The following is a 144179-nucleotide window of genomic DNA, read 5'->3' on the forward strand; positions in this document are numbered from 1 at the left end:
TTGAGTATGGTTGAATATCATTTAATTTTTACAAAAAAAACCCTCAATTTTCTAGAAGCTTTTCTTAAAGGGTAGGAGTAGTGTGAAGTTTGAGAGAAAGGTTTCATACCACCCAAGAGGTAAAAAAGAGCAATCTCTTGAAAATTTGATAAGCTCCAAGAACAATGAAAATGCTCTTACCATCCAGCTTGAGACCTTGAACATTATCTTTTATAATAATTCAACATGATATGATGACATGAGATGGTAGAGATTACAGAATTTTCACAAGCAATGTTTGTTTAAACTCGCTTGTGGTGGTTGTATCCCCAAAACTCCACTTAATAGTAGTGGTGCCTTACCCCCTTCTCATCAAGCACTCTCTTATAACTCCCTTTACACTGGAAAAGATCACCTATTTTAAATCACACAACAAATACACTTATATTCCAAGAACATTACATTACATTATCTCACACTATATAGCGGTCACAGATCAACAGTATGGTTATGTTCTCAATCGAATGGGTCGATGCGGGGATCATGCTCACTTGCCATGGCCATCCCTGTGCAAAGACATGTTGGGCACATGACCTGCCAGCCAAATCAGAGGAAATGAATTTTAAGGATCGCCTAATTCATAGTTTTGTGTGTGTGTGTGTGTGTCTGTGTACATCCTAGCAGTACTTACTCTTGCAGCTCCAGAACAGTTTGGACATCTTTGAGTTGTTGGAGGCCTTAATGGACTGTCAGAACTGCCGACGGTTGATACAGCCTCCAGTGCAACCAATGCTCCAGTGCCTGAACAGCGTGCACATGCCAAGTAACCTGAAGCCACAGAGGGGTGATATGGATGAATCATTGAAAAGGACAATCCTCTTACATTTCCAGGATGGAACAAAATGCAAGTTCCTCGTTAGATTTTCCATCTGCTTGGAGATACAGGTTTTTTTAAAAAAAACCAGGAGATGCATTTTTTTTTTAAAAAAAAACATGAGCTTCACTACTCTTAGCTCCATCCCTAAAGTTCAGGAACCAGGTGATTTCCCAAACTTAACAAAAACCAAAATAAATCTTGACTCGAGAGAGTCTACTCACAAAGCTTCAAATCATGCACATAGCATTGACTACATGCTATGACATCCTACTCATGTCATCAGGGCGCACAAATAGGTGCAGGTTCACCACATTAGACAAATCTTCATAGATAAACTATCGAACTGAGTTACTATCACTTCTGGAGGCGAAGGGCACCTACTCTGAATTATGATTGCGATCATGTGTATGTGCATGTGTCTATGTGTGCGCACACATCCGGTAGTGTGTGTGTGTGCGGGTGTGTGTGTGTGCGCGCGCGCGCGCCTCGCTACAGGTCTCTGTTTTCCCTTCTGTGTAAGATAGTATTCCAATAGAGCTGTCCCCCTTTTTTCTGATCTGTGTCTTCCTGCTGAATCGAATAGTCTCGATGGCAGAATCAAGCAAGTATTATGTCGAGAGCTCTTTCTCCTGAACCTAAAAGACAATCAAGGGAATCTCTGCCCCCCATAGCTCCTTCATCTGAAGATGCTTCCTATGTGTTTGACATGTTGAATGAGGATTTTCAACAAAGTAGAAGAGAATGGATACTACCTGCTCCGGAACTCACTTACAAGATGAAGTTGCCTTCTCTTGTGCATCCTCTGAAGAAGCTCTCTCAAATTGCAGTCATCATCTTTTTTCCAAGTAAAATACCCTCGGCTAATGATGTGGAACAATGGGTGAATTCTCTCCTAGGTGGATGCTATGTAGAAGGAGTCTATTTTGCCTCCAGAGGATTTTATGAAGTTCATCTCTTGGATGCATTGACAAGACAAAAGATGCTGAAAATGTCCCCTTTATTTTTTGGTCGTCAAATGGTGCACATCATGCCTTGGTCTCCTAATAAGGATTATCAGAGTCTCATTAAACATCACTGCCCTGTATGGGTTGAAGTCGTTGATTTTCCAGATTACATGAGAACAGAGCTTCCAGGTTTAGCAATGACATTGGGACAAGTGATCTGTCCCCCTCGTCCCACAGGTAATAAAAATCGTTTTTGCATCTTATGGGATACTGATAGACCAACCCCCTCTTCTATTGCAGTTGAGATTGAGGGTGTTAATTTGGGAAAGAAATATTTTACTTTGAAATGGGGCATTTTTGCTGGAGCTTGCTTCTCTTGTCACAAGTTCGGGCATCTAGCTTCTGAGTGTCCCTCGATCCTTCATCCGCCTCCTCCAGCTGCCATTCCTCAGCCATCTACTAAAGGAGGTCAAAAGACTTACGTGGAAAAGACTGAAGCTAAAGGACCAAAGCCTTCAGTTCATACATGAGAACAGAGCTTCCAGGTTTAGCAATGACATTGGGACAAGTGATCTGTCCCCCTCGTCCCACAGGTAATAAAAATCGTTTTTGCATCTTATGGGATACTGATAGACCAACCCCCTCTTCTATTGCAGTTGAGATTGAGGGTGTTAATTTGGGAAAGAAATATTTTACTTTGAAATGGGGCATTTTTGCTGGAGCTTGCTTCTGTTCTCACAAGTTCGGGCATCTAGCTTCTGAGTGTCCCTCGATCCTTCATCCGCCTCCTCCAGCTGCCATTCCTCAGCCATCTACTAAAGGAGGTCAAAAGACTTACGTGGAAAAGACTGAAGCTAAAGGACCAAAGCCTTCAGTTCATACACGGAACCAAGCCAATTCAGCTCAAAACAAGGATAAAGGAAAAAGCAAGCTAGTGGAAAATAATTCATCTCCTCACGAGGTTTGGCAGAATGCAAAGAAGACGGTGCCTCTCAAACAAAGACCTCTCCAATCTCGTAATTGGGATGCTTCTGCTCCATCTCCTGGTCAACCTTCTACGTCTTCGGACAGCCCCATCTCAAAGGCATGGGGGTCAATGCAGTTAAGAAGGGTATTCCACTTTGTGAAGAAGATGATCTAGTCAGGGAATTGGATTCTCAGGGTCAGCAAGACCCTGTGGCAATGGCAGAGGCCTGATTCCTCCCTTTCTCTTTGAGGACTGCTCATCTCTTGTACATATTTTCATGCGTACTTCTCTTAAATGTTTTTCTTATAACATACAGGGCCTCTGCAATCAGCATAAATGGAGGCTCCTATGGCATTATATAAATATTACTCATCTAGATGTTGTGTGTCTGCAAGAGCATAATCAGCATTCTTTTGCTGGCCAGCATGGGTTCTTTTCAGGATATGATATATTTTATGCAGGATCTGGACAATTCTCTGGGTTGTGTATTTTAGCCAGACATGATCTGCAGCCCTGTGTAGCATATAATGATCTTTGTGGCCGATGGATGATTATCCAATGTATGATCAATGGAGAGATTTTTGAAATAGGCTCCTTGTATGCTTCTCAAATTTCAGCTTCCAGAGCTCAAATGTGGGACTCCATAAACCAATATCCTTGGTCCTCAAATGCTCTACTTTGTGGTGACTTTAATAATTCTCCTCACTGGAAGGACAATACCACACATAAATCCCATATGCTTCCCTCTGAAATCTAGCAATGGGAACATATGACTTCATCACTTCATACTGCAGATTTATGGACAGCAACTCACCCTTCGGTTTTGGGATTCACATATCATCATAATGCTTTTACAGAATATTGGGCCAGGCTTGATAGATGGTATCTTATTCATGCTCAACAATATGATGATTATACATGTCAAATGTGAACTGATTATTCTCAACAACTATCTGATCACACTCCACTTTGGCTCAACCTTTCATTTGGTATGCCTCTGGATGATATTCAGCTCTCTTTAGTCAGACATTTGCAGGTTAATCAATTATATCTTTCTCATGAAAAATTCCAGCAAATGATCAGATTGGCTTGTAAGCCATTGTTATCTCATGCTCAGGAGGATCTGGATTTTGCTTGGAACTCTTTTGTACATCGTATTCAAAATGTCATTAAGGAATATGGAAGATGGTACATGGCAGAAACCAGAAAGCATATCCAGTGGGCGAAATCATACAAGCAGTCTTTGGTACAGATTAGCCATCAAAGGTCTCTTTCTGCTTCTAAACAGAATTCATTGTCTTGTGCTTCTTCCATAATTGATGCTAATGATAAACGCAAGCTTTCCAAATGGCAGACAAGGGCTAGAGTTAAACCTATGCTAGATAAGGGTTGCTCCTCGAAATCTTTCTTTCGAAATTTACACACGTACAGACAAAGTCAATCTATCATGAGAGTCGGGAAACCCGATGGTCTTTGGACCCAGACTTTATCGCAGCTAGAAAAACAATGTCTGGATCATTTTCAGCTTCTTTTTTCTCTACCATCTTCTTCTACACCTCAGGCTGCATTGGCTCGGAGCAGATTTATTGAGCTTGTTTCTCCTATTGTTTCTTTGCAAAAAGCTTCAATGCTGGAAATGTCCTTTTCAGATACTGAATTGGATGAAGCCCTCAAACATTTGGGTAAACATAAATCCCCAGGCTGGGATGGTTTGACGGTTGAATTTTTTGTAGCCTTCTGGGATGAATTAAGGGTCCAATCTTGAAGCTCATTAATGTAGCCTGGCAGCATCAACATCTTCCCTCAGCTTGGAAGCATGGTCTGGTTAAGCTTCTGCCCAAAAAACCTCTGTGTGAGACAATGGATGACTGGAGGCCTCTATCACTTTGATGCCTGTTATATATAAACTTATTGCTAAAATGTTGGTACATCGGATAAAGGATATCCTTCATGATGGACTTCATCCCAGGCAATATGGTTTTGTTCCAAGAAGGCATATACATGATAATATCTCCAATACTCTCATTGCAATGGAATATGCAAAATACTCTGCTCAAGATGTCTTGGTCATGCAGGTGGATGTGGCAAAGGCATTTGATACGGTACAGTGGGATTATGTTTCTCAAATCATGTCTAAACTTGGTTTTGGGCCAAAGCTAGTTAATGTCATATATTGGCTTTACTCAAATTCCACTGCTCAATGCTTTATAGGGAAACATTTGTCTGAGTCTTGGACTCTAGAACGATCAGTTCGACAGGGATGCCCTCTCAGTGCTTTGTTCTATGCTATTGCTTCACATCCTTTGCTTCTTTATATGGATCATCTGGTTGATACTAGACAGTTAGAGGGGCTTCAGATTTCTGGTTCACGGCCTTTCATTGCACAGGCTTATGCAGATGATTCATTCTTCATGCCAAAGAACAGTCCTCTGGAGCTTCGCCTATTGATGGATACTCTTTCAGATTTCGGGTTGGCAGCTGGTCTAAAAATTAATTTTCAGAAATCAAAACTCTTACCTCTCAAGCATTGTGACTGGCATGCTATCCTGTGGCCCGGCCAGATTATTTATCCGGAAAGCATAGTAAGACATTTGGGTTATCCCATTGGCTAGAAAATCAGAAATAAGCAACAAATATCTTGGGTGCTAAACAAAATTCAGGACAAATTAGAATATTGGAAGATCTCCACTTGGCCATTGCACGTACGGCTTCGAATTGTTCAGTCCATTGTTCTGGCTTATGTCCACTTCTACCTTCCTCTCTTACATTGGTCATCTCGAGATCTTTCTTCTTTTATGTCTCAAGCCATGGAGATTTTTTGAAAAACTAAGCTTCATAAAAAAGCTTTAAGGTTGCTCAAAATGGACCTGCTTTGCTCACCAAGAATGCATGGTGGTTTGAATATTATAAACATCAAATTTCATGTGCTGGCAAAGAAAGATCACTATGCTCAAAACCTTTTTTCAACAAGAGCAGCCTTGGTCTATCATGTTGGCAATTTTGTGTGGTCAGATGCGCACAAATGCTTATGGTCGTTGGCTAGTTGATCCATCGGAAGTAGTACTCGGCAAATTTCAAGGTAAAATCCCTGGTTGTCCATTTTCTACTTCCTTGATTCAAGATTGGAAGAAAGTGCTCTCTCGCATCAAATGGTCTCCCCATCCTGCTTCTATAGCTTCCTCGCTTCGAATGGAAAGCATACATTGGAGTGCTGTTTTTTTACGCTCCCCTTGCTGTACAACAACCAATCAGAGCTTACAATCTTATGAAGTTGGGCATCCGGTTCATTGACGACGTGGTAGATACTCGAGGGCAAATTCTTTCTTTTCCGGCAGCATGCCAACAATATAATCTTGGGATGCATCATAGATCTATATGGAAAGCTATTGCACATCTCTTACACCCTTTCATTCTGATTCCAACACTGGATGTAAGAGACAGGCTTCAAGATTGGCATCTTCAGTCTTCAAGTTCAAGATTATCCTCCCAGCCTTTGCATCTATTGACTTCTATACAGGCTTATCGATTTTGATATTACCTCCTCCATGGATTGCTCATCATGCTAATTCTCTTTGGCATCTGGATAAGTCTTTAGCTTGGTGGAAAGGAAAACTGACATTGATATGGAAGTTGAAAATGCCATTGAAGCAGAGGCTCTTTCTTTAGAGATGCATTGTCGGTATTTTTCCAGTGGGAGTGAAATTGGCTCAAAGAAGGATTGCCTCTCCTCTTTGTCCAAGATATCATCATACTACTAAGAGTATTCTGCATTTATTGTGGTCTTGTTCATATTCCAGAGACCTTCTGGATAAGATCTCCTATTTTTTATCCCTCAGATTTCCTGCACACAGGTTCTACAGGTTTTTCTGGATGTTTGGCACGTTATCAGCTTCTTTGTCACAGTATTCTCTTTTTTTCCATTGGATCAGATACTCGGCCTTATGGACCCTCTGGCTACAACGAAATCATGCATATCTGAATTCACCCCTTCAGCACCCTTATGAGTTCTTTCGAGCCTCTTTGCGGCAGTCCTTATATGATGCCGTACATGAGGAAAATTTGGATGTTTCTTGTGTTCAGCTTTTCTTTTACTGTTTCTGATGGATAGGGCATAGGCTCTTTTCTTGAGCACTGCCCTGTTCTTGCATAGAACTTTTTTACTGTTGTTTTTAAGTTCTAGGGTTTAGACATCCTCTTGATGTCAAACCCTTTTGTACATTTATGATATAATGCAATTTCAACTGGTTTTACAAAAAAAAAAAAAAAAGTGTGTGCGCGCGCTTGTGTGTGTGTGTGTGTGTTTGTGGGCATGTGCGTATGTGTGCGCACACACCCGGTAGTGTGCCTGAGTGCGTGTGTGTGTGTGTGAGAGAGAGAGAGAGAGAGAGAGTGTATGTGTATGTTTATGTAAGTGTCTGTGCAGGTCTCCAATTTTAGCATCTAGCTTGTTTGACCATCAACCATCTGCTATTTTACAGATTTTTAGCCTTGTGCTGATTTTATAATTATTGCAGATGTGTCGATGACAATTCCAAAAGCTTGAGATTTGGAAAGCATTGTGCATAAATCCCTGGCTTCTATTAAGTGCAGCTGACTGTGAGTAGACAAACGAGACACAATCACTATTGTATTCAACCAATCCGTGCAGGGCACATCAGCAATTTTGTTCAAGATTCCAAACAGATTCTAACATTACTGATTTCTTCTACACTAAAAATGAGGCTCCTTTACACAATGTCCGTACCCCCGTGTGATAGTGTGTGGTGTGCATGTACGCATGTGCGCATGTGTAAATAAGGGTGGAAAAGGGAGTTCATGGGACAACTATGTGTGAATGAAGGAATAGGTGTAAAGCAACCAGCCTTGTACCTGTACCATGGCAATATCTGCATCTTTTGTGCTCCTGTTGCTTGACATTATTTATTTCAACCACCATCAAAGAGGAGATGACACCAACTGCACCTCCCGAAAAGGAAGCCACTATCGGATCCACTTCGCTGCATGCCAGAATGCAACTCATGTTTTACTCAAGTTAAAAGTTTAAGAAGGCTTAATCACACTATTTGAATTACTTTTCATATGGCTAACCACACCATGGATCAAACAACCTCACCAAAAACTCCCTGTAACTTCTCATGTGAGTTTTTGAGACACCCAAGCATTCAATCGCACAGCACGAAACCACATCAATACGACTAAGCGACACCCAAAGCTTTTAGCCCATACCTGAGCTGTGGTGGCAGATGCACACTACTTATGAAATCTTTGTAGGATGTCCCTCCTAGTCCCAGTTTCAATTCCAGCTGTGGTTCCATGAAATGCCCAAGTTAGTTGGAAAAGGTGCTAGAAACAGTCATATACATAAATTTTGATTGGCACTTGCACAGGGCTTCCATGTAGCCTGAGGTATAACACAATGTGTGATGGTATACAATGAAATGCAGCTAATATGGGCATTCACACAACAGAAAAAATTCATGATTCTTCCCACATTATCCAATGATTCAGAGAGATAGGGAAGTATCTACCATCGGGGCCAAAAGACCACCAAAAAGAATTATACCCGCCACAATACCAAAGCAAAAGATGTAGTATTGCTTCAATGTTGTTGTTGTCTGTGTCAACAAGTAAAAACCTTGAGTCAATGGCAAGCCACAAAGGACAACTACTCTCTCTCTCTCTCTCTCTCTATGTAAGTGTGTGTGTGTGTGTGGAGATTGCCAATGCGGCCATGGCCCCCTGGAGACTATACTATACTACACTTGTCAGAATATGCAGCGGAGATGATGACCAGATCTGGAACACACGAGCAAAAAAAAACGCAGGCAGAAAAACAGCACAAGAGAGAGATAGATGTAGGCGTGTAACTCTGCTCTGATATACACAAGAAGATCCCGAATATGATACACTTGTGGTATGGGGGCTGGGGGCCTATTTATATGCCCCCACAACAGCAATCAGCCTGCTGTAGGCAGCCGACTGGCCCTGAGAACTCCACGACCAGCACACATCTCCAGTCGGCCAGATCATCAGCAGTCGGCCACCTCCCAGATGCAGTCGTGGACCAGCTCAGCAGTCGGCCAGCACATGGGCTGCATCCCAAGCCACAGAAAAATGGGAAAAAATAGGGGAAAAATGCGGGGAGTGAGGAAAAATGATAAAACACCTGATAAGGGTGGGCACACCCACAACAAAGGCCCTAGTGTATAAATCTAGACAGCAGATGACTTCTAACACCCCCTCTCAACTCCTGGCTGTGAAACCAACCACTGGGAGCTGGGGTGCCGCCTGAGCAAATCCTGAGAGAGCGACTTCGTGAAGAGGTCCACCGTACTGTCCTCCGTCAAACAGAACTCTAGCAAGATGTCATCAGCAACGATCTGTTCACGAACAAAGTGCCTCTGGATGACCATGGGTCTCCTCCCCAAACTAAGTTACTCCAACCGTGGAGTCGGACTCCATCAATCAATCCCCCTCCTGTGTACAAGAGTCCCTGATCCTTCGCATGCCGCAGAAACCACAGGAAACGCAATCCTGCCTCCCAAAGAGTCATCCGCAACCATGAGCTCAACTGCCTCATCAGGAAGCTCCAGTCCAATCTGGTGTCCATCAACCAGATCAATGAACCATACAGCTTTTGAGTCAAAAAGGCATCACACTGCTCACAAGGATCAACACCTGTTACAGTGCATAAACAAGTCTTGGAAACTTGATGAAACCTGTCAACCACCCCCTCTGAATCCGGAACCACAAAGCCTGGAGAAACCACCTCCTTCTGAAGTAAGCACCTACCACCTGCCTGGCTTTCCGAAAGGTCCCCGTGGAAAGAACATCCTCAACAACTGGAAGTTCTATGTCCCGAACACTACGAGACATCAGAGCATAAGTGACCTGTTCAGCTTCCTCTGACTGACGAACACAAGAACTACCAACATCAGTACTGGAAAGTTCCTGCCAACTGCTGCTGGCAAGCTATCCACCATCTCGTCCCGGAAAGCCCGCACCTGCAACGTATCCACACTTAAGTGGCCATTACCAGACTGCCACTCATCACAAACCTGAGAACCTAGGAGAGAGAGTGCTGAAAGCCTGTAAACTCCATTCTCCACTCCACCTTCCCAAACCACTTGGCCTGTTGCTTTGTCCCGGAGAGCAACAAAATGCTCATCAAACTCCACCCGTACGCCAGTCTTGCAAACCTGATGCACTGACAAACAACAGATGAAAACCAAGTGCCGGAACATACAACACCTGGGAGGAATGCTTCCCCCCTCTGCCATTGGGAACTATCTCCATCCTGCCCCCCTCACTGTGAACTGGGATAGTGGATGTATCACCAGTAAGAATATGACCAAAAAGCCTGCAGAGATCCTGTAAACCGGAACGGGAAGGAGTCATGTCCTTGGAAGCACCACTATCGAGAATCCACTCCCGAGTATATGTTGCGGAGAGTCCTCCAATCTCCTCCCTGCCTAAAGAAAAGGAAACATCGGTGTCCATCACCTCCAGGTGCACAAAAGCCGGAGTCTTCATGATTGCTACTGAGGAATCTTCACCCTTCTCGGTCTTCCGCTTGGGACACTGCCTCCAGTAGTGGCCTTTCTTGCCACAATCATTACAGGTCCTCTCTGCCTTCAGTTTCTCGCGGTCAGCGTTGGACTTCTTCTCAGAAGACTTCTCCGATGAAGCCTTCCCTTTGCCCGAGTTACGGCCTTTCGACCGTTGGCCAGTTAAGGCCTCTGAACCTCCACATTGAGAAGGGTTCATGAATCGTTCCTCCTGGTCCAGGACCATGGGCACAAGCTTCTCCCACGTGATGGTGCTGAGCCTGCCTCACTGGTAATCAACGACGAGTAAAATGCTGAGTACGAAGAGGGCAAGTGCGACAGCAACGTTATCGCCATGTCCTCTGACGATATCTCCTTCCCATCCTGAAGAACTTCCTGCTGAAGAGCCTGCAGCTTGTTAATATGCTCCCGCATCATCGACGACTTTGCAAGGCTCATAACCCGCATCTGTACTTCCAAGGAAATCCTCTTCATGGGCGATACCCTGTTGTAAAGAGAAGCCAAATGCTGCCATATACCTCTGGCCAGCGTCATGTGCTTTACATGATTGATTACCTGTGGTGTGCAATTGAGGAAAATAAACGAACGGACCCTGGCCTTGACACGATCCCACATCTGTGTCTAAGCCTCCCGGTCCTTCTCCGGATCGACGGTAACTCCCCTTCCTCTACTTCCAGCCGTGGAACACCAACAACGACGAAATCGGCGAGGTCGTAAGACTCCAGAACAGATTCCATCATCACCTTCCATATGCCGTAGTTGCTCCCGTCCAACTGACGGTCCACCGGGAACGTGGAGTGTCGGGATCTTCACATGTCTCTCGGCCATCTCAAACAGATCTGCCATAGCCGGGATGTACTCTGAAAAGGGTGGGTGGGTGGGAACAAAGAAGAACTAAAACCTGCAAGTGGCTGTCCAGCAAATCAGCCCGCCTTCCTCTTGCACCTTCTCTTCCCGATCAGCCCAAAACAGTCCACCAATCAGCCACAAAACAGTCCCCCTCTTGCTCACACAAATCCCAAGACCTATCTAGAGCCTAGGACTCTGATACCATGTCAGAATACGCAGCGGAGATGATGACCAGATCTGGGAACACGAGCGAAAAAAAACGCAGGCAGAAAAACAGCACAAGAGAGAGATAGATGTAGGCGTGTAACTCTGCTCTGATATACACAAGAAGATCCCGAATATGATACACTTGTGGTATGGGGGCTGGGGGCCTATTTATATGCCCCCACAACAACAGTCGGCCTGCTGTAGGCAGCCGACTGGCCCTGAGAACTCCACGACCAGCACACATCTCCAGTCGGCCAGATCATCAGCAGTCAGCCACCTCCCAGATGCAGTCGTGGACCAGTTCAGCAGTCCGCCAGCACATGGGCTGCCTCCCAAGCCACAGAAAAATGGGAAAAAATAGGGGAAAAATGCGGGAGTGAGGAAAAATGATAAAACACCTGATAAGGGCGGGCACACCCACAACAAAGGCCCTGGTGTATAAATCTAGACGGGAGATGACTTCAAACAACACTCTCTGGAGAATCTGCAAAGGACAACTATACTCTCTCTCTCTCTCTCTCTCTCTCTCTCTCTCTCTCTCTCTAGAGATTGCCATGGCCCATGGCCCCCTGGAGCTTCCCGAGCCTTACCCTACACTGTACAGTCCTCTCAACAGCTAGCGGCAGATGGGTTGACTCATGGTATAGCCAAGTATGCAGCTAATTCACAAGGCAAGGACTCAGGATGGATCGCCTCCCGCCATTCCAGTATGACCCGGACTCCCCATTCATAAGGCTGTCTCAGGATGACAGGAACTGGGTGATTAGATATGATTTATTGGGACTATACATACAGGATACCTGGATCACAACACATGAGGCTTACAGCGGATGGTTTCATACTGACGGCCAAATATCTTGACATATACATGTCAGATGCCATGCAGATTGCAGTGGGCCAATTGCGGGTGTCATCGCGCTCCCGAGGATAGAGATAGGGAGAGCCATGCAGATACCTCGTGAGGAGAGGATATGCACTATATGCTAGAGGGAGGTCAAGCCAAAAGAGCACTTCATATGCAGATACCTCGTGAGAAGAGGATATGCACTATATGCTAGAGGGAGGTCAAGCCAAAAGAGCACTTCATATGCAGGTGCACCATATATTATGAGATCCGAGGGAGATTCCACTCTCTCTTGAGAGAGGGGTTTGGACTCTTATCCAGGATCATGGATTACCCATATCAGCGGTACCTAGGCCTCTTCCTACAGAGACTCACTGATTAGGGAGTTGAGACCCCATGGGATACATCCACCACGGCCCCAGGCGACCATCACTCTGTTCTTCCGACCACGACATAATGCCACACCAGCCATGGATGACATATCCATAGCCACATCGAGTCACACATTGTCAAGTGCCCGACCTCCCCCTGGACCTCACCAGCAACACATACATTGGCCCCAGCTTGAGGAGATCTTGGAGTGGTACAAAGCCACCTTCCCACGCCCAGGGGATCTCCAGAGCCTTCTACAAGCTACCCCCATGTTTGATATCCTTGATGGCCCCCTCCTCCTACCGGGGAGTTAGCTCCATAGGCTGTATGATGATGATGATCCCATTTTGTTGTATTATATGGCTCGGATTTGACATTCCCAGCTCATAGCTCTAGTCTTTGTTTTCTTTTGTACGATCATGAGATTACATAACACTATTGTATGACTTTTGGTCTCATAGACCCATTGGGTCTTTTGAAACGACTCTCTTTCCACGCCCACCCAGGTGCAGACCCTCGACCCAGCAACTCCAGATCTGGGACATGCTTGAGCAGGATTGGTACTGCACAACATCCCCTCCCCCCCCAAGCAGCGGATGTCGCACCTCATAGATGTAGATGTGGATGGCATAGACACACCAGCTACATGATGTACACAAGCCCCAAGGCCCATAGCCTTGAACTTTAGCTAGGCATCCCTATTTTGTCTTTTTCATCTGTTTACCAGTTTTTTTGTAACACAATCTTTGAACTCCCTTATGTCTCATAGACCTATGGTCTTTTGAGGACGTTTAATATCTCTCTCTCTCTCTCTCATGCAATCCCCCCACCCTGCTGTGTGGCTGAAACCTAACCCTCACCTTGCTGCACAACCTAACCCTAACCCTAACAATGCCGCACGACTTTCCCCTAACCATGCTAAGCTACCCCCAGCCCAGCTCTGCCATCTAACCATAACCCTAACCCCCACTGCACGACCTAGCCCCCCTGCGAGCGACCCCCCCTCCCCCTCTTGCTCACGACCCACCCCCCTGCTGGGCACAACCCCTGCTGCTGCATGGTGCTTCCCCCACAACTTCTCCACAACTGTGCACTGCCTGCTGCCTCTTTTTCTTTAGTGTTTCTTGCGTGCCTGCCCTAACCCCCCCCCCCCCCCTCTGCCGCATGCCTTTTACTCTGCTGTCTGCCCTGTTCTTGCTCGTTCAATCTTTCAAATTTCGTCCTTTCCTTTTTCCCTTCCACACTGTCTGAACACCTGCAACAACAACAATGACACGTTCCAAGAAGTGGAATGGACTCCAGAACACCTTGAAGGATGCCCTGGACGGGATGAATACATAACATTGACACAGAGAAACCAACTAGCATGGCCATCAATGCCCCTGAACGAGTTTGTCATATTATGAGACATCCTGACTTTTCTGGATGGCAAATCTTCAAGGCTAAGAAAACAACAGAAGGAGATTGCAGGGCCGAGAGCCAACACAAAAGGGAAATTGATGAGTTCAAGGTGTCCCACCGAGGAAGATTGACACAAGAAAACCAAGGAAAATGAGGCATTTATCAAGACTGCTTGGATGATGAAATTAGAGTAACTCCAGGTAGAGAATGAAAACTTTGTCAAGAGCTGCAGGACACTAAACTGGAGATGGAAGACAAAGAGGAGGACAAGTGTAGGCATGCAGGACCCTTCATGTAAGAGTGACATGGCCTCCCTGCGAGAGGAGGCAGAGACATTATGGAGAAAGATGGGCATCACTGGAATGCTTCTCATTGATGTATGGTGGGCCAGGAAGGACTTGACGCCAGAAAGGCTTCTTCTACTCGAGTTCAAAGAAAGAGTCTTGTCTTGCCTTTTTGAAGGAAAGGGCAGCCCTTGAGGGCACCAAGACCTATGTTGGGGATGTCACACCATTGTAGTTAGAGCAATGGAAGGCCGAGCTGGTAGAGGTGAATCGGTGATGGGAGGCAAGGAAAACTGAAAAGTGGGCCATGTACCGAGATGAGAGGGTAATTATCATTGAGCACCATCCCAAATAAGGACGCCGGTCTATGAGACCACAGCTGTAGTGCACATGGTTATATCGTCATAAGGCCAGATGAATTTGAACTAACGAATAATTTTAAAAGAAAGAAGAGAATCACCAAAAAACAAACAAAATTTTAAAAATTTTAAAAATTGTAAAAATTTTAAAAAAAGGCTTAATAGAGACACCCGAGAGAAAAAAAGGTAATAATAACTTGCAAAAATAGACAAATACATAACTAAATCACACAAGCCCACATACACACAAATTATTTATTGAACCAAAACAAAAGAATTTCTAACAAACAAGCTAAACAAATTTTTAATGAACTTTAAATAACTAATTCACTAAAACAAAACAAATAAAGACGAAAATATAAAAAGTGCGTACTTTACCTCAAAGATTGTCCAATTTGAAAGGAGAGAGTTAGGGTTTCATGTGGGAGACACACACAGAGAAGAACGGAGAGAGAGAGAGAGAGAGACATGTGGGGATAAGTCAACTCACAGTATGAGTGTGTGACTCCCCTATCACACATGTATATTTGCTCTAGTACGCATAGTGCACTTAGTACATTAAAAGTACTAAGTGTACTATGTACTATAAAACTTATGGGCTAGTACACACTATAAGGGTGGGCATAATGCCTTTACCCCAACAACCTCCCACTTAAAGGCAAAGTGCCCTTAAATGAAGGAAAAGAAAAAACAGCATGTACATGATAATATACAAGGTCATATTGATGGGGAGAAAACTGAATTAGGGTTTAGAGTTCATTCATGGGAGACATACACAGAGAAGCAAGGGAGAGAGAGAGTTGTGGGGATAAGTCAACTCATGAAAAGCATGAGTGTGTGACTCCCCTATCACACATGTATATTGCACTAGTACACATAGTGCACTTAGTACATTAAAAGTACTAAGTGTACTATGTACTATAACTAATGGGCTTGTACACACTATAAGGGTGGGCATAACGCCTTTACCCCAACAACCTCCCACTTAAAGGCAAAGTGCCCTTAAATGAAGGAAAAAAAAAATCAGCATGTACATGATAATATACAAGGCCATATCAAGGCTGAAAATGGCCTCATCCAATGCCCATCAAGTGTCTGCAATGAGCAAACCGCTCCGGAGGCAAACTCTTCGTCAACAGATCAGCCGGGTTGTCATCCGTATGAATCTTAACAAGCTGAATTTGCTTGTTCTCTATCACCTCTCTGATGAAGTGATACTTCACATCCACATGCTTCGTCTTTGCATGAAAGACAGGGTTCTTTGCCAACTGGATGGCACTCTGACTGTCACAATGCAACAATGGAATATCCCCTGTATAGCCCAGATCAACCACTAACCGAGATAGCCATAATGCCTCCTTGCAAGCCTCTGTGGCTGCAATATACTCGGCCTCTGTAGTAGATAAGGCAATGCACTTCTGCATCCTGGATATCCATGACACAGCACCTCCTGTGAATGTAAATACATAACCGGTAGTAGACTTCCGGTTATCTGGATGACCGGCATAATCCGAATCCGTGTAACCATGCACTAATGCATCCTGTTTGCCAAAGCAAATGCACAAATCCTGTGTGCCCTTCAGGTATCTCATGACACCTTTCACTGCTTCCCAATGCTTCTTGCCAGGGTTGGCCATGTATCTAGAAACCACTCCCACTGCAAATGCAATGTCCGGCCTAGTAGCAACCATGGCATACATGAGACTGCCACAAGCTGAAACATACGGAATTTTGGCCATATCAGCCCTGTCTCTATCTGACTGTGGGCTGTCCATAGCACTGAGTTTCACATATGGAGGCAAAGGAGTACTAGCTTTCTTCCCCCCGTCCATATTGAACCTCTGCAAGACTTTGCCAATGTATTCCTTCTGAGACAAATACAACACATGCTGATTTCTGTCCCGAAGTATCCGCATACCCAAGATGTGATTAGCATCACCCAAATCCTTCATATCAAAGGTTTGATGCAGCCTCTGCTTCAAAGCATCCATCTCTTTACGAGATTTCCCGGCAATCAACATATCATCAACATACAAAATGAGAATCAAGAGACTGCCATCCAAAGCTTTCTTGGTGTACAAGCAGTGATCTATGTCACTTCTCCTGAATTTCTGAGATTTCATGAATGTATCAAATTTATGATACCATTCTCTTGGTGCCTGTTTGAGCCCATAAAGACTCTTTTTCAGCTTGCATACAAGCTTCTCCTTTCCACTCACTGCATAACCCTCTGGCTGCTGCATATATATCTCCTCATGGAGATCACCGTGAAGAAAAGCAGTCTTCACATCCATCTGAATCAAGTCCAGATCATCATGTGCAACCAAAGCTAATACAGCTCTAAGTGTGGTCATTTTGACCACTGGAGAGAAGATCTCATCAAAGTCCACACCATATTCTTGCTTGAAGCCCTTAGCCACTAACCTGGCTTTGTATCTTGGCTTTGCATCTGGTGCAACTTTGAGCCTGTATACCCACTTGCATGGCAAAACCTTCTTGCCTGCAGGCAAATGCACCAACTTCCATGTTTCATTTTTATGCAGAGAATCCATCTCTGACTTCATGGCACGCTCCCATAGAGCTTTGTCTGCCCTCTGTAAAGCCTCTTTACAACATGAGGGCTCCCCACAGTCAGTTAGCATCAAGTAGTCAACCCCTGGAACAAACCTGTCAGGGACTCTGGAGGGTCTAGTGGACCTCCGTACCCAATGACCATCATTTGCAGGTTGCTGTCCAGCCTGCATATCACCCATTGGTGGCTCCTGTTCCATGCCATAAGGCTGAAAAATCATGCCCGGTATCTCCTCCAACTGTGGTATATCCATAGGGATATCTTCTGCCATATCTGGCTGTCCATTTGGACCATTTTCAGCACCATTTAAGGGCTGGTTTTCCTGCTGTAATGGCTGATTTACAGCCCTTTGTTGTTGTCCATGATGTCCATCGTCATCAAAGATGACTCTGCCAGGCTCCTGTTGCCTTGCAGGCTCCTTATACATGCATGTTTCATCAAAAATGACATCATTGCTGCGTATGATCTTTCTATTTATGGGATCCCAAAGTCTATACCCCATTTCACCTCTGTCACCATATCCTAGGAATATGCATTTGTGAGACTTAGGATCAAGTTTGGTGCGCATTTCCCTGCGTATGTGCACGTACGCAACGCAACCAAACACTCTCAAGTGCTTGTATGACGGAGGCTTCCCTGTCCATACTTCCTCTGGCACTTTCCCACCAAGCCTCGTGTTAGGTGACCTGTTTATAAGGTGAACGGCTGTCATAACAGCTTCAACCCAAAAACCATGAGGTAATGCAGCATGTGACAACATAGAACGGACCTTCTCCTGTATGGTCGTTTTGTGGAGGATCATAAGGAGTAGAGAGCTCCCTCTTGATGCCTTTAGCATCACAAAAGTCCTGAAACTGTTTGGACATGTACTCTCCACCATTGTCGGAACGCAAAGCCTTCAGTGTTTTGCCAGTTTGATTCTCAACATGAGCAACAAACTTCTGAAACACTGAGAATGTATCACTCTTCAAGCGAAGAGGATAGACCCACACCTTGCGTGTGGCATCATCAATAAAAGACACAAAGTATTTTGCCCCTCCCAAAGAAAGCTGAGGCATCTCACATACATCTGTATGCACAAGCTCTAACTGAGCATCTTTTTGTCCAAGAGCTTTCTTGTGGGGGCACTGTAGTTGCCTACCATATATACAATGCTCACAAAACTGAAAACTTGAAAACTTTAGAGAAGGCAAGTAACCCAAACGAGACAATTGCTCCATTCCCTTGACACTCATGTGTCCCAACCGGCTATGCCACATAGAAATTTCCGGCAGCTCGGTTGCATTTACATTAGCATGGTGACAAACACCTGCATGCATAAAGTAAAGAGTGTCCACCTTAGAGCCTCTGGCAACAACCAGTGAGCCCTTACTAATCTTCCACTTTCCACGACCAAATGTGGTAACATAATCAGCATCATCAAGCTGTCCAGTAGAAAGCAGATTCTTCTTGATCTCAGGCACATGCCTGACATCATGGAGCATAAGCTGTGAGCCATCTGAAAATACAAGCCTTACATCACCTCTGCCAAGAATTTTGCATGCATGGTTATCACCCAAATAAACCACTCCTTCATTGCCAGCAGTGTACCTGACAAACAAGTCTCTGCAACCTGTGACATGAAAGGAGGCACCTGAATCAATGATCCATGAGTGCATACCATGACCACCTGTAAGAAGTGAATGGGCATCAAGTGAAGACGTAAAGAGGACCTCATCCTCACTGCCACCTGCATGTGACACATTGATTTCTTCGATCTTGACTCCACTTTTGCCCTTCGGCTTTGCATCTTTGGCTTCATCCTTCTCTTTGTCTTTGCCTTTTCCTTTTTCTTTTTGATCATTTTTCCATTTGTAGCATTGTTTTTTGATGTGTCCCTTCTTGCCACAATAATGGCATTCCAAATCCTTTTTGGAGCGAGACTTGCTCCTTCCCCTTTCTTGGCTTTTTCCCCTTTGCTGGGATCTCCCACGTGCATTCATTGCATTGGACTTTCCCACAGAGTTGTTTTTCCTGTTCATCTCTTCTTGAAGAAGAGCACCCTCAACATCTGCATATGACAGCATAGCATGCGAATTGCTAGTGGCTGTCCTGAATGTGTCCCAACTCTCTGGCAAAGTGCATAACAAAAAAGTGGCTTTGAACTCATCGTCCATTGCCAACTTTTGATTGATGACTTGGCTGACAATACCATTAAACTCATTTAAATGGGCTGTCATAGAAGCCCCTTCCTTCATCTGAAGGCCTATGAGTTTCTTCAACCAATACACTTTGCTTGAGGCACTTTGTTGGGCATACAAGTCCTGCAATCTCTGCCACATTCCCCAAGCTGTCTTCTCTTCACGAATGCTGAAAAGTAATGAGTCTGACACAGACAACATGATAGTAGATCTTGCCAGCTCATCCATATCTTCCCACTCTTCAGCAGTAAGAGAAGCGGGCATCACACCCCTTTCTTTGATAGGCTTGTGCTGCTTTTTCTGAAGCAACACATTGTAGCACTGGGTTTGCCAAATATCATAATTCTGCGAGCCTTCAAGCTTCTTGATGTGAAGCAATGAAGAGCTCTCGCCTGTGGTTGCCATAGCAAAATGCAACCTTTAATGCCTGACTCCCTGCAAATGTGCAAACACTGCACCCAAGATGTGCAAACACTGCACCCAAAGCACACAAAGTGCTTACAAATGTTCTCCCAAGCTTTATCTCCCACTGCGGAAGCAAGAATGCAACTTTTCTCCCACTTTTTGTGATGAAAACACCAAAATCTGGTTGCTGCAGATTTTGGACAGCACCTTAAATGTGCTCTTTTGCCCTTCCAAAGTACTGTACAGCAGTACCAAGTGCTCACCAATGATGTACCAAACCTGTACCGGCAATTTCAGCAGCTGAATTTGAACCTTTTGATCACTCAAAACAGTGTACAGCCATGCCAAAACATGTACAAATCTGTACCAAAACTGTACCAGCAGGTACAATAGCAATAAATGCTCTCCTGGCTGTCCAAATGAGTAAAAATCAGATTTTTACAGTCCCGAACACTGCATAAAACAGTCCCGAACAGAAATTGGGCAAAAGCCCCTTGACTGCAAGCTGATTTCTGAGGATTCAAGGCATAAGTGTCTTGCCTGCTGCTTTGCCAAGCTCAACAAGCATACAAACTTGAAAAGCCCCTTGATTTGAGATCAATTTTTGATCATGCATGGTACATTGACGCACATGAAGGCATCCAGAGTGTTCACGATGCTTCCCCCTGGCCACATATACATCAAATACATGAAAGCCCCTTGATTTACAGGCACATTGAGTGCTTGTAAGGCATCAGCACATTAACCACAGCATCAAATGCGATCGCCTGCATGCAAATCGACCAAATCGGCACAAAAGCCCCTTGATTTGCACTGCAATTTGCTGCAATTTTGCCCAAATGTGCGATTTTTCACATCATACAGCATGTATGAGTGCTTAATTGCACAATTACATCAAAAGCCCCAAATTTCGACATCCAATTTCCTGCAAATTGATCCTGATTGTGACCAATGTCACCCAATTTTGCCAATTTTGCTCAAAAATTGAGCAATTGGGCACCTGTACCTGCTCAATTGCTTGATTTGACAAGGAAAATCCAAAATTGAAGCAAAATACCTCTGAATTTTCTGGATTTTTCTCTGATTTGCAGGCGGGTTGATGAATTTGGTGCTGATGCTTGATGCTGATGCTGCTGTTCATGCAAACCTTTGTAGTCGGGCTCAAGAGAGGCGCCTTTACACAGGTGACTGTTGCGGGCAATGGCAGAATGCGAAGGAAGGAGGGACCATAGCGAGCCTGACGAGTCTGCAGCAGCAAATGGCCGAGAGCGCAGCGATGAAGATCAAGAAGTGCTGCCCAACGCGTCTTCGCTCCACGCTCAGATGCAAAAAAGTGGCTGCTGTTGCGTTGACTGTCCTTGCGCTTCAGTTGTTGTAGGCGCCTGAAGTCGGAAGTAGGTGCCCCCCGTTGCTCACGCGTGTTCGTTCCACGCTCACACCCTCCAGTTTCGCCTAGCGCTTAACGCCCGCCTGACGTATTCGCCTAGCGCCTTGCTGATTAGAGTCGCTCACATAGCTGCTTATGCTTTGCTTCGCCGTGCGCCTTCTACACGCTTGCGTTCGCTGCTGAGCCGACTCACTTCTTTGGCCACCAGCGCCTTGCTTCAGTGTTCGCCTGCGCCGTTTGCCTGCGCCGTGTGCTGACCTCCTCGCTCGTGGCTGCTGTGCAGCCCGCCTGGCTGCTGGGCAGTCATCGCTTGGCTGCTGGGCAGCTGGGGCAGCCCACGCTGCTGGCTGGGCAACAGCTGAGCCAGCCCACGCCTACTGGCTGGGCAAGGAATGACAGAAATCAGCACTCAAGAAGAATCTGGAGAGACCAACGCTCTGATACCAGTTGATGGGGAGAAAACTGAATTAGGGTTTAGAGTTCATTCATGGGAGACATACACAGAGAAGCAAGGGAGAGAGAGAGTTGTGGGGATAAGTCAACTCATGAAAAGCATGAGTGTGTGACTCCCCTATCACACATGTATATTGCACTAGTACACATAGTGCACTTAGTACATTAAAAGTACTAAGTGTACTATGTACTATAACTAATGGGCTTGTACACACTATAAGGGTGGGCATAACGCCTTTACCCCAACACATATCAAGGCTGAAACTAGCCTCATCCAATGCCCATCAAGTGTCTACAATGAACAAACCGCTCTGGAGGCAAACTCTTTGTCAACAGATCAGCTGGGTTGTCATCCGTATGAATCTTGACAAGCTGAATCAACTTGTTCTCTATCACCTCTCTGATGAAGTGATACTTCACATCCACATACTTCGTCTTTGCATGAAAGACAGGGTTCTTTGCCAACTGGATGGCACTCTGACTGTCACAATGCAACAATGGAATATCCCCTGTATAACCCAAATCAACCACTAACCGAGATAGCCATAATGCCTCCTTGCAAGCCTCTGTGGCTGCAATATACTCGGCCTCTGTAGTAGAAAAGGGAATGCACTTCTACATCCTGGATATCCATGACACAGCACCTCCTGTGAATGTAAACACATAACCGGTAGTAGACTTCCGGTTATCTGGATGACCGGCATAATCCGAATCCGTGTAACCATGCACTAATGCATCCTGTTTGCCAAAGCAGATGCACATATCCTGTGTGCCCTTCAAGTATCTCATGACACCTTTCACTGCTTTTTCCCAATGCTTCTTGCCAGGTTTGGCCATGTATCTAGTAACCACTCCCACTGCAAATGCAATGTCCGGCCTGGTAGCAACCATGGCATACATGAGACTGCCACAAGCTGAAGCATACGGAATCTTGGCCATATCAACCCTGTCACTATCCGACTGTGGGCTGTCCATAGCACTGAGTTTCACATATGGAGGCAAAGGAGTACTAGTCTTCTTCCCCCCATCCATATTGAACCTCTGCAAAACTTTGCCAATGTATTCCTTCTGAGACAAATACAACACATGTTGACTTCTGTCCCGAAGTATCCGCATACCCAAAATGTGATTTGCATCACCCAAATCCTTCATATCAAAGGTCTGATGCAGCCTCTTCTTCAAGGCATCCATCTCTTTACAAGATTTCCCGACAATCAACATATCATCAACATACAAGATGAGGATCAATAGACTGCCATCCAAAGCTTTCTTGGTGTATAAGCAGTGATCTATGTCACTCCTCCTGAAATCCTGGGATTTCATGAATGTATCAAATTTATGATACCATTCCCTTGGTGCCTATTTGAGCCCATAAAGACTCTTTTTCAGCTTGCATACAAGCTTCTCCTTTCCATTCACTGCATAACCCTCTGGCTGTTGCATATATATCTCCTCATGGAGATCACCGTGAAGAAAAGCAGTCTTCACATCCATCTGAATCAAATCCAGATCATCATGAGCAACCAAAGCTAATACAGCTGTAAGTGTGGTAATTTTGACCACTGGAGAGAAGATCTCATCAAAGTCCACACCATATTCCTGCTTGAAGCCCTTAGCCACTAACCTGGCTTTGTATCTTGGCTTTGCATCAGGTGCAACTTTGAGCCTGTAAACCCACTTGCATGGCAAAAACTTCTTGCTTGTAGGCAAATGCACCAACTTCCATGTTCCATCTTTGTGCAGAGAATCCATCTCTGACTTCATAGCACGCTCCCAAAGAGCTATGTCTGCCCTCTGTAAAGCCTCCTTATAACATGAGGGCTCCCCACAGTCAGTGAGCATCAAGTAGTCAACCCCTCGAACAAACCTGTCAGGGGGTCTGGAGGGTCTTGTGGACCTCCGTACCCAATGACCATCATTTGCAGGTTGCTGTTCAGCCTGCATAACACCTATGGGTGGCTCCTGTTCCATGCCATAAGGTTGAAAGATCATGCCCGGTATCTCCTCTAACTGTGGGATATCCATAGAGATATCTTCTGCCATCCCTGGCTGTCCATTTGGACCATTTTCAGCACCATTTAAGGACTGGTTTTGTTGCTGTAATGGCTGATTTACAGCCCTTGGTTGTTGTCCATGATGTCCATCATCATCAAAGATGACTCTGCCAGGCTCCTGTTGCCTTGCAGGCTCCTTATACATGCATGTTTCATCAAAAATGACATCATTGCTGCGTATAATCTTTCTATTCACTGGATCCCAAAGTCTATATCCCATTTCACCTCTATCACCATATCCTAGGAATATGCATTTGTGAGACTTAGGATCAAGTTTGGTGCGTATTTCCCTGCATATGTGCACGTACGCAACGCAACCAAACACTCGCAAGTGCTTGTAGGACGGAGGCTTCCCTGTCCATACTTCCTCTGGCACTTTCCCACCAAGCCTCGTGTTAGGTGACCTGTTTATAAGATGAACGGCTGTCATAACAGCTTCAGCCCAAAAACCATGAGGTAACGCAGCATGTGACAACATAGAACGGACCTTCTCCTGAATGGTCCTGTTCATCCTCTCTGCTGTCCCGTTTTGTGGAGGATCATAAGGAGCAGAGAGCTCCCTCTTGATGCCTTTAGCATCACAAATGTCCTGAAACTGTTTGGACATATACTCTCCACCATTGTCAGAACGCAAAGCCTTCAGTGTTTTGCCAGTTTGATTTTCAACATGAGCAACAAACTTCTCAAACACTGAGAATGTATCACTCTTCAAACGAAGAGGATAAGCCCACACCTTGCGTGTGGCATCATCAATAAAAGACACAAAATATTTAGCAATTCCAAAGAAAGCTGAGGCATCTCACATACATCTCTGTATGCACAAGCTCTAACTGAGCATCTTTCTGTACAAGAGCTTTCTTGTGGGGGCACTGGAGTTGCCTGCCATATATACAATGCTCACAAAACTGAAAACTTGAGAACTTTAGAGAAGGCAAGTAACCAAAACGAGACAATTGCTCCATTCCTTTGACACTCATGTGTCCCAACCGGCTATGCCACATAGAGATTTCCGACAGCTCGGTTGCATTTACATTAGCATGGTGACAAACACCAGCATGCATGAAGTAAAGAGTGTCCACCTTAGAGCCTCTGGCAACAACCAGTGAGCCCTTACTAATCTTCCATTTTCCACTACCAAATGTGGTAACATAACCAACATCATCAAGCTGTCCAGTAGAAAACAGGTTCTTCTTGATCTCAGGCACATGCCTGACATCATGGAGCATAAGCTGTGAGCCATCTGAAAACACAAGCCTCACATCACCTCTGCCAAGAATCTGGCATGCATGGTTGTCACCCAAATAAACTACTCCTTCATTGCCAGCAGTATACCTGACAAACAAGTCTCTGCAACCTGTGACAGGAAAAGAGGCACCTGAATCAATGATCCATGAGTGCATACCATAACCATCTCCTGCATGAAGTGAATGGGCATCAAGTGAAGACGTAAATAGGACCTCATCCTCACTGTCACCTGCACATGTGACACATTGACTTCTTCAATCTTGACTCCACTTTTGCCCTTTGTCTTTGCATCTTTGGCTTCATCTTTGTCTTTGTCTTTTCCTTTGCCCTTTTCCTTTTGATCATTCTTCCATTTGTAGCATTTCTTTTTGAAATGTCCCTTCTTGCCACAATAATGGCATTCCAAGTTCTTTTTGGAGCGGGACTTGCTCCTTCCCCGTTCTTGGCTTTTACCCCTTTGCTGGGATCTCCCACGGCATTGGAATTTGGACTTTCCAACAAAGTTGTTCTTCCTGTTCATCTCCTCTTGAAGGAGAGCACCCTCCACGTCTGCATATGACAGCATAGCATTTGAATTGATAGTGGCACTGTGGCTGTCCTGAATGTGTCCCAACTCTCTGGCAAAGTGCATAAGAGAAAGGTGGCTTTGAACTCATCGTCCATTGCCAACTTTTGATTAATGACCTAGCTGACAACACCATTAAACTCATTTAGATGGGCTGTCATAGACGCCCCTTTCTTCATTTGAAGACCTATGAGTTTCTTCAACCAATACACTTTGCTTGAGGCACTTTGCTCGGAATACAAGTCCTGCAATCTTTGCCACATTCCCCAAGCTGTCTTCTCTTCACGTATGCTGAAAAGTAAAGAGTCTGACACAGACAACATGATGGTGGATCTTGCTATCTTCCCATTCTTCAGCAGTAAGAGAAGCGGGCATTACACCCCTTTCTTTGATGGGCTTGTGCTGCTTCTTCTGGAGCAACACATTATAGCACTGGGTTTGCCAAATGTCATAATTATGTGAGCCTTCAAGCTTCTTGTGAAGCAATGAAGAGCTCTCACCTGTGGTTGCCATAGCAATATGCAACCTTTGACACAGTCAATGCCTGACTCCCTGCAAGATGTGCAAACACTGCACCAAAGCACACAAAGTGCTCACAGTTGTTCTCCCAAAGTTTATCTCCCACTGCGGAAGCACAAATGCAACTCTCCTTCCACTGAATGTGATAAAATCACCAAAATCTGGTTGCTGCAGATTTATGACAGCACCTTAGATGTGCTCTGTTCCCCTTCCAAAATACTGTACAACAGTACTAAGTGCTCACCAATGATGTACCAAATCTGTACAGCAAGTACAGCAACTGAAAATGAGCCTTTTCCTCACTCAAATCAATGTACAGCCATGCCAAAACTTGTACAAAGTTGTATCAAATCTGTACCAGCAACTACAATAGCAATAAATGCTCTCCTGGCTGTCCAAATGAGTGAAAATCAGACCTTGACAGTCCCCACCACCACTGCATACAACAGTCCCGGACAGAAATTGGGCAAAAGCCCCTTGACTGCAAGTGGATTACTGAGGGTTCAAGGCATAAAAGTCTTCCCTACTGCTTTGCCAAGCTCAACAAGCACAGAATCTTGAAAAGCCCCTTGATTCAAGATCAATTTCTGATCATGAATGGTACATTAATGCACATGAAGGCATCCAGAGTCTTCACAATGCTTCCCCCTGGCCACATATACATCCAATACATAAAAGCCCCTTGATTTACTGGCACATTGAGTGCTTGACAGGCATCAACACATTGCCCAAAGCATCAAATGCCAGTGCCTGCATGCAAATCAACCCAATTGGCACAAAAGCCCTTTGATTTGCACTCCAATTTCTTGCAATTTTGCCCCGAATGTGAGATTGCTCACATCATACAGCATGTATGAATGCCCAATGGCACAATTACATCAAAAGCCCCAAATGTTGACACACAATTTCCTGCCAATTGACCCGGAATGTGACCAATGTCACCCAATGTTGCCAATTTTGCTCAAAATCTCAGCCATTTGGACCTGTACCTGCTCAATTGATGAAAATGGACATGCAAATCCCAAAATTGAAGCAAATACCTCAAACAATTTCTGATTTCTGTTGCAGAAAGGGGGGGCGTCGTATTTGCTGACTCGTGTGATGATGATGCTGCTGTTGCTGCGCAGGTACGGATGCTGCTGTGTGAGCAACTCTTGGGCAGGTGTTGTCAGTTGTGGAGCTCTGAAAACTGCTGTGAGATTGCAGGCCTATCTCTGAGCTCAAGCTATGGCGTCCATGACCTCTGCCCCAGCTCTCTTGTCCGCCACCACAGCAGCCCCCGCCGCCTTATCCTGGCGTCAGTCAACCGCCGTAGGCGGCCAGGTAAAGCTGCCTCAGCAGGCTACCTTCGCCTCCTCTTCTCGTCTCACCATGACCGTGGAAACGGAGGAGGCGCCCGTGGGCTTCACGCCACCACAACTTAAGCCAGACACTTCGTCATCACCGATCTTCGGTGGCAGTACAGGCGGGCTTCTGCACAAGGCGCAGGTGGAGGAGTTCTATGTGATCTTCACAACGCGTTGGGTGCGTATTTCCCTGTAGAGAGCGAGGGCCTCCCTGCGCGTGCTGGTGAGGCGCCGCTGCCCTTCTTCCTCGCTCGCCGGCTTCTTGCTGCCGCCCGCTACCACGTGTTTATCCAGCAGCTCTTCCAGGTTGTCCGGCCCACTGTGCAGCGCGACAGGCAGGATTTCACAAGCAAACACAAGCAAGTCCGTCCAGAGCAGATTTCGAAGGTGAACACAGGTCCATCCACAGTAGCTCAAAAGCGGGCAGGTCCAGGCAGTCCAGCACACAATTCCCTCTAGGAGAGACCAGCTCTGATACCAATTGAAGGGAGAGAGTTAGGGTTTCATGTGGGAGACACACACACAGAAGAAGGGAGAGAGAGAGAGAGAGAGAGAGAGAGAGACGTGTGGGGATAAGTCAACTCACAGTATGAGTGTGTGACTCCCCTATCACACATGTATATTTGCTCTAGTACACATAGTGCACTAAGTACATTAAAAGTACTAAGTGTACTATGTACTATAAAACTTATGGGCTAGTACACACTATAAGGGTGGGCCTAATGCCTTTACCCCAACACAATCATGAAGTATAAGATCATCAACTTCATCATGCATAGCATGGACTAGGTGCTATGACATCCCTACTCACGTCATCAGTGCCCTAGAGTAGGTGCAGGTTTACATATAAAAAAATTTGTCCCAACCAAGGACACAATTTTTATACAGAGACCAAAGAGCTGAGTTTCTATCACTTCTCCACAGGTGAAGGGCAAACTCAGCCATGATGGTTATTTGGAACTATAATGGGACACTGGTCAGTAGCTATGGCAGATACCTCCTGGACAAGGTTGCTATGCCTAAACTGGTCACTTATAATGAGATGTCATGATGGCCTTTGTCTGGCAGCATCACATGTTTCCCACATAGAGGTAGTTCGAGCCGTGGACTATTTCAGCCTTCATGCGATGTATTCAAGACTTCACCATCCTGCCACCACCTCTTGGGGCTGATCACACATACATAGTATCTCCCTCTGCTTTCATCCATATCCACTTCCATCATGACTTGGACCCTAAATATGAAGACTACCTATGTCACTATTCCGGTGATCCGGATTTTCATCACCTCTGTGAGCCCGAACCTCACAGCTCACCATACTCCACTAGCAAATCCCCTATCAGCTCACAGCCTCAGAATGGTTGGTATGATGAGAGGTGCAAAGCCATGCTTCTTCACCTCCTATGGGAAAGGACATACAGAAAAATCTCTGCATGCAAAATGCAAAGATCCTTCCGCTGCCTCACTCCTCAGTAAAACATGAGATCTTGGCTAAGCGCCGAGAGGAATTATCTGGACTTTTGCTGAAAGTGAATAGCCTCAATGCTCGGTGTACCCTGAAGAAAAGAAGCCATTTACACCCATCCTTGATCCTTCCACATGGGAAGCATATGCCCGCAAGTTTTGACATCCCAAATCAGCCCATCCCATGCCCCACCTCTGCCACCCTCTTCACCACCTCCAATGTTACAAAAGCCCTATTAAAAATACACAATGGTAGAGCTAAGGATCATGAAACCCTCTGCACGGACATTTAGCACATGGCAAGAAAATTTTGGTCCCATCCTAGCTCATATCTTTGATAGGGCTCTTTGTGAAGGCTTTCCCCAACACCATCATCCCCCATCCATAAAGCAGAAAACCCTTTCAATTCAAATCATTACCGAACCACAAGGGGCCACGTGCCATTATGGTCAATGCTGTCAAGTTCTTGTTCCATAGCCTGTTTCCAGACTAGCTGTTTGATTGCCTCTTTCCACGATGTTGGCTCATCGTGCGCCACATAGTCTGCTAAAAACACAGAGGTAAATGAGGCGCAAGGATTGAGCCTGAGGATTATTACTCTGCAAGGGTTATCGCTTGGAAGCATGCCTGAATCCCACATGGTCTGTTGGTACCAGCGGGGTAAATGGTCCTTGGATGGCGGTCGGGAGGAGGAAGGCTCCTCAAGTGGCGGAGTAATGGTTCATATGACACAGTCTGAGATTCTTGTTTGGGTGGTATGGACAACGGAAGGCGAAGTCCCACTCATCAAAGACGACGTCTCGACGAATGAAGACTTTGTTCGATCTTGGATCAAAAATGTTGTAAGCCTTTGATTCAGAAGAGTAGCCCACAAAAATGAGCAAGTCACTCCTTGGCTCAAGCTTGCCCCTTGTGTCATTTGGAGTGTGTGTAAGCACGACACCCCAAAGACACGGAGATGGGAAACAGTCGGCTTTTTGCCATAAAATGCCTCAAAGGGAAACCTGTGCAGGACAACGACAATAGGGCACCAATTCATAAGGTACACCGCAGTGTTGATCAATTCTGACCAAAGGCGTTCATGCGGCTCAATTGCAAATAGCATGGAGTGTACCATATTCATAACGGTACGGTGCTTGCACTTGACCACTCCATTTAGTGAAGGAGAGTTGGTGGAGGTGAGCTGGTATTGAATGCCCTGCTCTTGCAAGAACTCGGCAAATTGATAGGAGATAAACTCACCACCATTGTCACCGCGAGCAATCCCAATTGAGACGCCCATTTGGTTAGTGACTAACCGAACCCACATGGTAAAGTATTGGAAGGCATCTGATTTATGCTTCAACCACATGTATCTCGAATAGTCATCTACAATCAACATGTAGTAGAGAGATCCATTCAAGGAGGGGGGTGGGGATTGCCCACTCAAGTCGAAGTGAATCAACTTGAGGACACCCTGAGCATGATAAGTAGCATGATGTGGGAACGGTGTACGATATTGCTTACCCATTTGATATGGTTAGCAGACATGCTAAGTCAGTTTGAGGCAAGGTATGCCTTCAACCAACTAGTCCCTTGACAACTCATAGAGTGTGTCATAGGGCAAGTGACCATAGCGATAGTGCCATAGTCATTCAATGTCCGAAGGAGCTCTGGTCACATAGACACAAACCCGATGAAACTCAGAACCCTCAGAAGATGGCTCAGATAAAAAAGTAGACATCGGGTATAAGCCATCCTTTTGTGCTTGACCTTGGGCAAAGACGAGACCGGTAGTCTCATCAATCACCTTGACAACTCGCTTGTTGAAATAAACTCCACGATCGAGTTGGGCCAGCTGGGATACAGATGGGCATCAGTGTTGTTGCCATATCAAACTTCACCCTTAGCAGGACGCTGAGAGATGAAAATGTCGACAATGCCTGCCATATGGTGTGTAGCTCCACTGTCAACTATCAAAGTGACCAGATGGCCACAAGGAAGAGTTGGGTGGGCTTCAATGATGGGCACAGGTGGATCATCAACTAACTGACAGATCCGAACAAGGGAAAAAGCTTCCACACACTAGCTGCCTCGTCTAGCCCAGATAAAAAAGTAGACATCGGGTATAAGCCATCCTTTTGTGCTTGACCTTGGGCAAAGACGAGACCGGTAGTCTCATCAATCACCTTGACAACTCGCTTGTTGAAATAAACTCCACGATCGAGTTGGGCCAGCTGGGATACAGAAAGTAAGTGGGCATCAGTGTTGTTGCCATATCAAACTTCACCCTTAGCAGGACGCTCAGAGATGAAAATGTCGACATTGCCTGCCATATGGTGTGTAGCTCCACTGTCAACTATCAAAGTGACCAGATGGCCACAAGGAAGAGCTGGGTGGGCTTCAATGATGGGCACAGGTGGATCATCAACTAACTGACAGATCCGAACGAGGGAAAAAGCTTCCACACACTAGCTGCCTCGTCTAGCCCATTGTTTCTTCTTCCTTTCGGAAGAGTAGCCAGAGTCTAACTCAGGTGTGGCCTGAGCGACATTGGTCGTAGGGCCAGGATGTGGTGTAAGTGATGACCAATCAGACATCCCTTTCGGTGTGGCAAAGGATACTGACTGGGGGGTGGACCTTGAGCAACCTGACCAGTAGTGCGCCACTGAGAACATCTAGGCCAATTCGTACCAGTGCCTTGTTGTTGGTTCCCTTGTGGGGGACACTACAGAGTAGGTGTTGGAGTATTACCCCCTCTTGACCGCCAATTTGGGGCATTGCTGCCACCTTGGTTGTTTTGGCGATTCGAGTTGTTGGTGTTGGGGTTGGTACCTCTGTTTCCCTGGCATTGATGCCACACTCATCATCAACATGTCCAGACATCTGACAATGAGTGTAGTATCTATTCTTTTTGGGAATCATCTACCCGTAGAAAGTGGGTGTGGAGGTGGTAGGGTTTTTGGGATCATTGTTGTTGCCTTGGGGTTTGCCTTAATTACCCGTGTTGTTTTTTCCCTTCCCTGCCCTTTGTGGGTAGAGGTGGTATTGGAAACAAGGGCCCCCTCTTGGGTAGAGGAGGAAGAAGATGGTTTCTTGGGGTGAAATTGATCATGCAACCGAGCGAAGCGCAAGAGTTGGCACTCACACTCATACAAGTAGGCATAGGTTTTAATCTAATGGTCTGTGTGACAAAAGTAAAGAATCTAGGTGGCAACTTGTTCACTAATGTGATGACCTGGTCTTCTAGAGACTTGGCAGAGCCATTGGTGGTGTGCTCCGCGTTAAGGCACCGATACTCAGCAACCTTGACTTTCAGGTCATCCCCCACTTTAATAGAAAATTTTTGGATTTGATGCTCGAGATCAATGCGACACGTGCGATCAGGTGTTGCATATCTCTCTGCAAGGTTTGCCCATCTGTCAAAGACATAGGGGAACTGCTGGAGTTGCAAATGAAACTCAGGCAGAAGGCCTTGCATGAGCTCCACTATGGCAAAGGCATTCCTAGCTTCCCAATAGCAAATGACTTCACGAGGTGCTAGTGAGCAGTGGGGTTTCAGTTCAAGTCTCTTTACCAAGTTCCAAGAACCTTGGGAATTGAAAATCTATTCCATAAGGTTAGCACAAGTGGTGTAATTAGACCCATTCAAATGAGTCTTTTTTGTGAAAGCATTTTTGGACATAGAAACAAGGAGGGAAGGAGATGGTGGGGTCCTAGATGGCTGGTACCCATATCCGGAGTGTTGAGTGTTAGGTGGTACTCCAGAATAACCCACTGATACCCGGCACATGTAGGACCTGGCAAGGGTACTCCATAAAAAGGAATATAAGGTTGGGCACTCGACACAAGTGGAATACCTTGCTGAGGCACAAACCCTTGAGTAGGCACATAAGCTCGTAATGGTGTAGTGCCTGTGATGGGTTGGTAAACTACACAATGCGGGGTGGCGACCCAGTGCCGGTGGGCATAGTGCCTAGAGATCCCTATGTTGGGTAAAACCCATACACAGGTCCCTATGGTGGTGCAGTTCCTCGATAATGGCTGCATGCCAACACCAGCATGAAGAAACATGGGTTGGGTGGGAGGGTTTTGTCCTTGTGGTTGCGCACTATGCTGAACCTGTGTTGCAAAAGAAGACACCCAAGTAGTGTTAGGCACATGAGCACTCAAAGGTACATCCGAACCTGACACAGTCTCCGATTGAGTTGATGACGATGGATCTCCGAACGACCAAGGTGGTACATGTTCTCCCTGAGAGAATGTCCCAAACCGAAGTCCAAGCTGTCGGCTAGACTGCATAGCAAGGCTCTCCAATGAGGCTGGATACCGGAGTCCACTACTGGCACACTGGCTGTAGGCATGTATACCCCTCTGGAAGCGAAGTTTGATAAGCCGGAGAGGAAGGATGAGATGCCAAAGGTGTAGAGGGTGAGTAGGTGTAAACAAGCTGGTCGTCTCCCAATGTAAGACCTCGAACGTGGCTCTCCAATGAGTAAGAAGTCCCATCCTCCATGTGGTCTAGATCTGAATAAGGAGAATCAACTTCTGGTGAGAAAGGCTAGTCCTCCAGAATCAGGGGTAAACGATCCATGTTGTATCCCGTTGCTCACGATAGCTCCAATACCATGTGAGGGGAAAAGGACAAAAGGACCAGATATGCGAGAGATCAGAGCAAATCAACACAACATGAAATGGATGAATGAGTGTGTATATTGGTGAATGAAATCCAGTACACGAGGCCCTCTGATGTGAGGTAACTCTGAGTAGTAGATTGGCGAAAAAGCAAAGACGAAGTTGAATCAAGAGGCTCAGTCGGTGACGAAGGCTCGCGTCAAGGACAACGGTGGCACTCCGAGAATATGTAGGGATCGAAGGAGATACAGGGTGCTGCTAAATCTGCAGGAGCAGGGCTGCACAGCTAGAGGACTGCTGTGGCTGCACAGGAGCAAAACGCACAAGCTGATGATAAGGCTGTAGTGGACAGCAGAACGCAGGGGTCAAGGGCTGTCGATGGTGACACCCGGGCTGCGTACAGGACCAGCGAACAGAAGGCTGAAAGCTGCAGGAGACTGCTAATGTAGTGCTGCAGGTATGTCGTCATCAAGGGCAGCAAACAGGGGCATAATTGCTCTGCTGTAAACTGCTGTCAATGGGTAACTGTAGTAAGAGGGGAAGAAAACGCTGCTGAACAGCAAACGACATAGTTCTTATCTCAGACTCTGCGAAGGGGCTACAGAGACACCTTGAAGCTCTAGACCTTTTGTCATGAGAGGGATCTAAAGCTAAATCTTGGTAAAACCAAGATGATGCTCTTTAATACCTGACATCAGGTTGCATCCAGACATTCCTTCTCGTGCAGGTGTGAGGCAGTTGAGATGGCTTCTTCATGTGTATTTGAGTGTTACATCCACTCACCCCATCTTTACCATGTGACTGGCTGTCCAGGCCCATTTGCCAATGGGGATATTCTACCCTCCTTGGCAGTAAACCCTGGCCAGAGTCCTGGTCTTTGGTGTATTTGCTGTGTTTATACAGTGTGTATGGTGTTGTGTGTTTAGCTGAAATATCATCTGTTCATCATGGTTCTGAGCTGTCTTATGGTGTGGGTGGGTGGCGAATGGTGAGAGAGTGTTCCAGCCGGTGGCTGGTGGTGCCCCCGTTCGGGTGAGTGTTTCCAAGTTTGCGAGGTGGAAGGGCTATAGAGGCAGGTTCTTTCTTCTTTTTTTCACCTCACACCGGTCATCCAGATAACCGGAAGTCTACTACCGGTTAAGTATTTACATTCACAGGAGGTGCTGTGTCATGGATATCCAGGATGCAGAAGTGCACTGCCTTATCTACTACAGAGGCCGAGTATATTGCAGCCACAGAGGCTTGCAAGGAGGCATTATGGCTATCTCGGTTAGTGGTTGATTTGGGCTATACAGGTGATATTCCATTGTTGCATTGTGACAGTCAGAGTGCCATCCAGTTGGCAAAGAACCCTGTCTTTCATGCAAAGACGAAGCATGTGGATGTGAAGTATCACTTCATCAGAGAGGTGGTAGAGAACAAGCAAATTCAGCTTGTTAAGATTCATACGGATGACAACCCGGCTGATCTGTTGACAAAGAGTTTGCCTCCGGAGCGGTTTGCTCATTGCAGACACTTGATGGGCATTGGATGAGGCCAGTTTCAGCCTTGATATGGCCTTGTATATTATTATGTACATGCTGATTTTTTCTTTTCCTTTCCTTAAGGGCACTTTGCCTTTAAGTGGGAGGTTGTTGGGGTAAAGGCGTTATGCCCACCCTTATAGTGTGTACAAGCCCATAAGTTATAGTACATAGTACACTTAGTACTTTTAATGTACTAAGTGCACTATGTGTACTAGTGCAATATACATGTGTGATAGGGGAGTCACACACTCATATCTTGATGAGTTGACTTATCCCCACAACTCTCTCTCTCTCTCCCTTGTTCTCTTTGTGTATGTCTCCCACATGAATTAACCTGACCCTAATTCTCCCACACAGCACATGCATTCATGTTTTGCATGTTTGGAATTGTTTTCGCATGACTTGTATTTTTGTGTTTGCCTGTTTTGACGTGCCACTTACTGAGCGGGGACGCCTGCCAGTGAGTCGTGAAGTTTGCTCTGTCTTCTGACGAGTTTTGTTGCGTGTGAACAGGTGGTAAGTGTATTGCACTTTTTTGTTTTATAGCTTTCTTTCTAACCTTTATTTTTTATAAGGTTGTAAGTTCACATGCATAAAAGAGTGGGCACCCTCCCCAATAATTAATGATGTCCTTGATAGGGTGGGCACCCATTGTGGGCACCCACGTATGGGCCAAGGTGGGCACCCATTGTGGGCACCCACGTATGGGCCAAGGTGGGGAGGGAAACCCCACTCTTAATTGTATGTGTGGGGGTGGGTGCATGGCCACCTACCCACACCCCACCTTGGAGCTGGCCACCTCCATGCAAGCTAGGGGGGCCGGCCAGCTGTTGGACGTATGCCTTCTCCAACACCTACTTATTCGCGACCATCTCACCAGCTTAGGAGCACGGTGCAGGCGACCATCCTTCATCCTCCATAGGCGGCTGCGCTCCTCCCCTTGCAGGCGGCTGTGCTCCTCCACTCTGCAGGTTGCTGACTGCGCCCTCTCCATAGGCGGCGGCTCTCTCTTTACTCAGGCGGTTGCCTATTCTGCAGGCAACTGCGCCACTCCACAGGCGGCTGCAGCCAGGCGTCTTCTGCCCTTGCAGGCGGCTGCGCCTCCCTCAGGCGGCTACGGGTGGCTGCGCTCTCCTTGCAGGCGGCTACTGGTGGCTACCCTCCTCCCCTTGCAGGCGGCTGCGCCTCCCTCAGGCGGCTGCGCCCTCTTCCACAGGCGGCTACGCCCCCACATCTCCACAGGTGGCTACGCCTCTTCTCCATTCAGCAGGCGGCTGCGTGCTCTTCCTTCTTGCCAGTAGGCTGCTGCGCCTTGGTGTCCATCTCTAGTAGCTGCACCTAGATGCATCAGGTATTTGTCTTCCACTAGCGGGCTACAGGTAAGTGGATTGAGATTTAAGTAAAGGACTTTGATGTAAATCTGATAAAGGTTACTCTCTGCTGCTAACACCCGTTCGGTGCCGGGTAGTCCAAGCTTCTGGAGAACCACGGTCCATGGGTGCCGAGATCGGGAGAGCCACGCGTTAGTACGAGAGCGCCTGTTTGTGCGTGGTCCTGGAACACCAGTGGGGCGCTCTCCGCGGATTCCAGTGAAGGCACAGGACCGTAGAGACTTGATTACTCGAGTGGGTTGCTCTCCTTTGAACGTCTACTTCGAGTCTCTTGTTTGGTAACTGCATTCATCTCAGTTGTACATGGACATCATCTGGTTCTTTGAACCCATGGAGCATTGTATCTTTTAAATACTCCCAATAATATAATCATATATTGAGGGGAGGGTCGGCCCGTTCTGGCCCCAGTGCTGGTGTCCATTGATCAACATTTCATTTCATTTCAGTTTTCAGTTGTTATTAAGTTGTCCATTCAAATTGTGATATTAAAGTTGTGCTATTACGCGTGTGGGTGTCCAACGGAGTCTATTCCCACTTGACGGGATCGGTTTCATTGGTATCAGAGCACGGTTATTTCCCTCTTCTTTGTGGGGAAACGAACCTGTGTATTGGACACCCCGCTTCTAGCACACTTAACACAATGGACAGCCAAGGCAACCCATTGGAAGTGCCTAATTCGAGGGGCCCATCAAGTGCCTTGCATGGTTCTGATGCTTTACAAGGAAGGCACAAGCCCCTTGAGAGGGTAAATGATAGTGATTCAAGGGGACAACTGTCTCGAGGAAAGCCAGTCATGCAAGAAGAAGAGCCTGATGCAATGAGAGCTGAATTGGAGCATATGAGAAAGCTTTTGCAGGCACAAGAGCTGAAATTTTTGCATGAAGATCCCCATGTGCAAAGCGCCATTGAAGCAAGGAAAGCAGATGCAATGGTGCACGAGAAGTGGACAAGAAGCCAAGAGAGTTGTACTATCCTACCTCCTCCGAAAAGGTGACATCAAAGAGGGGGAAGATGGAGAGCTGAAATTCAGAAATCCACCTGGCTTGAAGCATGGAGATCCCGCATCTCAAAGGTTGAGGTCATTTATGCAAAGGGAAGAGGTGACAGTCACCTCTCGTCATGCATCTTCTCCACAAGGCACAAAGGCTGACAGGTATATGTATGCTAGTGCTCATGGAGGGCATGATGGTCACATGCATTCAAGACATGTATCCCATGGAAGGGATGATAGGTCTGCCACTAGAAGAGCTTTGCCTACTGAGTTGTCTCATGGAGAGACATTGCCTTATGCAGGAAGGTCACATGCGTCTGATTCTCAAGTTCGTGGAGCACATGCCACCGTGCTTCACGAAACTTCCATGATGGCCCATGGAGCCCATGCAAATAAGGCTGCCCCGTTGGATAAGGGAAAAAGATCATGAAGCAGGTAAATGAGCTTTTAGAGAAAGGCTTGGTTCAACCTAGTTTCTCACCTTATTGCTCTCCCGTGCTTCTTGTTCAAAAGAAAGACGCGTCATTCCGCATGTGTATGGACTATAGAGCTTTAAATAAGCTTACCATCAAGAATAGATTCCCAATTCCGCGTATTGATCACATTTTGGATAAGCTTGATGGTTCGGCTTGTTTCAGCCGTCTTGATTTGAAGAGTGGTTATCACCGAATACGAGTGGTGCCACAAAATGTCCATAAAACTGCATTTAAGACAGCTTCTGGATTATATGAATTTTTGGTGATGCCTTTTGGTCTCACCAATGCTCCTGCCACATTTAATCGTATGATGGATAGGATATTCCAACCCCATCGCAAATTCACAGGTGTATTCTTTGATGACATCTCGGTTTTCTCCAAGAATGAGCAGGAACATAGAACTCATTTGGTCACAGTGTTCGAAGAGTTGCGGAAGCATCGGGGGGATGTCACCAATTGGCCAACCATTTGGTCCATCTCCAGATTTGTGTCTCGTTCACTTGAGGCCAGGCCGGTGTCTAATGTGAAGGGGCCAGTATTTTTACATAACATGGACGGGAGCCAGATTGGTGCCACCCGTGTGTTAGCAAGATGGTGTCATATGGATGGGAGCCAGACTGGTGCCACCCATGTATGACCTGGACTGTGTTCTATCCATGGGATTGTCACGCCATGGAAGAGCCAGTATTTGTGCCGTGTCTTGCCTATGGGACTGTCACTCCATAGGAAGACCGGGATTTATGTTTTCCGTCGTGCCATTATTGTGCCCGACAAATGTTTAGTACTTGTTCCATGAACGGGAGATATGTCCATGATACTGTTTGCACATGCATTCATGTTTTGCATGTTTGGAACTGTTTTCGCATGACTTGTATTTTTGTGTTTGCCTGTTTTGACGTGCCACTTACTGAGCGGGGACACCTGCCAGTGAGTCCTGAAGTTTGCTCTGTCTTCTGACGAGTTTTGTTGCGTGTGAACAGGTGGTAACTGTATTGCACTTGTTTGTTTTATAGCTTTCTTTCTAACCTTTATTTTTTTATAAGGTTGTAAGTTCACATTCATTAAAGAGTGGGCACCCTCCCCAATAATTAATGATGTTCTTCATAGGGTGGGCACCCACGTATGGGGAGGGAAACCCCACTCTTAATCCTATGTGTGGGGGTGGGTGCATAGCCACCTACCCACACCCCACCTTGGAACTGGCCGCCTCCATGCAAGCTAGGGGGGCCGGCCAGCTATTGGACGTATGCCTTCTCCAACACCTACTTATTAGCGACCATCTCACCAGCTTAGGAGCACAATGCAGGCGACCATCCTTCATCCTCCATAGGCGGCTGCGCTCCTCCCCTTGCAGGCGGCTGCGTTCTCCATAGGCGGCTGTGCTCCTCCACTCTGCAGCTTGCTGACGACTGCGCCCTCCATAGGCGGCGGCTCTCTCTTTACTCTGGCAGCTGCCTACTCTGCAGGCGGCTGCGCACGCCTTCCACAGGCGGCTACGGGTGGCTGCGCTCCCCTTGCAGGCGGCTACTACTGGTGGCTGCGCTCCTCCCCTTGCAGGCGGCTACTACTGGTGGCTGCGCTCCTCCCCTTGCAGGCGGCTGCGGCTCCCTCAAGCAGCTGCACCCTCTTCCACAGGCGGCTACGCCCCCAAATCTCCACAGGTGGCTACGCCTCCTCTCCATTCAGCAGGCGGCTGCGCTCAAAACTCCAAGCAACTGCGTGCTCTTTCTTCTTGCCAGAAGGCTGCTGCGCCCTGGTGTCCATCTCTAGTAGCTGCACCTAGATGCATCGGGTATTTGTCTTCCACTAGCGGGCTACAGGTAAGTGGATTGAGATTTAAGTAAAGGACTTTGATGTAAATCTGATAAAGGTTACTCTCTCCTGTTAACACTCATTCGGTGCTAGGTAGTCCAAGCTTCTGGAGAACCACACTCCATGGGTGCCGAGATCGGGAGAGCCAAGCGTTAGTACGGGAGCGCCTGTTTGTGTGTGGTCCTAGAACACTCGTGGGGCGCTCTCCGGGGATTCTAGTGAAGGCACAAGATCGTAGAGACTTGATTACTCGAGTGGGTTGCTCTCCTTCGAACGTCTACTTCGAGTCTCTTGTTTGGTAACTGTATTCATCTCAGTTGTACATGGACATCATCTGGTTCTTTGAACCCACGGAGCATTGTATCTCTTAAATACTCCCAATAATATATCATATATTGAGGGGGGGGTCGGCCCGTTCCGGCCCCAGTGCTAGTGTCCATTGATCAACATTTCATTTCATTTCAGTTTTCAGTTGTTATTAAGTTGTCCATTCAAATTGTGATATTTAAGTTGTGCTATTACACGTGTGGGTGTCCAACAGAGTCTATTCCCACTTGACGGGATCGGTTTCAGATGTCCTAACGTGTGAGGCCTCTACACCCTTGTATGACAGGACCCAATACTTCACTCTACAAGCATGCTTGGAATTCCTTAACTTGGGAGCAACATATGTTTATTATTATAATAGTGTCACAAAACTAACCCTATTTTGGTAGAGTAAATGTTAACTCATCTCATACTATTCTTGAAAGGTTGATTAAGAAGCCTATTTTGGTAGAGTAAATATCAGCGCGTCTCTTACACTTCCTGAACGGTTGATTAAGAAGATGCTCCCTCCAGCCAACAAGGGCAGCTACAAGGGAATTATTTCTCACTTAGTAAAGATTATACTGCTGTCCATGCATACCATAACGAATGTATTCTCTTCAAGGGTGTCCATGTACACGGAGAATGATGAACCTTAAGATGCTACAAGTGTATTCCCAAGTAACTTGGCATCTGAATAGGCCATCCTCTCTCACTCTGTGAGAGAAACCCATTACACAATGTATGGATGATCATTTATCTGGGAGCAATGCTGGACCAAGGATCATCTAACGTAGAACACACCTAGAAGTAAGGCTTTAGGCTCACCTCCCAACCGTAGAGTCATCCAAACTCACCCCCAAGATGAAGGCCATAGCTACACCCTAGGCAGTGCTCCCCCGCAGTAAGACTTAGCATCCCATACCACCAAGCCACACCCTGCAAGTGTCCTTGTGGTGAGGAATCCTGTGGGCCTTAGGCTACGAGTCAAACTAGGTGATCGTGTGTTAGAGCTATGCCTTGGGTTCACTTATACAGGAGCCTGAGCCCTAAACTTAGCCCTGCTTTTATTATAAGTGCTTTGCCATAGTTCTTTTAATAACTATGCCTCCTATTTGAAGCCTTCCTTCACTTAGTGTGAAGCCATCCTCTAGCCAGGTTAGGTGCCTAGTGTGGACGTAACAAGCGACTACCTCAATCCATGTCTTGTGGATGTATGTTTGAGAAGTGTCACCTTGGATAACTCTGTTCGCATGGAAGTGGACTTCATTTTATTGTACTCCTTGTGAGGCTAGTGCGAGCTGCAAACTGAGATTACCTCACTTGGAAGCACAGTGACAGGACAATACTAGCATGTGCAAGTTTTGGATCAGTGACGTTGCTATAATGCGGCCTGCCGCATACATACAAATCGAACATTGACATAGTTTTAACTTAAGATAGTTTCATTTTACCAGAGGAGGGAGGAAAGGGATGAAGGATGGGAAATTTGGCATCTCGTTCTCCTCATCATTTTGAAGTTCGTGTTCTGCTGATTTGATTCGTTGCTGGATTCGCAGGCGTCTCACCTAAGAGTCAAGACAAACAGGCCAAGGTTAGTTGAGAGCTTGTTCTCACCTTTAGTACTCCAACTATGGTCAAGAGTGGATTTTGGAGCTAAACCAACCTCTTCCATCAGAAGAAAAATCTTATTACGGCGGCTCCTGATATTATCCCGAATCTCTTGCAATTGCATACTTGCAAAGTCTTGCACTGTTTCAGGTCCTTCGATAATACAAAAAGCACTTGTATTCCCAGATGAGTCATCCTCTTTCCTGTAGTGAAAAGAAACACAAACAGCTTTACATTTCAGAATTTGACTGTGAGATTGTTGGAAATTGGAGAGAAATTTATTCAAATTAACTAATCCTCCACTTTTAAATTCTCATCAAGTTAAAACATTTGATTTTTCACATGAGAAGTGTAGTGGTTACGAGCTGGAGCTCCCCTCCCTGCACGAGCCTGTCACCCCACCCCCCCTTCTGCGCCGTCCTCACCCTCCTGTCAACCCATCCCTGTGTGCCTGCGCATCACCTGCTTCCCACGCCTTCATCTCCCTCTTCACCCCTTCCGCCACCTGCCTTCCACTTCCCCTGCAGCCACCTCCCCTTTGACCCATCTTGCCCATCCGCCTTCCCCTTGTTTGCCCACCATTGAGGCCCCTTCTCCTCTGATTCCACTTCCGACTGCCTTGCCCCGCTATAAAGTCCTCTAGCCATCAAACCCCTGGAGTCAAGCGTAAACATGGAACATAGAGAGACTTGCATCTAGCTCACCACCCAACCGTAGAGCCATTCACGCTCACCACCGAGCACAGGCGGATGGTAGCATGAGAGACATGGCTCCACATGCAAAGTCCTTGGCGTCCCATACCACCAAAACACACCCATTGGATGTAAGCACAGAGTACTCTCAAGGCCTCGGGTCCAGGTTTGAGGGGCTCTCCTCAAATTGAGTCATAAAGTCTAAAACCGGCCTCTGGTAGAAACCAAAGTGCGGTAGACTAGCAGTCACCCAAACACAGTTGTAGTCCAACAAATAAGACAGACAAAAGGGAGCTAGAGTGCTCTTACACAAAAAGAAGAAGGACACCTGTTGGCCCCAAAGCTTGGCGCCCCTTTCGGTATTTCTTTATTCGCATTCAATGGAAGAGTTCAATTGAATACATCATGGCCATACATGGCTTATACATATACATGTCCAATCTGCCAATCCTCTGGATCTCTTAGCATAGAGGTTTCACACAACCTTGTGCCCCAAAACACCACACTGTTATTCACCTCTAATCAGCCAAGATAGTACATCCATGAGGCCCTATAAACACAGTCAATTTGCCCATGCACATAGCCAAAAACACAGCCATGAAACAGTCCATGAACCCTTCCTGAAACATTCAATTGTTGCTCCTGTTTCTTCCCTCTTGGGCTGCAAATCCCTTCTCTCACAAGGAACCAAGAGAAGAACCCCCGAACAGCCCTCTGACTGGAAGAAAGAGAAGCTATGTACTCCTTAGGCTCGCATGCGTGTGATCAGAGCAGCCATCATCCTTGCCTCAATCTCCATCTTCACCAAGACCGATTGAGAGAGAGAGACACACCTCTGCCTGCAACCTGAGTGTATCTTCAATGCTGCCCTTGCAGCCCAGCAACTCACAAAGAGAGAGAGAGAGAGAGAGAGAGAGAGAGAGAGAGAGAGAGAGAAGATGGGAGAGAGAAACCTGCTATCCTACAGTCCTGGCCGCCGGCCCAAAGAGAAAGAGTTGTTCACCTGCAGACTGCCCGCCCTGTGCTTTTATGCAGCTAGCCAATCGTCGAGAGAGAGAGAGAAGTCTCCTACCCAGCTCCCGTGTAGGCATATGCTCACTTATGGTAGTGCTATGTGTGAACAGGGCTTAACCAAGGGCACTTTTTCCCACTACCTATAATATTTTGTGAAAGGACACACTACCTATAATATTTTGTACTTCTATATTATATGGATGTGGCACACATGCAAGAGTTGACTTGCATTTTGTGGATACCACACTTCTCTCTCTCTCTCTCTCTCTCTCTCTCTCTCTCTCTCTCTCTCTCTCTGTGAGCTTCTCTATTCTGCACCTAACCCTAATGTGCAGGTTTGTGTGTGTGAGTGTGTGAGTCCAACACCAACAATTGGTATCAGAGCTGGGAGCTGGCCCTAGAATTCTGCCCCTGGAAAACCTGCAGCAAACCACGAAATTCCGTCGCCTACGAAATTCTGTCGCCTGGCGCTTCCGTCCGCCAGTTCCGGCCGGCGGCTCCGCCGCTGCTGTTTCGGTCCACCGTTCTGGCCACCAACAGCAGACGGCACTAGTGGGGAGCCCACGGGCGGCACCTCCCTCTCCAGCCGCCCATAGCCGTCGTCCGTCACTGCTCCATTCCAGCTGCCCATAGCCGTCGTCCATCACTGCTCCATTCCGGCCGCCCATAGCCGTCGTCCGTCACTGCTCCATTCCGGCCGCCCATAGCCGTCATCCGTCTCACTGCTCCATTCCGGCCGCCCATAGCCGTCGTCCGTCACACTCACTGCTCCATTCCGGCCGCCCATAGCCGCCGCCGTCACTGCTCCGTTCCAGACGCCCAGAGATCCCCACGTGCCCAGCTGGCGACTCCAGCCCATTCCGGCCTTCTGACGGCTTGCCTGCAGCCTCCATCTCCAGCTCCGTGCTCGCCCTGCGCCTACCGCCTCCGTCCTCTGTTGGTCACACCAGCCAACCAGCCAGCAAGCCAACCCACGGTGCCACCTGTACCTAGCCGACTGACGCCAGGCCCATTCCGTACTATGGCATCCACGCACTAGCCTGCAGCAGGTACTCTTATTTCAGAATGAATCAAAAAAATCATTCTGGTGCAGGTTCAGCAATCTTTTGGGGTTTGCCAAAAGTTACCCTCTGCCAGAAAAATTGCAAGTGGTGCCATTCAATTTGTTTGGTTTGGAATTTGGGGGTTTTCCAAATTGAGGTCAAAATCAGCAAATTGAACCTCTTTCAATTGCAAAAATTTGGGGCTTTTGTGAAAATTGGCCAATTAAATGCACATTGGAGCAATTGGAGTGCATAAAGATTGGGGCTTTTCAAATTGGAGCATGTAATTGGACATTACAGCTGTGATTTGTCGCATATGTATACACATTGTGTGTAATTGGACAATTTGGTGCAGGTTTACACTTGCTTTGGTTTGCAGGCATACATTTGCACAGGACATTTGGTTGCCTGGCAGTGCACATTGGTGCTTGGTTTGCTTGTAGGTATATTTTGTTGACATGGCATAGAATGCTGCAGATGTATTTGGTGTGCTCACCCAGGAGGACAAGTTGGATGGATCTAACTACTCCCTCTCGAGTTTCATGATCCGTAATTTGCTGGTAGCCAAAGGGCTTTGGGGCATCGTGTGTGGTGATGACACACGCCCATTTACCATACAGCCAGCCACGCCTCAAAGGGGAGGTGCTCAAAGAGCTCCTGATGTAGAACCTGCTCCCACACAAGAGCAGAAGAGATGGGACTCTAGAGATGCACAAGCCATGTCATTGATAGCCCTTTCAGTGACAAGGACTATTATTCCGCACATTCGTTCTTGCAAGACATCGAAGCTTGCATAGGACACATTGGAAGCAATGTATCAGGTACGCAACAAGGCAAGAGTTGCCTACTTGAAGAGGCAATTGGATCTTCTTTCTATGGACGAGGGTGACTCCATGGCAGATCATCTCACCAAAGTGAAAGATTTGCAGGAACAATTGCTCAACATTGATGAGGTTATCCCAGACAGACAGATGGTCACCAACACTCTTCATTCTTTACCACCTTCCTACTTGGGCTTTCACACCTCTCTCAACCTCTCAATGAGAGGAGGTGGTGATCCCGTCACTTTTGAAGAGCTAGTGGGTTTACTCTTGCAGGAAGAGCAAACAAGAGCAAACTTATCGAGCAACCGTGGTGGAGACAAGGCATTCACAGCCAAGGATAGGGTAAAGCAAAGAGCTTTAAGCATGGGGGACAACAGTCTAGCAAGGCTGGTCATGGACAGCCCTCTTCTGGTGGTGAAAAGTCTGACAAAGGGGATGCAAACAAGCCCAAAAATAAGGGCAAATGTCACTACTGCCATAAGCCTGGACACTACATCAGTGAATGTAGAAAGCGGATTGCAAAAGAGAAAAGGAAAGAAGCAAGCAATGCAGTAGCAGACTCTTCTGATGACAAAGCACAGCAATCAGCTAATGTAATCCAGGAAGAGTACACTTTTTTGGTCACATGCACTAGTGGCACACCAAGTGCTTCAGACACTGATATGTCTTGCATTGCATCTGACAGACAGAATGCATCATGGTATTTTGATAGTGGTGCTTCAAGCCACATCACTTCATGCAAAGATGTATTTCAGCACTTGGTTTATGCTTCAAATGGCCGCACTGTATCATGTGCAGATCATACCACATATCCAGTAAAGGGAATTGACAATGTCATACTTATTGCAGCCAATGGTGCCAATATATGTATGAAAAATGTATTGTATGTTCCAGGGATAAAGAAAAATCTGCTCTCCGTCTCAGCCATAAACGACCAAGGTTTAAAGGTTGAATTTGAAGATGGGAAGTGTTTGGTAAAATACCCATCAAAGAGTTATGAAATAGTCACTTCTGGAACACGATACAAAGGCTTGTATAAGCTGGAGAGCTATGACAAGCGTACTTATGATGCAAATACAGTGGCTGCCCACACTCCTGCTATGCATGATGCAGAGCTATGGCATGCTCGTTTTGGGCATGTAAATGTTCGGAGTTTGATGCTTTTGCAGAAGCATCATATGGTTGATAATATGCCGCCTCTTGAGTCTCCGACTCTCCACCAAGACATGTATGTGAGGGGTGTATTTTGGGAAAGATGCAATGAAAACCATTCCCCAAAGATGGAGCTGTTAGAGCTGAAAGTAAATTACAGCTCATACATAGTGATGTATGTGGTCCAATGCGGACACCATCCATAGGGGGGCATCTTTACTTCGTCACGTTCATTGATGACTACTCCAGGTTTGCTTGGGCTTACCCCTTGAAAGCGAAAGCATATGTGTTTACATGCTTTCGACACTTTGTAGCAATGGCTGAAAATATGTGTGGATGTGAAGTCCAAACACTCTGCTCAGATAGAGGTGGAGAATACATGTCAAATGCATTCAAGGGTTATATGCTTCAAAAGGGCATCAAACACCAATGTACTGTGCTTTATACACCACAGCAAAATGGTGTAGCTGAAAGGAAAAATAGATCTCTCATGGAGATGGCAAGATGCATGGTGAAAGCACAAAAGTTGCCTCACAAATTTTGGATGGAAGCTATAATGTGTGCAACTCATGTGTTGAACAGGTGTCCAACAAAAGCTTTGAAAACCATAACACCATTTGAGGCTTGGTATAGCCGAAAGCCAACAGTGGATTATATGCGTACATTTGGGTGTTTGGCATATGCACATGTGCCAGAACAACTCCGAACAAAGCTAGATGACAAAGCAATGAAATACATTTTTGTGGGCTACAGCAATGAGAGCAAAGGATACCGTCTTTATAATCCAACTACACGAAGGATTTTTGTCAGTAGAGATGTGGTATTTGCTGAAAATTCAGAACAGCCCATGTACAGCTTGTAAAAGTAATGATACAGGCATACAGGACATGTTTGATGGACTTTTACCCATTGCAATTAGGGGGGATTCAGATCAGCCAACCCCTACACAAGAAAATCCTGATGTAGAACATGTGGAACAGCCAGCCATTCAGCCCCCGTCTATGGAAGAAGTGGAAGATCTTGTCAGGGAAGAGCAAACAACCATAGACACAGCCAAGTCAGTGCCAAGATGGTTGCTGAAAACTTTGCAAGAAAGCAAACTTGCAGCTCCACTCACAGGTAGAACAAGAGCTAGTTCCAGCCATGCTTTGAATATACATCGTGGGGAGTCTGCATTAGCAATGGGTGGTCTCTTTGATTCAGAAGAGCCTTCTTCTTATGAAGAAGCACATGAGAATGAGCATTGGTTGCAAGCTATGCAAGCTGAAATTTCTTCTATCATGAAAAACAATACATGGGATCTTGTGGAATTGCCTAAAGGCAAGCATGTCATTGAAACAAAGTGGGTGTACAACGTCAAAAGAAAGTCTGATGGTACTATTGATGACAGGTACAAAGCAAGACTTGTGGCTAAAGGCTACTCCCAGAAAAAGAGAATAGATTATGAAGAGACTTTTGCTCTTACTTCGAGAATGACCACAATAAGATCACTAATTGCATTGGCTGCACATAAAGGATGGATAGTGCATCAATTGGACATCAAAACTGCATTCTTAAATGGGGATTTACAGGAGGAAGTATATGTAAATCAGCCCATTGGTTTTGTAGCTCCTGGTGAGGAACATAAAGTATGCAGGTTACACAAAGCATTGTATGAGTTAAAGCAAGCTCCAAGAGCTTGGTATGATAGGATACATGCTCATCTAGCCAGCCAAGGTTATGTGAATAGTCCAGCTGAAAGCACATTGTATGTGAAGAAAACCGATGCCGATATTCTCTCAGTCATCTTGTATGTAGATGACATGCTCATTACACGTACTAGCAAAGCACAAATTTCAGATATCAAAGCTGATTTGAAAGCTGAATTTGATATGTTAGATTTGGGGCCTTTACACTACTATCTCAGCATACAGTTTATGCATACAGATGATGGCATTGTTATGCAGCAAACTAAGTACATAAAAAGTTTGCTAAAAAGGTTTCACATGGATGAATGTAAGCCCATTTCTACTCCGGTAGAACCAGGTGTATGGCTTACTATGCATGATATTGGAGAGCCTTTTGAGGTCGGCATTTACAGCCAAGCAGTGGGATGCCTCATTTACTTGTGTAACACGAGGCCAGGCATATCTTTTGGGGTGTCTTTGTTGAGCAAATTCATGCACAAAGCATTGGCAAGCAGTCAAACGCATTTTTCGTTATCTTCAGGGTACCCTGGATCTTGGTTTGTTCTATCCCAGGGGAGGTAGCTTGCAGCTTTATGCATGCAGTGATTCAGATTGGGCTGGTGATTATGATACCAGGCAATCCACCAATGGGAATTGTTTTTTTCTTAGCAGTTCATGCATATCTTGGTTGAGTAAAAAGCAACCCACTGTTGCCACATCTACTTGTGAGGCTGAGTACAGGGCAGTCTTCACAGCTACAGTAGATTGTGTATGATGGTTGAGGAGACTATTGGTTGATCTTCGTGAGTGTCAGCACACACCCACCACCATTCAGAGTGCTATGGCCGTGGCACGAAATCCAATATTTCATGCACGTACCAAGCACATTGAGATTCATTATCACTATGTCAGAGAGAGGCTACATGCAGGGGAGATCAGTTTATCTTACTGCCCTACACAGGATAATGTTGCAGATCTATTCACAAAGGCTTTACCTCGAGAAAAGTTTGAAGCTTTCTGCAAAGCTTTGGGCTTACTCTCATTCAGAGAGTGACCTGCTACCTTGTACAGGTTCACACTTCCACTACAGGGGGGATTTGTAGCATATGCTCACTTATGGTAGTGCTATGTGTGAACAGGGCTTAACCAAAGGCACTTTTTCCCATGTGGTTTTTCCCCTTGGATATCAAGTGTGAAATGACACACTACCTATAATATTTTGTGCTTCTATATTATACGGATGTGGCACACATGCAAGAGTTGACTTGCATTTTGTGGATACCACACTTTTGGCTCTCTCTCTCTCTCTCTCTCTCTCTCTCTCTCTCTCTCTCTCTCTCTCTCTCTCTCTCTCTCTCTCTCATTTCTGTGTGTGAGCTTCTCTATCCTGCACCTAACCCTAATGTGCAGGTTTGTGTGTGTGAGTGTGTGAGTCCAACACAAACATCCCGCCTGCCAACCTGGTGTCAACCCTGCTCCTCTGTCCAGCCCGTGAGCAGTCCAGCTTACTTTCTCTACAGCCAGCCTGTCACCAGAGAGAGAGAGAGAGAGAGAGAGAGAGAGAGAATAAAAACACCTGCGCGTGTGTCTCCAGCCAACCCCTCCTCCACGTGTAGCATCCAGCCCGACTCTCCAAAAATCCACCACCAATGATAGCGTGGGCTTCCCCTAAAAAGGGCTACGATTCCCTTCAAAGGGTTTTTTTAATTTTAAAGGCTTTAAACCTTTGTCCCCTTATCCCCTCCACACATGGGGTTGTTTTAATAAAGTCCTTGCCCCAAGTTTGCTTTAATAAAACCCTTGCCCAAAGTATGAACATTAAAAATATGTCTTGCTCACCCACCACCATGCTCACACCTATGCTGCACAAATTCACAGGGTCGTGACAGTCACTTATGTAGGCCTCCTATAAACTAGGAGCCAAATATTGCATGTCTCATAATAGCTACTTATGGCCACTTAAGACACTTTACCCATAGGCTATGGTTAACCTAACCTGAACGTCTTAACCCTGGTTAGTCTTGGGACGTAACATACTTCCCCCCTTAAGAACCATTGATGTCCTCAACAATGAATCCAGGGAAGCTACTCTTTATACTACGCACTGACTCTGATGTAGCCTCGACCTCAAACCGTCCTTTCCATTTGATCAAGTACTCTGAATAGTTGGTATGCCGAGACCTTCTAGTATGTTGATCTAGAACCAACTCGGGTTCCATTGGAATATATCTAGTCGTGTCCTCAAGATTAGGGATCTCCTCCACTGGCACAATCTCATCACCTTCACCCAGACGTTCCTTTAAACGATTAGTGTGAAACACAAGGTGAATCTTGATTCTAGGAGGTGGTGCTAAGCCACATCGCTAATCATCTTTGCGATCTTGTAAGGACCACAACATTGAGAAGATAACTTGTAATGCTTGCCAATCCTCATCGTCTTAGTGTCCTTTGGGACTTTGAGATACACCCACATGCCTTCATGTAAGACTCTCGGAGTCCATCGTTGGTTGGCATAATACTGCAACTTGACTCTCCGTAGTCCTACGACAACGGGTGACTTTGGCTGATAATTGTACACAAGCATAAATGGGCTAAAACCAATAGCCGCATGCTTACTACAATTATAAGAAAACTCAAGCTCTGGAAGATACCTTTCCCACTCAGACTGTCTCGTGGAGACATACACCCTCAACATATCCTCCATAGTCTGGTTCGTCCTCTCTGTCTGACCATCCAACTCGGGATGACCTGAAGATGACATGCTCGAGCATGTTTCCAATTTGGAAAACACTGATTATCAGAATTCTGCTGTGAATTTGGGATTCCAATCAGTGACAATCTCTTCAGGCAATCCATAGAGTGTATACAATTGCTCCACGAAGTGTTGAGCCAGCTTGTGACTCTTTCACGCGACGACTTGGTAGTGATAAATCTAGCCATCTTCGTCCACAAACCTTGCCATCCTTGAATAGTAATCCACCTCTAATGGAATACTTTTCCAATATCTTTCTCTCAGCAACACTCATCGGAGTGTTCGAAACACTCAGATCTCGTGGACTACAACCGACCTATTACTAGATTCGACCAAAATGGGAATCATATTGGCAACACCCTTTGAGAGAGATAAAAATCAATCATTATCTTGATAAAAGAGATAGCATTGACCTCACGAATCCTGCTAGAAGTATCAACAGCACGATCAATTGCTCCCTTATGGTTACGGATCTCAAAATCGAACTCTTGCATAAGGTCAACCCATCTGGATTTCCGACCCTTCTGGTGATGTTGATCACAAATATACTTCAACGAGTGGTGATCCGTCCAGACAACAAATCGAGACCCATACAAATACTGTCTCCAAATTTTCATTGCATTTCTCAGTAGGATGCCTCATCTATGCATCTGAAAGCTTCTTGCTTTCAAAGGCTATGGGTCTCCCATCTTAGAACAAGGCAACACCTATTGCATAATCACTGGCATCCGTTTCGACCACAAAAGGTGTATTAGGATCCATGATTTGCAATAGAGGCGCTAAGGTGACTAGCTCCTTCAGTGCTCTAAAACACTGATCCAACTTGTCACTCCAAACCACAAGAGGACTTATTCTACCCTTCTCGCTTTTTACCCCTTTTAAAAGTTGAGTCAAAGGGGTGGCAATTTTGGCATAAGCCTTGATGAACTTCTTGAAAAAGATAACAGGCTGACAACCCCCAAAACAGCCCACGACTAGGAAAAATCCAATCGGCCAACATATATCAAGTCGGCCAGCATAATGGCAAGTTGTCCAGCAGAAAATAATGGGCCCCACCTGAGCAACCAATCCTACAAGCCGACATGGAAAAATCAGCACCCCCACAACTGGAAAAAAAACAATGGGAAAAAATGGAGAAAACCTCAACCGGGCTAGCACACCCACATCACTAGCCCTCACTCCCTACACTGTAATATGGTATAGACATGAGATGACTCCTAATACCCCCTCTAAGCTCCTAGATGTGAAACCAAGCCCAGTGAGTTGGAGTGCTGTGACAAAGCATCTACAAAGATAGAGGCTTCATGAAGAGGTCCGCCGCATTGTCCTCTGTCGAACAAAAAACTAGCAAGATGTCACCATCCAAAATCTTCTCTCGAACAAAGTGATATTGTAGCTCTATATGCTTGGTCCCGACATGGAAGACCGGGTTCCAAGCAATAGCTATACAGCTTTGGTTGTCACACTAGATGACCATGGATTATTCTGTGGAAACCCAATCTCACCAAGTAACCTCCGCAGCCACACCACCTCGCAAGCAACACCACAAGTAGCCCGATACTCTGCCTCACTGGAAGACAAGGCAACAGTTGGCTGCTTCTTGTGCTGCTCCAAGAAATCGCTCCTGAGCCAAGGGTAAAGCCGTATCCTGAAGTAGCCCTCCTCGTGTCTCAATCTCCTCCCCAATCAGAGTCACTCCAACATCGGAGTTTGACTCGGTCCTTCGACCCCCCTCCAGTGTCATAATCCTTAATACCCTGCAGATACCACAAGATCCGCAATCTTGCGTCCCAATGCGTCTTCAAAGGTGTCTGCATAAATGAGCTCAACAGCCCCACTAGAAAACTCAAGTCCAATCTGGTGTTCAGCAACCAAATCAATGAACCGACAAGCTTCCGATACAAGGAGGGATCAACCTACTCACAAGGATCATGTACAATAAGTTTGGTATTCAGATCCATCAAAAATGAAATAGGCTTGCAGTTCTCCATCCCAAAGGCCTCCAGCAACTCACGAACATACCGCTGCTGAGAAACAAAGAACCCCCTCTAGGTTTGCCAAATCTCCAATCCCAAAAAAAATGGAGTCAGTCTAAATCCGTCATCTCAAACTCCTCTGACAGGGTAGCCTTCGTCACAACTATATGCTCCACATGACTGCCAGTGAGAACAATATAATCCACATAGAGGATAATCAAAGTGAACATACCACGTTCCCGAAAGAGATACAAGTTTAGATCTGCAACAACTGATCTCTGGAAACCTTGCTTCTAAAAGAAAGTATCAATCTTTTGGTCCAAGCACTGGGAGCCTGTTTCAAACCATACAAGGCCTTCCTCAACCTCTAAACCGTTCCTTTGGAACCCAGAAACTCAAAGCCAGGAGGTTGCTCAACATACACCTCCGACTGCAAGTCACCATTCAGGAACGCAAATTTAATGTCCATCTGATACACCGGCCACTGCTGATGACAGGCAAGGAGGACAAGACCTGTCCGAATCGTGGCCATCCTTGCTATCGGTGCAAAAGTGTCCTCATAGTCGATGCTTGGCCACTGAACATAGCCACCACAAGTCTGGCTTTGAGCTTGTCCATAGAGTCATAGACCCATCGAACTTATACTTGGTTTTGTAAACCCACTTGACACCAATGACTAACTGTTTTGACGGCCTCGAAACCAACTCCCAAGTTTCAAAATTCTCTATGGCCTCTAGTTCCACTTGCATGGCTTTTCTCCAAGTCTCCTGGTGTCAAAACCCCACGGATCCCCTCGTGATCGACCTTGGTTCGAAACTCGAATCCTGCAAACAAACGAACAAACAAACAAGCAAGGGGGTGCAGGCCTGACTCACCTCCCAACCATGACAGCCGTGGGCAAGCCCACAGTCTTGGCTGTCCCCACCGAGCCACGAGCTAAGCTAACTAGGTTGACGTACCGACCAATCTCCTCCTCGCGACGTCCCATATACCGCCACGAAGCTGCCCTCGCGGGCCTCGAGATTGCTGCCGGCCTCGGCTGCATAAAGCAGGTGCACGTCTGCACTAGATCCAGGCTCCAAGACCATAGAGCTCTCACAAACTCGCGAGACTCTCTATATTACAATAACTAACCTTGGCCACCCTTTTATAGGTTCTTGGCCGGTCATCGGCCGTCCACACTTGGCCGCCGCCCGTCCATACTTGGGTGCCCACCAGTTAGTATTTCCCTAACTCAACTCGTCAATCAGCCTGCCTAGTTCCAAGCTTCCCCAAGCCTCGAAACTAGTCTTGTATGCGTATAGCACACGGTAGATACCCACTATGCACATGACATACTCCCCTTCCTCTAAGAGCTCACTCCTGAGCTCACTAAAAAGCCCGGGTAATCTCTCTGAAGAGAAGTCAATGTCTCCCATGTAGCGTCCTCCTCAACACGATCCTTCCACTTGATCTTGTATTCCGTGATAAGCGTATGACGCAATCTTTGTTCACGAAAGCCAAGAATCTTTTCAGGTTCGTGCGGAACAAATGTCATGTCCTGGACATCTATAATTTCTTGAGGAGTAACTAACTGATCTGCTCCACCTAGTACTTCCTTAAGTCTACTGACATGAAATACAGGATGAACTTTCACATGAGAAGGCAAATCCAATTCATATGCAACTGAACCAATCCGTCGTGTAACACGAAATGGTCCACAGTATCTAGGAGATAATTTCGGAGATCTACCTGTCCGTAAAGTCTCGGAATCTTTCGGAACTCGCAAATACACCATCGTTCCTTCAGAGAACTCTCTAGGTGAACGATGTCTATTAGAATAAAACCTCTCGCGATCTTCAGCACTTCTAATAGATTCCTTTGCAACTTGTAACATTTCCTGCATATCTTGCAAAAAATTACGTGCTGCATCATGCTGAAGTCCTGAGAATCCTACTGTAACAGGTGATCTAGGTTGAAAACCATACATAAGCATGAAAGGACTAAACCCTGTACTCGTATGCTTAGTACTGTTATATGCAAATTCGTTTTTTTTTTTTTCAAAAAAAAGGCTGATGAATTATGATTAAGGAAGGGGAGAAATTACAAAGACGACATCCACATGTCGATCATGCGTAGTTACTATCCTAGAGGCTGGCGCGAGGCCACAGCACGTGTTCATGCTTGAGGAAAAACAAAGGAAAAAAAAGAAAAAAAGGGATCCGAGGCAACAAGAGCCACTTGTCGGGTTCTAAATCGCGCCGGCCAAGTGTCACACGCGTGATAGCATGTGCTCCACGTGGTCTGGGAGGATCGGATTAGCCTGTTGGTGGGATCATAGCAGGTCGCTTCTTCCAGCCTGGTTCTTGCTCGAGCTACAGCCAACGAGCTACAGCCAAGCTGATGATGATTTTCCTCTCGCCTCTCCTCCTTCGTCCTCCTGAGGATCGAGCTCTCTTTTGCTCTGGCTAGCCGCCGACTCCTTCTTTCCCTCTGGTCGCCGGGTGGGGCTTGCGAGGGATCTTCGTCTCGCTTGATTGCTCTTCCTCCTATGCCTCTTAAGCACAGTCGGTTCTGGCACTCTCGACAGACCTCTGGACGAAAGCCCTTCTGTTCTGCTTCTTTCTTTCTTGAACTTGAATCCGGGAGCTCCTGTCAGCAGAAGGGGGCTACCTCTGGGGGCATGAAGCTTCCTCGCCCTTAAAGGCTGATTGGTTTCTTTTGGGTCCCTTGAACTTTAATTTTTGACAGGTATGATAGATCGGGAATAATCTGTTCTGACTCTTTTCCTTTCTTTGCAGGTACACAGAAGAGGTAGATGCGGATGGAGCCGACCTCTTGTTGATTTGGGCCTCTGCTATCGAAGACTCTGGCATATCAGGGACCACCACGAGACCTTCATGCGAAGTCTCCTGGCTCTTCTGTGTTGCTTCTCTTTTTTGATCTTGAGTCCAGTTGGTAGGCTCTCCTGACGGCGGAAGGGGGACTACCGGGGCCCTTGGAAGTACTCTTGAAACACCAGGACGCCTTCCTCTCTTGATGGAGGATAAGATGGCTCGTTTTGCCTCTTTTCCTTCTTTGCAGGTGCATAAAGGATGCATCTGGCGCATCGGGATCATGAGGTTGTGGACTTACCTGAATTTGCCGAGATGCGGTAGCCTCTCCAGAATTCCTGGTGGACAGGCCAGCGGTGACTCCATCTAGTCGATAGGTCACTTTTCCTTAGTAGCCTTTTGACTTCTCTTGGTTGATTAGTGACTGCTTGTCTGTTGTTTCCCTCTTCTCCTGTGAGGGGAGGGCTAGGAATGTTTACTGCATCCTTCTGATAGCTTCTATTAATGCTCTGTCTTTTGAGAGGAGTAAGAGGATCTTGTCTCTGGTTTTTTCAAGTTGATTCATTGTGAAATCTAATTGCCTCTTTTGTAATTTAATCAACAGCATCTTCTCTAGCTTGAATAGGGCTTGTGTTTGGATGTTCCAGTATCTGATGCATGATGTGATTAAGCATTCTGCTAGGGGAGGGCCCTTAATATCAGGATTATCAAAAGTGGCAGCTAACCTCTGCAGCCATGCATGCCATATGTACTCGCACCTTACTACATTCCAAAGAGCTGTAGAACAACCTATATTTTCTCCAAGAATTGTATTCTTCCAGTTTACTTCTTTCCCCCAGCTTAGAATAACTGCCTGCAACTCTTTGTAGGAATCTGAGATGTGCTTGCAGTGAATAAAAATGTGTAGATCGTCCTCGGGCTGGCCACATCTAGAACATTGGTCTGAGGCAATGTTGAACTTGGCTGCCTTACACTGGGTCCAGATGGCTCTGTAAGCAATCAGCCATGCGAGACAAGATTTCTTAGGTTCTATGTGTTGACTCCACAACTCTTTGAGGCAACTGTACCATCTTTTCCTGTCCCAGGCTATGTTCCATCTGCGGTTCAGAGTAACCTGGATAGGGGGAGACTTTTCAAGATAAGGAATGGGTAGAATGGGTTTATTTTTTATCCAGCGAAAGGCCAGGAAGTTGAAGTTGGGGGGACTACTGATTCTCCAGATTTCCTGGGTATCCCATTGGGATGTTCTGCTTTGTACTAGATCTAGTTCAGGGGTTCTGCAGTCGTATTTGCCTACCAGCTCTGCTCTTGTGAGCCAAGTACCGGTGAGGGGGTTAAAAATATCTGCCCAAGTAGCCAGTCCTTTCCTGTGCAGATTGAGGGCAATTTTCTCTTCTTCTGGACCTAGAAGAGGCTGAGGGAAAAAAGACCACCGGAGTCGGCAGCTATTAACCCTTCTGATTTCTTGTTGTTGAGATTGATGGACAGTGCTCCTTTAGATCTGAACCAGGCTTTCCAGATTGAAGTAACAAGATGACTCCCTTTGGGGGTAATGGGATGTTTTGAAGCTACTATTGTGGTTATGGGTAGATTTACCCATTTATTGTGTCCGGTGATAGAAAATCTGGGGAGGTCTTTGACCAGAAGCTGAGCCCAGTCTTCAGATGGGTTTTCCAAAGCTCTGATTATCCATTTAGCGGCCATTCTGTCTGCGAGCAGACGGATGTCTAGAATCCCCAGTCCTCCCTTGTATTTTGGGACCGTGCAGATCTCCCATTTAACTTTAGGTCTGCTTCTGATCCATGGGTCACCTCCCCACAAGTAGTTTCTGCATAGCTTGGTGAATTCGTTGAGATCAGCATCAGGAGGCCTCCAGCAACTGAGGAAGTAAATCGTGGCTGGGATGATGAAGTGGTTGATGACCATAATTCTACCTGCTAGGGATAGTTGCTTTCTTTTCCATCTAAGCAGCTTACTTTCTATTTTTTGCATTACCCATTGCCATCTTTGTTTCATTGACACCCTGAATCCCATGGGGATTCCAAGAAGCCTGAAAATTTCCCCATCTTGGATGCTATGACATCCTGTTTCCAAGAGCCACGAGGGGGGGGGTACGATGAGAGTTTTGACGCCTGTTTTACTGTGATTGACTTTGGATCCTGAAGCCTCATAGTAGATTTGGAGACAACTCCAGAGAACCTTGATATTATCCTCTTCGTTTGCAAAGAGGCTGTTGGTATCGTCCGCGAACATCTGAGTGCACATTTGCTCTCCGTTAGGAAGTTTGATGCCCACTAATTCCCCTTTGTTTATCTTGTCCTTTATCAGCCAATTGAGCCCATCTGCAGCTATAGCATAGAGTAGGGGAGCTAGAGGGCACCCTTGTCTGATGCTTTTTTCAAGAGGGAAGGGGTCTGACAGCTCTCCATTGAGGATGATTTTGGCTTTGGCATTCCCAAAAAGTGTCTGAACCATATGGGTGAACTGAGGTCCCAGCCCCATATCTCTTAGGGATTGGAGGATGTAATCCCACTGGATTCTGTCGTAAGCTTTCTCAAAGTCTATCTTGATAAAAAGGAAATCCTGGCTGGATTTTTCTGCATAGTCGAGACCTTCCCATAGGGCGATTATGGAATCCAGGATGAACCGACCTTTGATGAATCCTTTTTGTTCCCTTGAAATCCAGTGTTTCATGTGATTACTCATTCTAGTGGCTAGAACTTTGGCTAATATTTTGTAAACACTGTTAAGCATAGTGAGAGGTCTCCAATTTCCCAAGATCTCCTTGGGGCCTTTTTTGTGGATCAACTTGATGAGACCTTTGTTGATTTGTGTTGGCAGTGCTCCATATTTCAGCGATTCATGCCAAACTTTGAGGATGGGGCCTGTTAGCACCTCACAAAAGGATTGAAAAAACTCAGCTGGGAGACCATCCTCACCTGGGCTCTTGTTGGGTTTGAGGGAATAGATGACCTCTTTGATTTCCTCCTTAGTGATTTCTTTCTCTAGAGTAGCAGCTATGTTGGCTGGGACTGTTGACGGTCTGACTTGTTTTATTGTGTCCATTGCAGCTGCCTTGGAGGGGGAGGGGGGTCCTTCTTCCTGGAAAATGTTGCTGTAGTATTCGGTGATCAGATTTCTGTTCTCAGCTTGGTTCAACGCCAAGGTACCTTCCTTATTTGTTAGCAAGGGGATATGCTCTTGCCTTTGTTTGACCTTGAGTGTTTTGAACATTTCTTGGTTAGGTCTGTCTGCTTTTCCTGTCCACCATTCCCTGGTAAATAGTTTAGTGTGATGCAGAGCTATTTCTTCCTCTCTTTTGATCCTGGCTCTGATCTGGTTGGTATTGGCTGGGTTGCCAGAAGCCTCTTGCTGGTGCAGTTGTTCTTGGAGCTTTGTGAGTCTGCTGCTTCTATGGGCTGCAACCTCTTTTCTGACTTGCCTGAGAAGGTTTTGGGTTGACTTGACAGCAAGGTTCCAAGCTTTGGCCCGAGAGAGGGATTTGGTGAAGAAGGATTCCCAGATGAGTTTGACTTCTTCTTGAACTAGAGGCAATTTGAATAGGGCAGGATCTGTATGAAACCAGCACGCTTTGTGTCTGTTCTCCTGGTTATCCATTGTAGTAATGACAGGGTAATGGTCTGAGATGCAAGTGGTTGTGTCTACAACACATTCACATCTGTTGAATTTGGAAAAGATTTCACCACTTGTGTATGCTCTGTCCAGCCTGGCTTTTCTGGCCAGGTCTCCTGAGGAGTAGTTCTGCCATGAAAAACTTCCTTCCTGGCCCAGATCCTGCAGGTTGAATTTACGTTTTACCTTTTCCCAAGCTTGTTTCTCTGATCCAGCCAGGGCTAGACCTTTGGATTTGAATCTGTCTTTGAGGGTTTCTACCATGTTGAAGTCTCCCATTATCAGCAGTGGTGCTCTAAGACTTAGCAAAGATTTCCAGGTCCTGATTCTCAGCTTCTGAGGGCCGTGGGCATAAACACCGACAAAGGAGAAGTTGTTCATGTGGCATACTATCCACTGATTGTTAGAGTCTATTTGGAAATCTTTAAGATCCTGCATGCTATCATAATGAATGCCTACTGCCAGTCCCCCGGCTCCGTGAGTATGAAGTGAGTGGACCCAATAGTGATCGGAGGAGATGGTGTAAAGCCTTCTTTTCAGTTCCTCCCCTGACGTCTTGATCTCAACAAGGGAGATGAAATCCAGATGTCCTTTTGATTTGATCCATTGTTTTACTAGCTGTGCCTTCTTAGAGTCAGTAAGCCCTTTGACGTTGAAGCTTGCAGCTTTCATTATCTTTTATTTGGGGGTTTGTGGGGACCTCCTTTCGCGGTTGACTGAGGGGTGGCTCCCAGTTGTGCCCTGCCTCTCTTGAGTTCCTTGCTTATATCCATGTCGTTGGGGTTACCAGATGGTGGGATGAGGCCCTTTTCAGCGACTGTTGTGACTGTTGTGTCCATGTCAGCCGCATCCAGATTGTCGATTTCCTTGTCTAATCTCAGCTTGTTGATGGGGGTACTTTCAACAGTGTCATTTTCTTCTTTAGCTTCCCCTGGATCCGGAACAGCTGCAAGAACAGAGTATCTATTTGGTTTGACAATAGGGTGAGAGGGCTTGGGCTTGGTGGCTGGTTTCCTTCTATTGACTTGGACAAATTCAGGATCTTTTAAGGCTCCGGAAGACTGAGGGGGGCCGAGAGAAGGGTTGGATTGACTAGGGTTGAGGGGGGGGTCTTTTTCAGCTGCTTGGGGAAGGATGAACTGAGGGTTTTTTGAGGGGCAATTTCTGATGAGATGACCCTGCTTACCACAATGAAAGCATGAATTAGGCAAGTGCTTGTAGAGGATAGCCTGCGAATGAGAGAACTCACCACATCCTATTTCTATCTTGTCAGGGAGGGGGAGGGCTAGGTCAAGTTCGACTAGGACTTGGGGGTGCCACGCTGGGTTGTAATCCGAGAAGGCTTTGGTTCCTAGAATTTGACCTAAGGGGGCTAAAATAGCTTTGATCCAGGGGTTTAAGTGGATGGGGAGATTAGGGAGCTCAACCCAAACTGGATATACTGACGACTTGGGACCGTCTGGGTTGAAGTCCTTAGACCACCTCATGAAGCAAAAGGGTATATGTCTAAACATCCATTGGCCCGAGCTGATGACTTTCATTGCCATGCTTGCATCTTTGAATAAAAAGAGGTAGTAACCTTTGGGAAGGGCTTGTGTAAGAGTCACCTCTATTCCAAGAGGGGACCAACTTTCTCTTATCCAGGCTCTCATGGATTCCTTGGATGGTCTAGGTCCAAAGAGGAGGCCCACCAGGCATCTTTCTGAATAATCTTCTACTCTGCTCCTTACCTGATCTATTGTTATATGCAAATTCTAACATAGGAAGATAATCCTCCCATGAACTCTGTCTTTTGGATACATATGCTCGAAGCATATCCTCCAAAATCTGATTCACTCTTTCAGTCTGGCCATCAGATTGAGGATGATCAGAGGAACTCAAATTCAAAGTTGTTTCCAACTTCTCGAAAACAAGTTTCCAAAAATCACTCGTAAACTTAGAGTCCCTATCACTGACTATGTCCTGCGGTAACCCGTACAGTCTAAACAATTGCTCGATAAACTGCAAAGCTAATTGCGTAGCTGTAATAGTCTTCCGGGTTGGTAAAAATCTAGCCATTTTTGTCAAGCGATCTACCACAACCCAAATAGAATCGTGGCCTTGATGTGTTCTTGGCAATCCGGTAATAAAATCCATGGAAATACTTTCGCATTTATTACCTGGGATTTGCAAAGGATGCAACAACCCAGCCTGTCTAAAGCGTTCAGCTTTATTTGCCTGACAAATCTGACACTTGAGAACATAATCTTCTACATACCCTTTCATCTTTGGCCAATAAAAAGTGTGTTTCACTAATGATAGTGTCCTATGTACCCCAGGGTGTCCAGCAGAAGGGACGTCGTGACACTCCTTCAGAATCTTGGACCTAATGTCCGAGATCTGTGGTACACAAATTTTGTCATTACGGAATAGTAAACCATTCCGAATCATCCAACTGACCTCCTCCAGCCTGAATAGTAGACTGCTCAATCATCGAGTCTTGGTCAATCAATGAGCTCCCGTCCTGGATCTTCTGCCAAAATGGACCAAAATAACTATCAGTCCTGCAAAGCCCTCTCAATGACTGAAATAAGTCAGTAGAAATCTCGGTAAACGACAAAGAATTCACCTCTCTAATCCGACTAAGCGCATCTGCAATACTATTCCTGGACCCTTTCCGATAACGGATCTCAAAATCAAAATCTTGCATTAACTCTGTTCAACGAGCTTTCCTGCCTCTCAAATCATCCGCATCACACACATACTTGATTGACTGATGATCAGTCAATACCACAAACTTGGAGCCATATAAATAATGTCTCCAAACCTTGAGAGCATGAATCACAGCGTAAAGCTCCTTCTCAAGGGTTGGCCAACGAGATTGAGTGTCGTCTAGCTTTTTACTTTCAAAAGCAACCGGTCTACCATCTTGAAATAAAGCAGCCCCGATAGCATAGTCACTGGCATCAGTTTCAAGAACATAAGGCCGACTAGGATCAAGTAATGCTAAGATAGGTGCTTCCTTGACTTTATCTTTCAAAAGTCTGAAGGCCATATCCAAATCGTTATTCCAAGTGATAGGCTGATTTGACTTACGTCCACGACCTTTCAATAAGTCGGTCATCGGTAGTGTGAGCTGAGAGTACTCCCGTACAAATTTCCGAAGCAAAACAACAAAACCAAGAAAAGAACGAAGTTGTTTCACTGTTCGTGGTATAGGCCAGTCCAAAACCTTCTGAACTCGGTCATAGTCAATGCTCAATCCATCTCTAGTGATCTTGTGTCCCAAGTAAATGATGTCGGTCATAAAGAACTCACTTTTACTCAACTTAGCATATAGTCGATTCTATCTTAAAATAGATAAGACTATCGTGAGGTGTCTGACATGATCCTCAAGAGTACGACTATAAATCAAAATATCATCCAGGAACACCACCACAAATTTTCTCGAATGTTCACGAAAAAGATCGTTCATCATTTGCTGGAAAGTGGCTGGAGCATTGGTTAACCCAAAAGGTAATACCAGAAACTCGTAATGGCCATACCTAGTCCGAAAGGCGGTTCTTTCGACATGCCTATCATGAATACGTATCTGGTGATAGCCAGTACGTAAATCTATCTTCGTGAAATATTTCGCTCCTGCTAATCGGTCAATTAGGTCATCTGATCTAGGGAGAGGATAACGGTTCTTAATGGTCAGCTTGTTCAATCTCTTGTAATCTATACACATTCTCCAAGTATTGTCCTTCTTTCTCCTAAGCAACACAGGTGCACCCCAAGGTGATTTACTTGGACGGATCTGGCCCATCCTCAAATAATCTGCGAGTTGTTTAGCCAACTCATCTTCCTCAGCTTGGCTCATCCTATAAGGTGGAATACTGACAGGATGAGCACCAGGGATCAAGTCAATACGATGATCTACTGCCCGTTCAGGTGGTAAACCCGATGGTAGTTCCTTAGGAAATACATCTTGAAATGAATCAAGTATCTTCTGTAATTCTTTGCTTTCAAACACACTCACATCCATGGAAGGGATGAGAAAAGAAGAAAGTGGAATCAAGACACAATGGAAAGCGGTATACAAAGAAGAATTCATTATATTTCCAAAATCAATTGTATTTACAAGAGGTCCCTGAGAGGGATGAATACAATCACCTAAAATACTATACTTGGTGGCCCTATGCTGAAAAGAAAAAATATGACTAGACCAATCTATCTAGACGTCAAGAGTCTTAAACCACTCAATCCCTAATAACAAGTCTACATTTTCCAGATGCATAACATAGCATTCCAAAGTATCTTTGTAGTCCTGAATCTGGATTGGAAGCATCTCCACCTTGCGATCCCAAACTTGTCTGCCCCCGCAGGTAGACGTACCTCATAGGTATGGTCGCTGAGTGTCGTATCAAGACTCAATTTTTGCACAAGTTTGTAATTAACAAAGTTATGCGAACTCCCAGGGTCTAAAAGAATGTGAATTTTATGGCCATTCACTTCTCCATAAACTCGGAGAAGATCATGCATGCCAAATTTTTTAGAATTGAACAGACAATCAGAACAAGTACTAGGACGAGAAAGTACAGTAATTGACTTACTTGTCAAAGACAACTGGTTAGCTGCCTTTGGCTTGGGTCCTGCGTTTGACTTGGTATCCTTTTGCTTCGGGCACTCATTACGCATGTGTCCTTTTTCTTCGCAAATAAAACAACGTCCTTCCTACTTGAGCTTCAAAGCCCGAAGGAGTCGTTTCTTCTTCGCTGGTGTCGAACTTGTATTCTTCGAAGGTTGGTCCGAAGACTTGCCTTCAGTCGTGTTAGCCATAGGTGCGGAGAACTTTCTTTTATGCTTGTTCCCCTGCTCGATAACGGGTTTCGACTTGGAAGAGACCATCGTATCATCATAGATACGAGCTGAATGAATGGCCTCGTCCAATGTTTTACATTTGTTATTTTTAACCTGTAATCGGTACGAGTCTGATAAACCAGCTACGAAAAACCCCAAAAGAGTAGTGGGATCCATCTTTGTAGCTTTCATTTGCAAGTCACGAAACTTCTGGAGGTAGACCTCATAAGTGAGGTGTTGCGAGGTCATGGTCAAGGCTGAAAACCGGGCAACAACATCATAATCATCCTCTTTCTTGAGGAATTCTTTCTTGAAAATGTCTTCAAATTGTGCCCAAGTCGTTGGCTTCGGGTTCAGTTCCTTCCACCAAAGCAAAGCTTTACCGGACAGGAAACCTGCTGCTAACTGTATCTTCTTTCCATCATCATATGGATGAAACTGAAAGTGAACTTGCCACTTATGTAGCCAAGTGTCCACGATCTCCTTGGTTCGCTGCTTTTGCTCGCCCCCGAACGGTTCCGGAGTAATATTGGGGCTTAAAGCTGAAGCCAAGGTATCCATTCCCGAGAAAGTAGAGAGGGTAGTGGTCAATAGAGCGATGGAGTTCTGCAAAGCCTGCATCTGGGCTGCGATTTGTGCCTGACTTTCCGTCGAAGAAGCTTCGAGAGCTACTTTGAACTCTTGGAAATCTGATTTTGACACAAACTCGTCAAAAAGATCTGCATCAGTGCCTTCCGTAGCCGGCAAGCCTTCGCGTTCCACGAGGGACTCCAACTCTGATTCTTGGGTCGACATCGTGAAGAGGGTACGCGGAGAGAAAATTCGATCTTTGCACAATGAAAGTGCGAACGAACTCGAGAGCTTGAGAGCTTGAAAACTTGAGAACTCGAGAGATGTGTGGCAAGAAGCCCACTAGAGGGGGTTTATAAAGGTTTCCCAAAAGCCAAAAATCTCGAAAAGCTAGGCTTAGCTTTTGTGTTTTTTTTCGTGAATAAATATATACATATATATATATATTTATATATTTATATATTTATATATTTATATATATATATATATACATATATATATATATTAATATATATATATATATATATGGATATATATATTCGCTTTTCTTAACAAAAATAAACACCTTTGGAAACCTTGGAGAGGGGAGGACTTTTAAACCTTTTTTTTAAAAAAAATTTAAACTCCCCTAAAAAAAACAAAAACGAAAGCACTAAAAAAGAATGGTTTCCTTACGTTTTGTTTTTTCTTTTTTTCTCCTCCTGGATTAACCCGACGCTGTCTGCTGACGTGGAGGCTGCCGGCTGCTTTCTTGTCGTCGCCTGCACCTTCGCTCAAGTGCTGCGCCAACTTGCCCGCCAGCGTGCGCTTCGCCAGCCTGCGGTGCGTGGCCTGGGCGCCAACCTGCTGGAGGTGGACTGGGTGCCGGCTGCCTAGCATGAGTGCTGGCCCGCTTGGCCTGCCTGGCCTGGGCTGCCTGCGCTAGGCTGCGTAGGCCTGGCTACGCAAGCCTAGGCGCCTGGCTACCTGGCTACGCAGGCCTACATGGCCTTAGGCGCCTGCCTACAGGTTTTCTTGCGGCCCAAAACGCACACCCGCCAGCAACGCTTCAAGCAATTCTGCGCTCGCTCTCTCTCTCATGCGCCAAAAAGCAACGAAAATCAACATGCTTTTTTCTTCTTTTTTTTCCTGTTTTCTCTCATGCGACTACACAACACGACTCCCCTTCTTTGCAAAGCAATCAACCCTTACTAATCCTACCATCTCCCATCAACATGGGTTTCTTTGATGAAGAAAAACACATACAAAATCTGAAAACTGCAGTATGCACAGAAAAAACAGCAAGTTTTTTAACACATACCGTTCTTCGACCTCTTCTTCTCTACCTACCGACTTGCTCGTTCACGAGGTATGCTCTCATACCACTGTCAAAACCCCACGGATCCCCTCGTGATCGACCTTGGTTCGAAACTCGAATCCTGCAAACAAACGAACAAACAAACAAGCAAGGGGGTGCAGGCCTGACTCACCTCCCAACCATGACAGCCGTGGGCAAGCCCACAATCTTGGCTATCCCCACCGAGCCACGAGCTGAGCTAACTAGGTTGACCTACCGACCAATCTCCTCCTCGCGACGTCCCATACCGCCACGAAGCTGCCCTTGCGGGCCTCGAGATTGCTGCCGGCCTCGGCTGCATAAAGCAGGTGCACGTCTGCACTAGATCCAGGCTCCAAGACCATAGAGCTCTCACAAACTCGCGAGACTCTCTATATTACAATAACTAACCTTGGCCACCCTTTTATAGGTTCTTGGTCGGTCATCGACCGTCCACACTTGGCCGCCCGCCCGTCCATACTTGGGTGCCCGCCCGTTAGTATTTCCCTAACTCAGCTCGTCAATCAGCCTGCCTAGTTCCAAGCTTCCCCAAGCCTCGAAACTAGTCTTGCATGCGTATAGCACACGGTAGATACCCGCTGTGCACATGACACCTGGGAAAGAGCTTCTTTAACTGAAGTAGTCTTTTTGTCCCGAATGTTACGACGAGACATCAAGGCATAATTTACCTGTAAATGCTCCTTTGGCTGACATTTGTCACGAACTCTATGTGATCTTCGAGGCCCATCCTCTGTGGTCCACTCAGAGTGATACTCCATTACACTAGACTCTCGAATGGTATCCAGCAACCACTTCGATACCCGAACAAAATGCAAAGCCTCCTACTGTGCTGTGGCACATCTCCAACTTCGAGCTCAACCTCTACAACTGACTGAGACTGGATAGCTGGAACAATAGCCCGGGACTCATCCTCATACACATCTAGCTCTCCAAGAAGCGGTGGCTCCTCAACAGTCGAAGCTGGAACATGCTCATCAAAGACAACAACTTCATTTCGCTCTGAGTCATATAACCTGTAGCCTTTGGAAAGAGATCAGTTGAGAATATGGACAGCCCTAGCCATAAACTCTCCCCAAAGTGGACGAGGAAGGTCTCAATGCTCCAACATCGTCCTCGCCATCTCCACCACAGTCCGGTTCTTACGTTCAACTACTCCATTCTCTGAAGGTGACCCTGTATTGGCCAGCTCCCGCTTGATGCCATGCTCTGCACAAAACCGCACAAAAGCATTAGAAGAGAACTCCCCTCCTTTGTCAACCCGAACAGTCCTCACCTGCAATCCAGGCTCCTTTTCCACCAAACCATGCTAGTCCTTGAACCGAGCAGAGGCTTAGTCCTTATGTGGTGATCCACTCGGAGTGATACACCATTACACCAGACTCACGAATGGTATCCAACAACCACTTCGATACCTGAACAAAATGCAGAGCCTCCTACTGCGTTGTGGCACATCTCCAACTTCGAGCTCAACCTCTACAACTGACTGAGACTGGCTAGCTGGAACAATAGCCCGGGACTCATCCTCATACACATCTGGCTCTCCAAGAAGCGGTGGCTCCTCAACAGTCGAAGCTGGAACATGCTCATCAAAGACAACATCTCTACCGATAGCAACTTCATTTCGCTTTGAGTCATATAACTTGTAGCCTTTGGAAAGAGATCGGTTGAGAATATGGACAGCCCTAGCCATAAACTCTCCCCAAAGTGGACGAGGAAGGTCTCAATGCTCCAACATCGTCCTCGCCATCTCCACCACAGTCCGGTTCTTACGTTCAACTACTCCATTCTCTGAAGGCGACCCTGTATTGGCCAGCTCCCGCTTGATGCTATGCTCTGCACAAAACCGCACAAAAGCATTAGAAGAGAACTCCCCTCCTTTGTCAACCCGAACAGTCTTCACCTACAATCCAGGCTCCTTTTCCACCAAACCATGCCAGTCCTTGAACCAAGCAAAGGCTTAGTCCTTATGTGGTGGAAAATACACCCGTGTGAACCTGCTACAATCATCCACAATAAGCATGAAATACAAGGCTCCTCCCAAGGATGGGGTTTGCATAGCCCCACACAAGTCAGTGTGTACCAACTCCAGTGGTTTCAAAGCCCACTTGGTAGCCTGCTTCGGAGAAGACTCCCTATATTGCTTCCCACAAATGCAAGAACTACAATGTCCCTACCTGCTACCAACATCTAGCAAACCATCCACCATCTGGTCTCGAAAAGCCCGCTGCAGCACGCGTCCACATTCAAGTGGCCAAAAACAAAAATGCCACAAATCACTGAGCTGAGTACCTATAAGAGAAGAGAGTGCTAAGAGTTTGTAAATCCCATTCTCCATTCCGCCTTCCCAAACAACCTGGCCTGTTGCTTTGTCCCGAATAGCAACCGAATGCTCATCAAACTCCACCCGCATGCCAGTCTTGCAAACCTCATGCACTGACAAAAGATGAAAACCAAGGGATGGAACATAAAGAACTGGAGAGGAATGCTTCCCCCCTCTGCCATCGGGGACGATCTCCAACCTGCCCTCACTGTGAATCGAGATAGTGGACTTGTCACCAATGAAGATGTGACATGTTTGCCTCCAAAGGTCCTGTAACAACTCTCGGGAAGGAGTCATGTGCCTAGAAGTACCAAAGTAAGGAATCCAATCCCGAGTATCCCCAACGGTGAGACCACCGCCTCCCTGCTCGAAGAAGATGAAGCTCCAGTGTCCATAATCTCCAAGTGCACAAGAGCTGGAGTCTACGACTGCAACTGAGAAATCTGCACCTTTTTGGGATCACCCATGAAGAGAATTTTCTTGGAAGAGCAGATGCGAGTGATGAATCTTGCAAAGTCTTCGATGATGCGAGAGCACATCAACAAACTACAGGCTCTTCAGTAGGAGGTTCTTCAGGCTCGGAAGGAGATATCAGAGGACATGGCCATCACCTTGCTGTCTCATCTATCCCCTTATTACTCAGCTTTCTATTCTTCTTTGATCACCAGTGGGAGACTCAGCACCATTACTTGGGAGGAGCAAGAGAGAAGAGACAGTGTTGAACTCTACTATATATCACCAATGGGAGGCTCAACACCATTACCGCTCTTCCTAGATGGTTTTGGACCACGACGAGCGGTTTCTAAACCCTTCACAAGGTGGTGGTGCTGAGGCTTTGATTGACCAACGGTCGAAAGACCGCAACAACAACGACAAGGACAAAGGAAAGTCTTCACAAGCGAAATCTTCTGAGAAGAAGCCCGACTCAAAGCGTGATGCTTTGAAGGCCAAGTGGACCTATAACCATTGTGGCCAGAAGGGTTATTATTGGAGGAAATGTCCTCTCAACAGAGCAACCCGATTGTACAAAGAAGCCAAGTGCTGCCAAGTCCCTCGAGCCAGCGTCGTGTGTTTGATATGATTGATCACTTGGGGTGTTGAAAGAACGCACACGGGCATTGACACGATCACACAATTGTGCCTGGGCCTCCCGCTCTTTCTTAGTTGATAGTGAAAGCTCCTCCTCCAACTCTGGCCTTGGAACTCCAACCACAATGAAATCAGCCAAATCATAAGACTCCAAGACAGACTCCATCATTACCTTCCAAAATGCCATAGTTATTCCCGTCCAACTCTCGGTCCACCGAAAGTCGGGAGGGTGGGGATCGTCACATGTTTCTCCGCCATCTTGAGCGAATCTGCCATCTCCGGGGTTCACGTAGTCTTATGAAGGGAGGGTGGGTGGGAAAAAATTTGAAGAAGAGACTGCCTTTTCTCACAAGGTGGCTGTCCAGCAATGACGCTCGCTTTCTACCCGCTTCTCCACGTCCCGTACAGCCCAAATATACTCCAATCAGCACCAAAAACAGCAACCCTGAAAGCTCTCACTGTCTCCAAAAGATTCAAACCACCTGAGGCTCTAATACCATGTCGAAATGTGCAACGGAAAAGAGACAAAAATCAGAAAGCAAAAAACTGCAAAATAGCAAGAGAGGAGAGATGGTGTCGAACTCTACTATATACACTAGTATATCTGGTACAAATGAGTGGGGGGGCAAGGCCCACAATATATATGGCCTAGGGCAGCCAATCGGCGAATGAATAACAAGCCGACAGCCCCAAAAACAGCCCACAACTGGGAAAAATCTTGTCGGCCAGCATAATGACAAGTTGGCCAGTAGAAAAATAATGGGCCCCACCTGAGCAGCCAATCCTACACGCCGACAGGGAAAAATCAGCACCCCCACGACTAGAAAAAACTAGGAAAATGGACAATGGGGAAAAATGGAGAAAACCTCAACCAGGCGGGCACACCCACATCATTGGCCCTCACTCCCTACAGTGTAATATCCTACAGACAGGAGATGACTACTAATAGCTACCATCTTTCTTCCGAGACAGAAGAACAAGAGCACCCCATGGAGACTGACTAGATCGAACAAAAACCTTTATTAAGATAATCTTGCAGCTGCTAGTTGCTGAGCGATCTCGTCCTCCTCCTCCTAGCTAAACCAATAAGGTTGCCGGGAAACGGGATTACTACCAAGCAATAGCTCAATAGCATGATCAACGCCCCTCCCGATTGGCAGATCATCTAGTAACTCACTTGGAAATACATCACGAAACTCTTTTAAAATATCCTGCAAAATTTGTTGTTCTTTAGAAACTTCACTCCTTGAGATAGAATTACATTCACAATCGCATGATCTTAACAAAATTTTAATATTGAAAAGATCATGAAAACAAGATAGTTCACAATTAGGATCAAGAAGAGTTTTATATATATTCTTAGGTCAAGCTTGAGTCAAGTTTACGTCACAAGATCCACGGGAAACATCACCCCAGATTATATACACAGTTCACTGTCATGAACAAATGTTACCCTATGAGACCAATAATCCAACATCATCGTCTCGCTCTTATCAAAAAACTAGGATATTCCCAAGATCACGTCCACCCTGTCAAGGTTCATGATGTGGAAGTCCAAAGCCTCCCGCTAGCCCTGAATCTGAACTTCCAGCCTAGGTACCATTCGATCCCACACTTCCACGTCTGAACCGCTGGTAAGATTGATTACATAATGGTGATCACTTGCCACCGAGGGTAACCGAAGTGTCTGCACCAAACGTGAAGAAATAAAATTGTGAGTAGAGCCATTGTCAAATAGAATCCACACCCAATGGCCGCCAATAAATCCCTTAGCTCGAAAGAGATCATGCAAACCAAAGACAGACTCACTAATTTGACACCCCTTGCAACTACTATTGTCTAAATAATGAATTTCAACAAAACAGGTCACCGAGTTACCTTGTAGTTCTATAATCTGTACCAAGGTCTTGCCCCCCGAAGACTTCTTCTTCAGACAATCCCTATAGTGATGGCCGCGCTAGTTGCACTCGAAGCACAAGTTGTCCTTCTGTGCTTTCGCCAACAGTTCCTCGACGTGCGGTACAGACTTTCTCTTGCCTCTAGGGCGCCTCTTGGGATTGCATTGCAACAACTGACCCTCCTAGTATGTTGAAACATGCCCTCGCGTTCAATCTTTAGAGCATTTTTGGCTCTTGCATGAGGTATAACTACATGCTCACCACCTCTTTTGCAGCAAGGGTATCGTCAAAATTTTTGGCATCAAGGGAAATGTCATCGAAAGAATGAATATGGTTCCTAAGGACCTCATTCTGATAATTTGGTATAAGGCCGAATAAGTATAGCATGTATACCAACACAAGTGGTTCCTCAAGAGCCTTACAACAATGCACCGGGTCTTTAAACTCCATGGAGGAGTCGTCAAGAATCTTCTTTCCCATCTGCAACCTAAACAACCATCGGAAGTTATCAATCTTGTTTATAGAGACAAACGCAGCCTTAAACACCTAGTGAAAATCAGCCAATGTTGTAGGCTTTACACAGAGGTCCTTCCACCAGGCCACCAGGCCAACGCCTTATGTTGAAGCATGATCTGGATCTGACTAAGCATCAATGTATCTATACATATCAAAAAAGGTCATCCACTTCCTGAGCCAACTATCTAAGTAAAGCTCCTCACACTCCTTCTCACTCGAGAAAGGTTCAAGGTGAAAGGGGAGTTACAACAGACGAGGGTTACTATCTGTAGCTTGGGGAGCCTGGAAGTGTAATGTCAGAGGGCAGCGGAAAGATGTAGACGAATAACAAAAACCCTGAAGCACCAAGTGAGAGATGAGAAAACAACAAAACGCTGATGCACTAATTCTCAAGAAAAAGATGGATACAACCAGCCTGTAGGTGAGGAGACGTCTCCGTAGGCAAAAACCCTGAAGCACCAAGTGAGAGATGAGAGAAAACAACAAAACGCTGATGCACTAATTCTCAAGAAAAAGATGGATACAACCAGCCTGTAGGGGTGAGGAGACGTCTCCGTAGGCAAAGGGCTGAAGGGTGCTCACCAAATGGCCCAAAAGCGATGATGAAAGTGAGGGAAATGGGCAGTAATTCTCCATATGGGCTGGCCAACTCCTTTATAACTCCTACACGACCTGAAAAATAGGCATAAATGCCATAAAAGGGTGGGCAGCCCACTTCAGCCCACTTCAGAGGCCCAATAAAAATAGGGAAAAATAGGGGGGTGCCTAAGCATGGGAAGGGCACCTATAGACACCAAAATAGCCACCAACACGAGATGATATTGTCAGAATACGCAGCGGAGATGAGGACCAAATCTGGGAACACAAGAGCAAAAGCAAAAAACGCAGGCAGAAAAACAGCACAAGAGAGAGACAGATGTAGGCGTGTAACTCTGCTCTATATACACAAGAAGATCCCGAGATATGATACAAATGAGGTATGGGGGCTGGGGTCCTATATATACCTCCCATAGAGGGCAGTCGGCCAGCAACAGAAAAGCCCACGACTGCTGAATATGTCCCACGACTGCATAAATGCAGTCGGCCAGCTATCTGGTGCCAAAACCTGATCAAAATCAGTCGGCCAGCAGCCCTGAAGCCCACGACTGAAGTAGATCCAGTCGGCCAGCAAAAGGGTGCTCCTGGCATCACCTGGCAGCCCTCCCAAGCCTCAAAAAAATGGGAAAAAATAGGGGAAAAATGCGGAGAGTGGGGAAAAATGGGAAAACACCTCATAAGGGCGGGCACACCCACAACAAAGGCCCTGGTGTATAAAACTGGACAGGAGATGACTTCTAACAGATATATCCTAGCACGTAATTCCTGTAGCTGTCTCTATAAATCAAGAGTGGTGTAATACATGATTTCCACAGAAGGAGGTTGAGTAGGTGAAGTTGTAGTAGGAGGTAGAGGAGGTTGCTAATAACCCGTATACTGATTGTATGGTTGTTGAAGAGCATTGAGAGTAGACAAGGCATCACGTAAACCAAGAAGCTGAGATAGTACCTGAGATGCAACTGTCATATCCTTTAAGTAAGTTTCCATATCACCTAGGGAGGGGTGTTTTCCTCCATGGCTCGGATACCAATGTTACATGCACGGAAAGCTCTGAGTCTTCTTTCAGCCCTAAGCAACTGAATAGAAACCTTGATGCAAATCACAGAGAGAAGAGAGAGAGAGAGAGAGAGAGAGAGAGAGAGAGCTGTATTTTCAATATATTATATAGTACATAAAGATTGTACAAGACAATGGCCTTTGCCCCCCAAAAGAGGAAACATAAAGATGCCTAACTCGACCCTTGACCTGCCCCGACTATGAGAGGGGTAGATGATAACAAATGAGCAAAGACTTGCCTTTTATAGGCTTAAGGAAGCAAATCCAACCACCTGACTCTACAGGTCGGACAATATTTTGTATAGGACAATATTGGCTTGGATATCAGTCCAAATTCCCTAAGAATTAGCACTTAAAGTATCTAGGCTTAGCTTGAATTTCCTTGTTAGAACACAAGAGATTGTCACTCATGCTAGTTATTCTATCATAGATATTTTGCATAGGACACAGTTTTAGCTTGATAGAAGCAATCTTCAATACTGCCCAGAATGAGGATGCTTGTACATACTTAGGTATTGAAATACCTAATAGTTCTGAGATTTTGTGAACAGGAAAGCATGTTATGTTATCCCCTAAATATTAAGATTTTACCAAATCCTATTGTGGTAGGCAATTTAACTATGACTGACTCTAAGAGTTCAAGTTCATCCAACTTTCCAAGCGAGAAAGAGTGGAGATTGAGGATTTTACCTCGAGAGGTTGTTGTAGTTGAGGATTCTAGCTTTTAAGTTTTGAAGTAATAGAAGCTCAGATTTATTCTTGTATATGATCGTTGTATTTGGAAAGATAAGGCCGAGATTAACTCAATGTAGAAGTCAAGTTACTAGTGGAAATTTTGCAAACTTACTTACGAGGATGTAAATGCTTGAAGAGGGGAAGAATGTTGGCTAATATGTGATTAGGAGGCCCAAAAGCTTAGAAAGCGCACTGACTATAGTGGCTAAGGCTCATAAGTTAATAATCCCATAAGTTATGGCTTTTTATAAATCATAAGTGACTATATAAGTGGGATGAGCCTATAGAGTGGATTATTATATTGTCACATGACAAGATGGTCTAGGCCTAGGCCATGGATGCAATCCACTCCTGATCGTCCATCCTTGAAGCAAATGGTCCACCGAAGGTCCCTTATGACAAGTCCAGGCAGAATGGGATGCAAGGGCTAACTTGCGTGAGTCCATATGGACGGAGTGGGGCCTTACCCCCTATGCTTGGAGAAATCTTTTTGTACTCAATCTATGGTTGAGGGGCAAGCTACCCTACAGAACCTTAATGTGGATTAATATTGTGCAAGAATTCTTTCGCGGGAATCCTTGACAAGCTTCCCAACTATAACTACCTTCATCAAATCCGGGTCAATGTTGGAAATCACTGTTGCAGCCTCTTCTTGTAACAACACCAGCTAGCTCTAGTTTCAAAGGCCTAGCCCGGGTTAAGGGCCTAGACAACATTCCAAAAGACCTGGTTTAGACACCACATGGTGGACACGACTTAAATAGGTTTCGTGCACTGCCAAATAGGCTACATACATTTGTAAGCTAATATTCCCATATCTGATCACACTAAGGTTAAGGGAGATTCGACACCCTGTCCTTAGATTGTGGGCCTGAAACGGCACCTAAACAAGTCCACATGGGCTTGAGAGCTGCACCAAAACCTTTGGACTTTTGCAAAATCTAAAATTACCCTAGTCGGGTGTAGGGTCAATTGACCTGAGCTGTGACCGCCACCGGAGCCTATATATAGACAAGTAGTGCAGCTCATTCATCATTTGTGCATCATTTTATTCTCAATGCATACAACCTCCCTCTTTGCAGTTTTGTAACTCGCCATCGAAGCTCCTATCGACTGAAACCCGTGGGTGGAAAGCTGAAGCCATCTATTGTAATCATCTTTTGCAGCAGTAATTCAATATTGTTCTCCATCTATGTTCATTTACAAGTTGTGCTCAAGTTTTGTCTGTGAAAGATCCTGAACTTTGTGTATGCACATAGTTGGTCATTTCTTACTCTCCATGCTGCCCCTCCTTTTTACCCTCCCTTTCCTACCGGCCCTGCTTCTCAACTCTGCCCTCTCGCGACCTCTTGAAGTTGTGTGACCCTCTGGGTTGCCCACCTGCCTAGAACACACTCGCGAGCAACGTGACTCCTGTCACCAACCTGCCTGTGAACACCTGTATCTTTCCCCTCGTGCCTTCTCCTAGATTCCCTTTTCCTGTTCCACTCCCCCCTCCGGCCCCTCTTCTTCTCTTTTATTTTCTCTCGTTTGGTTCCTGACCCATCAATAACTCCATTGCAGCCTTCCCCAACCGAGACACCAATTGCATCCTTTTCAAACTTTCCGCTTCTTTTGATCTTGGTAGTATCACTTGAATCCATCATCCTTGTGAGCCAAATCACAGGAAGCAAACGAGCCTACACCACCCAAGAGAAACACTGCAAGCCGCCTGGTCCATGGCACATCACAGATATCCAGCCTACTGGATGGCGCTACTTCTTCATGGGTTTTGACTTTGAGGTCTTGGCTAGCAGGATCCTTAAGAGAAGCCCCCCGCATTATGCAATGTTGCTGCACATTTTGCTCGATGGTGACATGTCTTTGCACTCAACTCTGACCCTAACCTTGCTGTGATTATCTACTTTCCTCACCTGCCAAAGGAAACCACAAGGTTGGTCATCAATTGAGCAAAGTGGTTTGGAATCCCTGACGACTCCTAAGTCTACCCTTGCACTCCAAATGCCCCCTGTAAGCCCATTGTGAGCTCGGGGCCAACAACAAAATTCAGTAAGAATCGTCCAGTGAGACTGCTTGGTGAGAGTGTGACCTCATCATCAAACCTGGACCTGACTCATTGATCATACTTCAAACATTTTGAAATATGATAAGGATGACTACTGCTTTGGTAGTCACTGACCTCAATCGTGTAAAAGTCCCTCTCTACGCACCAAGATGCATCTGGTAGGCCATCAACATACATCCAAAAAGACGTTCTGTCATGGCAAGGATTCAAAGCAGGTTGAGAAAGAAAATACGCTCATCCCCATCCTGGAGTAGGACCCCACTGGGCCTTGCCGTGAAACGGAACCCCTGAAGAAACACATAAGGAATCATGCAAAAGGCCGCAATTGAAATGTAGAGCCCCCGAGTTGCATTGTCAACCAAAGGTGAGGGACCAAGAGGGGTATGATTCTCACATACCAGAAGATTGCTACAGCAAATGATGCAACCAGGGATAAGGTGGTGCTCCTGTAGCAAAAGGATATCAATGCCTCATCCACTAGACTTTGCTGCAACTCCTCATTATAGTCCTCTATAGGCATGCGCACATCATCAAATAAATGTGCAGGGTTTTAGTGGACCTACATGAAAACTAGAGTTGCAAACAACGAGCTGCCCTCCTCAAAAACAATGAAGGAGTCCATTGAAAGGTCTATCAAGCAGACCCTCACACTAAGATCACAAGGGCCTCTTGGTCAATTGGTATGAAGGACCCAAACCAGCTCCATGTGCAGGCGAGGTCTTGCCTGCAATGAGCGAAGAAAGGGACCCCAGTCTAGCACTAATTGGATGCTCTTTACACTCTGTGAACCACCTGGCAATCGCTGGAAAGGGGATGAGGTCCTCAATGGGGTGTAACAAACTTTCAGCCATGTTATTTACCAACATGAGGTATCTGATATGCCCGCTCCAGGCTATGTGATATGGTATCAAAGGTAGCATATGGCAGCCTCTGACACAGCAACATGTACGGCACGGATAAGAGGCAGAAACCCTAAAAAGGCAGGCATGCAGGAACAAATACAGAAGCAGAGAAAGTAGGGGAAACCTGTTCTCTTCCATGTTGTTGAACAGAAATCCATCTTGGGCAGAGGCCCGGGAGAGAAAAAGCTTCTGCTTCTTCTGGTTTGCTCGCCATTGATCTCTCCTCACTCGGAATATGAAGCAACCTCGCAGAGAAGCACTGTTAGGGCAAGAAGCTCTCTGCTGTAGGAAAGAAAGGCGGCTCACAGAGTGCAGTCTGAGAACCGTTTGCATTGCTTTGATCGTGGAGGATAGGGCAAAAAGCTTCGTCTTTCTGATCTGTTCACAGCATCATCCGTCGGAGTGCAGGGGGGGGAAAAGAAAGTGTGAAAGCGTAGAGGACGGCGACCTGGTTTCTATCCCAGACCACCTGCGGCAGAAACCAAAGCAAATAGGTACCGACATTTTGAATATGCTGCATTGCTGATAGCTATCCACAATCTCAGTGTCACCACCATGATCTGCAACAAGACATAGCACTTTGGGAGCTCATTGATTGCTTTTGATTGATTGGCGAATATCAAGATAGGGATCTTCTTTAATCCTCTTCAGTGTCAAGGGAAAAAAAAGTATTTTCCTAAAAAGTGGATAACCTTTTATCTAACAATCGTAATATTATTTATATAAAAAAAATTAAATCTCAAGGTTTTTGTTCTCTAACTTCTCAAGATCTAGAAGTATCTATACCTTCAAAGTTAAGGAATAAAGCAGATTGATTAGAAGTATCTATTCCTTCAAAGTTAAGGAATAAAGCAGATTGATTAGGAGCCATAAACATCTAGTGTTAGAGGCCATACATATCACAATTGAAAGAAATAATCATAGCACGCTTAGCATGCCTAAGCATAGTTCAATTATAAGTCCTAAGTGTGGGTGTTGTGGGGGTAATATTGCAAGCCATTTGTCGAGCATAGAGATGTAGGTAGTCAAGATGAGGAGATGGCAACTATGGCACCTTCACATGCTACCCTTCAAGATTTGACCTCCATGTTTGCCATCTTGGTGCTATGCTCTTGTAAGATCCATGAGTGCATGTTGCTATACACTCAATATCAAGGTTCTTATAGCTTTTACAAAAATCAAGCTTTTCAAGTGTTACAAATATATATAAGCTTTTCAAATTCAAGTTTTCAAAACTCAAAGTTTTGTAAGATTTTAAAACTTAAAGGCTTTCAAGAAACTATGTTCCCAAGAAAGGGCACATTTCTTGGTCTTAAAATTGTTTAGAGAGAAAGTGTGCCAACTCTTTAGCCATATGAAAATATGGCGGCTTTTGCCTTGTTAATATAAATAAAAATACTTATTGTTCCCAAAAAAGGCTATATATATATATATATATATATATATATATATATATATATATATATATATATATATATATATATATAACAATCATGCAAAAGTATCAAACTTTCCCTAAAGTGCATATCAAGCTTTTCAAGTATTCAAGAAAGATATTAAGCTTTTCGGACTCATTTTAGAACTCAAAGGTTTGCAGGTTTTCAAAACTCAAAAGCTTTCAAAAATAATGTTCCCAAGAAAGGGTACATTTCTTAGTCTTGAAATTTTTTTGGAGAGAAAGTGTGCCAGTTCTCCACAGTCATATGAAAATATGGTTATTTATATATGCATATATATTATAAATATGCATAATAGTGTGAAATTCCTACATTGCTTACACTAATGGCTTAAACATGGCTATACACTTAGTATATATCAAGGTGCTTAGAGATTTCACAAAGTTCATAGCAAGCTTTTCAAGTGTATATATCAGCTTTTCAAATTCAAGTTTTCAAACTCAAAGGCTTGGAAGATTCCAAAACTCAAGCTTTTCAAGGGTGTATATATATATATATATATATATATATATAGTTTTCCCAATTCAAGTTATCAAATTCAAAGGTTTTAAAGATTCTAAAACTCAAGCTTTTCAAGTGTATATATATAGATTTTCCAATTCAAGTTTTCAAACTTAAAGATTTGCAGGAATCCAAAAGTCAACAATGTTTCCAAGAAAGGGCACATTTCTCGGTCTTTAAATTATTTAGAGAGAAAGTGTGTGAGCTCTCCAACTATATGAAAATATGCTTTTATACACACACACACACACACACACATATACATATATATATACACACACACATTGCATACACTAAAAGCTTAAGCAAACACAAGCACTATGATGTGTGTTCTTATAAGATCCATGCTTGCATGTTACCGCACGCTCAATGTGCGTGTGTGTGTGCGCGTGTGTGTGTGTGTGTGTGTGTGAGAGAGAGAGAGAGAGAGAGAGAGAGAGAATATACATATATATACATTGCATACACTAAATGCACAAGCACTAGTATTTGTTCTTATAAGATCCTTTCTTGCATATTGCCACATATGTATATTGTTGTGTATAAGAGAGAGAGAGAGAGAGAGAGAGAGAGAGAGAGAGAGAGAGATCAAAAATTTTAATATCATTGTTTATTGATCAAAAATTTTAATATCATTGTTTGTTATTTGTAATTTTATCTCTTCCACTTGAATAATGTTCTTAAGTTCATTGTGTGTGTGTGTGTGTGTGTGTGTGTGTGTGTGTGTGAGAGAGAGAGAGAGAGAGAGATTTTAATATCATTGTCAATTAAGCCAAGAGTTATCTTTCAATGAGTGTACCCACTTGAGTTCAAAACCCATTGATCATTTGATATACTCAATAATAGTTGGGATTATAAACGTTAAAAAGAATCTTCTTCCTCCTCCTCCTCCTCCTCCTCCTCCTCCTCCTCCTCCTCCTCTCTCTCTCTCGTATGCGTGTATGCACATCCACAACTTGGGAAGGGCTTCTTTGTGTCATGAGGTTTATTTGTGTCTACATTCGGCCAAGAGTTTATATAAGTTGGTGGGGGGAGGAGGCTTATTTATACCTACCTCTAGGCATACCTCTGGGCAACAACTCGTAGAAGTAGGGGAGGGGCTTTGGGATCTCATGTGACTAGGGATGGTTTATCTCTCTTCTCTCTCTCTCTCTCTCTCTCTCTCTCTCTCTCTCTCTCTCTCTCTCTCTCTCTCTCTCTCTCTCTCTCTCTCTCTCTCTCTCTCTCATGGATTCCAAAGATTTTGGAGGATTATTCAATTAGACTGATTTAATTATTACATAAGCCGAATTCAAGTTTAGAATAGATATTGGTTTTTAACTATAACCTTCTAGGTGTACAAGAAATGTAAATTATATGGTTGAAAGGCTTAGCCTTTATTTGTATTGAAAATCTTAGGATAATTCAAGGCATCATATCATAATGTGTAAACTCACTTCACTCTATAAAAAGAGTGAAAGTATGATGTGCACCCTTGCTTTTTGCAAGAGAAAGTCAAGCCACTCCTTTGGTATTCTATTTTTGGCCTAAAGTGGCTGAACTAATATGATTATAAATACCCATGCATGGGAGGAAAGCCACATGCTGGGGGGGGAGGATTGCACCCAACGCTCGTGTTGATGACCTTGTATGCTTTTCTCCACTCTCATAGCTAATGAGATCTATATTCCGATGATGTTATTCTCATTTATTTCTTTTGTGTAATGCTCATATATATATGAGTATGCTTAATTTATGTTTTTGGTTAAATTCTACGAGAATTCCGTTCATGTTATGAAAGACGTTTCTTTACCTTGGGTAGCCTAACACCCTTGCATGAAAGCATGCAAGGGTGTGAGCCCACATCAAAGGTTAAAAAAACGCTAAGAAAAAAGCTGACAACATCACACTTGTGGGGCCACATCTAAGGTTTTAAAACGCTTTAAAAAAACCACTAATGACGCTAAACAACACTGAAAAAAAGCTGACGCTAAAAAAATGCCACACACGATGAATTTACCATAGCGGAAGAGCTGCGTGACCTTTCTCTCCTCGATAATCTACAGGTGAAGCGCTCAACAAGAAGGACACCGTTAAGTTCCACAAAGCGATGGGAAACTACTTGAGAATGCGCAAGGTAGAGACGACTAAAGTGCCAACAATTATCTTAGACAAGGCCAATGCTTTTTAGCATTGGCAAAATGATGGGACTAGTCAGAAGGCACTACTTAGCTTACTCGATTTCTTTGTCAAGATTAGCAACAAGCAAGACCATCTTGCAAAGGAATTATGGCGACTTCTAACTACTGGTTGGAGGATCATAAAGGTGCATCTAGAGTTTCGAAGCAGACTATTGTGGTGACTTCACTGAAAAGGATGCACGTGGCTTCTTGAATCTCAAGCTAGATTGTTTAGATGCGATGTGGGAAGAAGTCTACAAAATGTATAGAGGAAGAAGAGCTTATCTTTTGGATAAAGTGGCCGCTTATAGTGATGCTGATGACTAGGTAGGCGACCTTGAGGAGCTCAAAAGGTAATGCACATAAGGAGGTGTACAAGGGGATGAAGCCAAAGAATCTATCTCTCAAGGATGTCCTCCCCTGTTGGGATTGCGATGCCTACTTGTAGATTATGAAGGCATTATGTGAGTGTCAAGATAGGGTGATGGCATGAAAGGATTTTGTGGCATGAAAGGATGATAGGGTGATGGCATGAAAGGATTTTATGGCTTTGCCTTTTTGCAGCAATAAGATTGCATGATCGCTTATTTGCTACAATATACTGCATTATGGGGCCAAGTCCAAGCTAGCTGGAGATCTTAGGTGGTACAAGGGGAGTTGGCCTATTGTGATGCCATTATCGTGGGTCCATTTGGCTATCATGAAGGATTTGGTTGCCTGCTGGTCTGGTTGAAGTAGTGTTAATTGCCACACTTTTGCAAGTGCTTAGAAGTGATGGTCGGCATTTTGGTCCTTCATGTTGATTGTATGTATATTTCTTTTCTTATCGTCTCATGGACAAGGGTCGATAGAGGGAGCCATGGGGCTGAACCCCACCGAGAAGAACACCACATAAGTATAGATAGCGCCGATCACACTATAGCATTTGGAAACCGCATTCATGACAAAATTGCAAGAGGGCTTTCTGCAAGATAATATCTTGCAAACTTTTATATGCTTGAGAATCCCCAACTACCTCATGCACAAGATGTCTTGCTGAACGCAAGCAAGTACTCTCTCTCTCTCTCTCTCTCTCTCTCTCTCTCTCTCTGTCTCTCTCTCTCTCTCTCTCTCTCTCTCTCTCTCTCTCACACACACACACACACACACACATCATCATCATCAAAACCAAGTGCACTTCATGCTCTGAAGGTTGCAAAACAAGATTGTTTGGAAGGGCACGTTCTCCTATGTTTATAAATTTTAGGGAGGATTGTGCCAACTCCCTGCCATACTTTATGTATGGTTTTTTTAAAGCTTCACTCACACAAACGAGCACAAAATCCTATAACTTAATGAATGACGTGTAACTTAGATTTAATCGATGAGCTTGAAGCATGTTCTTATGTTCGATGGGGATTCGAAAGTACCTCGCAAATTAGAAAATTACAAATTCATTACCACATTTGAAAATGAGTTTTGTATCATAAATCAATACGTGGGACTAATGGTCGCCTTCAACACTGAAGGTGTTTTGGTCCACTTTTGATATCAAAAGTGCTATTTGGGAAACAAGGGAGGGGCATGTTCTCCTATGTTTATAAATTTTGGGGAGGATTGTGCCAACTCCCCGCCATACTTTATGTATGGTTTTTTTTTTACTTCGCTCACACAAACGAGCGCGAAAATCCTATAACTTGATAAATGACATGTAAGTCAGATTCAAATATTTGGAATTATCTACCTTCCAATGTAATCTGAGATCTCTGTCATCAATGTCTATTGATTCCTCACGTCGAATATAATCATAGCCTTGATGTTCATGCTCGTTTGAGCTCTATAAGCTGTTCAAATAAACTTGAGAAAAACGTGCATACAAAGAGGACGTGCTGTAGAAATGGTATGGGTTGCAGTGTCCATCTTCATTCAAGCGCTTCAAGATGTTTATACGTGAATGGAAGGACACATGTTCTTTCAAAGTACGTTGACAATGCACATGTGCAAATGCTCCAGATCGTATAGTGGTATCAGAGCCTTGGTCCCATTTCCGGTGTCATGTTGATTTTTTTCCCCATCGTTTCATAGGATCCCATCCATAAACAACGCTGATATCAAAAGCTTAGTTATAGTCATCAATATTTGGTTGGGCTTCTCCAATTTTAGCATGGCTTGTAATCTTCTCTCCGAATTACCCTCTTTTCTTCCTATCTTTAGCTCTTTACCAAAAAAGAGAGAGTTAAAAGAAACCTGTCACAAAACAGTATAAGAAGAAGAAGTAGCTCTCATATTGAATGAAAGTTGCAATGTACTTGGAATGAAAGTTATTCGGGAATAAACACTATGTCTCCAATATTAGTGCTAGTAATAATTTCTACATCTAAGACCTTTGTGTGGAACTCCTTGCAAGCATTAACAAAGTTATTGGAGCATTCTTTTTCAAAACCAATCGATGAGATGGATATATGTACCATCAAGCTTTAATCTTCGTAGGCATTACACTTAGTGTGGTGCTATTGATTGATTCAACCTCAAGGTTTTGATGCACAAGAATAGTACGCTCTCTAAAATACAATGCATACTCCACAACATTTGAAAGTTATCTATATGCCCATTTAATTAAGTTTCCATAAATCCTCTCTCTAAAAGCATTTTTGGTGGAATTGAAATAATACCTTCTTTTATCCCCTTGTATGTCCAATTGCCAATGTCTAGAATCCATTATATAAATTTGTGCTCCTTTGAGTTATTGCCATTTTGAAGAATATGCATGTTCCTCATCATAAGATTCAATAATTTAGTGTCTCTCTAAAACTATGAGTGGCATAATGTAACATTCCTCTTGGCCTACCTTGGGAATGGTTGGCAAGATTTATCTAAAATCTTCAAAAAATAATATGACCTTTCCACCAAAAAAGTTGGTCACTGGACATGATGTCTCTTAATGTTAAAGAGAATGTGGAGGAGAGGGAGAGCTCAAGTTCCTTGCAAGCAAACATACACACACACACACAAGAGAGAGCAACACACAAAAGAGAGATGGATAGCTGAATTTTCTTCTATCTTCTTCTCTTCTCTATAACTATTAACATAAAGAGATAAGAGTACATACTATAAGGGAAAGTACTCTCTTATTATAATATACAATGGTGATTCCATAGGGTGAACTCGAGTACATGTGCTGGGCGCGCTATAACTATGCTATAACCAATCGTCCATTAGGGTGGCATATCAACCCATAATCTCACCAACCATGCCAGTGGCATACGTGCAGAAGCTATTACGTAAGCGGGTCATCAATGTCCACATCACTAGTTGAGCTTGATATCTCAACACTCTCCCTCGAGCTCAACTCCACACACTGCACTCCAAGTAAGCTCCTAAACCTGTGGAGCTTCTTTGTGCCCAATGCCTTTGTGAAGATATCAGCCACCTAATCCTCTATGTTGACATATGCCACATCTACATCACTTTTGCTAGAATCTTCTCCCTCACAAAGTGATAATGCACCTCAATGTGCTTTACCCTAGCATGATATATTGGGTTACTGGCCTATTGTATGCTACTCATATTGTCACAATAGATGACAACGGCCCTATCCACGGCTTACCCATATCACCAAGTAGCTTTTGAAACCAAGCTATCTAACAAGCTGCCATAGCAACACCCCTGTACTTTGCCTCTTGACAAAGTAGTTTGTTGGTTGTTTCTTGCTACTTCAACTCATAGCATCATTCCCAAACAAAAATATAAAGCCATTGGTAGATCTCTTGTTTGTGACACTCCCAGCCCAATCAACATCTGTATACCCATGTAACTGTATCTCTGTACCAACCTCATAGAAAAGTCCATAATCAACTGCGTACTTTATGTACCTGAGAATTCGTCTAGCCACATCCAAGTGTGGCTTCCTAGGGACCTACATAAACTGACTCACCAAGTCCAACAACATAGCTCAAGTGCGGCTTCCTAGGGGCTTGTATAATCTGACAACAACATAGCTCAAGTGCGCCTTCCTAGGGGCTTGCATAAACTGACAACAACATAGCTCAAATTTCACTTGTATCTATGGAAAGGTTTGTGTTTAGCTCCAATGGGATTGAAATAGGCTTGTAGCTTGTCATACTATACTTGAATAACATGTCCAAGCTATATTATCTCTGTAACAACAAAATGCCATGAGGTGATCTTGTCACCTCTATGCCCAAGAAATACCATAGCTCACCCAAATCCTTCATCTCAAACTTCTACTTCAAAAGCCTCATGATATCATGTATGTCAGCATCTCTATCTCACCAATGATAATTAAATCATCCACATAAATGACTAATAGCACCTATTTGTCTTTGTTAGGATCTTTGTACCACTTGAGAAGAGATTTAACAAACTCATACGCTTAAAATCCATTAGCTCAAGATTCTCCACAAATTAACAACAAAAGCATAGCATAAACAAATAATTGATAAGCATGGAAAATAACCATCAACAAGAGTATTGGGTTGAATCTCTCTTGGTGTGAGAAGAGGCTCCCGTACCTACTCACCCATAATTTTTTATTGATTATTTATGGTACCCTTTTACAAAATTACATCCCTTACAAAAATAGCTCAAGGCTTGAAAAAATAGAGAGCTTACACGACATGTGCACAAAAATAGCAAAAGGGGTAATAACAATGTTTGAGCCTATATCAAAAAGGTAAGCATACCAAAATGATATGTACAAGGACATTGGCAAAGCCAATAAATACTAGAATATGAATATGCTAAATGGGTATCACACGCTCTCGGAGATCCCATTGTGGTCCAACATGTCCCGCTCGTCGACTAATGTCCGAGCCGCTCAAATATCGCTTGTCCATAAAATAAATGTCAATGTACATAGCTGATTAATAAATTAATCGCACAACCATTTAATTGAGCGCACACAGCTGACTAAACACATTAGTCCTCAGAGATATCAAGCATAACCCAAATACAAAATGTACCCCCGCCCGATAAGCATACATCACACATATGGAATTAAATAATGGCGTCACCCACATTCCAATGCATGAGTAATGATCGCACAGGTGTCCCCATTTGATCATAGAGGAAATAAGCACACAACATGGAACACATCCTAACATTTCCTCTTGCTCGGGTTGCAACTAACCTCAGTTGCGTGTTTGGTAAGAGCGGATGAGATATGGGAAAGAATGGAAAAACCGCTTAGGCATCCATCTAGCATTTTCAATATGATGGTTCTTGAAGGTCACAAGATACTTGAAATAAGTGTTGCCAGTGCATATAGTGATGGTCTCATGGTGGTCAATAATAGACTCAGGTTCTAGGCGTTCTTCTTCATCAACTAATTTGGGAGGTTCTTTTAGCATTGGTCTCATAAGATGAGAAGGTAGAGGTCCCTTGAGTGGTCTCAAAAGACTAACATGGAAAGAATTATGAATATGTGTCCCCATTTGATCGTAGAGGAAATAAGCACACAACGTGGAACACATCCTGACATTTCCTCTTGCTCGGGTTGCAACTGACCTCAATTGCGTGTTTGGTAAGAGCGGATGATGTCTGGGAAAGAATGGAAAAACCACTTAGGCATCCATCTAGCATTTTCAATAGGATGGTTCTTGAAGGTCACAAGATACTTGACATAAGTGTTGCCAGCGCATATAGTGATGGTCTCATGGTCAATAATAGACTCAAGTCCCAGGCGTTCTTCTTCATCTACAAATTTGGGAGGTTCTTCTAGCATAAGATGAGAAGGTAGAGGTCCCTTAAATGGTCTCAAAAGACTAACATGGAAAGAATTATGAATATGCTAATTAGAAGGTTCTTCTAGTGTAGAATGAGAAGGTAGAGGTCCCTTGAATGGTCTCAAAAGACTAACATGGAAAGAATTATGAATATGCCAATTAGAAGGTAGCTCCAATTTAAAGGCATTGTTATTAATCTTTGCAATGATCTTGAAAGGCATTGTCATTAATATTTGCATTAATCTTGAAAGGCATTGTCATTAATATTTGCATTAATCTTGAAAGGTCCATAAAATATAGGATCTAGCTTAACTACAGGGTTGGTCTCTACAGACTTGAGTATCCTTTTCTCAATGCGAAGAAGTACATAGTCGCCTTCGTTGAAGATGACATGCTTGCGTTTACGATTCGCATATTTCATGTAACTTTCTTGAGCTTTTTTAATGTTCTCTTTCACTAAACTATGGATTTGTTCAAAGTCTCTAACAAATGAGTTGGTAGTCTCTATAGAATGTGAAAGACGAGTCGTAGAAGTTGGCAATGCCTTTCCGTAGACTATCTCAAAAGGTGCTTTCTTGGTAGCAATGTGAGGACATTTGTTATATGCGAATTGCAGAATGTGTAAATACTTGTCTCACTCCTTAGGCTGAGATCAAACATAGGATCTAAGCAAATCAAGAATGGTGCTATTTGTAACTTTAGTTTGACCATTTGACTCGGGATGGAAAGCAGTAGAAAAATCATTTTTTGTACCAAGATTATCAAATAATGTAGTACAAAACTTTCTATCTCTATCAGAGACAATAATCTTAGGTAATCCATGATGCACAAAGAGTTGCTTAATGAATATATGTGCAGCTTGATAAGCAATTAATGTCTTTTTGCAAGGAATGAAATAAGCCTGTTTGCTAAATCTATCAACAATAGTCCAATCATATCATTCTTGCTAGCAGTCAAAGGAAAACTAGAAATGAAATCCATGCTTATTTGTTCTCAAGGTTCATTGTTGGAAATGGGTAAAGGCATAAGAAATTCAAATTTCTTTCCTTTATGATTTTTTATCTTTTGACATGTAACACATTCAGAAACAAACTTTGCAATGTCACGATGCATGTTAGGCTAAAAGAAATCTCTAGCAACAATTTGAAAAGTAGAAGAGACACCTCTATGTCCAACATAAGAAGGTTGATGATATTCTTCATGTGATGACTCGCCTAAATGGTCGAGTTATGCACAATTTCTTTTGAAAGAACAGAAATCCATCATCATATGAGTAATCTAAATGCGACAACCAATCATTATCCTTCATTTTGTTATATGCATTAGAAAAATCAGAATCATTTTCATAGGTTCCTTTCATGTTATCAAATGAAATACCCTCAATAACAGATATGTTATTAATGCTAGGTCTCTTACTTAAAGCATCAGCAACATTTTCACATCCAGGAGTGTATTGAATAGCTGGCTGAAGACTTTGAATAAAAGATGCCCACTTAATAAGTCTATATGAAATCAAAGGTTGTGAAAGTAAGTGTTTGATGCTTTGTTGATTAGTTTTAATAATAAATTCAAAACCCATGAGATAATGCTTTCAAATTTTTAATGCATGCACGACAGCAATATTTCTTTATCATAAGTGCTATAATTAATCTCAGACGGTTTCAATTTCATACTCTCGAAGGCAATGGGATGATTGTCTTGCATAAGTACAATACCAATTCCATATCACTAGCGTCAGTTATTACTACAAAGAATGGTCTAAGAAAATTAGGTAGTGTCAATATAGGTGTATATGTAAGTGGGTACTTAAGAGCATTAAAAGATTTCTCATGCTTGTTAGTCCAATGTAAAACCTTGGGCTTTTTCAAGAGTTCAGTAAAGGAATGGGCTTTGTAAGCAAAGTTTTTCACAAATCTCCTATAATATGAACACAATCCAAGAAAAGATCTTAATTCATGAATGCCCTTGGTCAACACGAATTCCGTCAGCAGACACGATGTGCCCAAGGTATTCAATCTCTCTTTGGAAGAAATCGCTCATCTGGATTGGCATAAAGTTGATTCTCCTTCAAAAGGTTGAACACTTTCTCTAAATGATGTTCGTGCTCATCTTCATCTTTGTTAAATGATGTTCGTGCTCATCTTTGTTAAAGACAAATATTATGAAAGAAGATAACCACGAAACTCAGATGCTTCAAGAATATACGATTCATTATATGACTAAATGTAGCCGGAGCATTAGTAAGTCCGAATGGCATTACTAAAAACTCATAATGGCCCGTTTGCATGCAAAAGGCAGTCTTGTAAACATCCTCTTTAGCCATTCTAACTTGATGATAACTTTTCAACTTGCAAGGTCAATCTTGGAAAATACCGTAGCTCCTTTCAACTTGTCTAACAAATCATCTACACGAGGTATAGGATACCTATTCTTGACAATATTCTTATTCAAAGCTCGATAGTCTATACACATGCGAAACATTCCATTCTTCTTTTTGACAAGGAGAACGGGTGCTTCGAATGGTGAACTACTAGGCCTGATAAGTTTTCTATCAAGTAAGTCCTTTATTTGATTCTGAATCTCTTTTTGCTCTAAAAAGTTTACCCTATAAGGAGATCTACAAGGTAAGATGCTACCAGGAATAATGTCTATCCTATGGTCTTATGGTCTCGAATTAGGTAAACTGGTGGTAGCTCATTCATGAAATAATCCAAATTTTTGAAATGAATTGTTCGTGCGATGAGTCCTTAGGAGTTGGTTTAGAAGCAGTAAGCTCATTAACCAAGACTAAATAAGTCTTCTCCTTTTTCCTCATGGCTCGCTTAGCCTGGGTGTGGCTAAGGGGTGCACATCCACTAGATTCCCTTAATCCTTTAAGATAGACACGCTCACCATTGAAATCAAATGACTAATCATGAGACTCGCATGGGTTGTGCTCATGTCTCCATGGCATATACCAAGGATAACATCGTATGAATGCAAAGGTGTAACGAGAAATGTGCGGGGTTGCTCATGTAATTGATAATACAACATCTTTCACTTCTCGAGTGCAATGGTATTTAGTCCCTTGAAATGTAGTTTTTATCTTGTACTTAGAAGGAACAACATCTAATTTAAGATCACGCACAAGCTTTTCGAAAATAAAACCGTGTGTACTACTGTGACACAAAGTTGGGGTTTTGACTTCGGTCACTTCTTAGAATCAAAACACACTTGTATGAAACCTCAGCCTCCTCACCTCCCTTTCTCTCCCTAGGTTAAGATAAAGATAAACACATCAAAGGTGGGATCATAATTCATGGAAGGAAAGATGAAAGGCTCAGGAGAAGCAAGAATTTCTGCTAGTCTTGTAGCTTCAAACAAGAGGGCAATTCTTTGTTGAAAGAAAATCTTCCGACTCAGGATTATGTGAATGGAAATATACGGGGAATATTGGTAAGGTTCATCCGTTCGAATTGGGCGATTTAGATGGAACATCTTAAAGTAAAAGAATATTGCAATCACTTACAAGAGGATAAGATACATGGGATTTGCTTTTTGATAAGAGATTAAGAGGAATTAATCATTATTAAGAAGAAATAATGGCCTAAAAATAGAGATACACATAGAATTGTAGTTTTAAATCCATATAAACTATACAAAAGAGGATTACATAGGTATGTAGAGCTTGAAGAGAGCTTCTCGCCTATATAAAAACTTTCAAAAACGAGCAACCGAGCAAAAAGTTATGAGCATTTTACTACAAGAGTATAAAACTGCCAAAATTTCCCTAAAAGTTAGCAACTTTGGGAGAAATTCTGATCATCAATGAAGTAAAGGATTAAGAAATTAGTTATATGAGTGAAAAGAGATATAAAGAGCTTCCTAGCCATATGATTAATTTTAGAAACCAATACCCGAGTGATGAGTAATTACCGGTTGAAATTTGGATATTAGACCACAAAAACTACACTTCCCTCTCTTTGCATGAAACCTCAATTTTCACATAGCCTCTTGCCTTTCATCTCCTTCATGATTCAAGCTAGAGGGTAAGGGTTAACATTGCTTAGCGGACAATCGTAAAGATTTACCTATGGTCCCCAAAGTCTTCCCACATGCTCATTACCGCTCGCTAAATCCATTGGTACCTCCAAAGGAGGGCGGCAATAAGGCAAGGGCTACCTTCTTGAGAAGTCACAGGCCCACCAAGATAATAACTCCTTATCCCACTTATCTCATGAATCATCAAAGAGGTCCAAAATTGGGTTAAGCGCATGAGGAGCTAATGCATTCACATGTAAAGAGAGTGTTTGAATAAGGGTTTGAAGATAAGAGAATGGCAATGACACAAAATGCGGAGGCTTCATTCATTGATTTGAAAGGGAGAGGAGGGCTTTTACAGGTGGAGAATCACCCTCTCTTCCATTGTTACAAATTACAACATAAAAATCTTCAACCCTTCACCATCAATTGTCCTCTTAGGCTAAGTCTTCTATTGAGACTTTTTGACTTTGAAAGTGTAATGAGATAATAGCCAAGTCTAAGTGGCATGTAGGTGGAGATCCCACTTACACATGGCGGAATTCTCCTCTAGGCATTCTAGAAGAATCTTTCCCAATTATGCACCTACACACACTCCTCCACATGCCTTCCACACTCCCCAACTTGTAGCCTTATGGTGAATACTATATTAATAATACAATTAAAATCCATGCGAGCATGAAGGCGCACTTTTATTTTCCACATCACTAGCCTATCTACCATACCAAAGTATTTATCGCAAGCACTTTTATTTTCCACATCACTAGCCTATCTACCATACCAAAGTATTTATCACAAGCATACTTGTGACATTTACAATGTGTGCACCCTAAATCAAGTAAAACCATTATATTTGAAGATAGAATGCTGTTATCAGGGTAGCCGCCAAGCCGCCGCATCACCACGCCGTTATTCCATTGTGGGCGCCGTAATCTTCTTGGACAAGCTTCCACCTTATTACCATTGAGAAACCATCAAAATATGTACAAAATTGAAAATGAAAGATATCAATTTTTCATGTCACATCTTTCCTCCCCCAGCATATCCTCCATGTTTGTCTTGGGGGTCTGTTGGCCATGGTGCTCAAGGGTAAAATATCTTTAGTTGGTGCTCATTGGCACGTCCGGGAACCTCCTGTTGGATACTTGCATCCTCTAGAAGATAGGTGTTATTTTTGAACTTTTGCTTTATCCTGAAGGGGCCTTCCCAGCGTCGAAGAAGCTTCTTATCTAGCCGTTTCTCCACACGGCCATCATACCTCATGAGACTAAACTTCCTTGCTTGAGTTTTGGCTTCTTCTTCTTCTTCGTGAGAGTGTCATGCCTTGCCTTGCACTGTTGTTGTGCAGCCTCCAAATTTTGAAGTGCTTGAAGTCACCTCTTATCCAAGGTCTCCAGTTATACTAGGCGTTGGGCATGTGTTTCTTCTTCCTTATTCAAGCGTGCAAAAGATGTGCGAATGCTTGTGATTTCCAATTCTATTGGCAAAATAGCCTCCATTCCATAAACTAACTGAAAAGGTGTGAAACCAAGAGAGAGTTTGTGAGTTGTCCTATAGGCCCATAAGACCTCTGGCAAATGCACATCCCACTTTCTCTTTATAGTATCCACTAGCTTAGACAAAGATCCACAAAGCAGTCCATTAGTTTTTTCTACTAAACCATTACATTGGGAATAATAGGGAGTTGACATACCATGCTTTATTTTTAATTTCTGCACCAAAGCTTCAATTAAGTCATTCCTGAAAGACCTCCCCCCATTCGTAAGGATTTCTAATTCGGGCACATATGTATTCTATGAGAAAGGATGCCACAGCCACCCACTGCTTTATTATTGACCATGTCCTTTGCTTCTGCCTACCTTGTTGCATAATCTATGGCCACCAATATGTAATACTTCCCATGTGAGGAAGGAGGAAGTGGGCCCAAAAAATCTAATCCCCACCTTTCAAATGGACCAAATGGACCATATGCTAGGATAGGGTTTAAGGGTCCGGGAACCAATTGCTTATGCCCATATGCCTGGCATACTTCATAGCTTCTGCATCATAGACATATTTGCTGAGTCGAGGCTAATAATAATCTATGTTAAGGATCCTCCGTTGTGCTGGCTGAGGCAACGTGACCTGAACATTCATGACATAATTCCATAATCCTTTTAGATTCTTCCAGGCTCACTACCCTCCTAAGAATCTTATCCTTACCTTGCTTGTAAAGAACATCCCCCTAGAATGGTGTAAGGATGAGCTTTCCTTGTAAGCCTTTGCTTCTGTTGAGGACTCAATCCAGGAGGGAAGTATCTTGTATCTAAATAGTGTTGAACATCTTGGAGCTCAGGCCAACCTGTATCCATTAATGCAAGAATAGCTAATTTGAAAGAAGCCAAAGTTTTAGTAGCCAATTCATCAGCCTTTTGATTATCCTTCCTGTTAACATGCACAAATTTACAAAACTCAAAAGCTTCTTTTAACTCCATTGCCCTTTTATACAATTCTTGGAGATTAGGACTCCTTGCCTTATATTCTCCTTTTATTTGTCAAATGACCAATTGCAAATCCCCTTTAACCTCTACCTCTTTAATTCCATCTTTTATGCAATCTTCTAATCCCCAAATTAATGCATTGTACTCAGCCACATTATTTGATATAGCCTTTGGAAATTCCCTACCCTTGGCCCATACCTCTTTTCCTTCTGGATCAAATAACACTATCCCCCCCAGCCCCACATTGCCTGGAAGGACTAAAGGCTCCATCAAAATGCATAGTGAAAGCGGTTGGTGGTGTCTCCAAATCTTCATATACTTCTTCCTTTGTTCCCGTTCCTTCTTCCTCTTCCTTCCTTGTAAGCAAATCTGCAAGAGAGGCCCTAGTGGTGTTTTCTGTAATAAAAGTGAAAGAGAATTCTTGAAGCTCACAAATCCACTTTGCAAACTTCCCTCCTGCAGGATTGGGTTTGCGGACCAAGAATTGTAAAGAAGGTTGAGATGTGAGGAAGAAAAAAGGGCGAGGTAACAAGTATGACCTGAACTTCTTTACTTGCAAAAACAAGAGACAAACTACCTTTCTCCATTTCATTATACCTCTCCTCGGCATTAGAGTTGTCGGCTTGCATAATACACTGGTTGCATATGCCCTTGCTCTCCCTTTTGCAAGAGTATAGCACCCACTGAATGTGATGAGACACTTGGGTTCACATAAAAATCCTCCCCCCACCTAGGAGGCTGCACAATTGGACTTTGACTCATGCATTCCTTGAGCAAACAAAAAGATTGAATTTGATCGGGCCCCCATTGGAAAGAAACATTCTTCTTTGTCAACAACAAATTTATAGGATACGTCTTCTCAGAAAACATGTCAACAAAGCGTTGGTAATACTTTGTTTTACCCAAAATCCTCCTTACCTCCCTTACATTGGTAGGTGGTGGGAGGGCCACAATTGCCTGCAACTTCTCAGGATCCATCTCTATGCCTTCTTTTGAGATAACATGTCCCAAGAGAACCACCTTCCTTCGTGTGCCAAGCGGCATTTTCTAAGATTAAGACACCCTTTTGTATCATCGATACTTTGCAAGGCCAACCTCAACTTTTCCAAGTGATCCATGCGGCTTGAATAAATACAAAAATAATCCAAAAAGACCCTTATAAACTTTCCCAAGTAAGGTGCAAATACCTGACTAATGAAGCATTGAAAAGTTGCTGGTGCATTGGTCAAGCCAAATGGTATCATCCTATAGGTATACACTTCCCAAGGGGTGATAAATGAGGTTTTCCTTTGATCTTCTTCACAAATCCGGATTTGAAAGTATCCAGAGTATCCATCATTGAATACAACTCATGACTTGCAACTTGATCCAAAATCTCATCCTAAAAGGGTAGAGGATAATAATCCCTCTTTGTGCATGCATTTAGAGGGCAAAAGTCCACATACACACACACACACACACCATTTTCCACCCTTTTTGGGAGTAACTACAACTGGGGAAATCCACTATGAATTCTCTACTAGAAAAATAAATCCAGCTTCAAGCAAATTAGTTACCTCATTCTTAAGCACCACTGCTTGCACTACTCCCAAATGCCTTAGCCGCTGTACCACTAGCTTACTTTGGGGCTTGAGATCAATCTTGTGCTCTACTAGGGTAACTTGGTGTACTTGTGATGAGTAGCTGTTTGCAAAAAGGTTAGGAAATCCATCCAACATTTTTAAGTAATTCTCCCTTTCAGTACCTGCTATGGACTCATTAAGAAGAAGTTCATTCTGTTGATGAAGACTAGTGAGGTCCACATCTCCTTTCTTGAACATGGTTGAAGAAGCTTCCCCTTCCAAGGCTCCATTGTCTTCATCATCCCCTCAATCCCTTCCTCCCAGGGAAAGACCAAATGCAACTCCCTCCACCTCCCCTTCTGAGATGGAATCCTGGAAGCTACCACTTGTCTCCTCTTCATCGGATGACTCTGACTCTGAACTTTTGGAAGTTGAAGGTTCACCTCTTACCACTTTCTTGTGAGCGACGACTCTTGATGTTGTAGTGGACCTTATTATTCTCACCTTGTAGAATAAGATTACCTGTCTCCCACTTTTAAATTGCCTTCACCAATGGGTAAGCCCTAGCATCAGGCTTTGTAGGAATGACCTGGAAAGTTGTAGGCACAGAAATACCACATACATCCACTCCCAAATTCTTGACAATTCCTAAGGTTTTCACCCTAGTATTATCAGCAAGTTTGATGCGATAGGGAGAGTTAGTAGAAGACAACTTTAAATCGGCATCTTTCATTGTTTTTTCACTCATGACATTGATTGACGCACCTCCATCAATGTATGCATTAGAAATTGTTTGCCCTCCTCAATGATGATATCAATCACAGGCACATTATCTCCTACATCAATATCCACCTTTTGAGCCATAGGAGTCCCATTATCTCTCTTCTTCTTTTTCTTATATTCCCTTGTGCTAACCAGCTTACCCCATTCCTTTCTGAGCTTTGGAGAGAGTGCCAAAAAGCTGCCCAAATGTGATTTGTGCCGTTTTCTCCCTAAGATCTGTTAAGAGGTCATAACTAAGAGATCCTTGTCCAAGAGGAAAGTCAGATTGTCTAATTTTTCTCCTAGACTTCTTCTTCTTCTTATTTTTCTCCTCTTCTTCAGATTTATCTTCTTGTTCTTGTTCTTCTTGGCTCCTAGTTTTACGACCCCTTTTTGCCATTAATGGCATCAATGTTTCCTCTTATTCTTCTGAGCATGTTTCCTCTAAAAGTGCTAAACTTTTATCCTCTCTTTTCCTCAATTTTGGACACTCAGTGCGATAGTGCCCCTTCTCTTGACATTCATAGCATGTGACACTACTTCTATCCCTAGGTTTATCCTGAACTCGTGGAACCCTAGGTGGACTTGTGTTGACTAAGTGTAACTTCATATCAGCAAATTCTGCCATAAGTTGTGCAATGTTATGATCCAAGGATGGAGCTTGTACCTGAGATGTTGAGGCTATCTCTACTCGTGGGTGGTGGGGTCGGCACACTCGGAGAAGATTGGAATGTGGACTCAATATGAAGAGTGGCATCCTTCTTCAAAGCAATATGAAGAGCCTCTTTAAAATTAGTGGGATCTTTGCTAAGAACTTTTCCATGCAAGCGAGGATCCAAAGCCATGATAAACTTGCTCATCTTAAGGTGCTCCATTGCTAAAGAACTCTTTGAATCTCCCATAGAAGGTGAAATAGAAGAAGCAACAACATGTAAAGCAGCTTGTTGATATTTGATGAACAAGGCTTCATACCTCACTGAAAAGGCAGAAACTGACTCTCCTTCCTTCTGGAAAATCTGATTCAATTGCAATAGTAAAGCATTTGGTGACTTCACTGTCCCAAATCTCTCCTTCATTACTTTGGTCAACCTTTCCCAATCATTCTTGGACTCCTCTGGCAAAGCCTCATGCTAAGCTAAGGCCACACCCTCTAAGAAATCTGAAAGTATTTCTGCCTTCTCCTTTTCATAGTAGATAAACCCATCAAGCGGCATGCTCGGTTAAACTCTCAGAGATAACTCCCCGGGTCTTCTCTTTTCGATCCTTGGAACACCGGAATGTTGAACATCTTGCACCAAAAGATGAGTAGCAACAAGGGAAATTTACTTATTTCAAAATAACTTTTCTTTAATCATGCGGGACCTTGATATTAAAATAGAATAATTCTAAGTAAAACCTATCCATCGACTCCACCAAAAGATGTGACAAAGTTGGGGTTTTGACTTCGGTTACTTCTTAGAATCAAAACACACTTGTATGAAACCTCACAGCCTCCTCACCTCCCTTTCTCTCCCCAAGTTAAGATAAAGATAAACACATCAAAGGTGAGATCATAATTTATGGAAGGAAAGATGAAAGGCTCAGGAGAAGCAATAATTTCTGTCAGTCTTGTAGCTCCAAACAAGAGGGCAATTCTTTGTTTTGGAAGAAAATCTTCCGACTCAGGATTATGTGAACGGAAACATACAGGGAATATTGGTAAGGTTCATCCGTTCAAATTAGGCGATTTGGACGGAACATCTTAAAGTAAAAGAATATAGCAATCACTTACAAGAGGATAAGATACATGGGATTTGCTTTTTGATAAGAGATTAAGAGAAATTAATCATTTATTAAGAAGAAATAATGGCCAAAAGTCTATAAAAACAGAGATACACAGAGAATTACAGTTTTAAATCATATAAAATGTACAAAAGAGGATTACATAGGTATGTAGAGCTTGAAGAGATCTTCGCGCCTATATAAAAACTTTAAAAAACGGGCAACCGAACGAAAAGTTATGAGCATTTTACTACAAGACTATAAAACTGCCAAAATTCACCTGAAAGTTAGTAACTTTGGGAGAAATTCTGATCATCAATGAAGTAAAGGATTAAGAAATTAGTTATATGATTGGAAAGAGCATATAAAGAGCTTCCTAGCCATATGATTAATTTTAGAAACCAATACCCGAGTGATGAGTACTTATCGGTTGAAATTTGGGTATTAGACCACAAAAACTGCACTTCCCTCTCTTTGCATGAAACCTCAATTTTCACATAGCGCCTCTTGCCGTTCATCTCCTTCATGATTCAAGCTAGAGGGTGAGGGTTAACATTGCTCAGTGGACAATCATAATACCTATGGTCTCCAAAGTCTTTCCACATGCTCATTACCGCTCGCTAAAGCCATTGGTACCTCCAAAGGAGGGTGGCAATAAGGCAAGGGCTACCTTGAGAAGTCACAGGCCCACCAAGATAATAACTCCTTATCCCACTTATCTCATGAATAATCAAAGAGATCCAAAATTGGGTTAAGCATGAGGAGCTAATGCTAAATGAGACATTCACATGTAAAGAGAGTGCTTGAATAAGGGTTTAAAGATAAGAGAGTGCTTGAATAAGGGTTTAAAGATAAGAGAATGGCAATGACAAAAATGCTCAATTGAGGAGGCTTCATTCATTGATTTGAAAGAGAGAGGAGGGCTCCTTTTAAAGGTGGAGAATCACCCTCTCTTCCATTGTTACAAATTACAACATAAAAATCTTCAACCCTTTAGTGACATAAGGATAGATGTCACCATTAATTGTCCTCTTAGGCTAAGTCTTCTATTGATTATTAAATTGAAGACTTTTTGACTTTTTGACTTTGAAAGTGTGATGAGATAATAGCCAAGTCTAAGTGGCATGTAGGTGGAGATCCCACTTACACATGGCAGAATTCTCCTCTTCCATGTAGGCATTCTAGAAGAATCTTTCCCAATTATACACCTACACACACTCCTCCACATGCCTTCCACACTCCCCAACTTGTAGCCTTATGGTGAATACTATATTAATAATACAATTAAAATCTATGTGATCATGAAGGCACACTTTTATTTTTCACGTCACTAGCCTATCTACCATACCAAAGTATTTATCAAGCATACTTGTGACATTTACAATGTGTGCACCCTAAATCAAGTAAAACCATTATATTTGAAGATAGAATGCTGTTATCAGGGCAGCGGCCCGTCACATCACCACGCCGTTATTCCATTGTGGGTGCTGCAATCTTCTTGGACAAGCTTCCACCTTATTATCATTGAGAAATCATCAAAATATGTACAAAATTGAAAATGAAAGATATCAATTTTTCATGTCACATCTTTCCCCCCCAGCAGATCCTCCATGCTTATCTTGGGGGGCCATGGTGCTCGAGGGTAAAATATCTTTAGCTAGTACTCATTGGCACGTCCGGGAACCTCCTGGCCACTTGCATCCTCTAGAAGATAGGTGTTATTTTTGAACTTTTGCTTTATCTTGAAGGGGCCTTCCCAGCGTCGAAGAAGCTTCTTATCTAGCCGTTTCTCCACATGGCCACCATCATACCTCATTAGACTAAGCTTCCTTGCTTGAGTTCTGGCTTCTTCTTCTTCTTCGTAAGAGTGTCATGCCTTGCCTTGCGTTGTTGTTGTGCAACCTCCAAATTTTGAAGTGCCTGGAGTCGCCTGTCATCCAAGGTCTCCAGTTGTACTAGGCATTGGGCATGTGTTTCTTCTTCATTATTCAAGCATGCAAAAGATGTGTGAAGGGTTATGATTTCCAATTCTATTGGCAAAATAGCCTCCATTCCATAAACTAACTGAAAAGGTATGAAACCAAGAGAGAGTTTGTGAGTTGTCCTATAGGCCCATAGGACCTCTGGCAAATGCACATCCCACTTTCTCTCTTCATAGTATCCACTAGCTTAGACAAAGATCCACAAAGTAGTCCATTAGTTTTTTCTACTAAACCATTACATTGGGGATAATAGGGAGTTGACATACCATGCTTTATTTTTAATTTCTGCACCAAAGCTTCAATCAAGTCATTCCTGAAAGACCTCCCCCCATTCGGATTTCTAATGGGCACCCAAATCCATATAGAGATTTACAGTTTTAAATCTATATAGATTGTATAAAAGAGAATTACATAGGTACGTAGAGCTTGAAGAGAGCTTCGCGCCTATATAAAAACTTTTGAAAACGGGCAACCGAGCGAAAAGTTATGAGCATTTTACTACAAGACTATAAAACTGCCAAAATTCGCCTTAAAGTTAGCAACTTTGGGAGAAATTTTGATCATCAATGAAGTAAAGGATTAAGAAATTAGTTACATGAATGGAAAGAGCATATAAAGAGCTTCCTAGCCATATGATCAATATTAGAAACCAATACCTGAGTGATGCGTAATTACCGGTTGAAATTTGGGTATTATACCACAAAAATTGCACTTCCCTCGCTTTGCATGAAACCTCAATTTTCACATATCCTCTTGCCTTTCATCTCCTTCATGATTCAAGCTAGAGGATAAGGGTTAACATTTCTCACAGCGGACAATCGTAAAGATTTACCTATGGTCTCCAAAGTCTTTTCCACATGCTCATTACTGCTAAAACCATTGGTACCTCCAAAGGAGGGCTGACAATAAGGCAATGGCTACCTTGAGAAGTCACAGGCCCATCAAGATAATAACTCCTTATCTCACTTATCATGAATCATCAAAGAGGTTCAAAATTGGGTTAAGCATAAGGAGCTAATGCTAAATGAGACATTCACATATAAAGAGAGTGTTTGAAGATAAGAGAATGGCAATGACACAAAATGCTCAATTGAGGAGGCTTCATTCATTGATTTGAAAGGGAGAGGAGGGCTCCTTTTATAGGTGGAGAATCACCCTCTCTTCCATTGTTACAAATTACAACATAAAAATCTTTAACCCTTCAGTGATATAAGGGTAGATGTCACTATTAATTGTCCTCTTAGACTAAGTCTTCCATTGATTATTAAATTGAAGACTTTTTGACTTTGAAAGTGTGATGAGATAATAGCCAAGTCTAAGTGGCATGTAGGTGGAGATCCCACTTACACATGGCAGAATTCTCCTCTTTCATGTAGGCATTCTAGAAGAATCTTTCCCAATTATGCACCTACACACACTCCTCCACATGCCTTCCACACTCCCCAACTTGTAGCCTTATGGTGAATACTATATTAATAATACAATTAAAATCCATGTGAGCATGAATGCGCACTTTTATTTTCCACATCACTAGCCTATCTACCATACCAAAGTATTTATCAAGCATACTTGTGGCATTTACAATGTGTGCACCCTAAATCAAGTAAAACCATTATATTTGAAGATAGAATGCTGTTATCAGGGTAGCCACCAAGCCGTCGCATCACCACGCCATTATTCCATTGTGGGCGCTGCAATCTTCTTGGAGAAGCTTCCACCTTATTACCATTGAGAAACCATCAAAATATGTACAAAATTGAAAATGAAAGATATCAATTTTTTCATGTCACACTACCATTATCATACAATATTTTTCCTTTCTTACTCTTACAACATTCATGATATCAGTGATTACTTCACACAAAAAAGCTAGATTCCCTCCATCTTAGGGTGTGTTCACACACATACACTCACAGCAGAGAGTGTTCACACTCACAAACACATTTAGAGGGTGCTCGCACATACACACGCAAGCCGAACACATACACATGAAGCCCCAATTTCCCAACACTCCCTCATTAAATTCTAGTGCATATTTCTATAAATTCGAGAATTTATCCTTGCATATTTCTATAAACTCAAGAATTTCTCCTTGTAATGTTCAATAAATAAGGCCCTCCTGAGTCAAGCCAAAAAATTCCATCTTCTTTTACATATTGGTAAACACCTTTTTTTTCATGCCACATTTGGATTCTTTCCATGTCACAATACTTACTCTTGCACCTCTTACCGTGGCTATAGACTTCCACCATAATTTTGTTGATCCTCATAATATGGCTATAGACTTCCACCATAATTTTGCAAAGTATCAATTTTTGACTTCTTGACCTTATTAAATTCCTACAACTCGAAATAATCATCGAGTTCCTCTATCCTTGCTTCAACTTCCTCTCTTCATTTATGAGATCCTTGCTTCAACTTCCTCTCTTCATTTATGAGATCCATCAAATTCAAAAAATATGAGCTCTCTTGAATACCTAGTAAGTTCTTCTTCCTCTTCCCTAATTTTCCCAAGATTGGAAAGACAATGCATTTCTTTGAACTTCATCCTCGTTCGCTTCCTTTTCTTCATCAATCCTCTCCATATGGGCTGGATTTGGTTGTTCCTCTTGATTTTAGCCTCCTCTTTCTCCTTGATTCAATTCAAACTATATATCTCCTCTACTCTTCCTTCTCTTATTCTTTGATTCAATTCAAGATATATTTCCTCTTGCTCCTTGATTCAATTCAAGATATATATCTCCTCTACTCTTCCTTCTCTTGTTCTTTGATTCAATTTAAGATATATGTCCTCTTGGTCATTGATTAGATTCAAGATATATATCTCCTCTGCCCTTCCTTCTCTTGTTCTTTGATTATATCTTTGCTTGTAACTCCCCTAAACTTGGTCCACCATATTCCTTATCTAAATATTCTCCTCCTCGATCAACCACATCATCACATCCATATCTTTAAGGATATAAATAGACTATAAGGGTGTACAATAGTTCCCCAAGGCCTACATGAACAAGAGGGCCACATCGATCTATCCAAACACACTCACTGTCGCTAGAAAGAAAGGTGTCTCCTGATAGGAGGGTGATAGTAAGATGAGGGCTACCTTGGGATCCCAACCTTCCCTAATGGATAATGACTCCTAAATACACAATGACTCAAAAAGGCAAAGATACACCATATAACAAAGAATGGCCATGAATATTTGATTAGGAGAGAAGTATAGTTTGATGGAAATTGCACTCCATGGTGGAGGCTCACATTAAATGAGCACACTAGGAAAATTGCCCTATTCAAGAGCTTGTATATCCTAAATGGTTGAGGAATTAGAAAATTTCCCTCAAGACAACCTCTGTAGCCCTCTCAAATATACACATTTTTCTTTTGAAGTCTCTATGAAAAATTCTTCATCTTTAGCTCAAAAACTCACTTGCAAACTATGGCATGAAAAACTATGCAAATAATAAGCTATAAATGACATGTGTACTGATTTCAAGGGAATATTTGGGCACATAAACAAACGAATCAACTGAAGGTATGCTTTGCAAAAATTTTATACTCCAAAATATCTACAAGTCTCTCACAAAAATATTTTTGTAATTGATGTATCTTAGCCACTATGCATCTGTGTGTTATGTCTAGCCTGGTAGCGCTTTTGCCTTCTTAAATATCTTCTTATGTGCTTCCCTCTTGGCTATCAGAGTTTGTTGACAACTTGGTTTCTGACATTTCAGTAACATTCCCAATGCTCATCATCATGATATAAATTGAAGGTTTGTGCATCATTGTATCTAAATCCATGTACATGGTTTCTCGACTAGGGAATACATCAAGTGTTGACAATACGTGTATCCACTTTTGGCTAGAATCTGGAGACGGGGGAATCGCTGCATTCATGTTATAATTTTTGAAGTAATGCCCCAATTGGTTCAATTGAATTGTATGAATTTAAAAGCGTTACTCTCTTTCCTCAAATGTTGTGGGATTTTGACTATTGGTTCATGTCTTATTTTAACTTGTGGTTCTAAAGTTCATTCAATTTATTCTTTTATGTCTCTCCACAGGGTAGGATTACTATAAAAAGCAAGGGTCCAATAGTCATTTTCACCTCAGATGACAAGAATGCCATTAGGGTAGCTAAATCCCATGGTCTATATATCCCTCCTAGACGTTTGTTCCCATTTTGGATCTAAGATTATACACCTCTTCCATCGTTTTAAATATTCTGTTCTTGAGGTGATTTCTAACTCGTCCTAAAGCTAATCTCTTATTCATCCCCTTGTTCTCGAATTAGCTCTGGAATGCCCAATTCTCTTTTTTGTCTCAAATCTTCTTTGGGGTGTATTGTCTCAAGGGTTTAATTCATTTTTAGCTTTTGCTCATGTTTTTTCTTGGGCCTCTCTAATCAACCCCTTGGCTATTTTGAGTTTTCCAATTTCCTTTTCTACGTTAGGATATTCTCCCATGCCCTTTGGGATTGTTGACTTTTCCACGATTTTTTGTTTAGGGACTATTTTTATAAGGATTCTCTCTTAGCTTGACCCTATTGACCCTGTTTCTATGGTCCTTTCATCAGAACCATCCTAGATTAGGACCATTGACTCACCCTTTTTTTGTCATCTCCTCCTACACTTTTTAGAGGTAGAAATCAATGACTGGGACATGTACCCTTCATCAAAACCATCCTGGATTAGGACCATTGCTTACCCTTTTTGATCATCTCCTCTCCTACCCTTTTTTAGATGTAGATATCAATACTTGGGAACATCTACCTTGTCTTTATTTATCTAGTGGGTCTAGGCACACGTTAGCACATTTAATGGTGCTATAATATGTCACAATTATACACTAATAAAGTGGAGGCTTGTTGTAGGATTGGTGGAAGTCATATCTTTCCCACTTGTTTTGTATGGATAGTCCTTGATTAGGTGGTCCACTCCACACTTTATACATGTAAATGCATTGGAGTTGTTACTTCTTGTTGGCGAAGATTCTGGTGAGAGGAGAACCCAATTTTTGTGGAAGCTCTGCTACACTATAAGGTCCTTGATAAATGAAAACATTGTATTGGGGGCCTCTGAGTTGTTGCTTTTATGTGTCTCCCCCTCCATTGGAGAAAGGTTTGAAACATGGGCAACATAGAATTTTGGGCACAATATCATGCAGCTCCTTACAATAGTCATGATGATTAAGTTCAAGCTCAAATGGATATTCACTTTCTTCCAGTAGTTCTTTGACCAAAACTTTGATTGATAAGGTTAATGTTTGGTGGAGGTGATTATGGTAGCATGATCAATGGTGGTAAGGGTACATTTATCTCTTTTCTTACTTTATGTATCCTAAAACTCAACCAAATTTAGTGGTATATATAAGTAATTTATTACAACATTTACTCAAAATCACCTACAATGATTTAAACAATTGAACTATAAACATTGATAAAATCATTAAGATCACATATCATTAAACAAATTATTTTGATAAAATCCTTCAGCAAAACATAACACTCAAATCTATAAGATTACAAAAAATATAGAATATTGACCTCCAAATCTTTATGCTTCTCTGAACCTGTAATGACATGAAAGATCAATGAAGAGTAAGATGGGTTTTTGGTTCTAGCTTTTTGTGGCACCAAAAAACCAACACACTTCATACTACAAAGTTGATAATATGAGAGAATTGAGAGAGAGAGAGAGAGAGAGAGAGAGAGAGAGAGAGAGAGAGAGAGAGAGAGAGAGAGAGAGAGAGAGAGAGAGAGAGAGAGAGAGAGAGAGAGCTACACAGGGGGGAACTAAAAATTCATACTACAAAGTTGAGAGTATTTCAAAACATCCAAAATATATATAATTGTTGAAATAAACCATGCAATCAACTCAAACTACCAAAAATTCAAAATACTAAGGTAGATTATATAAATTATCCAAACTTGACACATTTAAGATAGTTATAATGTCCATAGCATCAGAAATAAGATTTCGACAATGACAATAAAATATTTTGATAAATCTAATATAATCTTAGTAAAACGTGGTGTGAGAGGAGATTTTACGAGAAAGAGAGAGAGAGAGAGAGAGAGAGAGAGAGAGAGAGAGAGAGAGAGAGAGAGAGAGAGAGAGAGAGAGAGAGAGAGAGAGAGAGAGAGAGTCAATATATTAATATCATCTTTTTCCTCTCTCTTATCTATGTGGAGGAGAGAGAGAAAGCTGTTTTAGATGACCCTTTTTTGGTGAAAATATTTTCTAATGTCTCAATTGTGTGCAAGTTGCTTATGTGTTTATTGAGAAGTTGTTTAGCCTTTATGGCTTGCCAATTGATATTGTTAGTGTAGAGATCCTAAATTCTAGACATTTTTGGGGAGAGGTGTTTGAGAAATTAAACAGTAAGCTAAGTATGAGCTTGTTGTTTGATCATCCTAAGTCAAATGGACAAAGAGAATAGTCATACCATATATATTAGATAATGGAGATATGTTGCAAGCATATTTTTCTATATGAGACAGTTTGATTAGGAAGAGTATCACAGTGGAGTTTTTTACAATAGTACTAAGCATTATGCTACTAAGATGAGCCCTTTTATACTGATAGCCTAGAGCCGTGTGGATGATTGGCTTACAAAGATTTGATTTGGCACTGCAATTGATTTTCTTGATACAATAGTAAGAGATGCTACAATTTGCAAGAGAGTGCATTCACATTGTGCAAGATAGAGCACAGTTCAAAGTGACCAGCTAGAGTCCTCAAAGAAGACTAAATGATTTATTTGAGAATTCCTAAATATTCTCAAGTAATAAGGAACTCGAAATGTGTTCGAGTTTTCTCCAAGATATTTTGGACCTTATTGAAGCTTTGAAAAAGATTAATGAGTTAGCATTAGTCCTAAAGGCAATACATGTACTCTTTCATGTTATTAGATTGAAATAAGTGTAGGAGATACTTTAGTTTTGAAATAGGAGCCTATGAGAGTTGAGGAGCCATCCATTGGGGCTTAAAATAGTGTGCTTTACAAATATGTCGACTTCGTCAAGAATAGCTTGCTTCAGAAATAGCTTTCTTGAGCATGCAAGCTAGACTTCTTTAAAAATAGATGTGAGCCTTGAACCATATGAAAGTATACATATCTTGAAAAATCAAATATGCACAAGGGAGATTTCACACGTTCCAAATAATATATATACATTTCTAATAAATATGAATGGTGCCCAAGATAAATTAATGGTGCTTGTTGTCACAAAATCGAATATTATTCGTTGACATTCAAAATCGGTCATCTCAAGATATTCCTGACCAACATTAGCTTGCCTCCATTCGATCCCAATGTTCTGCCAATCTATTAATTAATTAATTAATTAAAAATAAACAACCATACAAAACTTCATATCATTAAGACGATACAACCAATACTCTCATGCATGTACGCATTCACCTGCATACATGTAAAGTAAGCTACAATCACCTAGATTTAGAAAGGTGTCCCAATCTAAACGAATCTAGGAGAATTCAAACTTGGGAATATATATTCCATGGATTAACTTCAATCCATAAATAATAGAAAAAATGGGAATATATATTTCATGAATTAACTCCTGATAACATGCTCCAAAGGTGACAAAGAACTATCCTCAGTTGGCACAAAATCATCAATAATCATCATGGGCTAATATCCATGTAAGATATATTCAAGAATGAATAGGTGGCGAGGGCATGATTAGGTAGATGGGGTGTTCGTTATACTTTACTAAATATCAATTGTGATTGCCTTGTTGTCTAATTTAGTGACAAAAAGAAAAAGTTAATAATACAAGAATATATTCAATATAAATTTGATAGTGTTGTAAATTAGTTTGTTGGTAGAGTGAATATGAATAGAAAGATGAAGCAAAAAGTTATCATGTCCTATGGGTTATGGGTGATAAATAAGGGTGTGATTCTACAATCCTCCAAAGACGTATGTTTCTATGGTGTGATGAAGATCTTTTCAAGAGAAAAGAGGGGCTATAGAAAATGTAAGAGAGCGAGAAAGTGTTCACGACATATGGTGGTATCGTCTTGAATTCTATAGCCATGAATAATTCCATGTTCTTCCTTGAGTTGACAAAACTGAATGTTTGGGAAAAATACACACGTGTTGCCTATGGATATCATGAGAGAACATGATTCATGGTTGTTTGTCCAAGTCGTTAACAATTCATCCTCTTTTTTATCATTGAAGATATGGAGTAATGCCTGGAATAGATGTGCCTACAGACATTCGGCCATGAGTCATAGGCGCTCGGGTGGTTGTCATGGATTCTGAGGATTTGGATTAGTCATTGTAAATTATACTAATTATTCTAGCAAAAAGAAAGTCCAAAAGTTTGTTAGTTGTAAAGGAAATATGAAATAATGTTACCTTGATTTCAATTGGCATGTGTAAGTTGTCGAGAATGTAGGCAATTTGTTGTCAAAAGCCTCAAAATTTTTGATTAGGTATTTTTCTGTAACTTTCTAGTAATTTTAGATAATTTTTGAGCTCAAAATTCAGAATTTTTAGATAAAATAATGAGTGTTGGAAGAGAAAAAGAAATCTAAAATTTCTAGAAAATATCAGAGAATTAAAAATTTGTAGAATTTACTGAAGGGGGGATTGAGGATTAATATTAAAAAGAATATGAATATTTATTGGAGCATTCAATTTTATAAAGATTTTAGCTCTAAGATATTTAAAGCTTTGAAATCTTTAATATTAAAGCTTTAGTAGCTTAGGCTAGCTAAAACAAGCAAAAGGGGATCGGCTAGCACATCGCGCAAAGCGAAAGGAGAGAGAAAGAGACAGTCCGCACCTAAATCTTCCAATCTTTATAAATAAAAGAAATACAAATCGTGCAGCTCACAATTGGACAAGTGGTTTTCCACCTTGAAATAACTTTTGGGTAAAAAAAATTGTGGGTTTTTTAACTCAATGGACAAAAGCATGCCTTTCTTGCAAACCATATTCTTTCTATGCTTTGTTATTGAAAATTTACCTTTGTCCAAGCTCATCCACTTCTTTATCCACTAGCTCTTCACCGCTTTCAATTAACTGCAATCACTCTTAGCTCTGATACCACTCTTGTGGGAGGTTGACATGAATCCAAATTAGTGATTACAACAATTAGAACAAATAAATACTCAAGACACAATATTGGGTCCAATTTGCCTCCACACAAGTGAGCCCATGCTTCCTCTTGATGTACTTAAATATATTTCTTGGGATAGCTTTTGGGGCTCAAAATAATGTGCTTTACAAATATGTCGACTTCTTCAAGAATAGCTTGCTTCAAAAATAGCTTTCTTAAGCGTGCAAGCTAGACTTGTTTAAAAATAGATGTGAGCCTTGAACCATATAAAAGTGTACATATCTTGAAAAATCAAATATACACAAGGAAGCTTTCACATGTTCCAAATAATTTATATACATTGCTAATAAATATGAATGTCGCCCAAGACAAATTAATGGTCCTTGTTGTCACATTATTGGTCAATATTCAAAATCGGTCATCTCAAGATATTCCTGATACCAACACACATCAACTCACCTCCATTATCCGGTCTAATGATCTGCACTTGCATCAACCAAGCCAATCAATTAATAAATGAAACTTCATATCATCATGACGATGCAACCAATGCTCTCACACATGTACGGATTCAACCGTGTATAAGCTACAATTGCCCAGATTTAGAAAGGCATCCCAATATAAACCCGTCTAGGAAAATTTATAAAAGTGGAAAACGTGGGAATATATATTCCATGGATTAACTCCAATCCATAAATAATAGAAAACATGGGAATATATATTCCATGAATTAACTCCTCATAACAATAACAAGGCTAGCATTGAGGTAGGCTAAACACTTTTATTATAGTGGGAACTAAGTTAAACATAATTTCACTCATCCGACCTATCATAAGAAGGCACTTTGAGATCTTACACGTGGTGGGTAATAGAAGCCAATCTTTTGTAAGATGGTACTTGACCTTATAAACCAGCCTTATCTTGAGATTAATGCCAAATGTAAAAGTCACGAACTTGGTGTACATACTTTTAAGACTAAGACTAGTGGCTCGAGAGTATTTTTAAGTTTTGTCTGGCCTAGTGTGAAAGTTATTCATTTATATACAAGTCAATTTTGACATTAAACTATACACATTCATTTCCTTGCAATAGAATACTTGTGAGCTCTCCCTCTTCTCTACGCTTGATTGCTTGTGTTTTGTTTGATTATTGTATGTTTGATGTTTTTCTTACTTGAATTTTAGACCAATAAGTAAAATTATTACCCACATCAACCTTGTCATAGGCGTGGAGGCCCCATGCCCATGTGGGCCTATGCCATAAAAATCAAAACCCATGAGAAAATTTCATTAAAAATACCTGAGTCCAACTAAGTGTGAGTTGTGAACCAACAAGTGTGAGCCCACATACATAAGCCTAACCAACTAATACATGAACCTACTAGGTGTGTGACCTAAGTCTAGCTCACCAACACCCCCATGTGAGCCTATTTCATACCAAAACAATAATACAGTGAGAGCCACCAAACGTGAGCTTAGCAAGGTGTGAGCCCATAAGCATGAGCCCAACGTGTGAGCCAATAGTTAAGAGATCAAACAGGTGTGAGCCCACAAGCATAACATAAGCTTATTAAAGAAAATGTTGAAAAAGCAAAAAAAACTTAAACTCAAAGACAAACATGTATTTTTTGTAATCTGTGTAGTTCCCAGTGTTTGATTCTATTCAGACCTAAGCCCTAGAGACCAATGCACCATAGTCAAACACTTTGATTTTCGAGAAACGTCACTATTGTAATGCATCAAGCCCTAGTTCCGAATGTCTGATTCTATTCAGACCTAAGCCCTAGAGACCAATACACCATAATCAAACCCTTTGACGTCACTATTGTAATGCATCAAACCACACATTCTCAAATCCACCCAACCTTTGGTCTGGTTAATAACTAGCACTTAACAAAGTGCTTTCATGTTAAGAGGGAAAGACTCCTCAAGCGAGGAGATTTGGGATAAAATGAGCCAATTTAATGCATTCGTGGGTGGAGGAACCATGGAGTCCTTGGAAACAAGAGAGCCACCACGGTTCTCTGAGCCCCAGATTCATCAATAGGCTCAATGCCTTAAACTTCATGAAAAGAGTATTATACTTCAATGAAGGTGCAAGAGTCGGACTAGGAACCTCAAGGTTTGGTCTCTCTAGAATTTCTCAAACTATGTCAAGTGTCATACTTCCAAACTTTTGATTTCAATCTTGAGTTGGGTTTGCTCCAAGCTAGCCATGGAAAAGCAACCCAATAACAACTACTCTTCCTATTTTGCAGCACCAAGTAAGCACACATAGTGCAAGCAAGAATCCACCTCTTAAAGTAGCCCATTACCAACATGTCACGTATGCTATCTAAAATTTCTAATGTTTTTAGAAGCTAGGTTTTTTTTACATAGCTAGAGCTAGGGTTTGCTAAAAAATACTATTTTATGTTCTAGTTTTGATATTATCGATATTCTAGTTTTCTAATATCATTAATATTATTGCTCTCACATTAAAATACAAAAAACAACTCACATAAGAAAGCTTACAAAATAAATAAACCCTTCAATGGTGGGATAAAATTTGCAACTAAGGTTTGATTTTAAAAAATCCATTTTATTTTTAGTTTTGATGTTGTCAATGTTCTAGTTTTCTAATATCGTTAATATTAGGGCTCTTAAAAAAAGCTCGCATATTTTTTCCCAAAAAAAAACTCACATGAGAAAGCTTACAAAATAAATAAACCCTTCAATGGAGGGAAGATATTTTTAATTAAATTATATTGACAAAGTGTGTAAAGCTAATTGGACTTATATAAGCACCCACGATATTAGGACAAGTCCACATAGCAATACTGGGCACATGACGATGATTTGGGGACATCCATATTGGATTGCCAAGATAGTTAAAGCTTAGTACATGACATAGTGATGTAGGCTTTTTACTTAGATTATTATAACAATGTCATTCAATTGATAAAGGTAACAATGAGAGAGAGAGAGAGAGAGAGAGAGAGAGAGAGAGAGAGAGAGAGAGAGAGAGAGAGAGAGAGAGAGAGAGAGAGAGAGATAACATTGAGAGCCACAAGAATCCACTACTGCCTTGTTTGTAAGAAGTACAATACTAGGAGAGTGGGCACGTGTATATCAAGTGATGTTGTGGACTCATGGTAGCCTGTACTCAGCACGTGTTGGCGCATGCAACCTATACATCATAAAGAGAATGTGGGGGAGAGGGAGAGCTTCAAACCCTAGCAAGCAAACACACACACACACACACAAGAGAGAGCAGGACACAAGAGAGAGATGGATAGCTGAATTTTCTTCTATCTTCTTCTTCTCTACTCAACCAATGTAACATAAAGATGAGAGTACACACTATATAGGTTAGTACTCAACTTCTACAACATACAAGGGTCGGTCCATAATGTGAACCCGACTAAATGAGCTGGTGCTATAACTATGCCAATCTCTAGTAATCTAAAATGGTTGTCACACAGCCTGTCATCCCACTGGCCGCATATCACCCATAATCTCACCGACCATGCCAGTGGTGTAGATGCGGAAGCTATCACCCAGGCGGGTCATCAATGTCTATTTTAGCACTAGTTGAGCTCGATATCTCAACACTCCCCTCTAGCTCCAACTGCACACACTACACTCCAAGTAATCTCCTAAACTTGTGGAGCTTCTCTATGCCCAATGCCTTCGTGAAGATGTCAACCACTTGATCCTCTGTGGTGCTGACATATACCACATTTACATCTCCTACTACTAGAACCTTCTCCCTCACAAAGTGATAATGCACCTCAATGTGCTTCGTTTTCTAATGTGATATATTGGGTTACTGGCCAACTGTATGCTACTCGTGTTGTCACAAAATATAACAACTGCCCTATCCACGGGCTCTCCCATGTCACCAACTAGCTTCTGAAACCAAGCTACCTCACAAGCTGCCATAGCAACACCCTTGTACTTTGCCTCTGTACTCGACAAGGAAACTGTTGGCTCCTTCTTACTACTCCAACTCACAACAGCACTCCTAAATGAGAACATAAAATCATTGGTAGATCTCCTATCACACAGCAATACTACCAGCCCAATCAGCATCTGTATACCCATGTAACTGTATCTCTGTGTACTGGTCTCATAGAAAAGTCCATAATCAACTATGGACTTTATGTACCTGAGGATCCATCTAGCCACATCCAAGTGTGTCTTCCTAGGGGCCTACATAAACTGACTCACAAGTCCAATAGCATAACTCAAGCCTGGCCTTGTAATGGTCATGTAGATCAAACTACCCCCACTATGTGCCTGTATGTAGTGGGGTCCTCCAAAAGCTCACCTGTATCTGCAAAAATCTTTGTGTTCTGATCTAATGGCACTGAAATAAGCTTACAGCTTGTCATACCATACTTGGACAACATGTCCAAACCATACTGCCTCTGCAAGCAATAGCAAAATGCCATAAGGTGATCTCACCACCTCTATGCCGCCCAAGAAATACCGCAGCTCACCCAAATACTTCATCTCAAACTTCCGATTCAAAAGCATCCTGACATCATGTATGCCTATATCACTATCACCAGTCATAATCAAGTCATCCATATAGATGACTAATAGCATGATCCCTCTAGCTATCTTTTTCACATATGGTGAAAAATCTGCATTGGATATCTGAAATCCAATGGTAACAAGATACTCCCTGATCTTGTTTGACCATGCTCTGGGTGCCTGCTTTTCAAGCGATACAAGGCTTTGCGTAACCTGCACACAAAATCTGGATGTGCATCACTCTCATAACCTGGTGGCTGTATCATGTACACTTCTTCTTGCAAATCACCATGCAAGAAAGCAATCTTTACATCCATTTGATGTAAAGACAAACCCTTCGCTTACAGCCATAGCAATGATAGCTCTCACGGTTGCCATTCTTGCAACTAGGCTGAATGTCTCTTTCATAGTCTATGCCGTAAGTGTTAAAACCCTAAGATCTCTTTAGATAATTGTTATGCATAAACATGCATAAATCAGGCATAAACTCATCCACCCATCCCTGAGCCCAAGGGATGCACACATGAATAAAAATGAAATACATCATACCTCTACCTTGATGCCCCATACCATCAAGAGGTATAACTCCAATCCAATAGCATGTAGCTATAGTGTGAAATGGAAGGTGAGTAGATATGATCCTCTACACAAGAGAGCATAACATGGCCTTGGCCTCACAAGCCCCAAGCCTCCAAGCCTCCCTTGAGTGTGCCCCATGCCCCTATTATATATAGGAGGGCCCTCAAGTGACTCTTGACTCTCCATTTCCCATGTGTGACCCTTGGATGCCTAACCCTAACCTTAACCCTTTAAGGTTAGTCCTAACCCATACTCCACTAGAGCTTGTTCCCATGCTCCCATGCTCACAAGCCTAATGTGGGTTAGCCTCCTAGTATATGCACACATAATGTGCATATAACATACTTTCCCTCTCTCAAAACATTACACTCTTGCAATGAAAAAAAGGAGAACTGCACTGAACAATATCAACCGACTCCCAAGTCAAAACCTCTATTTCCCTATCTTTCCACCTACTTTTAACCTCAGGGATTAGTCAACTAGAAAGTTTCCTTTCCCTGAATTCAAGTACCTTATTAGGTTCATGTGGAACATAGGATAAATCTTCAACTTCAACGAGTTCTTGAGGAGTAACTGTGTAATGCTCACCTCAGTTTCCCTTTCAATCTATTGATATAAAAGACTGGATGAACTCTAACATGTGGAGGTAGTTTATAGTTCATATGTAACCATGCCAATCCGATGTATAACTCGAAATTGACCACAATATCTAGGAGATAAATTCGAGCATTTTCCTTTTGACAAAATCTGAAAATGTTTTGGAACTTTTAAATAAACCAACGCTCCTGGTTCAAAAGATCGAGATGAGCGTCCCCTATCAGCATAAAACCATGGCCTATCTTGAGCACTCCTGATAGAATCCCGAGCTTCGGTCAGCATTTCCTGCATATCACGCAACAAATCCCTCGATGCATCAAGCTCGATGTCCTTAAGACCAACATCAATAGGTGCCCCTGGGTTGATACCCATACATAAGCATGAACGGACTAAAACCAATAGCCGTATATTTAAACTGTTATAGGCAAATTTTATCATTGGAATATATTTTTCCCAATTTGATGCTTTTCCAGAGACATATGTACGAAGCATATCCTCTACAATTTGATTCATATGCTCTGTTTGCCCATCAGATTGCGGATGATCAGAGGAATTCATACTCAAAGTAATTTCCTCATTGTAAACCATTCGGAATAAAGTAGGAAAACATGGCATTATAATAGCAGGAACCAAGGATTCATCGGTGCCCCGATGTACCCATATCTGCACATGGAATAGATGTCCCGAGTTACCCATATCAACATAGAGAGTCATCAGCGTCTCGATGAGTCACATATGTCCATCCGTAAATCATCAGGTTGACTGTATAAATCACCTAAAGTACAAAACTAGAGAAAGAAATGCCAACCAAAGGAAAAATCCAAATTTCCTTAATCCAAACACAATAAGATAAACTCGTTGAACTCTAAAGAAAAAGATTTCAAGAAGTGAAAATGCCGATGAGATTACACTCATCAAAACATGTAGGCTATAGATAAAAGAAGTTGAGAATGCCCACACTCTTCAAGTGAATTTAGAAAATGAGATTATCTTTGAATGTTGAGGTCAACATGCTAAGTGATGTAAGCAAAGCAACAATATTGAGCCCAAATTATCCCATAAGATAATATATGTGATGAGGGATCACTAGCGTCCCCATACCACCATGATACCACCCATACATACCTTAACAATTTGAAACTCCCTAGTATGCCGTCTAGGAAATATGAATAAAATCCTGTATAAAAGGAATAAGATGGCCTTATCCGAGACTTTCACATACTTAAACCTATCTCCTGAGACTACATCAAGGAATAACTCTTTCCGAGTGTATCATTAGAAAAGAAATTGAATTATTGGCGCCTTTCTAATGATAACTACCCAATAAACTCAATAAAGTTAGGGTAGAAAAATAACTCACCTAGATACATAAACAACTAGGTATCCGAGTTGGAATATGTACAAGAGTACAAGAAATATACTTTAAAATTACGTGCAAAAAATGAAGGTAAATGCTACCTTCAAAAAGTACATGATATTATCCAAAAGATCAAAAGATCCTTATAAAACCATGGATAAAAGCATAGAAGCTTCTCGAATCCATGAAAACCATAGTTGATCATCATAAAACTCAATGCATACCATCTAATGGTCATTAATCATGCCAAAAGAAGCATTAAAATTGGTGGCCAACTCATCAATTTGGAGTATATGAACGTGGTGTCGTTCAAGCAAAACTCCAAAGTAAGCAAGTGAAACACATGTGTGTAGCACTCAATAAGAAACCCCTAGATACAAGTGATCTAGGCAAAACCTGATGAGTCCATATAAAACTTAGAAAACATCCAATAAAATCTACCAAAACAAACCGATCAACTGACCCATGATAGAATTTGTCTCTTAGGCTTAAGAAATTAAGCACAAACCACACTTAAACAAGTGCAAAATAAATTATCATGAAAAAGTGTCAAAGGTGAAACACACTTTGAACGCAAATTATAGCCATCAAAAGAAATTAAGGAACATGTCCAAAAAATGGCTAAACAATGGTAAAAAAACATGAAAACATCGTTTAGAATTAATTCAAACAGAAATATCCACTAATACGAGATATAATCATATTAATAATATGCGAATAATCCGCATCTATCTAATGTCAGTACGAGAAAACGTACTTCAACATTAAATAACCTTCAAAAATATTAAATTCTCGAGAAAAAGAATTATCATGATTTTTTCCTAATTTTATAGGGCCTCAAAATATGATAATTTTGAATTCCACCAAACCTATCTTATGGCATTCCAAACATATATTTTTCCAGAAATTTTTTAGCAATTAAATTTACCAAAATACCATTGATATTTTAAAAATATCAATTTTTAGAATTTCTAAAAATAATTTCTAGAATATTCCTAATTTTTCCTGAGAACCCCATCATTCATGAATGGCACTTTACCAACATGCGCAATGGGATGCGCAGTATCATCACCTGTTTCTACATAACCTGGTTTTTCCATTTTTTGCATATCTCTAAACCACTCAGCATGACTGGTCATGTGGTTAGAGGCGCCAGAATCCACATAACATATATCTTGAGATCCTAACACATCCCCTATTATGAAACTAAGCATGTGCTGCATCACAAACAGGTGCTCACTTCTATCATCACACCTCCATGTTTGCTAGATGATGCATAGTTGCCTTCCCACTTTTAATGCCATTCTGCTTTTTGTAGCAGTCCTTTGTCATGTGTCCTAGTTTGCCACAGTAATAGCACTCTATGCTATTTTCATTTTGATTTCTTTGCCAACCACCTCGGCTTCTTTGTCTCCCCCCGCCTCTAGACTAGCCTTTTCCACTTGTGTATTATTTTGCTGATGTGAATCATTGGACTGTTGTTGTCTAGAATTCTGATTTCCTTGTCAGCCACCACCTTGGCCTCAACCATGGCCTCTACCTCTGCCTCTACCTGAATTAGAGTAGAAGGCCTGTTCCGATGTGTTCTTGCTTTGTGAAGAAGAATCCTCACCTAAAGCCTTTTCTTCTATGAGCAACATAGATATCAAGTCCCGAAAGTTGGAAATATTCTCCCTAACTGCAATGGAGGTCTTGAATGGCTTGTACTCTTTACCAAGCACATTTCAGACAGACACTCACCAAATCATCATCCTCCACGGATACATTAATAGACCCAAGGGATTTAACAATGCCCTTGATCTTTAAGGCATATTCATTTATGGACATGCTTTTCTTTTTCATAGTATACAACTCTTACTTTAACTGTAACTTCCTTTCCTCCTTTGTGTTAGTCTGGAACATCTGAACCAAATTCTACCATGCAACTGCTGGAGTGTTTGCATCCTCTGTGTGTCCTATCATAGTGTCTATGATACTAATTGAAATCCAGTACATGACTTTTCTTGCACCCTTCTTCCTGATTCCAATCCTTGAATGCCATTATATCTGTAGGAGTGGCATTCTCCTCAGATAACTCTAGAGGCTCCTTATTGTCTCCTTCTACATAATCCCAAAATCCTTTACCCATTAGGAAATTGGTCATCCTAAACTTCTAGGCATGGAAGTTATTCTTATCCAGCTTCTCACTAAACAATCTGATTAATTCCGTCAGACGTGTTTTCCAACAGCAATCAAATAACCTGCAAATAGACAACTTCTGTATGCAACCTGTAATACAGCAGTATCTCCTGTAATTGCTGCTGCAGCGGTACTTTAGCACAGTCTGTGTGTCACCAAATGTGACCAGAGTACATGTACATACATCTAGTATTAACAATACATGTGCAAACCCTGTCTGCACTTTCAAAATGCATTGTTGCATTGCAATAACCAGATTTCGAGCAGAAACATTTCTCTACCATAACTTCCAAAAAACAGTCGAAAATACCGTGCAATGACGAAACTGGGCCCGTAACACGCCCGAAACGCGCATCTGGCAAGAAAACCACCATCCAATTTGCATGGCTTAACGCGGGTTACACGGCCTGGTGTAACGGCCAGGTCACTATTAATATTAAAAACACAGGACAATGGGTTAACGTCGGTGAACCGCATTGGCAAGCCAATTTCAACCATGCCGCCCACGAAAAGGGCTGGCTTTCCCTACCTAATTCAGTCAATAAACCTACCCAGTCCAGTCAGTAATCCTGTGAGTCAGGAAATTAGCCTTCCCGGCGGGGTATTAGCCTTCCCGGGTCTTTGCAGCATGCGAAAAGGCTGGAGAGAACGAAGCGAGTAGCTTTGCTATGTAGTATCGAATACATATGGCAAAACCAGCTCCCACGAAGATAGCTCCTTAATCGGAGATGTGTAGCTCCCAGAGCTATTGAGAGGGTGTTGTACCTAAACCAAGAAGGGGAAAGAGATGATGGTGCTCTTACTCGTGTAGTGCCGCTTCCTTCCTTGCTTGTTCTTATTTGTCTCCTTAGCTCTCACACGAATGAGGCTGTGATACCATAAAGAGAATGTGGGGGAGAGGGAGAGCTTCAAACCCTAGCAAGCAAACACACACACACACAAGAGAGAGCAAGACAAAAGAGAGAGATGGATAGCTGAATTTTCTTCTATCTTCTTCTTCTCTACTCAACCAACATAATATAAAGATGAGAGTACACACTATATGGGTTAGCACTCAACTACTACAACATACAAGGGTCAGTCCATAATGTGAACCCGACTAAATGAGCTGACGCTATAACTATGCCAGTCTCTAGTATTCCAAAATGGCTGTCACACAGCCTGTTATCCCACTGGCCGCATATCACCCATAATCTCACCAACCATGCCAGTGGTATAGATGTGGAAGCTATCACCCAGGCGGGTCATCAATGTCCGCCGTAGCACTAGTTGAGCTCGATATCTCAACACGTCGACGAGGGTCTTGCATGGCTGAGCCTTCTAGTTTGTGGCACCAAGGGATGAGGAGGTTTTGACTAGATGGGGGGATTGGGAGCCCGATTCTGAGGAGGAGATGAAGCGACGCAGAGAGGAGGCGGAGGCCATATTTTCTAAGAGGAAGTGTGTGCCTGACTGATTAAACGATAGATTATGTTCTCAAGCGAAAGCCAAGGTATGTTTGAAGCTTAACCAAGAACTAGTCAAAAACTATGTGGGGCTGTTCTCAATGTGCAGCATTTTTATCTTTTGTCTTTTGCCCTGGACCCCCGTCTAAAGCTGAATTAGGGAGGTGGCTTCAGAAAAGTATCCTGCATAAAAACGTTGTTTCTAAAGTTTTCTACTTGGGAAAAGGCTTCTTCAATGTCCTCTTCGTCAAGGGTCAATCTGTATCTAAGTTATTTGCTAAGGGACCTCTGTTTTTTGGATGTCGTCGTGTGCATGTTTTTCCCTTTGATCCTTTATTTAATGTTAACAAGAGCATGCAGAGTGCGTTCCTGTTTGGGTTGAGGTGGTCGGTCTCCCCCCTTGGCTTGGGCCGGCTTTATGTGATATTGCTCATTATCTTGGCCCGGTGTTATACATCCCTAATGACGAGGTAGGTGTGGTAGGCAAGGCAATAGTGTTTGCATCACTTGGAATACATCCAAAGAAATGCCGAAGTCATTAGATGTGGATTTGGGTGAGTGGGCTATCATGGAATTAGGCCTAAAATTTGGAGCATTTCCGAGTGCATGTTTCAATTGTGGAGCGTTCGGCCATATTGCCAAAAAATTGCCCGAAGCAGTATGTGGAAAAAGGGGAGGAGGAGAAGGAAGGTAACTTGAATGGGGAGGATAAAGCTATTGTCTCTGTTGGAAGTCAGAGGAATGAGGAGAAGGGAGAATAAGTGATGAGAGAGACTGGTAAGGGGGATTCGGAGGGTGAGTGGGTTAGGGTTAAAGGGAAATCCAGCGTAAGGCAAGCTAAGATAGAAGCTAGGAAGGCCCAACTCAATTGGGGGGTAGAGGGTAAAACCTCAGATTATCATGGGATTTTGAGTCCCGCCTTTTGTTCTAATCCATTCAGTCTACTAAAAGGTAGTGATAGTTGCCCCTCGTTTGAACAAAGATTTGATTTCATAGTTGAGGAAGTTTGGAAAGGGATCCAAAATGAGCAGAATAAAATAAGGAATGAGGAGGTTACATGGTCCCTGAAAACTGCTCCATCATGATGAATAACTATTTAGAGTTTTATGGTTGCAAGTGGAATGTTAAAGGAATAAAAGATAAAACAAAGAAAGCTTCGTTTTGGGGGCTAGTGAAATTATGGGGCTTTTCGATTTTGGCAATTCAAGAACATAACCTTTTTGGAAATTCAAGAACATAACCTTTTTGATTTTTGGCAATTCAAGAACATAACCTTTTGGAAAAATCCCTAGAAAGGATAGATTTAGAGATTGGGTGATTATGTATGGGGGTGTTAACTTGGGTTATAGTGGGGTAATGACCTTAGTTAGGGGTGATCTTAATCAACACAGGAAACATGGATAAGGACTTCAAAGAAGGGCTGGTGAAACTAATTCCAAAGCAAACTACCTATAATAGATTTGGTCACTGGAGACCCATCACGTTGTTAACTATGATCTACAAAATTCTGGCCAAAGTGATTGCCCTTAGAATTACCCCAGTAGTATTGCAAGAAGATGTGGCTAAAAAGCAACATGGCTTTATTAAGGGTAGGTCAATATATGATAATATTTTTGATGCCTTGTTAGGAAGAGATGTGGCTATTAAAACCCAACAAAAATGCATCATGCTTCAACTTGATTTAGAAAAAGCCTATGACAGGATTCACTAGTCTTTTGTGGCAAGAATTATGGAAAAGCTTGGTTTTGGGACCAAAATGGCAACTTGTATCTATACTCTCTCTTGGGGTGGATACTCCAATGTGTTGTTGAATGGAAGAGTTGTAGGTGGGTTTGAGATTAACAGATCAGTGAGACAAGGATGCCCTTTCCCCCCCCCTTTTGTTTGTTATCGCCTCTCATCCTTTGGCGGTGTCCTTAGAGAATACAGAGAAGGGAATATCACTGGGTTAAAACTTAGATATAGTGATCACCTGGTCATACAGTGTTTTGCTGATGATTCTCTCATTTTTTTAAGTGCTCAGAACAACAATATTAGTCTGGCTTTGGAAATTGTACAAGAATTTGCTATTACTTCTGGTTCCAAGTGCAATATTCAGAAATCCAGAATCATCAGTTTGACAGAAGATAATGATTTTGATATGCAAAGGCGGGGATGTGAGGTAGTGCAAAAGGATCAAATTGTCAAGCTGCTAGGAATCCCCTTTGGAGTAGGGGTAACTAACAACAAGTACTTGATGGATTGGGCAGTAAATAGATTTCGAGAAAAATTAAGGAAATGGGAGGGTATCATTGTTCCCTTTCACAACAAGGTTGATATTTGTAATACAGTGTTGAATGCTTATATTATGTTCTTATGTCCAATGCTAGATTTTGGCAAGTGTCATTGGAAGAAAATTATAGGACCTGTTAGGGACTTTTTATGGAGGAATGGCCAAAAGAGCCCCAGCCTGGTTTGCATGGGACAAATTGTCTGTTCCAAAGGAATAAGGAGGTATTGGTATCCTTCATATGCCTACCCACTATGTTGCAAGGACTACCTTGATGCTACCTAAATGTTTGCTTCAGAATGCCCCTTAATGATAAGGGAACTAGTTGAGTCCTCAGAGGTATTTGCTAAAGGTAAATGGGTGGATCTAGGTCGGAACGATAAACTATTTTCCTTTGCTCCTCTTAAGGTTACTAACTCTGCACTTTGCAAAATGTTATGCAAAAGATGGAAAGAGTGCTTGGGCTTCATGACTTGGGATGGCGGATGTAGGGTGACTGGCAATTCTATGCTTAGCTTGGGAATTTCGTGGACACACAATTTTAACCCCCCTCTGGGCTTCTTTGACACTTCCTCAGCTAAGAAGCTTAATAATAAAGGTCTTAGGTACTTGAATGATTGTTGGGATTGGGATGTGGTGGGGTGGAAAGATGTGGATCACATAACTTGGGAATTTAAGTTGTTTGGTGGAGAGAGAGAGATGGTAATATAGGCTTCTGATCTAATTCAAAGGGGGTTGTTCTCTACTGCAATTGATGAATCAGTTTGGATTAAAGATTGGTCATGGCTTAATGGTGTCAAGTTAACAAATGGCAAAACCAGAGAGATATACTCTCTGATGAGATGTGGGGATGTTAATGTGGAATATTGCAATACAATTTGGAAAGTGAGCTGGAGCCTTGCTTCTTGGAAAAAGAGGTGGAAACTACTCTAGAATAGTAAGGTTCCTAAGAAGTTTCAGGTGTTTATGTGGAAGGTTGGTATGTGGGCTTTACGTATTGGTTCTAAACTTCAAAAGAAAAGTATTTCTAGTGATATAGATCATCATTAGAGGATGGCAGACATGTCTTTTGGGACTGCCCAGCAATCAAAGGGACTTGGACAAAGATTTCTAAATGGGTAGAGAAGGGTTTGGGCATTCAAACATTCTGGGGGGATTGGATTCTGAGCAAATAGTCAATCAATGATGAACATGCCGAGCTATTATTTAACTTTATCAGAGCTTGTGTTTTGTGGAAAATCTGGTCTACTAGGAATGCCATTGTCTTTCAGAAGGTCTCATTTGCTGCTGTGGAAGTGTCAGATATAATGCATAAAAGTGTCTGCATGTGCTGGCATGTGTGCAATGTGAATAAGTTGAGATGTGCTGAGTTGGACTTTTTGTTACTGATTCTGCATAGGAACATCATCTAATTTCTACCCTGGTTTGGATCCTACTGGGAGAGAGCTCCTGACTCTTAACTTTATGCTACAGGTGAGATGTTGGGAGAGGAAAAATAGACTTCCAGATTTGGTCCTAGAACCATGCGGTGGTATCTTAAGGAAAAACAAGTTGATCACACTTTTTGTTACCTTTATAGAGAACCCAGTGGAAACCAAACCCACAATGAAGATATGGGGAGAAAAGTTGAAAAAACAATCTCCAAGAGGTTGCACTCCTGAAGCAATGATTGAAACTTGGATCATGTTGGACTATCAAATATCTTAGGAGCACTCTTGCTTCTCGATGGAGGACAAATAGGATTTTTTATGTAAACTCTTAAATGAAGTTAAGAGTGATAAGTAGAGGACTGTAGGGAAGTACACAGGCTTTGTAGGGAAGTACACAGGCTTTTTACTCTGTTATCTTTTAGTGTACCTAGACCTCTTTTAAGTTTATGTATAGAACTCTTACTATTTGATCAAAAAGAAAAAGTACAATTCCCAAGTGCATTTTTTAAGTACTATTTTGAGTTGTGAATATTTTTCAAAACCTTGATTTCGGTAATACCGGAGTTAAATATTATTTATTGGTTCGTGTATTTCCAAGGGGTCTGATTTTCGCCATGTTTATGATGAGAAAATTCACACCCTTTCCCGTCACCTAGGGTTCCAATGCATCTCGAGTATGTGTGAAGGGATGAGACTTCCTTCAAAATTGATGGGAAAGTGGTCTCAGTGCAAGTTGTGATAGCCACCTAGGGTTCCACGCATCCCGAGTATGTGTGAAGTCTGCCTTTGATGTCCTTTAGTAAGCATAACTCCATTGTGAGGCCGCGAGGAGCGTTTTCTCCAAATGGGATGACTGCTTGCTAGCCCTGTACTTATCCTCAGACATGTATGGATATCTTCATGTGGTGTGGTAATCTTCCCTTGGATCATATGGGTGAGCTTCATGATCTATGAAATCTTAATCTAATCCCGTGTAAGATACCCTCCAAAGGCTCCAACATGACATGTTGTGTGGTTTGATTAATGACACAAAAATACAGATTTTGTGTGCACATGCTAAAATGCCCCTAAAAACACTGCCTCTGCTGAAACTGCCACTTACTCCCCCGGGCATCCCCCGCACACAAACACACAAGGACAAGACAAAGATGAGCTGTTGCCGGCCACCCCTCCCAACCATAGCTCCTACGAAGCCTTGAGGCTAGCCATGTCTTGAGCAAAGCTGCGACATCCCATACCACCACAATCCACCTCTCCAAGGTATTGGCTAGGACCAAGGTCAAGGATTATGATCCCCTTCCGAGATAAAGGCCCTCAACTCACTCACAAAGGCCTGAGAATCCAGTACAGGAGTAAGCTTTCACACCATCCTGAGCCCATAACCCATGTGTAAAAGGATTTCTAAGCCATATATGCATTTCCTTCGAAACTCTTGAAGCAACTCAGGTTAAGCGTATAGTTAAGCTGTTGACGACTGCTTGGAAGGTGGCAACCATTTCAGCTGGCCCTGTAATGAGGTAAACCTGAGACTTCATGCTCTACAGGAGCGCGGATGGCAGATTCAAGAACAGTAAATAATGAGCAATATAATATCTCAGAAAATATAAATTCTATAGATACAACAAGAATCCCCCTCTGAAGCCTCTTTAATGGCTTTGGGTGAGGTTGCAAGGAATTGATCACAGAGAGAAAAGGAAGAAATACATATAGGTACATTCTTTGATGTCCACTGTTAGAAAACTGCAGCTGCATATTCTGACTGCTGTGTACTGCTTGTGAGTTTTCGAGAGAGGTCAGCTTTCCTTAACTTCACTTTGAAGGCAGCCTATGCACCACCATAAAACAAACTAATTATATTTTATCAATTGCAGTAAAGCAGAACAACAGAATTTCCTAGTGCAAATACACCATCTTTTATCCACATAGAAAACAGAAAAGAATTTCAAACCTTGCTATCAGGTCCAAATCCAACAATGCATCCTGCGTGTAATCGCTTGGGTAGTAAAGAGGGTAACCTATAACGCCTGCCTTCAATACTGCATTTGCAAATGCACACATTTATAGCGTTAAGTCACATGCCAAACATACGATAAGGTAATGATCAGTGCACATTTCACCATGAACAGCACATCAGAAATAAGACAAAGATCACAGCTATCGAACATGCTACAGGCCTGCCATTTCTATTCCCAGTGTTGTTTTTGGAGTGTGGTGGCATAAGGTTGTTTTTGTTGAGATGTTTGTACAATGCGTGGCTTCAAGTGTGATGTGTACGCGCTTTTGCAAAGCTTTGCTTCAGTGACAAGTTAGTACACTGGGTGGTTGCATGTGTGTGCCTCTGAGGTGTGTGTGGGTGTGTTCACATAGATATATGTGAGTTTGTATTTTAAAACTTTAACTATTTTCTTTGGACAAACAGGTGTGTACATGTTTGTTCACGCGTGCACATGTATGTCCATGGGTTGTGTGTGTGTGTGTGTGTGTGTGTGTGTGTGTGTGTGTGTGAGAGAGAGAGAGAGAGAGAGAGAGAGAGTAATGAAATTCAGTGTACGGTTGCCTTTGCAACCTCTAAAGGAGCTTTTAGTAGGACAACCTACTCTGTAATCCATGTACCGTTCGCACTTTGGAGATCTGCAATGTAAAAAGCTCCTTCTCTAAACGTGATTTGAGCATGCTTACTGGACACCTGAGGAAAGACAATGTTCCAAGCCACAAGTTACCAGCCAAATCCCAGGCTGCTCAGAATGGGTATCGTGAGTTCGAACCCCAACACCACAACATACATTCACACACACACACACACACACACACACACACACACACATAAATGTATTATGATTGTACATATGTATATGCATATACATGTGCGTGTGCGTGTATACTCACATAAAAAGGAAGAATTTCAAGTAATTAATTTGTTTGTTTCTCTTACCCCCGGAGCATCGATCACCACAAAATTTCCTTCTGATGGTTCACCAATTGCATTACTGTGATACATTTCATGAACGTGAGTTTATGTAGCATACAAATCACATCATGAACATGGTTTTCTGTAGCATATAGATTACATCATGAAACATGATTTCATGAGGTATATTCTGATAAACAGTGGGAATCATATCATGGGCATGATTTTATGTAGCGTAAGAATTACATGAGTAGTTTAACGTACCCAACAAATATTGAGTGCCCTTCTTCCTGAACTAGTTTTATAATGTTAGATCCAGATTTGGTAACATTTAATTCAGACAGTGTTGGAGTCAAATACCATCTGCATTGCAAGTTTGCATTAAACAGCATTCCTTAATCTTTCAAAACCATTTTCCACTGCGCAAAAATGTTCAGAAATGTTGTTTTCAAGCAAGCAAGGAGGTTCTTCCTCCACAAGCGCTGATACTACTTACTCTGCATCAGTAGCGCGTTCCAAGGCATCATCATCTGTAAACCATGTTCTTAGCTTACTGTTAGCCTGCGTTAAATTTCACAAAACAAGCCTCTGGTTTGGCACAAATAGGCAGCGAATTATGTAGTCATCTGATCAATTGTTTAAGAAAAAGCCTCTCCAAATGGAATTGACAGGCATTTTGTGTTCGTTTTTTCTTTTTCTTTTTGTGTTGTGTGTGTGTGTGTGGGGGGGGTACCAATGGAACTGAGTCAGAGAGTGTTATCTACAATTGCTCAACCCTACTCCCATCATGTCTGTGCAATTATTGCAGTCTTTTTATGTTTATGTTTATGTTTCTGTCCTGGAAAAGTCCAGAAATAGCCAGGCTGGTACTGCAACCACTTAACAAACTCAAAGCCTCACACCACCATAGTAGGCAATAAGTGAGGCATTTGGGGCTCTTAGAAAGCATGAGAAGACCCTCCAATCTCCCTCCAGAGACTACAAGAATGAGTTCTAAGTAGCACATAGAACAAGAGCAGATTCAGGTAGCACACACTACCCTTCAAGTGCCAAGCCACAGCAGCGTGCAGGTGCCATGCTCATGCTTCTTGTCAGAGTCAAGCTGGAAACAGGATGATGTGAGACCATTCCACCACCACCCATCCCACAGAGCAGCACTCGAGCAAGCACCCGCTTCACGTCCTTGAGGGAGCCCACTTAGATGCAAATGACTTCTGTATATCCAGACAGTGTTGAGAGCCCCAACACACCAGAAAGTATGAAGCCACATCCAGCAGGTGGCCATGTATGAAAAAGCATTCGATTAAGATCATACCTTATCAGTGAGCCTACAGCTGGGCACCCTCCCCTCCAGTTTTGAGCTGCACAACACACTTCTTGTCAGTAATAGATTTGCTAAAGCCAATATTGAAGATGGACAAACAGATACCATATGATGTATGTATGAGAACACATGGTACTGCATGTCATCATAAGAAACCTAAATGTGTACCTGTTGCCACCAAGCACCCAATTAAGCATGATTGGCATAAAAATGCCGATAAAAAATCTGCCTCCAACTCTTCCCGGATGAGGTATTCTCAGACTTGTCAAGAACTGAGAAGAGTATGATGTGAGCACTACACTTACATCACTCATCTTAACAAGTAGTTGCAAACCCTTGTATCACTTAAACTAACAAACAGGAATGCCATTTAAAGAAGCCTTGGTCATCAAGTTACCTCTAGAGGTCCAAGCCCCACACCCAAGTAGGGTTTGTATGTGGAGGCCATTATTGCAGCCATGCGAGCCATGCCATGAATTGCACCAACCCTCAGAACCCTTTCATTCTCATATCTGTATGCATCCAAGCAGCCATTAAATTTCTGCATTAGCTTACGTCCACCCGTTCAAGTGACTATCTTTCAACCTAAGCCATAGCACAAAATGATATAGCTGCTTAAATGACGTCTTGTAATTAATGCATAACTGCTATGTGATAACACGGACACCTTCTTAAAAAAACCTGGTTTGGGAAAATTTGGCTGAGCTTGCACCCTCATAAAGGCATACCTTTTTAAAGCAGCAGCAATGTCAACAGATTTGCCTTCTCTGGAGCACTGTTTCCATACCTTCTCAAGTTCCACTGCAAGTTGGTAACCATCCTGCAGAAACAAGACATTTAAAGAAAATATCAAAGAAGGGTACGTGTTTCATTGATTTCTTTTACCAACACAAATCAGCCTTTCTTGCATGCTGGACCAATCTCAGTGATTCAGGTTGAAGTAAGACAATGTTGTGCAAATTACTTGTTTAGGATACATGTAAAACTACATATATACGTACGTATAAACGTACATGCATATGTATGTATGTATGCAAACAGGTATGTATGTATGTATGCATACATTCAACATGCATGCATAATAAGTCACATGGGTATACCTCTATATGGTAATGAGAGTGCCTCACCTCAATGGCCATGCACCCTCCTTGCCCCATGTTGGGCTGCATTGCATGTGCTGAATCACCAAGGAGAGTCGTACGGCCTCTGCTCCAGTTAAAAATAGGAATCCTATCATATATATCACGGCGAAGAATCATCTCTTCTGGTGTAGCAAGGAGCAAATCATTCACTCCATCACACCAATTTGCAAACAGCTCCAGTAACCTTTTCTTTCTAGCTGCACACAGGTTCAACTTTCTGTTAGAATACGATAATAATAATAGTGATAATAAATGAAACTAAATTATGAAACTAAAAAAGGGTAAAAAGTGATTCCAGCTCTTCATTATGATGATAATAGACTACATACATACTATCTTCTACACAAAACCAAGTGCATCTTGATTATGACGCAAATCATCACATTTTGTTGCAAATAAATAACAAGAGTTGAAAACTTGCATACCTCCATGGTCAACTCCCCCAGCAGGCTCATTATAAAATGCATACCATTGCATCTTACCATAGCCCACATCTGAAGAGACAAAGTATTGCTTGTGACCCAAAAACACGCGATACCTTCAAGCCAATACACATAGAAGAGTTTTACCTTACAAAGGTCTCTCAAAAACTGGACTAGAATACATGACAAAAACAAAGCACACTGCATAAGCTGGGTTTGTATAGGAAATAAGTACCCCACTGTCTCAATATCTGGAGGAATAAAGTCAGCGATTCCTGTGTAACAAGTGTAACCTGAGTATGTTGCCTCACAAGGTCCAAACAGCTTGGTCCTCACCTGAAGTAGAAAATATTGGGCTGGGTCAGGCACGCATGCTAGTGCCTATGGTTACCACTGTTGAAAAAGCATTTCATTGCCTTTTTTTTGCACATACAGTGCCACTGTATACATGGGGTAATAGTCGCCTCCATCCTCCAAGCAGTATAACACATTGTTGCTTTGATCATCCCCGTACACTTCAAAGGAAGAATGGCACTCACTTGGAAGGCAAAACACTAACACCACCTAGATTTGAATAGAAACTAGGCCTGCTATGACAAAACATAATCTAACTAAAGATAAACACTAGAGAGAGTATCAAATCTACTGGAAAGAAACAATGTAAACAAAATACTTCATATATATGGTTTTTTTTTCCCTTGAGGAGCTCCTAGTGTAGTAGCAACTTGAATACCCACCCACGGCTGGCTTGGTGTCCCGCCCGAAGGCAGTACAATTATTGCCGAAAACAGCCCGCCAGATGCCACCAGGGGAGCTTGCAGGGATTTGAACTCAGGACCTCCCCCTTCCTGGTCACATGCCACCGGGGGAGCTTGCAGGGATTTGAACTCAGGACCTCCCCCTTCCTGGTCACAAACCCTCGCCACTAGGCTACACACCCATTGGCCTTCATGTGTGTAGTTGAGATGCCATATGCATAAAAACATGCAAAATTACCCACTTTTTATTACCCAACGCATGGATGTGATCTTGGGATTTTCTTATTAGTGAGGGCCCCCTGGCTTCATAGAGGTTACTAACCTTGGACCAGATGCCATCAGCACCTACGAGCAAATCACCTTCTAGCCTTCGGCCATCTTCCAGCTCTACCGTTACCTGCCCAATCATAATGCCAATTAAAAGAAAAAAGAAGTCAAAAAATTTAGTTACTGCAAATGTTGAAGTCCGACAATTTGCTTCTCATAGGTAAAAATCACCTTGGACCCATCGTCTTCAAAGTCCACCACATTGCTACTGTTCTCTATAATTTCAGGTCCAACTGCTCGTGCTAAAATCTCTTGCAAGGTCATTCTACTGATGACCCTTGTCACCGGCAGTCCTCTTTCTGCAGCCGGTGTGAAAGTGTCGAATTTGATGTACCTGCAAAAGCCAGATGTTGGAACTCCAAAGATAGACTAGAAAAAGAGACTATGGATATGACCAAGGGAAATGCTATGGTATTTACAGAACTCCAACTTCAAGATAGTATGCATGCGTACAGGTAGGACCGGGTGCCCAAGGCGTTAGCCTTGTAGTTTGAGCTTACCCCTTCTATAGTGAAATCGTGGATTTACATCTTAGAAACACCACTCCCCCTTCCTAAGGGGGGGGTTCACATAGCCTGGTGTGTGTATCATGTAGGTGGGCATGATGGTCCTCACTGCCATCGATCAGATGCTTCCCATAGTTCATCCAACACATCCACGACAAATCCATCAGCAGCATCAGTGTGCCTAGCTGTTCACAGCTTGGACGCTCAGGATCCCTAGAACTGGGATGCGCATCTTTTGAAAACTTGACTCCATTAAGTAATTCTGACAGCTGTGCAGGGTGTTCACTCCAATTGGCCAGTACATATACTTGTAAGTTGTGGGTAAAGTCTGAACAGCTTGCCCACTACCTTTACTAACAAGTATTTGAAAGGATGGTACTGCCTTTTGGTGCATCTGAGTGAGTTATGACTGAGTGTGTGTGTGTCTCTGTGTGAGAGCATGTGTGTGTGTGTGTGTGTGTGCACGCGTGCGCTCCATTCCTTTTTCAGACCCAAAAAAGTGCAGGCCTTAATGGGTTTATCCATGCCCAGATATGGATTCCACAGTCCACTCCTTAACATTTTGACCAATTGCAGATCCCCACCTGCAGAGTCCACATGACTCTCAAACCATCTTCGGCAAGTTTCATTAGCATCAACGTCATGCTAGCATTGTAGCAATATAAGGACTGCTGCATGGAGATATGAGAAGGGAAGACAATAGAGATCCCGCTTGTCAATATGCCAGCCATCAGCCTCGGTGTGTCAATTCATCTAGCAATTGCCTATACAAGAGATCGCCTACATGACACTACTAAAGTAGAGTGATCCGATATGCCGAGAGTTGTGCTTCAAAGTCTTTAAGGGTCTCTTCGAAAATCTCTAGAGTCAATTCGACACAAAGATGAGAAGATGATTCTCCAATCATTGGAAGATGCCTTGCCATGTGTAGTATCATATACTCCGCACGCTCCTTTCAAAACCAACAATTGGAACTCGGGAAAGGAGAGGGAGAGAGGTGAGAACTCTAAGATGATCATCTCCTCCATCCACTCAAGGACACTGGTACAATCCATAGTGGGAGATTCTCAAGCCAGCAGTCCTCAGCAATGCAAGCCACCTTAAGACATCGCTCAAGAGCAACCAACCAATACAGCTGTTCCGCACCCATCTCATTGCAGCCCCCTTTGGGGTGGGGATCCCTCTTCTGACTTGGGAGTAGGTTGTTCTCTATGTCAAAGAAAGACCATTTGGAACCACACAGCCCCTGAAGCCATCTATCCATGGACTCTTATGCAGAGATCTTCATTTATTGAGTACACACACGAGGAATGACATAGGAAGAGGTTGTTCTCTTTGCATGGGAAATACAGCCTGGAGCCCCAACATTCCCATGGAAACATATTCACAGAGTTTATTTTAACCCTTTTCCTTGTGACTGGCCCATTTATCCCCTCTCAACCTTGTATTAACCTTTAACCTTGCTCGTTTTCAATGCTATCAATTAGAAAATTAACAATCTTTCGACTTTCAGCACATTGGCATGCATAATGAGCTCATACCAACAATCCTAGCACGCTCAATGTTTTGCTTGCGCTACTCCCTGAATGTGGTCTCAGCCCTTGCATTCTAAACCTTTGACTCATCAGCTGTAAGTGCACAATTCCAGAATACAGGGGGGAAGGGAAGGGGAAGAAGAGGGGAAAAGACATTGAAACATTTTGTCTCTCGAATCTACAACAATTATTACTCCTATTGTTCATTAGCCTTTGTTGTATTTGACGGGACAGCCCGACCCACGAGTTGAGGGCAGGATTGCCCATCCCATCCATGTGGCTATAATGGGACTGCTGAACGGTGGGGGTCACAATGGGGCTCCTGCTGACATACACAGGTTGCTGAATGCTACACAATTGCCACACATGCAAAAAAGGACTTGGATGAGCGGAAGCCCCCATTGTGAAGCACGGATGATGATTCACAAATATCCACCAGTGTTGAACTTGACTCTTGGGGAGTTTCACCTTCAGACTGACCACACATGAAGGGAGAAAACACCAGAGGAAAGCTAGATGATACTTACCAGTTGCCACTGATGCCATCCACAAGACCGTTAATGCGATCTCCTGTTACACATCCATTGGCCATTATCTCCTCCGCAACAGCTTCGTCCACAGCTTCTAACGCAGCCAGCGCATTGCTTTGTATCTGAATAGGACCGCGATACTGACCTTCACCCCGGATGGAACTCAAGTCCCTCTCTAAAACCTTCACATCCATACCTTTGTTCTTCGCGGCCAAGGCAAACACAAGACCCCCGATGCCTCCCCCTGCCACAATGATCCTTGGAGGCCTGCTGCCCTTACTACCATCTGAGGTTACCACTTCTTGGGTCTTCTTTGCTGAATCAAAGCCATCCATAAGAGCTTGGGAGTTGTCTGAGGCTGCGGCCGGATCAACATCCTCGCTAACTGACAAAGCGCTGCAGGTTCTCCTGTTGGAAAAAGTGGCCATACAAATGAAAGCTCTGGGGAGGCTACGTTTATGATTAGGGTTTGAAAAGAGGAGGTGCAGGGGACGTTTGAAGCTACCAGAGTCACTGTAAAGACGGAGAGAACTGCAAGGTGAAGGCAGGCTAGGACAAGGCTTGTGTTCAGGGGGGAGAGGGGCGATGGAGAAGGGGGCAGAGGCAGGCATGGTGATACAGGCACGTAACGAGGAACAGAGCGCAAAAAGTCGACGATGGAGAGCACGCTGCTGTTGCCGGATTGATGTAGTGGAAGCTATCGAGGGCAGAGAGATGCAAGGAGCGTAGGCCTACGTGGCCGCCAGTGGGCTATGCCACGCCAGCACAGTTTTATTGGCTATATCTTACTTGTCAATTCACATGCTACGTGGCAGCTTATATGGGGCTATTCTTGCCTCCCATTTCCTTATCTCAAGGGAGCACCCTCTCCACGTGTCATCTGATAACCCCCCAAGACAATCGACCACAAATTTTATTTGTATAGATTCTAATTCTAATGTCTTTCCAAAATGATGACCAACATTTGCCACAGGTTTCGCCATCATTTTCAAAACCTTGAAGCATTCTTAACCATGAAATGAGCATTGTTCACACAAAAACAATTTTTCTCTACAAATTACAAACTTACAGCCTTATAATTTTGAAGGTGTTTCTCGAGACACTGCAAATTTTTTAACTAAAATAATAATTCAATTTTGCAAAATTTGCAAAATTGAGAATATAAAATTTACAAGTGAAGATGAAATGTTCCAAGTCCATTGTATATACATAATTTTGCGAGTGAAACTGAAAATGTTCCAAGTCCATTACATATAGGCTTAAGGTTGTTATACACTAGTCAAGCTAGAAACTCGAGCTCCTGAAGACATTTTAGTGGAAATTCAAGATATGGACGAGAACAACCCCTCTCCATGAAAATGGGTGAGGAATAGCTGCTGACATTTATAGGATTCTTCCATCGTCTTAGCGAAACTCAAGGTGGGCAAGGTTTTTCGCTAGATGCGTAAACCCCCTAACATATAGTGTTTTCCTCGCATCGTATAGATTCATGACTCATCTTAGCTGCCCATAAGCTCCCGAGTGAAATTCTGCCCATCCAAGTCGATGACATCCCCATGTGATTGGTGAGGTGATATGTGCGTAAATCCTAAAGAGTTATTTCCACCATTGGTCTTGTAACATCGTGCACATAAACTCGAGATCAAATGGAAAATTGAGGATAGTCCTTCATGTACACTCTTAGGCCAACTCAAATAAGCAAATCAAATCTAAACTTACTAGTCTTTTAAGTGCCTTGCAAAAGGGTCTATTGAGTTAAAAATGTCAAAAGGTTCATAATGTTTCAACTCCATGAGTGGTTTTATACTCATGATACTTGGAGGCAATGGGAGCTTTCTTTCTCATTCTTAGAGTAGGTGGGGGAAGAGTCTCCTTTTTTAGTTGTTGTGTGTCTCTATATTTTAAAATCTCAATGCTTGGCTGATATAACATCCTCTTGTTTAGCTGCGTGGTTAGGTGGACAAAGTCCCAACACGGAGATAGTGTGTTCAACCCTCGCTTGCTATAGCCAAGAGAATAAAAGGTGATGGGCTATAAAACCCATGATGAAAAATCCTCTCAAAAAAAGGAACCTTTCTCTTGTTTAACTTACCTCAACTTGATTGAGTGCCCTAATAACAGGTTGCTTCACCAAAACCTTGAGGGAAAGGGTTTCAAGGGAGGTGACTAGAATCCCTTTCCTTTCCCTCCTCTATTGGTCATTCTAGTGTCCCTTCCTCTTTGAAACTAATGACCTTCATCAGTTTCTGTGTTGTAAAAATTAAACTTGTGAATTTTTCTCCGCTAGAGCAGGCTAGGAATTGTTAAGTTAGGCATTATAAAGAGAGATAAAATTACTTTTTGATTCTCAGATATATATAACTTTTACAAGCCAATTGGGAAGCCTTTGCACCATAGAAAGAGTGCAAGAACAAACCATTGTCGTGAGGCTTTGCGCACCACACTACTCGAGAGCATAAAACACCTCAACCGAGAAGCCAATATGCCATGACCTAGCTCACAATTTCATGGGCAAGGTGTATCACTCACCTCGTGAATACTTTAAAGAGAATGTTGGGGAGAGGGAGAGCTTCAAATCCTAGCAAGCAAACACACACACACCCAAGAGAGAGCAAGACACAAGAGAGAGATGGATAGCTAATTTTTCTTCTATCTTCTTCTTCTCTACTCAACCAACCTAACATAAATATGAGAGTACACACTATATGGGTTAGTACTCAACTACTACAACATACAAGGGTCGGTCCATAATGTGAACCTGACTAAATGAGCTGGCGCTATAACTATGCCAGTCTCTAGTAATCTAAAATGGTTGTCACACAGCCTGTCATCCCACTGGCTGCATATCACCCATAACCTCACCAACCATGTTAATGGTGTAGATGCGGAAGCTATCAAAGAAATATCGTAGCTCACCCAAATCCTTCATCTCAAACTTCTGCTTCAAAAGCATCCTAACATCATGTATGTCTCCATCACTATCACCAGTGATAATCAGTCATCCACATAGATGACTAATAGCATGATCCCTCTATCTGTCTTCACATACAGTGAAAAATCTACATTGGATATCTGAAATCCAATGGTAACAAGATACTCCCTGATCTTGTTTGACCATGCTCTGGGTCCCTGCTTCAAGCCATACAAGGCTTTGCGTAGCCTGCACACAAAATCTGGATGTGCATCACTCTCATAACCTGGTGGTTGCATCATGTACACTTCTTCTTGTTGCAAATCACCATGCAAGAAAGCATTCTTTACATCCATTTGATGTAAAGACCAACCCTTCGTTGTGCAGCCATAGCAATGACAGCTCTCACGGTTGCCATTTTTGCAACCGGGCTGAATGTCTCCTCATTGTCTATGCCATAAGTCTGCGCATAGCCCTTGGCAACCAATCTTGCCTTGTACCTGCTCACTGAACCATCAGCATTGTGCTGTATACACCCACTTATATCCAATTGCCTTCTTTTCCTTAGGCAAAGGCACTAACTCCCATGTTACATTTGCATCCAATGCTAAGTAGATTGAAAAGAAAATTCTCAAAGTAATGGGATTTTCCCAAACTTCCTAATATGGTGTCATATTAACCTTTTTGCTCCATAGCATAACCAATGAAGATGCATTTCTCTGCCTTTGGATCCAACTTTGTTCTCACTTCATTCAGGAACATGTACATATGTAATACACCCAAACACTTTCAAGTGAGACACATCTAGTCTTATGCCTGTAAACTTCTGTTCAGGAGTCATACCATGAACAATTGTAATGGGTGTCCTGTTCATAATGTACACAGCAGTTGCTACTGCTTCTCCCAAAAGTAATGTGGCATATTCTTTTTAGCCATCAAGGCACATGCCACTTCTGCAATGTGCCTGTTTTTCCTTTCTGCAACACCATTCTGTTGTTGTTGCGGAGTGTACCTGCACGTAAACTTCCTCTTGATTCCTTGCTTTCTTAGAAAATCGCTGAACTCATTGGAGAAATATTATCCCCCACCATCTGATCTTAGGCATTTTATTTGCATGCTGTTTTCCTTCTCGACCAAGGCTTAACATCATAGCCTGTGTGTCACTAAATGTGACCAGAGTACATGTACATACACCCAGTGTCAACAATACATGTGCAAACCCTGTCTGCACTTCCAAAATGCACTACTGCACTGCAGTAACCAGATTTCGAGTAGAAATAGTTCTCTACCAGAACTTCCAGAATACCGCTGAAAATACCCCTGCAGTGATGAAACAAGGCTCGTAACGCGCCCGAAATACGAATCTAGCTGGAAAAATATTATCCAATAGGACAGTATTCCTGCGTTATAGCTCCGTTTTGCGAACAGCTACTCAATCGGAGATGTGTAGCTCCTAGAGCTACTAAGGGGGTGTTGTACCTAAACCAAGAAGGGGAAAGAGATGATGGTGCTCTTACCCATGTAGTACCGCTTCCTTCCTTGCTTGTTCTTGCCTCTTGCTTGCCTCCTTAGCTCTCACACGAACCAGGCTTTGATACTATAAAGAGAATGTGCGGGAGAGGGAGAGCTTCAAACCCTAGTAAGCAAACACACACACAAGAGAGAGCAAGACACAAGAGAGACATGGATAGCTGAAATTTCTTCTGTCTTCTTCTTCTCTGCTCAACCAACCTAACATAAATATAAGAGTACACACTATATGGGTTAGCACTCAACTAACTACAACATACATGGTCGGTCCATAATGTGAACCCGACTAAATGAGCTGGCGCTATAACTATGCCAGTCTCTAGTAATCCAAAATGGTTGTCACACATCCTATCATTCCACTGGCCGCATATCACCCATAATCTCACCAACCATGCCAGTGGTGTAGATGCGGAAGCTATCACCTAGTCGGGTCATCAATGTCCGCTATAGCACTAGTTGAGCTCGATATCGGTGAGCACACACGTAAAATGTACAATACATGGTTTTCCTATGAATTCCGTCCATTCTGATGCTTGTGGCCCAAAAGAAGTGAAAATAATACGGTGGCTCGTGTCAATGCCATAGAGGTCTGCGGACGACAAGGGTTAATGTACCCCCCTTCCTGATGTAGATTCCGTCTCCTCGAAATATGTCGATGAAGATTCGTTGAGGCATTTGTTGGATACATGTTGGCGTTTGAAATGTTGGAGGTCTTGGAATATTTGAAAGACGATATGGTATAATGAGTAAGGTGCTCTTTTGAAAAATATTAAAATTTAAGCATAATGCAAACACCTAATCAAGAAGCGAGGCAAGATTTTTGTGCAACTGATCAAATTTTCTAGTTAAGACAAAGGTAATATTAAGGTTGGTCCAAATTTGATCTAAACTTAGATGGAGCAAAAAGCATGCCTTGGGTTATGACCTTAGTCTCTACACACTATCACTTTGGTGAAACCTTCTCTAGCTATTATCTAGCCTCATAAATGAGACTGCTAAGTGATTATTACATGTATTTGGTCTATATAAAAGTAGGGCACCACCCTGTAGAGACCTAGGCAATGGCCTGAGACCTCATACAAGAGTATCTAAGAACCGCTGTGTATCTCTACAGTAATGGCTTTTTTTTAAAAAGCCCTTTATTGATAGGGTTTTAGCCACAAGGTCCCATCCCATGGAGATCAAGGCTACGGTCTCAAGGCTCCATCACTAAGAGCTATTAAAAGTCCTACACCTAGATTGCATATGGCAATGGCTATCTTCTTACGGCTTTTTTTTTGTATTTTTGCTTTGTTTTTTATTTTTTTCTAAACTAGTTTCACTTTCACAATTCACCTAGAAGGCTTTATTCTAACTAAAGAGGACACAATAAGGAAGGTGGAATACTTGGCATACTCCTTTGGTATACTTTAAGATCCATCTCAAGAAGGATTGAATTAGAACTAAATCCTAAATTGTTATCCACGTGATAAGTAGAAAAGTGATAGACCAATCACATAATGATGCACGCAAGCACTCAAAAAAACACTAAATGAAGAATCATAAAAAGATTAAAACAATAGCAATAGTTGAGGATGGGTTTAGAATATACATGGGCAAGTTGAAAAATCCAGTCCATATATCGAGGTTGCACATCCACTGTAAGTTATAAATCTGGAACTGTTCTACATGACTACACCTCAATAACATGTAAATCATACTCATCTAGCAATCTCATCATCAGATAACCATAGCTGGTAAGCATGCTTCGATTCAACATCCCTAGGTCAAATTTTCCCCTCACTTGGTTTGCTTCATATATATATATATATATATATATATATATATATATATATATATATATATATATCCTCTGGTATACTAGGCAACTGTCTAAGTGCATCCTCACTGAGATATGGCATGGGTATTATAGGTAAGTGAGCTAAGTAGCTACTGCGAGCTAAGCTATCTAGGAAATCACCCACCATGCTCCAGAAGGGATAAGGATTCAGCAATATTACTTCATAGAATGACGGGGTGAAAGCTACTACATCCTCACTGTGATATGGCATGGGTACTATAGGTGAGTGAACTAAGTAGCTACTGTGAGCTAAGCTATCTAGGAAATCACCCACCATGCTCTAGAAGGGATAAGGAGTTAGTAACATTACTTCATAGAATGATGAGATGAAAGCACGTATAGGTGGCCTGCATTTGTTGCTTAAAAGTATATAGTTTTTGGGGCTGAAAAAGTGGGTGCTTTTGTTCCAATTAGAATGTCAAAATGGGAGGTCAAAATTGCGTGAGGTGAAATTTGTGGGCCTTAACATTTAATGATTCAGTAACACAGTTAGCTGTACTACCTAATATTTAGCTGTACGTAATATTTTCGTGTCGTTACTCACTCACACACACACACACACACACACTCTCTCTCTCTCTCTCCCCCCATTCATGTTCTCTCTCTCCCCCCATTCATGTTCTCTCTCTTTCTATCTCGCCGTTCGCAAGCATTGGTCTACTTTCGTTGTGACTTGTCTACATCACTTTTCTCTTCAGCGGGTGTGTTATTCTATACATGTGCGTATATGAATGCATGTTTAATCATGCATATACATATTTTAATTTTGTGTTTTTGTTTCTTTAGGATGAAAACTCCTACAAAAGGAAAGGATTCAAAGGGTACACCTACCAAGGGAAAGAGCACAAAACCAAACTCATCTATCAAAACAGGTCTTCTTATTGGTTTTGGTGTTTGTAGTGGCTTTATTTATCAAATTTGGTTGATTTATAAACATGCAAATTTAATTTTACAGTTAGGTGGACTATACCAAGAGTGTCTTTTCCCAGGCAAACAAAGTTTTGTATGACGAAGGAAGATTTTAATCTAAAATATGGGCTGAGCTTAGTAGGGCAAGACCCAAAGCTCCTCATTGATGATGATTTCACCCATAAGGAGTGGTTTTCTGTATGGCTTCTAAAGCAGTACCAGAATGAGAAACACCACCTAAAGGGGTTGAGGCAAGAATTCTATGAAGAATGTGTGCTTTTGTATCACAAAGTGTATCAAGGAGCTCCTCCGAACAGTGAACTTGGTGTAGATTTTGCACGCGGATTCACATGGAAAAAGTACAAAAATAGTGCAAATTCCGATAACTTAGTGGCATAGGCTGTATTTGCTGAGAGTGTCATCAAAACAATACGCCAGAAAAATAAGTTAGAAAGAAAGATGGAGAAATGGAGGTTGAGTAACAGACCATGCTTTGCACCTAAAGTCAACCTTGAAGAATGCATGTCACATGGAGAAACCAAATCTATGAGTGAGGGTGATGAAAACCATACATTTTCTACAGGTGGAAAGAGACCTAGCCTCAAGAGGGCATTTGGCTCTATGTCAACTTTTGGAATATCTACATCCTACACAATGGTACCTACCTCAAGTGTAGAATAATATGAGGAATATTGTGGTTACAAAGTTAAAAGGGAAGCGACAATATCTTGATGAGGTAAAAATTGCATTAGAACAGTAAAAAACAAGGAGAGATGAGCAGGCTAGGGTGCTGTGGGGGGCTAGTAAGATACTGGAAAGGTTGGAGAAGGATATGGAGGAGTTGTAGCAGCTACATAAGGTCGGGTTGGTTCCAAACGAGGACGAGATTCTTAAGCTCGAGGTCATCATATCATTCAGAAAGGATGCACTGAGAGACATGGGATTCAATGATGAAGTTACAAATCATGAAGTGCTAGGAAACAAGGTAGCTGAATTGTAGGTATATAGTTTATTATACTAGCTTAGTAGCACTTTAAAGTGAGCTTAGATCACTTTTTAGTGCTTTCCCACTACCACTTTTTTAATGGTATTTCACATTTGCAAAGTAGTGTACTAGGACTGAAAAGTGGTAAATATTTACTAGCCACATCACTAATTGAAGTAGTGGTATTACACCACTGAAAAGTGGTTCCCAGCCACTAAAACGTAGTACACAATTGTGCACTAAAAGTCCATTGAAAAGTGGTACCCAATCACTGTATTGGAAAGTACTAACAAATGTTTATATTGACAAGCTGAGTATGGCACCCTATCAGGGGATGTAGAAGTGGCAACAGCCCAACTTAGGTTTGTGGAGACTATCATTCATCTGTTGAAGGATACGAGGATCTCAGTCCTTCTTATTAAACCTCCTGTGCAATTGAGTTATGTTGGTAGCACTATTAACCTAGATGAATGTGTTGCATGCAGCATTCTTATCATACGGGATGTTGTTATTGGTGTCTACATGCTACCATGTCGACACCCATACCATCCACTTTGCTTTTTAACGGCTTGTAAATCTGCCAGTAAGTGTTTGTCACTTGAATGTGAGCAAACATTCAGTGATGCTGTGAAGTTAGTAACACTTGGAGTTACACAAGTAGATGGGCATACTGGCACAGGAACTAGATGTTGGCATCCATCATCATATCAAGTTTGTTTAATGTTTATTTTTTGATAACTTTTAAATTTTCCATATAGAAGGAGAGAAAATTCCCATGGAAGCTTCTCCTTATGATGGTACATGTAAATATAGAAGGAGAGAAAATTCCCATGGAAGCATCTCCTTATGATGGTACAGGTAAATATTCTATGTGAAATTTCATTCTGATTACTTCTCTTTGAATTTTCATTTAACTTATTTTGACCTTTATTACAATGCCTCTTTTTGTAGCACACTCCCAAGCTGGGTCATTGCTTGTGCAAGCCTGAGAATGATAGCATGTGTCACGGTGGCTTGGAGAAGGATGGTTTGCAAAAACAACTATATAATACAATAGAACATGAAGAGAAAAAAAAACTATATAATACAATAGAGCATGAAGGATGGTTTGCAAAAACAACTATATAATACAATAGAGCATGAAGAGAAAAATTCAAAAGTTCTAGTTCATTCGAGTAGAACAAAGAAAAGAGCAAAGAGTTGTTAGATAGCCTAGACCTGGATATTGTTGTAGAAGGAGTAATAGATTCAGTCTAGGAGGTTGGAGTTTCCATACTAGGAAGAAGAAAAGCAAAGATGTGAGCCTCCAGGAGTGTATGACACCCAAGAAGAAAATGAAGGTTGCTAGCGATTAAGAGCCTATATCTGCAAGTAAAAAGAGTAAAGAGCCCATCTCTGTTGGGAAAAAAACTTAAAAGCAACCACTTGAATATAAACTACCCAAACCATAGTGTCGCAAGAAACTTGTTTAGCTAGTGCTAAATGGCCTTTTCTTGTAGTCTAGGCTAAAAAGCTATGTAATGTGCTGTAATTTTTTAATGATAATCAAACATCATTTTCTTGTCGATGTAATGCGCTGTAAGAGTTTTTTTAAAGTTATTACCGATATATCATAAGATAATGTTTTTTTCTCTAGTTATTGAAGATATTACAGTATCTGAAAGTGCTAGTGATGAGAGAGATAATGAGAACATACCGATACCCAAGTGGCATGACAAGAAGATAGAAGTTGAAGAGATTACGGATTTGGAAATTGGTAGCCTTGAAGGTAGCGATGTTTTAATATATTTGTTTGATTTAAACACTATGTTTTAATATGTTTGTTTAATCCAAAAAATATCTTTGGATACCTTTGTTGGTGTTAGATCTTAAGGGCAATGTCATAGTAGTTGAAGAACCACCTAAGGAGGTTACACATGGACCACATGATGAACCTAATGAACCTACCGAGGAGCCTAATAGACCTGTTGAGGTTATAGTCTTTGAGGAGCTATCGTCGGATGACCTCGAATGGATTACTGTTGCACCCAATTATGTCAAGATCAAGAAGCTGGCTATCCTAGACCTCAAATGGATTACTGCTGTACCCATTTATGTCAAGATCAAGAAGCTGGTTATCCTAGACCTGAATGGATAGTCATGAAGCGGGTTCAGGGACCAAATAGTCCACAGCCTCCAGCGTCACCATGAATCTTGATTAAGAGACTCAACAATCGACTATGGTGCTTTCTTTTGAGAAGATGTGGAACAGTTTCTCTGGGGTGTCAGGCAACTGGCAGATATTATGATTTGGGGTAGTTGTGCATATCACAACATTAAGCTTATCTTCCAATCATGTTGGCCAGAAGTGTGGAACATGGCGCACTATTACTTCAAGGCCATCTATTGTGACAAGCAATGTGAGAGGTGGAGACGTTTTGGAGAAATTACACAAGCTCCAAAGGATATGTCTGATAATCCTATTGTTCTTAAGAACTTGTCCATAGTTTGGCAACAATTCCCAATATGACTCATCAAGGACATTGTTGGTAGATGATTGCCTCTACAAAAATCTACGGAATCAGTGAGACAATTGTATATGTCCACCTACCTTTGATCCAGATGATGAGGAACATGACCCACATTATCTTACGAAAACAATGTTGTCATGTTTATGTGGATGGGCAGTAGATCATGATTCCTGGAGAGACGGAAGACTCTCTACACTTGTAGCAAGAGTAGCATGATCCGTGTGTAGCTCAATACAATGGGATTTGCATCCCTTTCGGAGCTAGGGATTCAACCCGTACCGGTGCACGGAAGCTTATCCACGAATGGAGAAAATGCTATGAACACCACTACCTTGACATAGACTTTACACACAAGCTCAATCTTGCCCTAGCTCATTCACTCATCATCCCACTCATTCATGCATCCAATACAAGAAGAAGGCTAAGCTAATGCACACACAAGCTCAAAGCACACTTCATTCTCAAGCACTTACTTCCCTAGCATGCACACAAACCTTGAAGCTTAATGGAACTTGAAATAAACATGCATTCTCATTCACTACTCAAGCAATGCCTTGCCCATGGATAAGCTACAAGCTATGGAGAAGCTTAAGCTTGAATCCACTACCACACAAAGCCTAATAGAGAATCCATAAGCATCAACAAAGAAGCATGCACACTAGAGAATAGAGATGAGAAGAGAGAAAAACATCATCTCATTGCATTGAATTAGAAGAGCATTGCTCATACAATAGTGTAGATGGGGAGAGAGAAGAGCTTGCACCTCTATGAACAAGAGGGAGAGCTAGTCTCAAGAAAGCTCAAGCATAAGTTTAGCCCAATGTGTCCATAAGCTCTCAAATGAGCCACTACTTATACTAAAACTCCTAAAACTCCCAAAACTTCCCATGTGGGATTATTCTCAAGCCCAATCCCACACTCATCTACAACTTGGAACTCTTTATAAGAGCCCTAAATAAGAATATCAAGTCTCTTATTTTCCTGCTTTCATCTTTGTGTTGCATCCTTGCATTGATCATCACTCGTCACGCAACATTCCCCCCTTCCTATTTTGTGCACGTCCTCGAGCGCGTAGATGCCAAGGAAGAGTAGAATCTCTAGTGTGTACCTGCAAGCAAAATGATAGGTGG

General features: G+C 42.8%; 2 protein-coding genes and 1 pseudogene across 2 annotated transcripts; 1 reads left to right on the forward strand and 2 right to left on the reverse strand.

The window, feature by feature from the left end:
- Positions 1-410: 410 nt before the first annotated feature.
- LOC147624426 (protein ORANGE, chloroplastic-like) lies at positions 411-77613 on the reverse strand. The gene is made up of 8 exons (XM_086819421.1): positions 77164-77613; positions 41624-41771; positions 41412-41525; positions 8296-8382; positions 7994-8070; positions 7637-7764; positions 671-807; positions 411-573 (listed from the first exon to the last, which is right to left on the reverse strand). The coding sequence occupies exons 1-8, from the start codon at positions 77370-77372 to the stop codon at positions 496-498; spliced, it is 978 nt and encodes a 325-aa protein (XP_086675547.1). The 5' UTR covers positions 77373-77613; the 3' UTR covers positions 411-495.
- A 473-nt stretch (positions 77614-78086) lies between these two features.
- On the forward strand, positions 78087-81889 carry LOC147624427 (uncharacterized; annotated as a pseudogene).
- Positions 81890-124478: 42589 nt separating this feature from the next.
- LOC147624428 (zeaxanthin epoxidase, chloroplastic-like) lies at positions 124479-133048 on the reverse strand. The gene is made up of 16 exons (XM_086819422.1): positions 132362-133048; positions 129965-130127; positions 129789-129863; positions 128944-129044; positions 128712-128824; positions 128272-128483; positions 127873-127964; positions 127542-127656; positions 127313-127416; positions 127136-127181; positions 126317-126381; positions 126085-126183; positions 125845-125899; positions 125510-125598; positions 124861-124948; positions 124479-124737 (listed from the first exon to the last, which is right to left on the reverse strand). Exons 1-16 carry the CDS (start codon positions 132973-132975, stop codon positions 124645-124647), a joined length of 2124 nt encoding a protein of 707 aa, XP_086675548.1. The 5' UTR covers positions 132976-133048; the 3' UTR covers positions 124479-124644.
- Positions 133049-144179: the final 11131 nt, after the last annotated feature.

The sequence above is a fragment of the Cibotium barometz genome, chromosome 25, assembly GCF_041138505.1.
Source record: "Cibotium barometz isolate CiBa-2024 chromosome 25, ASM4113850v1, whole genome shotgun sequence".
Classification (NCBI taxonomy): Eukaryota; Viridiplantae; Streptophyta; class Polypodiopsida; order Cyatheales; family Cibotiaceae; genus Cibotium; species Cibotium barometz.

Coding starts and splice junctions, on each gene's coding strand:
- LOC147624426 (XM_086819421.1), bottom strand. CDS start 77,372: ATGCAAACGGTTCTCAGACTGCACTCTGTGAGCCGCCTTTCTTTCCTA. Junction 7,765..7,993: donor CATCTGCCACCACAGCTCAG/GTATGGGCTAAA, acceptor TCTGGCATGCAG/CGAAGTGGATCCGATAGTGG. Junction 574..670: donor ACTGTTCTGGAGCTGCAAGA/GTAAGTACTGCT, acceptor TTTGGCTGGCAG/GTCATGTGCCCAACATGTCT.
- LOC147624428 (XM_086819422.1), bottom strand. CDS start 132,975: ATGCCTGCCTCTGCCCCCTTCTCCATCGCCCCTCTCCCCCCTGAACAC. Junction 130,128..132,361: donor GATGGCATCAGTGGCAACTG/GTAAGTATCATC, acceptor TGGCTTTTGCAG/GTACATCAAATTCGACACTT. Junction 127,965..128,271: donor GAGGGTGCATGGCCATTGAG/GTGAGGCACTCT, acceptor TTGTTTCTGCAG/GATGGTTACCAACTTGCAGT.